This window comes from Anopheles marshallii, chromosome 2 (genome assembly GCF_943734725.1).
Source record: "Anopheles marshallii chromosome 2, idAnoMarsDA_429_01, whole genome shotgun sequence".
Lineage (NCBI taxonomy): Eukaryota > Metazoa > Arthropoda > Insecta > Diptera > Culicidae > Anopheles > Anopheles marshallii.
This window is the reverse complement of record NC_071326.1, coordinates 81,859,288-82,003,466: the sequence shown is the minus strand read 5'-3', so window position 1 is coordinate 82,003,466 and position 144,179 is coordinate 81,859,288. Positions and strand designations below refer to the sequence as shown.

At 42.9% G+C, this 144,179-nt stretch overlaps 1 protein-coding gene across 1 annotated transcript; it reads right to left on the bottom strand.

The window, feature by feature from the left end:
• Window positions 1-25,160: 25,160 nt before the first annotated feature.
• Window positions 25,161-106,078, bottom strand: LOC128718694 (nephrin-like). Its single transcript, XM_053812313.1, has 24 exons — window positions 106,002-106,078; window positions 105,760-105,882; window positions 93,710-93,768; window positions 59,582-59,731; window positions 59,172-59,351; window positions 40,525-40,677; window positions 35,945-36,118; window positions 35,467-35,757; window positions 35,205-35,372; window positions 34,978-35,109; window positions 33,952-34,088; window positions 32,530-32,683; window positions 32,267-32,404; window positions 31,941-32,105; window positions 31,704-31,850; window positions 31,386-31,520; window positions 30,378-30,458; window positions 29,491-29,691; window positions 28,758-29,348; window positions 28,443-28,637; window positions 26,460-26,530; window positions 26,147-26,261; window positions 25,812-25,987; window positions 25,161-25,724 (listed from the first exon to the last, which is right to left on the bottom strand). The coding sequence occupies exons 1-24, from the start codon at window positions 106,076-106,078 to the stop codon at window positions 25,161-25,163; spliced, it is 4,377 nt and encodes a 1,458-aa protein (XP_053668288.1).
• Between the last annotated feature and the right edge of the window lie 38,101 nt (window positions 106,079-144,179).

Genomic DNA, 144,179 nt, shown 5'->3' with positions numbered 1-144,179 from the left:
GCCCCACGTTTAGTAGAGCGGCTCTGGGAGCAAGGTGAATTTGGAATGCCAACTGTCGAAGTTTCGCTGAATGTGGCTCAATGTGAAGATGCAGGGTTGCTTTGCGACTAGTGTGGCTGGTTTATCGAAGCTTGAGGAAAAATCGGTGAATACCTCATGTGTAATATCCAACTGCTTGGTAAGCATGGAAACTGTTTGTACTGCCAGGTTTAGTACGTTTCCACGGTGGGAGAAATGTTAAGTTTTCTCCCTTCATTTTGCATAACAAATTTCCTAAACGTTGCATTCACGTGTAGAAGGTGATAAATATAAAACTATAAAGATGAAATAATTAATATTACATTTCCATTAAGCAGTGTATATTTTGGTAATTTAATCTTGCTCTAGAAATTTCTGATATCTAAATTCACAAATGTTTTATTAAATGAATTGAATCCTATAATTAAGTCCACAAGAATGTTGGCATAATTATACAATCTAAAATTAGCCTCTGGGCGTATAAGAACGTCTACACAATAAAACAACCTGTTTACCAAACCATTCCGAAAAGGTAAATGCTCTACTATAGCTGAGCAACTATAAAAATATGAAGTCACTTTACGTCACTGGAGTAGAGCAGTGTTAGGGAAACGTATCTAGATTATTGTATAATTATGTATGTGAAGACGAACTTTGTAAAATGAAATTTTCTGATTATTTAATAAACAGTATCAACCAGATGGGACAGCCAGTGGCTTCATACGACATAATAAGTTCAAAATGCCATCCGGTCCAATTCTCGGAAGCAAGGACTAACTATAAAGCAACCAGAAAATAAAGTCTGCGAAAGCTATAAATGGCTGGTTCTCTAGACCTCTTGAGGATGTAGTGCCACTAAAGTAGATATGAGAATCTCTTACTCGAGTGCCAGAGTTTGTAATATAGCAGTTTTTAAATCCGAAAAGAATACCTGTAGGCTCTTCTCTCTCTTCTTGGCGTAACGATCTTTTAGGACATGCCTTTCGTTTTTGGCTTATTGCATTTAATTTTACCACGTAGTCGATTAATCTGAATCAAGTTCTAAGATAAGCTGGAATGTCTACCACCCAACCTAACGCTATAGACGATGACGATGAGTCAATCCACACAAACAGTACCTGCCAATCACATACATTGACAACACGGATTTACGGTTCTTGCGAATAGTGAATGCTCACCATAAGTTCAGTAAGATTTCAGATAGATTTGAGAGGAAGAAATTGATTGCACTCTGGCCGCACAAAATTTCTCTCATTTTGAAGCAAAAGTCAAGGCCTAACACAGGCATTGACATTGATCTTGAGGTTACGCGTTGAGGTTATGGCTTCAAACCTTACAGCCTAAGGAAAGTTCTGCAACCAAAATTCATGTCGCGATATTCGTAGCTGGTATTATATTACTTTTATAGTCTCAATTGTCAAAATCGATTCTGCGGCAAAGACTTTGGCCAAAGCTCAAGAACACCTAGGGAGCAAAATACTCCCAATAAGTTTGAAAAGATTTAGAAAAATTGGCCAACCATATACATGAATTCTACTGTGTGCAGAATCTCCTATCATGTAAGATCATGTCCTTTAATTGGTATAGCTGTCACTAATTGGCTTAGCTTTTACATAACTAAATATCAACTCGTTTTGATCTCATCATTCAGTGCATTCGACTAGCACGAATTAAATTAAACGGTTCAGTTGTCCAAAACTAGCAGCAATACAAGTCCAATGAAACATTTTTGGAAATTAAAGAACCTCTAAATACTTATTCTTCACACTTTTTGCCCTTCCGTATTTACCAACAGCCACAAACATGCCGGCGGATGTACTAAGGCTAATTACTTTTCGCTTTCTTACCAACCCCACCCATACACACGCGCTACGTTTGGTGGGCCATCGCTTCAGAAGGTGTAAAATAAGACAACAATCCTTAATGTGATGATGAGTACTTTTCCACGACTCGATGGGAAACCCATCCACCCATCCGTGTTGTCATTTTTTGTCGCTTCATTTTTTCCAGATCGTTGCCCGGTTTTGTTTCCAGCGCCAACAAAGCGTAAGAAATCCTGCCACATTGTTTACCCATTCCTGGCGGTTGACGCTTCAACAGTGTATCGTTTCGGTACCACAGCTTTTCGAGTGATTACGGTTTAACTGGTTTCCGCTTGTTCTTTTCTTTTTCTAATTAAATAAATACACTTTAAATGGTGCAAACTTTGCCCAGTGCCGGTACTGGGCTGGGTGAAGTTCTGGTCTGGCAAAACGAGACCTGGCACGTTCGCTGGTTTTGTTCACAAAGATCTGTGAAGCATCGACTAATGACGAACACAAATCACTCACTTAATTTTTCGTCCACCCGTTCGTACGTCGTTTCCAGCTGGCCCAGTACGGCACGGTGTAACCAGACCCCTGATAATACAAAACACTTTTCCAGGATGATCGGTTATGATGGGTGGTTCGTGGTGATTTGTGCCGTATAATAGAGATGAAAGCACAAAGAAAGCACCGAGCGGTTCCGGACCCTAACCCAAGCGAACGAAGAAAATGTAATGGCAGTTAACTCAATTTAAGAATTTTATCCTCCGTTTTTCTCGTTAGTGGTAACTGCTGCATTAATGGAAAATGCGACACTTTCTGCCCGTTGCGCTGTAACAAAATTATTTAGTTTTGCATTGCTTCAAGCAGCGGTCCAGTATTGAGGATATAATAGCGAGTTATAATATGTCTTGGACGTTTCTTCTCTGTATCATTATTATGATCTTTCTAAAAAGAAAGTTTCAGGCGACTAAAAGGTTTTAAATTGACGGAAGTTCATAAGAGTAATGTAGAATTGAATCATGGTTATATGCGTGCATGTATAATGCTGCTGCTATTTGAAACCAGAAAAAGTAAAACATACAACAAAATCAAAGGATAACAAAGACATTGACCAACGTATTCTAAACATTGAAGGAATAAAAACTAACGAAGACAAAGAAAGGAGTAATGAGTGAAAGGAGAAGTAGGGATGAATCACCCTGTGCTTGGTGACAGTTGGTGCGAAGTGCTGGCAACACGGTTGTCAGAAGGTAGCAGGCGAGGATAGCAAACAGGCAGTCAAGATCGAGAACTGCACTCGGAAGGTTGTAAGACAATTGGTGAATGATAAAAATAAATGAGCTTGCTTTTTCTATCATCCTGCATTAATAGCGTTAAAGGAGAGCAAGTAGAACTTGTTGTTTGATCGAAAAGGTTTAATCTAACATGGAACTGATTGTATTGCATGATTTTTTTGATTAAATATATTTAATTTTTCAACGGTTTTATCCGTTGAGAAAAAAGTGTACAGAAAGAAATGTTTGAAGCAAGATCCAGAAACAAATTCGTCTAGTGCCAGAAATAAAAAAACAAAATCCCAATTAAACTCATATGCGCTAAAAGCCTCAAGAATTTATTAACCTCAGTCAATCTGAGTCATGCTGAGCTTTATGTAACATAGAAAATTGTTTACTTTCTGTACCAAATACCAAATACCAATAATACCAATACTGTACCAACTCCACTGGTTGGGATATGAATGCGTGCCAACTATTGAGATCGCTCTTGATGGTTGGGTTGTACGTATCTATCAAAATCAAGAAATTAACCGAATAAACACACGAAATTCACACGAACCGGAGTATTTACGAAAGCAAAGTCCGGTGTGATAAGTTAAGCCTGACAGGATACCATAGAATGTGGCCATCAAATAAACTGACATAAAAATAGCAGAATTTTTTCTTGTTAAATTTGAAACTGAAATAAAAACCATATTTTCTTGTATTTATTCTGTGTTTTTTCACACTTGCTACCTCCTAGCTATGAAAGATAGCAGAAATGTTTTTGAACTAAATCCAATGTGTTGCAGAGTGTAACGATAACGGTACGGACATCCACTTCGTGGAAGATCACATATTGATTCTTATCTATTCTTAATGTCATTCTCTCAAACTTAATCCACAAACGGAGCTCAGGACTTCAAATTTCCCAAGAAATCTTCAGCATTTTCCATTTAATCCAGCACCGAAACGAAAAACAAACTCAGTCCATCTAGACTTTTTATAAAAATAACTCGCTTCCATCAAAACCGAAAGACATGTACCGAAACTCATCACGCTTCCGCGTCTTTCCCATGTACAAAGAATGTGGAGAAAAGTTTTCACTTCACTGTACAAGCAGCTGCTCCATCAACGCTATTGAATATTTATAAAGCACTGTTACAGTTCTCGCCGGTGCGCGTTTGTTGCCTATATTGGTGCGCCCTGGTAACATCTAACACACTTGGCCTAGGTAAATGGATGGAATAACGTTTTCGAATGATTAGCATAATTCTGTGTTCGAAAAGCTCTACCTTCCCCGTCTTTACGGGGCATCTACTTTTACGTACGAAATCTTGCTCGCTCTCGTATCTTTGTTATCGATAGACGAATTAGCAAACACGATGGTCTGTCGGCAATAGTGTGCCGCTTTCATCTTCAATAATGACTGACAATAGTTGAACATGTCACTCTTTTTTCGAAGAAATGTAAAATTCCCGTTTAAAGTGTTCAGTAGAGAATAATGTAGCTGGAGATTGAAGATGCTTTCACTTATCTTCTCGCAAAGACTTTTCAGCTTCAAGATTAACGCGACAAAATGGATCGAATATTTCGTCAGCCGCTTCCTTTTAGCTTCTATTTTGCTGCTTCTATTAGCTTTCTTTTTCGTCACTAACGAATAATTCACCGCCTGTTAATCTTTCACACCCGTCATTGTTTTCCTGCGTAGCTCCATAGCTATACGGTTTAGCTATCTTCGCGGGATTTTGGTTTTTTGCGCCAACCGGAAGCAAGTGCTTTAATACGCAGTAACGCGCTCATGCACAAAAATTGAAACACTTCGCCTCAGTTTTGATCCTTGGTATGTTGTTTCCTTCTTTATCTCCCACAGCCTTCCCGTATGATGACGAATATTGGAGAGCTTAGCAAAAGGGACGTCATTTTCACCGTCCCGGTCACATCGCACACACACACACATTTAAATCTCTTGTTTGCACCTCTACGGTCCCGAAAAACCGTGTCGATGCTTTCTATCACTGCGTTAGCTAATGCTTTCCGCAAAAACATCGTGTACCTGTCATGGCGGGATAAGCCGAAAAATTAATGATAAATGATTGCATACCCGGGCATGCCGTGCCAGCCACGTACCACCGCGTGCCGGAGCTGATAAGAGACTTGGGGGAGGGTTGGGGTGTTTTTCTAGCACGTTTCCAATTTCAGCCAGGCACGCACACACATATTGTTGTGCTGGGCGAATTGTTTTGTGAAGCTTTAAGCTTAAAGTGGCGGAAACTATTTGATTTTATTTTAATAGCATAATGGCTGAACAGATATATGATTCTTCAATAACACAGCATGATGATGGTCTCCCATTTCTAATATTGGTCTGAATCATGGCTTAAGTTAGAATGCTTAACTTATAAAACGACATTTGTTTAAAAAAAGGAAAACCAATTAAAAATTGAAAACTTACTTCAAAAATTATTAATTTTAAACTATGTAAAAGTGATGACGGTAATAGTCCAAATTTATGTAACTTTAAAGAAAAACCAATAGATTTTCACAGGTATGTTTAAAAAAACGGAGTGGGCTTATTTACTTTATGCAAAATTTAAAGTAATTTCAAAAGATTATCGAAACGCAAAATCTCATATAGAAAAACTAGTGGAATTGGACAAATAGACCAATGATCGTTCTAGTGTTTATACATGATTTACCCTTATTTTTTTCCTTGTAGTTTTTGTATTTTACTTATTTAATGTCACTCCTACTGTATTTTCTAGGCCTGATAGAAAAATAGCATATTTTGAATAGATTGTCATTCCCCTTCAATTATTTTTTGCGACCTCTGCCTCATACTCATACATACGTACCTTGAATAATTTCCATTATCACACAGTCACAGTGTTGCGACGATGCATCTTGCACCATAAATCCCTATAATGAGAATAATCGAAATCGTGAAACGTGTTTAGCTTATGACCCCTCCATGGATACGTGATCTAATAAGAAGCATTCCCGAAAATTCATCCCGTGTGCACCACCGCCGACGGTGCGGCCATTGATGGCGGAAAAGAAATTAGATCGCTAACAAGCCGAAAGTCTCTGCAATTGTGTCCTTCGTTATTTTGGGCAGTGCGGCGTAAAATTTATATGAGACTACGTTAACGTAATTTAACTTTTATCGGAAACGTCCCCGCACGATGGTCAATCCACCGATACCGAACGGCCCAGCGACAATCGAAACGAACCGAGAAAAGCCGATTTTTTTTCCCGGATACTGCCTGATTTGGCTATCAGTGAGTGAGTGTGGTAGTGTGGTTGGTATTTAGTTTTGGTTCTGGTTTTTTGTTTCACCCTCCCGTTCCCGAAGCAGCTGAACAATTTGCTACCGCCAGCACGAAACCGAGAGCATGTGCCCTTGTTCTGTGAGGTACCATGCGCCTCCATCATCATTTAAAAAATGATCAAGATGAGCATGATGACGGTACGTGTTCGGATTGCTTAAGTTTGAAATTTTCAGCAATAATTCCACAAAACTTCCTGCACTCTGGTGGATGGCAATGGTGTGCCGTTCTGCCAGGCGCTATTGTATGCGGGCATGTTGTTGTGCTCGTTGTTTTCTTTTGGGGGATTGATTTGCTGTCCGAGGATCTAGCGTGATCAGTGCCGTTGGACAGTATTCCGTGCGCTTCCACGAAACTTCCTGCACTAATGAGATGTCGTTCCGGTGATATCGATTCGGTAGATTAACTGTGCCTGTGAGCCACAGCGAGCAATCAGCGTCGTCGATGAAAATTGCTCCCGTAACGATCTGCAGCGTAACGATTGGTTGACATTTAGAAGCTACTCGTGTATTGTTTTCGGTAGGGGGAGATTATTTCCGACAGATATCGACTAAGTGAAGCACTTATATTCTAATTTTAGCTAAAAAGGTACATCAATTTCAACGTTCAAAATTTCACGATTTTCCTTCTGGGAAAATCAAAACCATCATTAATGTTTTATCCCTAATTTCTACTGCCTTAATGGTGGTCCCTTTATCGCCGCAATGCTTTCACTTCTATTGCATTAAAAAATTAACTGCACCAAGCTCATGAAATCCCTTAAAACGGGATTGGCTTCATTCGGGCGTGCAAAATAAATGATTCCTGTTTGTGATGTGCTTGGAAAATAATCATTAGCAAAAAGCGAACAGGTACGTAATCGTATTTCTCGTGTTTGTGTAGCTCAGGAATCATACATGCAGTTCGTGAGGTAATGAAAGTAGCCCGGTGGAACGTGTCCGCCATACTCAACATCGATTGGTGGTAGTAAATAAAAGTGAGCATTACGAAACGATGCTTCTTCACGGAGAGTTGCACATTGGTGGGCTTTTTGATCAAGCGAAATACAACACCATTTTAGTTTATGTTCAGGGCAGGAAATGCAATTTGTTTCGATGCATTATTATTGCAGTTTTAGTACATTTTGGAAACATTAACCTAATTTATTAGATATATGGATGAAAAATTCATCTTCAAGGCGCTTTTCGTTGTCTCCCAAACATATTGTTAAAGTTTGTATTTTTTTTTTGATAATGCAAAGAAAACCGATGCAATCAACGAAATGGTAGCCCAATTTAATATAACTTTGTTGAAATGGGAAATACCAGCTATTGCTGCCCGTGTTTTCACACCCCATAAAGCTCTTAATCACTTGTAATCATGATAAGCCTACCTTCAATCATCAAAATTCAATTCATACATCATGTGAATTATTTCAACATAAATAAACCTCACTTGCGCTGGAAGCATTCCGGAAGGTACCGCATGTAAGCCAGGAATCTCCTTACCCTTATAGCACCGGAAACAAAACCAAGTACCAACCGATATCCTGCCGTTTCCGGTAGTCCCAAGCATGTGGTAGTGCGTGTGTAGATGCCATAGTGAAACAATTCCCTCTTTCTCATCCCCAAAACGGGTCCATTTCCTTCACAGCACTCCCCCCAGATCACCTTTTCCTTCCTGCGCATCCCCGCTCCGACTATCCTCCAGGCGTAGGGTGTACCGAAATTAACATTAATTTACAGCTCTATGTTCCGGTTTTCTCTGACCAGGAGAGGTGGCCCAGATCATCTTTGTCGTGCCGTGAATCTGGACTTTCTGGTAGCGGTAGCATGTAAAAGCTTGTCATCAGCGTCCTGTTCGTCCAGACCACTGTGATGATTTTTGTGGTGACGGTTTCCCGAATGAGGACACCGTTCGGTTCACCGTTGACCATTCGGGGACGATGTTGCTGCTGCTGCTGCCGTGTATTTGTATGCGTATGAATTTACTGTCACCACCCCGAAAGCCCATGGTACGAAAGTCGGCCGAAGATAGAATTATATTAAAGTAATATATGGAAGCTTTTCCTTTTCGGCTAGGCATGGCGTAAATCGGTTGCGAACGGTGGCCCACTTTAGCAAAGGCGCTAACCACGGGAACAGGGCGGAACATAAATCCAAATCACACAAACCGAAACGGGGACGCCTAATGAACACTGTGCTCTGACGCTTTTCGCCTTTGATGAAACGGTCGCCCGAGAAAAAGGCAGGCGGTCACATTTGTGGGCAAGCTTTATTTATTTCTTCGTCAATCTGACGCAACGGACATTGTGGTTTGGCCTCGATGAGGTAAGCGCAAGTAACGGAGCAATGGTCAACAGAAGCTATGGTAAATTCGGTCGTAAAATGTATACCTAATATGTATGCATGACTGTTTATCTTTGGCCTACAGCTACATTCATCTTGATATAAAATGATAAGCTTAGAAGTTCACTGAACTCAAGAGCCTTCTAAGAGAATACTTAACACGCAGTTAAATAGAATACACTTTACACTGAAGTAAATAAAATAGACGCATTAAAGGAGGTGAGTAATTCCTACAACTTGATCTACTACAATCTAAACTTGATCGTGGCATTCCTATGGGAAGTTCAAAGCCGACATATTATGTCACACGATATATTTTGTGTCTTCAATATTAATCACGGATTTTTATTATATTAGGAGTATTTTACCAGCTTTCACACAAATACATTTCAAACAAATTTCGTACCCCTACGCTGGAACACCCAATAAAAGCTCCCTTCCACACATTAAGCACGAATTAAATCACCTAACCGGTTCATTTTATCCATCTGCACAAGTAAAATTTGCCATCGGGTTTACCGAAAATCCGTTTCAACTCGGCCCGCAAACCGCCGCCGATCTGATTTATCTTCACCCCATCCGATCCCGCATACACGCCGACCACAATCTAAACACTATCACGGACCCGTCTAAAGCCCACGTTTTGCACTCATTACGAAACGGTGCTCACCACTTCATAATGCGCCATTACATTCCATTTGCATTCCGTGGCGCTTTTGGTGCATTATGCTGTCCCACAAAACCAAACCATGCGTGTGAATTATCAAACGATTGCATACTAACAACGTGCACAAGGGGTTGTTGTTGGTGGTGGTGGTGGTGGTGGCCCGATCCAATCGCGACCGGATGCGACAGACCGAAAGACCCGACGTCCCGAGACCGAACCGGCTGGTCAAGTTCTATCCTCAGTTAATAATTGCCAGCTATAAATCACACCATTTTGTTTCGTTTGTCAATATTAATGGACCACGAAACAATAAACCATGAATTAATCCGTACCCGATACTCGGCGCGATGCGAGCCTGAGCTGACTTAGAAGGGGGTGTCAAAGGGGGAACGGGCAAGTGCGAAGGGCGCAAAGGTCAAATGGGTGGTTATGTGAACCCGGCTGGGAGCAGTGGATGTTATTCTTTCTTCTCCGATCAATGACATGTTTTTGTGCGCCGGTGGACGTGCGGGGGGGCGCAAATGCAGAATTCGATCGCGCGCTAGTGCTTTATTAATATGCGTTCCGGTGCATATGCGGTGCAATCGAAGCGACAGCTTTTTCGGTGAGTGTAGTCAACTGAAGCGAAAAAAAAAACTCACGGCGCACATAAATTCCATTGCAAGTGTGATAATTATTTCGTTATACAACCAAACCACGCATCGAATGGCAAAGCCACATTCTGTTCTGCCGCGCGCTCGTATGCTAATCCGTTGTGAGGCTGTTTAGAAAAGTGTTATGTGATTAAATACATTTGCAGCATCAAGAGTATTTTTGTTGGTGTTAAATCAAACCTAAAATCTCACTTTATGAAAATACCGTTGGGGGGAAAAAACAAAAGGATTTTCAACAACACGAAAAAAATACTATTTGATCAGCAGTTTCCACAAAAACAGCTTGAACCTATTGACTGACAAAATTAACCTTTTAATCGCGAAAATCGAGCAGTTATAATAAAGTATTTACATTGTAAAGCAATCACTTAAGTATTGCTGATTCGATCATAAAATAAGAATTTTATTAATTAAGAAGAATTCAGAAACTAAAATGTACTTTTATCATTAAAAAGACATTTAATTGATTGAAAAAAATTGACTGATTTAGTGATTGCTCTACAAACCTTACACTACTGGAAAAAGGGACACCATAAGGACTTTTCACATGAGTACACAGAAGAACTTTTCGTACGAAACTTTTCACGAAATGCAAATTACACTCATTAATCTGAACAAATTTTTAAACTCTCAATCCCTAGGTGATTTAAGATGTCCCTTACTGATTCTTTGAATAAAACAACTTCACCAGAAGAATGGGTGCAATAATCACATGGTAACTCGTGTAAAAGGAGGTATCCTTGTACTTATTTCCACTAGTGCATTATCCGGGAATTATTAAATAAGGGATGACTTATGTATCATCAGAAAGCACCAATATAATTACTTTATAAATTTTTACTATGTTAAGGGAGATAATAAAAGATCTAGTTTTTTGATTTGTGAAAAAATGTAGCTTTCATTAGAAATGATGTATCCCTGAAGTATTAAGTTTGCTATTTAAATTTCGTAAGTATAAAATGTATTAAAAGCTCAAATTATACATTTAAGGTTTGTATACTCAGTGGACTGCTGCTGTATAAAATGAAGCTCCAAATTGTTTCACTACCAATTGGGTAACATTTCATCGTAGACGACCCTATAAATTACTTCGCAAAGCACTGATACCCTTTTCGCAAATGCTCGTGCATTTTCTGCAAACATTCCAGGTCTCAAGAACAAGAATTTTCACCGTACAGTGAAAGCACCGGGAACATTTTCCCACAGCCACCGCATAGCCAAATTAATTGAACTCGTTCCAAGATTTAATTGAATTCACAAGCAAAATCATTCAAATTAATTTACCATGAAAAGAAATGTTTAAACAGCAAAATGCATGTGGCCCGGTGGCGTTGCCAATTGCCAGCATGGCCGGCGTCAAACGGCCTCGGTTTCGGAAGGTCGAGCATACTGCTGCTACTACTACTACTACTACTTCTTCTCTGTTCTACCACTTCTACCAGTGTTACTTTTTTTTGCCCATCACACAACTCACAGGTAAACACACACACACACACACACACACACGCACGCACACACAATGCTGCGAATGCCAAAAACCGGGCGCCTGGCCAGAGTAATCATTTTCGGGGTCGAGTATTACGACTGGCGACAGGCAATGTTGCATCTCGTGTGCGGTCGGGTTTCCATTCTGTGCAGCGCCAAGTAAAAGTACACCACAATATTTTAAAGTGCCGCGTATAATTCTCCTACCCCGTCAGCCGTGCGACAGTAGCGAAGGTTTTACTTCTCACCATAATTTTCGCGCACATTGGTGTGTATGTGCGTTTTTTCATTCTTTCAGCTTCTTTTGGTTAGGCAGAGGTGTCTAACACAATGCTTTCACCTCAACCTGTACTTAATCTTCTCAACTTTAAAAGAATGCAGTGTTAGTTCCAACTTTGGCATCAACTTTCTATTAAAACACCACGGAAGGACGGCTAACATGAAGTTATTTCTTTTCTAATAATATAACCTCAACGATCACTCCTGCGTGCTATGAATACAACGTTATCCACTAACTTATGCCATTAAGCATTGCATCACATTTTGTAGAAAATGCTCTGTGCAACATCGACATTATCCTGTAAAAATTCCTCTAAAAAATTATGGACTCCTAATATGCAGTCAAAGTTTCACAGAATATCGCTGTATTAAAGCGTACGATGCAACCTTCAGTGGCGTTGAAAAGAGTTGAATGTAAATGGTTCTGTGTGATTGAACTGGATGTATCTTTAATTTCGAACGAATCTCTATGGTGAAGTTCAATAAATCTGTTATGATCGTACTGATCGTCTTCTTTTATATGTTCCTATCTAAATATTAGCAAAATATTAGAATATTTGCTGGAAATTTTAACAATATTTCTTTCTCAGCTTAATTAGTCTTTGATAAGAAAGGATATCCGCAGTAAATATATAAAAATTATCTAATTATAATAAGGGTAAGCTTCATAATTTTGTAATATAAAAAAAAAGCAATCCCTAGCAATTTAAACGTTAAAACAAATAAAATATTTTTAAAAAACACACACACAACTTGCTTCACAAAACAAGTACACATATTAAATCCATCATAATCTTCGCATGTTTTTAGCTACATCGTACGCCTAAACATCCTTCCACGCGTACCATTTGGACAACCCTGGTCAGTGGTTCCAAAACATCCCGCAGTACCAACCTGGCTGTTCGCCGTTGCTCTCATCTACATTTCATCCAATGCTCTTTACTGTGGAATTTATAGCCGCTTCCGTTCACAAGCTTTTCGAGACTCTACCAACTGTGCCGTTTCGTTTGCATTTCCGTTCCATTCGATTGTCCCCTTTTGTGATGGTTTTGCGAGTGTGTGCTTAAAATGTGCCCTTTTTCCTAATTTCTTTCTGCTGTGTTTTTGTTTTCTGGCAAAAATTCGTTGTACTCCTCACCCGACACACGCAGTACGCGAACACGGAACCCGGCAGCTAGAAGAGGTAAATTCCGGCCTGTGTGAGTGTGTGCTTTTATAAGCGGAAGGGGTTTCCGCTTGGGACAGTTTGTAAAAGGCTCGCTAAAAATTCACAAACGCATAGGCGCACGCAAATGTCACTCAGCTGTTGAAGAACACACTTTGCAGAACTGGTGAAGCCGGTCTGATGATGGGGCCAAATCCTTTCAAAGTTTTCATCAACAGCACTGGGACCTCGGGCTGGCGAAGCTCGCAGAAAACATCCAGCTGCGAAAAGTTGCGAAAACACAAAGGAAACCCCATCAAACCAGCCAGCCAGCTAGCATCTCGTTTTTTTTTTTTCGGGGGAAAAGCCAACTCCAGACTCCGGAGCAGGTTTGGCAGTGCAAAAAGGGGAGAAATAGCGAAAGCGGCACCACGGCAGCACGGGTCGCCGGATCGGTTCGTTCCGGGGTGGTATGTGTTAAGAACATGAACCGGGAACCGTTGTGGACAGGGCAGGGACGAGATGTTTTGCAAATATTGCCACAATACACCAGGCGCCAGCATTATTCGAGATGAAAATTTATAGACGGTATGTGTACGGTACATTCATTTCCTCCGACACAGGAGGGAAAGGGCACTTGGTTTATGCCGATTCGGGAAAAGGTCGGTTCCGGGACGAGTGTGTGTGTGTGTGTGTGTGTGTGTGTTTGCGTGAGTGTGTGAGCGGGAAAAGAGGTCCGAAGTCGGTACGGTTCGCTGACTAGCCGAGCTGCACCTCCACAGCGTAGTGCATCCATGTGTGAAGCGTCTTCAAGATGCAAATTGTTCTATCGTGCAAGCTTGCACTTGCTGCTCGGCTGATAGATAGCTGAATGCAGAACACACAGCACCGGCATTTCGATACCCTGGTCTCCCTCCACCAGCTCCACACCACCGTACCTTAATGGGTAACAAGCAATTGCTTCCATGATGCAGAAAAGCTGCGAAATGCGATTATGAACAACATCCAGCACCAGAAAGCTTCTCCGTTGAGATTCTTGCACTGGGTGGCCGTGTGTTTGTGGATGCGAAAGTGGTGTATTCGCAGTACGGTGCGAATGTAAACTAATAGGAATAGGAAGCCGGGAGGATTAGGCATCCCAGCACCAGCGGGTCGGGGTGTGTACGTCGTTGGCTACGCCGCTACTGCACTCGCTTCGGCAATGGAATTTGCAAAACCTTCGCCGTGATGCTAATATGGAAACATTCACTTTTGATGCATCCAGGTGCTAATTCCTGAGCTAAGGTGCTTTCCAGTGAAATGTGGAATTAAATTTATACTAAAATGGCAACTAGCGAGCAAAACTATGTACCGTGTACGGTGAATGTAAGACGTGAAAGGTTGATTTAAGTTGAAGACTAAACACACTCTGTGAAACACGCTTAGATGTAATGCTGTAGTAAGCAAGGACTTTGAAGCTTTTATTGTTTTCTTTATTATTTCAACGCGTTTTTGTCATTTCCATTACATCTGTACCTTTTCCTTTTGCTATAAAATAGGAAATAGAATACAGGACTGGAACGTGGTAAATAATTTTTCTCTTATATGTAGACTTTTTACTATGAACATTCGTTTTAATATTTTGTTTTATTTTAATAAATGATTTTTTGATTTTTACTGCCAGACTTCATTATTTGATATTTTTTTCTAATGTTTTTTCTTCTATTGTTGAGCAACATGTTCTCTTGCTGTTTGTTCTTTAGTGCGATTTGATTTAGTTTCATGTTCAGATTTGCTATCAAACTGAGTTAAACAGCTATTGTCTGCGTAAATTTTGGTATTTATAATTTAAACGTTGTATTTGCTCATTTTTTCATACGAGCATAACAGCAGCATAACAAATAATAAAACCAACACTCTGGCAAATGTTTGAACAATATACATTCGCTCGCCAACAAAAAAAAGCTGTTCAAGCAACGAGCGCCTTACTTTCGTTAAGCATCTTACGTTCGTACTCCATGACGGGCGTATGATGGCAAAAAGTCTCAATATCCATTCCGAACACACCAATCGAGCCCTCATCGCAGGGTGGGAATATCCGACCAGCCCGGTGAACAATAAAACCGAGCGAAAAATGATAAATTGATTGCAAAAGGTAGTGTTTGCCAATTTCATTGTTATGCGGCTATAAATCATAAAACGAACCGTCATGATATCACCGTTTCTTTGCAATCATCCGGACGTGCGTCACCGCGTGCAGTGTGTCCTCCACAATTTGAATCCTCCGATTCCCTGAGACACGTGAGCATAGGTGAGTCGAAAGTCGTAAAACTTCTCCTTCCCAGTGCAGCAGTGCACAGAGAGGAAACAGTTCACACCGATTGTAGCAGGCTGATTCCGATCATTCAATGTGCCTTTAGGCTATATATTACACGTTTCGGAGTGGGAGGACTGTATTGAATGGGTAGACGAGGGAAGAGCAGACACGGAAACACTAAAGGAAAGGAAGTGTCTGTATGAACTGGAAGAAAGTGACGTGTATGTATCACTTGTTTTATTTATTTATTAATCTGCACTCATTCGCCGAAGTGGTTTGTTTCCTTTGCAATGAACAATTTCATGACATACAAGTGTATTATCTGTTTGTGATGTGAACATCAAATTGATGTTATTAGAAGGACACCATGCATAGCCATTGATAAGCAATCATAAATATCAAGGGTACATAATTTTGTTGAACTATGAACACTATGAGCACATAAACACAAACATGATAAAAATACGTATAAACAATTAAACATGTCTTTAATGAAAATATTACATACTATTGAAATAGCAGAAAAAAGGATTAATGTTAAATTGAGCAAGAAAATTGATGCTCCAAAATAATGGTAAATATAAAGTCGGTGAAAATAATGGTGAAATATAAAAGTTATGCAGGAGTAGAACAAAACTATAACAAAAATTGGATTGTAAACAATGAGTTCTGCCTTAATTTTATATTCGTCGTCGTGGGCTGGTCGGGGTGACATAGCCAGGTCACCAATCCAATTTCAGGAAACTTGGTCAAGGGTTGCCACTTTGATAGGTACTAGCTCCACTAGGTCCACCCAATCATCTCCGCTTGGTAGGGAATTAGTCCGACATCCTCGTTACATGCCTCAACCATTCCAACCTAACATTCCAGCCTTCGTCACCGTTAGAATATTTAGCATTGTTCAAGACTCGTAACTATTGCGGACTACCTGGACTGACGCCATATACGCCTCTTTATAGCGTATAATCGCAGTACTTTAGATCAAGAAGTCCAAAGCCAATACAATTCCCCAGAGCAATATGTTGTTTACTATTGTTGTTTAAGTTGTCTGAAGCTTTGATCGTACCAAGGTAGCAAAACTCCTCAACAACTCGAGATTTTCGTCGTCAACTTTGCTCCAAAACAGCGCCTAATCAGCCTCTGTCTAGCAGATACTTCCACCTTGTCGCATTGGTACTCAACCTAATCCTTATGACCTCGCGCTTTAAAGGTTCATGAATGACGTCATCATGTTCTGCACGTATAACCATTCCATTGTGGATTTTCAATTCTACGCCTTAGTAACTTTGCCTTTTCCTCAGACTTGTAGACTCTTCAGAGTTGTCGTTATATATATATCGTTAGCTGATTGTCTGTCTACAAACTCGAAACTACGACCTACGAATCTGTCTACGAACTCAAATAGTGATACATTTTCTTACAGTCAAAGGCAATCTACACATATGAAAGTGTTTTAAGCAAACGGGAGAACAAAAACGGTGCTTGTGGAATGTGTTTTCTCCATCCATCCATCATTCGCAGGGTTGTTGAAGTTTTTTTTACGTTGTAATCCCAATTTTCTTAGCATTAATCTTTTGCTTTACATTGCTCAGAAAAAAAGGTTTAACAATATTGAATGTGGCTCTGATACGGAACTTTACATTACAAATGGCTGAAAGTTGTTTTAAACATAACGACGCATTTCATAGCAAGAGAGCAAAATCATTACCAAATCTCTTGTTCTGGCTTTTATCCTGAAAATCATTATGCAGCGCTTGCACCTCAATCGCCTTTCAGCTCATAATTATTTACAGCATAAATCCGACCAACCAACCCAAAACCAAAAAGAAAAAAAAACACAGCGCTCTGCTGCCATTCCCTTATTTCACCTCACAATCAGTAATCACCGATAATGATAATGCTGAAATTCAATTTCCCACGGTCATTTCACTTCCGTTCGGTTCGACCGTATATAAAGCAAATATATTCAGCGCTATTTTCCGCCCATTGCACACTGGTGCCGCTGCTGAAGATGCCTACCACCCGCATTTCTAGCTCTTCAAACTGCTGTCATCTCCGTTCTTTCTACACCCCGCAAAAAAAGGGATCCCAAAAAAGAAACGAACTCGTTCAACTCTCCAATTCCCACATCGGTTTTCGCGCCATTTGCCCCGGTAGTGTCGTACCACGTGATACAAAACCATTGTAGTACCGTACGGTCTTTCTTTTTTCCTGTCCCCGGGTAAACGCAACCCAACAACAACAAAAACGGCAACGTCCACCCCTTCAACCGATCTGATGGGGCGGAACGTTCGACACGTTTGCGCCACCAGGGCAGGAATGAAACTTTGGGGGGCATGGTGACCAAGTCGGTTCACTTATATGGACGAAAACGGACGATTCAGGTGTCATTATTTTACCATTTGCTCTGACGCTGCTGATGCCTCTGCTGCTACCAATCGCCTTTCCCTGGAGCCTTAAATCGGTTCCATCACTGTGCCTAGACACAGCCACCAGAAGGGATATGCGTTTTATTCCTCTCTCTCTCTCTCTCTCATCCTTGCTCATCGCAGCCTTTTATCCACCGAGTTTGGGCTAAAGTTCTGCCAAAGACTCTCCCTTACTCACGTCACCCAAAATCCATTCATTTTGACTTCATCGACCAACGTTGGACGATTGAACGAACCGACGATGGACTGACTACTACGCTGTGTGTGCTGCTAACGATTTCATCTCGTTCGTTGGTTTATTTAGATGCACGTGAAAGGAATAAATACGATTCAGCTTTCCCTCGGCCTCAATTTCCTCCCGTTACGACTCACTCACGTTTTGCCAGTGTGCCAGTGTGGTGCATGGAGCTTCAAGATTCTCTGCATGGCTGCCACCAACGACGGTGGCGAACGGTACGCCCGGCAACGATGATGAGTTCCGTTTGGACGCAAATGTGTGAATGCTGCTCGGAAAAGCCGGCCAAGAAAATGGAAAACGTCACTAAAGCAAATAGCAAATCTGCTATCTCATTGTGGCTTTCGATTCGTACCGTGGCAAGTATTTTTTTTTTCTTGTGTAGGTTATAAGGTGTTTTATGGGGTTTTGGGATGAGTAGCAAAATGGAGGATAGTTTTGCAAATTTTATACACTTGCTTACGCTCTAAAGAAGTGAAAAGCGCTTTGCGTATCGTTTTATTGTAAGACTCCGCATATAAATCGTTTTTAAATTTGTGTCCTTTAAAATATTTAATATTGATCCTAGTACAATCAATGTGCAGTTATTTAGGATATTTACATGCACTTGAAGAAAGTTGTTAGGTATTTGAACTATTTAAAACCAATTTCAAACGGCTAAAACCACAATCCCGAGCCCAAATGCTTCAGCCGCAAAGAGTCCAATCATCTTGTCAAACGCGTAAGTCACACATCATCCAAGTAATCGCATAACAACGCGCCTTCATTCGGAAATAAAGGTGTTTCCAGGGAGCCTATCTAAGCCATCCTCACCTTGGTTTCCGTCATCGGTCATCAGCTGTTGCGTTAGCCTAGCAGCACACACACACACACACCTAGCAACCGGTGTGGAAATGTTCGACACAAAATGCCACAAAAGTCCCCCTTGTCCAGCGACCCTTTGGGGCAGGGGTGGTACATTTACGCAAATCATTATCGTACCATTTTTCACAACGGTGACGATCCCCAAACATCACGCTTTCGAGTCAATCAAAAATGGTGTTTGTGTGAAATGGTAACGAAACAGTGTTTCGATGATGCTGACTAGCACATTACCTGTATCCAGGCTACTTTGATGGAGCAATGGACCATCGTGATACGCAGCGCACTGAATCATTTTCAATTTCCGAACCATCTCCAATGATTTAACACTTGATTTGATGTGTCAGGTGCGTAGGGACACAGTGAAGTATAGTGTGCGATGGGAGTTATACTTCATTTAGGCAAACCATGGAGCTTGATACGTTTAGTAAATATTAAAACAAGCTTTTAAAATATCCGTTATATCGATCGTCCCATTTGTTTCCTTTTTGATGATAATAGAAAAAAATGAAGAAAGAATTAATCATTATTAGTTTAGCAGTTAAAAAGTGTAGAATAGTGAGGAAGTATAAAAAATACATTAATTTAATTATTTTAATTAATTTCATTTAATAATGTATATACAATCAAACAAAACTAATTATTGTCATAAAAATCAGCACTTTAGTTTATAAATGAAATAAACGGCGTTGTCATTCGATCAATAACGCTTTACCTTCCAGCATACATAATTTCTAACGCAAATTTATACTTTTTAACTACAAAATCATTATTTTTAGAACTCAGATACTCAGATTGTTTTAAATAAAACCTAATGAAAAGTTCAAAACTTCTCTTCAATGCCAGTAACACTTCAAGAACTGATAAGCACATAGCGCACAAGTATACACAAGTTTTTCGTTCGGTAAAAATTATTAGCAATCAGCTCAACTCGAGATATTTTGATGTCTTTAGATGTCTAAATGAAATTAGTTCCCCAGTCCCTTCAGTGGGATATACCTAGTAGGGCTACAAAGTTTCATGCCATTTGAATGATGGTCTCGTTATATCACGGGACTATAATGGGTTAAAATAACCACACTTATTTCTTTACTTGATTTACTAACAAATATATCAGACACTTCATGTTTGTGGTTCAATTTCTTCTTCTCTTTACAGTACACATTATTTTCTAACGACAGTGTCATTCTTTAGTGTAAAATATTCTCCTACAATGTCGGATAAAGATGAAGACGAGAATAAAGAGCTTGCGCTCCGAAGGTTTTCTGACAGATGGAACTGCTTTGCATTCAGCTCAAACACCTTTACCTCCTACCATCGCATTTGATAGCTCGAAAGGTCATCCATTCTTCCCCATAAAAAAACAACGATGATCCATCCTACCAGCCGGATAAGCGATAGGAAGAACCCGGATGTTACTGGGTTCCGGTTCGCTAGCGTACCCGTCCCATTGACAGTGTGGGTTTCCGGTGTGGATTTGAGCCGGTGCGAAACCGTTCCGGCCGGTTCGACAAGGGTGTTGAGTGTCGAACGGACCACTGGCACACTGACATTACGCGAACCCTGTACGATTGTACGCAAATACAGTGCCCCTGTGAGGGTCCGCACGCGCACATTGCGCCTTGTCAAACATTCGCTCCCCCAAAATCCGCAGGAAGGAAAAGCGGAAAACCAACAGACTATCAGCGGTCATAAATAATAAATTGAATTATCATTATTAATGTGCAGCAGGTATTATCATTTTCCTATAGGAGTGCCCTGATTAATATTCATGTTATATAATTTTATGAATTTGTTGTTCCTGCTGTCGGCTGTCAGCTGGCGGTCGGATCGTGCCCGAGCATGTCCGCGAAACGATGATGCCGTGTCCTACGCGAACGGTGGTTCGCTTATTTACGATTTCGATCGCGACTGTCCGACCAAATTACGGTGCACACAACCGCACAGCGGAACCCCACCGTCCTACACTCTTGAAGGAAATCTCACTCTTGGAAGACGCACGACGACTGTGCGGAATGGACTTAATTGACTGACTGTTGGCGAGTGGTAGTGGCGAGTCTCCTAAGTCCTGCTACCACGAAACACAACGGACACATCGGCAAGGGAACTAATTTTATACTGCCACCTTTCCGGTCCCGCCCAAGTGCTACTCTGCACTTTGCACCCATTCAGCATTATTTCCCTGCAGACGGCGAACACCCGAATCCCTCGTCGGGTTGACAAAAGGCGCCTCCATCACCGCACGCATTAGTCGAAGTCCGTTGAAGGGTTACGATGTTGAGCTAAATTATGCACAACCATGTTGATCCCAGGGTACGACCCGCTCGGCCAGCTCGATGCCACAACATTATTCATCTTGCCACCGTTTAAAAACACACGCACCCTTCAAGGAGATCCAATGAAAACACCTCTTAGTCCTCACGGTCCTGCACCGTATTGCGATGAAAATAATGATCCAAGGGAGTAGAAATTTGGGCAAACCCAACATACGCCACCCCGTAATACCCCGGCGCGCAGCCGGGCAATCCGAAAAGCCGGGGCGCGCGTAAAGCTTCGGTCCCATTTATTATGCAATGTTTTTCGTTCGGTAAAAATTATTAGCAACAACAAGCACCTTACCGATCGGGCGGTTTCCGGCGCTGTTCAGACACTCACAGGGAAACAAATCACGCGCGCCCGCGCGCTCAAACGTGCCACGTGTACACAGGCGATAACAATTTATGCAAACTAAGTATCAACAGATTTCGTCTACTGATGGGAATGGTTTATTTCGGGGAAACATTATTTCATCCCACACCGATCGGTCGAAGCTGATTCCCGGCTGCCTGCAAAGTGGTACAAGATGTTCGTGGTACAACAAAAGCAGGATTATAAGTTATTGGTCTTACTTGTTCCCGGCTCTCGTTGGGTTCTCGGTGTCAGGAGAAACACTTCAACAACATTTTACCTAATGTCAACCATATGTTACTGGTGGCTTTTGATGGTTTTGAAATATTTAGTGTTTAGTTATTGGTAAGCTGAAGTTTTTTGGCGTGATGAGCCACCTTAACTTAATAGATTTATTATATTAGCAGTTATTTATTTACTTCTTGTTCCAATTTACACTCTATAAAATTTATTAATTACTGCAAATTGTAAAACAGTTAGTTCACGCAACAAATTGCTGCAAATGTGAAAATATGATCCCAGTATTCATCGATTGTCATATAGTAGATGAAAACGTAGCACAATCCTTGATGAAATAAAAACAACGTTGGAAATGAAGAATTAAAAATGATTCCGAATTGATAAAAATCAGAATGTTTTGTTAAAATGTCTAAAACGATTGAAAAAGCTTAAAATAAGCAAAAAATAACATAAAAATATGACATTGCAACATGATTGAGAAATGATTCCATTATTAATACAAAAAGGTAAACTGGAAGAAAGAAATGCTTTGCAAATATTGTACAAATTATGCAAATAATGTCGTAAGAAACAATTTGATGAAAAACTTACTTGAACATTACTTGTACACCTACAAGAAAACCACCGACCGGTATAATAAAAAATGTGATATTTATATCCTGCGAGAAAAGTAGAACAAACGCACGTTCATGATCATGCTGATTTAATTATAAAATCTCGAAGTTTATTAACTTATTTTAAATGCTTACTCATTACTACCTGAAGTAGAAAATAAAACTATTTCACTAATTTCACCCTTCTCCTTCTTGCCCATCCCCAATTGCCCCCTTGCCTACCGCTGCGCTGCCGTGAACCGTGAACAGATATCCTAAACATGCCCTAGACATAAAGAAGGTGTTGGTGCGCCATGTGTGCCAACACCGACCGACAGGTGCCCATTCCCATTGTCCGGGATACATAGAGCTGTTTTTTTTTCGTTACGTTTGTTTTAGCCTGCGCGGTGCCGGCATCACACTGCGCACTGGGTTTTACCTTTGGTTATGAATTCATTCAGATCAGATCAGAGCGGTAAAATTGGTGATTGTAGATCGTAATTACAATAGCAATAACTATAATAACCATTCTCATCGTGGGCTATGCACAAACCGTCGCGTGAAAATCAATTTCACTAACAAACGAAACGGCACACGAACGTAAAGGTACGCATTTAGTAACTAGTTATTGTACAACGATACTGGGGGGAGGGGGTGTGAAAATAAATTAAAAAGTATTACGTTAGCGAATATCGACACTCGTTCAAAACTGGCAACGTACAAGCATGTTTGTTCATTCGGTTTGCTGCCTTGCGAGCCAGTTTTAACGATTGAGTGAGTATTTAATTCGGTATCAGAGATTCGTTTTGTTTACTGCATTCGACTTTACAATGTTGCAATTTTACTAGCTCCGTAATGTTTACTGTTTTTGTGTGTTTTTTTTTTTAATTTTAAAAATTAGACTCAGCTTCATAAGTATTAATCAGTACTGGATGTTGTGTGTTGTGTGTTGTGTTTTAGAGAGTTTTTATGTTTGTTTTTGTCTTTTCTTTTTCTCTTCCTTTGCATACTCGTCTTTTGTTTTCTCCTCGCAAAACCTTAAACGCTAAACGCTTTGTTTTATTATTATACTTATCCGTTCTCGCGTAATCTCTTCCACTTTTGTAACGAGCCTTTCACGCCCGTGCGCGTGCACGTACTGTATTTATACATCCATGCCCAACCTGTTTAATTTGATTTATGTTTCTTTGTACACTGCGTTTTCTTGTTACCTCGCCAAGCTAGCTCTCGTTGCGCCCTTTTGTTTGTTTGGTTTATTTATCAAACACTATTTGGCTGGCTACTTTTAGCTATTTTGTTTTCGATTGTTACATTTTTCACTGTCATGGTTGTTTGTTTTTTTTTTCTTTTGTTTATTGATTTATAACATTGTTTTGGATGCTAGCTCTTGTTTTATGTTTGTTTTGTTTTGTTTGCCGGTTTTGATTATCCGTCTCCGAATGAACGCTTCCCGCACAAGCAGTGATGGGTTAGCGCGGGTGACTGAATGAGTTAACGTTTCCGTTCTGCGATCCATGGCTCACTTATTGACTTCCGTAACGCATAACGCATAACGCTTATGGATCAAATCATCCCAGCTTTAGGTCGCTTTGCACTCACCTTCTTGGGTCTCACGGTTTTGTTTTGTTTTATATAATATATGAATATGAACCTTTTTAAGTGTGAATATGTATATATATTTATATATTTATAGATGTATGTATATTAGCGCTGCACGCCCCGGGTCAGGGTAGTGCAGCATTTTGAGATTCTTGATTTGTTTGCGTTTTGCTTGCCATTATCGTTTAATGTTTTTTTTTTCTTCTGTTTTAATTAAAGTACTTACAGCGGCTTTAATGAAGTATTTTCTTTTCTTTTATAGCGATGTATTTTTTCTCACCATATCTCTCTCTCTCTCTCTCCCTCTCTCTCTCTGTCTTTCTCACAACCGAGCAACGTGAATTGGATTTTCTACATCGAAGCGGTTGTCGGGCAGGTGGCGGTTTGTTTGAAACGTGCGCCCACCATTGCCCCGACCACAGCTCCACTAGATGTATCGATAAAAACGCGCTACTTACAGCTCACCTTCGGTACAACTGCTTTCTGTCTGGTTGGAGGTGGACGATCAACTTCGCGTACCGCACCGATCAGTCCATCAATGCGCACCCCAGCGCCAGTAAAGCTCACTGCTAACAGCTAACGGCCATCCATCTTCTAGATCCCTTTTCTTCCGTAATTACACATTATGCTAGCAAAGTTTTATCACAGTCAACACAGCGTTCAAATACGCTATTGGGGATTAAAGGAATAGGAAAGAAAAGAAGAGAAAAGAAAAGAAATTTTATTATTGCACTGCCCTTCAACTATTGGGTCGAATAGCTCTTTTGGATAAGCATAGCTAACAGTTCGCGTATATCAAGGACAGTTGAGCTCCAAAAGAAGTTCCAATGTGCGAATTGATCGAGAGAGCGTATCTGAATAGTCCAAACTGCTGTTAACTCATTTTTAATGTGAACATTTTCATAAAAAATCAAGAATTCCAAAGGTACACTCCTTTGCATACTGATGCTCCCATTGATCATGTGCGTTCATTGTCCACATAAGTTCATTGATCTCAACGTGATCGTTGGAAAATATATCGTTCATCAGATAAGGCGCTCTTTCGAGCGCGTTTTACTCTCACTAACTACGGAACTACGAAAATTTCCGATGGAGCGAACTGTGGGCGCTCTCTAAAAGAAGCAGTTTTAGGTAGCTCCTTCGCTCACAAAGCTACGATTGATCTAGTGCAAGTTATGTGTGTAGAGATAAAATTGTATGCAAAACTTACCTTCTTATTCTTGAGAAAATTACATCCGCACCGGTTTTGGCAATAAGGAGACGCTGCTGCCCGTTTACACCAGATGCCCATCGGCATCGGTGAATCCGAACGATGCGTTAAAGGAGCTCAGGTTTGTACTGCTCGGATCGTACGTGCCGATCAGTAAGCTGTTGCCCAAACTGCTCGATCCTCCGGTACCTACGTTCGACGCATTACCAGCCGTCGTCCCGAGGAAGGTACTGCCAACCAGCGGAAGTCCTGGCACACCACCCACGAGCGGTACCGGCGATGGGTTCGGGACCGCGATCAGCTGCGCACCGTGCTGTAGCTGCTGATGTTGGCTACTGTTGCTTGCGCTGCTGTTGCGCTTCGGATCCTTCAGGATACCCTGCAGTGGTTTCGGTGCCGGCACCGGTGCCTGCGATGATAACGCATTACCGATGACCGTGTTGCTCAGGCTGCTGCTCATGTGCTGGGGCGATGAGGAGCTTTCGTTGACTACCGACTGGGCGTGGTAGGTGACGTCCGGCGGTGGTACCATCGGACGGGTCGTACGCGTTAGTGTGCCAGTGTTTTTGGGCAGTGCCGGTATTACCGGTGGTGGCGGTGTCGACATCTCCATTGCGGAATAGTCCTGCTGTTTATTTTAATAAGACACAAATACGAAGACGGAAAACGAAGGTTTAAGGAGAGAGCTATAAATATAGAACATTTAAACACGTACCATCGGAGGGTAGGACAGATAGCGATCGCTGTTCATGTTGTAATAGGACCCATCAAACGGTGGTCCAGGGGACGGAGCTGTTACGTAGCTGCTTCGTTCGATCATCTGATCATCGTGGCTTCGCTGCTGATAGTTCACTGGGTTGTGCCGTGGATGGGGCAAGGTGCGCGCATAAGCTGCGTCAAGTGAGCAAGAAATAGTTGCCAGAACATTTCCACATTAATTAAATTCCATTGAAAAAAAATGGTCATTTTCTCTAAACTTCAAGGCGGGAACTACATTGAAGATGATACAGAGATCGTTAGGAGAAATTCCAAAATTAAAGTGAGACCCACCTCCATTGATATTGTTAGGATACGGGGGTAGGGTGCCCTCCTTTTGGTAGCGTGGTGGCGGCATGTCCCCATTTTCCACGAGATATGTCGAAGCAGATTTGCTGGTCGTGTCATCCTGTTAATTGTTCATTGTCCACGATGAGTTATGCGAATGGCGGTGGCGATGAGTGTGCATTGTGTGCGAAAAGGGCCCGGTGATGATGTGATGAAAAGAGCGGATGGAGAGAAGGAGACAATACGTTAGACTTTTAGAACGCCACAGTCAGCCTACACACACAGGCCACTCTTTACGGGCGGGTTAAGAGGCACCTACCGTATAGTCGGGACGATTAGCGTCGGTTGAGTAAGCGTCACTCTTTTCCGAGACACTAGACAGCGTTTCGCCTGTAACGAATGCAATGACGTTTAGTGTGACGTACTTGATTGGAACAGAAAGGCACCGATTGACACGCAGCTCTGTTTGTCTTATCGTCCCTTAGGTTTCAATGCACGGAGGAGTGTTCTTTTCCGTAAACTTTTTATTTTTTTCATTTTCTACAACTCTTTTAAAACTTCTCTCACGCAGTAGAACGGTTAGTGGAAGAATTTGAATTTAGTTTCAATTAATGTTAAATACAATTAAAGCGAGATTGTTACGCTTTCCAGAAAAAAAACAAGCTGCCAAATGAATGCTTTGTTCGTAACCCACCGTTGGGTTTGTTAATTGAAGTTTAAAACGTAAAAAAAACTCGTCACTTACCTTTTGCCCGTTTGCGCAAAATACACCAAATAACAAGTCCCGCATTGACTGCTAACAAACAAAGTGCTGCTAGCGCTATGCAAAATATAACAAAACTGGGAATTTCTGCACTCTGCACCATTTCAGGTACATCTACACCAGGACCTGCACGATTGTCGGCGAAATTATGAAACGAAACATAAAAAATGAAACGAAATTATTAGCAATAGCAAATAATAGAAGAAAAAATGTACATGAAAAACAAAGAAATTAAATAAAATTAGAATATAAAAAAGCAATTAGCATTAAATATATAAAAAAGCAATGAACGATATATAAAGACGAAATATTCAATAACAACACAAAAAAAGCAAACTTAATAAAACTTTCATAAAAAAAAGAAAACGAAATGAGGTAAAATGACAACTGACAAAAAAAAACACAAACACGACCAAAAAATTATTAAAAACAGAAATAAAAACAAGTCAACATAAACAGAATAAAATGGCATTAAAGAAAGAATTAAAAAACTCAAATGTTAAACATTAAATTCTAAATTCTTATTTCTAAATATTCATATATCCTACATCTTTTGTCGCGTTTTTAGATTACATCTCGATTAAGTGTAAAAAAAATCAAACAAACAAAAAGTAGAAAGAAAACATCAAAATATTTTAAAATGGAACAACATGTGAACGAAACCCAGAGCACAGTTTAAATTAAACTTTGCATACAAGAGAAATTCAATTTTGAAACCACGTCAACATTGAAAATTTACAGTTCTGTGTAGTCAATGCTTTCTGTGCATTATGTGTAACACAAAGTGGAGGTAAATGCGTTAACGAAACGAATCGATTTTATTCCACCCATCCAAGTGAAACTACCGGGAATAAAGCGACAACAGGTTCGAAACAGTTACTTGTTACTTGTCACAAACCATCATCAGGCACTCTATAAAACCGATTTTCTTCCTACCCCTCCCATGGCTTTTCGCCCCTTAACCGACTTCCTTTTCCTTGCATCGCCAGTGCAATTTGCATCGTTATCGTTTCCCTTGAATGCACCCGTAACAAGTGGCTAATGGTGCGTTACCGGAATCGGATGCCAAAGTATCGATCTGTCGCTAAACCCAAGCAGGCAGCGAAAATCGGGTGCAACCATCATTAGCTGCATCGTTCCATCCGAGTGCGAAGGGATGGCAATGATGGCACGATGATTGATGGATAGATACACGACGTCCTCTTAACGTCCTGGCGCTTCTTCGCTCGCAGAAGAAAGAATAGCTACCGAACTGTCACAGACGGCAAAGAGTCAATGCATTGCAAGACGACGATTTGACGAACTCGTTTTCCATTCATTCTTTTATTCCTTCGGGGGGCGGGGATTGTCACTCGGGGATCGTAGACGAGCTTGTGCAAAGAGCTGAGGCGCTCGGAAGATACAACACAAAAGCAGCGACGACGACGGAAAAGAACACTTCCCTTCTCTAGCATGGCATTACACATGCACACTGAAGGAGAGGACTCCATCAAATCCATCCCTCAGGACGATAAAACACGGCCGGCCAAGGACATTTACCCCGCTTGATGCGCTTGTGAACGGTACGCCGATGAATGCAGCATCCAATCAGGATGATGTTGAGCAGCACGAGACAGATACCGGCAGCGACGCCGATTAGCAGCACGATACCGGATGCACCGATTGTGCCACCGGTCGATTGAGCCGTGGCCGTTTTGCTCCCGAGCGATGAGGCTGGCTGCGAAGGCGGCGTGTCTGTTTCCACAGTTTTGCAGTTTTCGGGAGGAAGTTTTGTTACATCAGCGCGGTTACATTAAGATTGCAGGTGCAATGAGACGCTACACTAACGAACTTAACGCTCGAATGAGCACTTACCTTTCGTGTGGGCGCGTGTTACATCGGGCAGGTAGCGGCTCGACCCGAGCCCGTTCGATGCCATGATCGAAAAGACGTACAGCGTGTTCATCCGCAGGCCGCCGACTGTCAGCTTGTACGAGTTCGGCTGACTGTCCTCGTACCAGTAGCGATCGCTGTTCACCTCCCGGTACCGGATGCGGTAGTTCGCCTTCATGCCACCATCGAAACCAGGCGTCCAGGCAAGCGTCACCGAGTCGTGGGTCACGTTCAGGACGTTCAGACTTACCGGCGGATCCGGCGGTGAGGTCACATCCAGCCGTACCTTTTCCTTCACATTGCCCAGCTCGTTGCGTGCGATACACTCGTACAGGCCGTAATCGTTGGATGCGACCCGCTCGACGACCAGTATCGATTCGTACGTCAGCGCATCAATCTGCTTGTGCTCGACGTAGAACTTGGCGGACTGGTTCACGTTCAGCACCTGCCCGGACCGGGACCAGTAGAATTTGGGCCGCGGTGCAGCCTGTGCCCGGCACGGTAACCGTGCCCGTTCGCCAAACCCAGCTGCCGCACGCAACATGACAGGCGATTTGTCGATTTCCGGTGCAACTAATTGGTGGAGAAAACGGCAGCAAAAAAGGAACAAGATTACACCAAAGATTACGCAAATGTAACCGAATTGTAACGGATTAAACGGTGTAAAGAGACGATTTACAGCAAACAAACAAAATCACAAGCTGCGAGCACTTACATTTCACAATTAATAACACATCCCGGCTGGTCGGATTGGCTACACGATTATCGGCAATGCAGCGGAAATTGCCCACATCCTCGCGGCGAGCATTTTTCACATGCAGATAGCTCGTCCCGTTCGCGAACGTGGTGGACGTTTTGATGGTCATATCGTACCCAATGCGTTCCCAGCGTATGTGCTCTTCCGTTAGTGGTTTTCCTGTTGAATAGCAAACCGAACAAAGCGAACCATTTAATCAACGATGGATGGGAATTCCAATTTTAAGTTCGCAAGTTTTTTTTCTGATCCGAAAAGGAACGACTTGTGCTGGGTTTGGTAATGTTTATGACAAAGTAGATTAAGACCATAAAAAGATCACAATGCAAATTCAGATTCAAGAAGCAGATTGTTTGACGAAAAGATTTTTCAAACCATTCGTTCTGCGCCAGTTCACAATATCGAAAACAATGAGCAAATAATACGTACTACCGAGATAGAACGAAAACGAATTTAAAAAATCAGGGGAAAGAGGGGAAAAGAAAGAAACAGACTAGATATATAGCGAAAATAATACAAAAGACAACAAAAATTACGAAAAAAGGAAAAAGAGCAATGAAAACTAAAACACGAAGAAAAACAAGCAAAAAAAGCAATTAAGAACTAAATATAATTATAACGAACGACAAAACTACAAGAAAGCTCAAAATATAGGAGAAGAATAAAAAAAAACGAAATAGAACACAAAGGACGAACTTACTCGATCTTTTGCTTTGTGTTTTCATTTAACTGTTTTTGTTACTACTTTGCGTAATGATCTTGAAATCGAGAATTCACCTGATTGCATTGCAAAACTTCCGTTTTCACTAAACCCGTACCGACAGCAGTTCAGTTAACGTGTGACTTACCTTCGACCGTACAGGAGAGCATTGCCTCTTCACCGGGACTGACAGTAACGTTCTCCGATATTGACTGTATCGATGCACCATCTGTTGAAAGGAAGTGATGGAGAAACACAAATTTGTCATAAAAAAGCATACAGAAACTTTCTTCTAAACATTTTTCGATCAGATATTTGTACCAACCAAAAACAAAACACACACAGTCTGCCACTTATCAACACATCTCCAGCAAGGCTCACTGTAGCAAGTTCAGCCATGTGTGTGTCTGTCGCACAAAACTTCGACCATCCGTTCAGGGTGGACAATTTCATCCAGATTAATGTCCACAGGCAGATGCATTAATCCATAAAATGTAATAAATTTTTATTTGCACCGTTGACGTATAAATGCTTCCGGGCACCGGGCCTTCCAGCAGCACGGTCTCTGTCCCACAAACACACACACACATGTACACCTCGTACCTCCCGTGATGGGGAGGGTAAAAACGGAAAAATCTTTCGCTCCTGCTACCGAACCCCAAATGAAAACCATTTGTCTTTCACGCCCAATACACACCAGCTGACCGTTGCCATACACGAGACGCCACATACGAGTAAGCCGTTTACAACCCACCCAGCCTTCGGGGTATGGGAGGGAGGGCGACTCCAGGGATGCTCGGATCCCCGGCATTGATCCGTGTAAACGGTCACAGCCACCCCGAGAGCGTACCGAGAACGTGCCGGTGAAAATGTGCTTGGGAGCGAAATAAAAACAGTCGCTTGGTTCAATATTGGAAACCGGTGACCAAACCAAAGGCAGATGACAAATGCGTACGTGTGTAAGTACGGGCACCGTACTACCAAAAAACTTCAGCAAAGAAAACTCCCGCGTCACGACACATTCGAAATGGGGATGTGTCCGACGCATTTCGACCGGCTGGCACCGATGGGACCCACGGACAAAACCCCGGAGGGTAATCGGAAAGGACATTCCCGGCGAGGCGTGAGCTGGACAAAGTTTGATTCATGTACTTACACTCAACTACGACGGAAATATTAATCATCGCCGACCCTTGGGAGTTGACAGCTTCGCAAGTGTAGATGCCGGTATCGTTACGGTTGAGCCGGGTGATGTTCAGGATTGGTCCCTCGGAGACGATTCGTTGCGCACCTAGACGTCCCAGTCGTGGATGACGTGATGCGATGCGAGCATGTGAAACAGAGTTGCGCTCAGATTAATTTCGTTGATTAGGGAAAAGGGATCAGTCCGGCTCGGTGGCGTGGAAGCAGTTAAGCAGGCCTTCTGGACTTTCCTAGTGCCAGGGTTGTTGTAACCCCAGTTTTATGTACGTACCTGTAGCTGAAAGTATCGGTAGACCGTCCTTCGTCCAGGTGTACGATATGGACATCGGGTTCCCGGTGGCTACCATCGCCACGGTCAGCGGTTCGCCTTCCGCACCGACCACAGTGGACGAGGGTGGTGGTTTGAATTTTGGTGGATCTGCAAAAATGAAAACAACGTGCAATGGCACAAATGTAAGATGCAACGTTCAGCGCTTTCCTGCTAGAAATTTCTGCAGCATATACGTACATAGCACCTGCAGCTTGATGGCTTCGTGTACGTTGCGCTGCAGTGCTTCGTTCGCACTCTGGCACGTGTACACATTGCCATCCATGTCCTGGCTGATGTTCACTTTGAGCTCGAGCGACGAAACGTAACCTCCCCACAGACCGGGCTTCGAGGAGTTGTTCATACCTGTTTGAAGTGCAAGCGAACCGAGTAGGGGGAGATAAAAACCGGAGCGATGAGCAAAACTGTTTTCCTGAACGCCTGAATGGCAGCATGAGTTTGCAGCAATTCGGGCGCAACGAAGTCACCCGCAAGGATCTTTCGATCCGCTACCGTGGAGGACTTACCGTCGACTGCGATGCCATCGCGCCACCACGAAATCGTTGCGGGAGGATTACTGGAGCTCGAGTCGCAGATAAGCGTCGCCTCGATACCGGGCTTAAGCTCCGGTGGTATGATTTTGATTTTTACCGTCTCGGGTGGAACTGTGGGACAGAGAAAATTGGTGCACAATCCACCAATTCGGGGGTTCGGTGAAGATTTCAAAGAAAGCGAGACAGAGTAAAGTGTAAGTCCATTGCTTGTTTTAGCGGATCAAAGCAGAACTTACAGTTCACGGCAAGGGTTCTGCTGGCCGACATCGGTATTTCCGTGGCTGAGTTGTGCGCTTCGCATCGGTACTTTGCCTGGTTATCCGTCGCATTGACCAGTATCGAGATTTCCGATGAAACTGACTTTTCCGTTGATTTGATGGGTGAGTTTAACTGAGGAAGAATGTAAATTAATAAAAATTAAGAAGGGTCTACTACTTAGCAAATATTTACAGAACTGCTCTGTTTCTATTTATATCCCCAACATCTATTTATATTCTATTCCTGGTGAATAATATTGACCGATGTTTCATTCCTATTTTCGTACAGATAATTGAATTCAACAACTTCCACAGTGTTCCATTTACGCAAATAATCCGTTCCGTCTAGTGCAGAGCGGACACTAGACACTACCATGATCCATCACCGCAACCTATGTCATGCTCTCGAGCTTCAAGCTCACGTCCGGCACAAAAGCTTTCGCAACAGGACGAACCGTACCGGGTGACACACATTTCCAAGCGCTCCCGGTCGCATTTGTCGCTCCCCCACTGGGATCTCCGCACGAAATGACGGATGGTAATCGAAACACGGGCACACAAAACCAGAAGCATCTGCCCAAGCCCATCCACCACCCGCATGGCGTACCCACCGGATTCCCCCGGATACTCAAAGATCCCGCACCAGCTTGGCAGCAACGTCCGGAAGCTGGAAGCTTCGCAAACAAAAACAACAACCACACCGACACACCGACACACTGGACACAGCCGGCCCTCCTCGGAGCGTTCACAACGAACCAAAACCCACTGGTCACTGGTGTTGGCCGGTTTTTGGGGCAAATATTTACTGACGAAGGGCACATCTTCCCATACTAGCGTCCGCTTGGCGCTTGGCAAAGTTTGCGGAAATTAATTAAATCTCCCACGCGGGCTCCGGGACCAGTCCCATCCCTATAGCGCGAGGCACTGTGTCCCTGTATGTGTGTGTGTGTGTTTATTGGCATTTTCTCAGCCCCTAGGAGTTTTTCTCCCAGATGTGCCAAAGCTCAACACGTGGTAGTCGTGGTCGTGGTCTCTATCGGCACCTGACACGATCCGGGTGTGACACGGGCCCCTTCTACAGTCTGCCTGTTGCGACCGCTGTAAGCTACACAAACACAAGCGTTTTCGGGGCGCTTGGTTGATGAATGATGTAAACTATGTTAACCAGGCTCGCAGGCACCAAAACGGGCACACACAAATGTACATGCATAAAGAATAAGCCTCACACCGGGTACAGTAAAGCAAAGAAACCGGATCCTTTAACGGTCACGAAAAGTGGTAACATATTATCAGCTGTCCCCACAAACTGTCCCTTCGTGGCTGGAGCAGCAAAATAAAAATAAAAACCCGAAGGGTTGTTGCGATGTTTGTGTGATTTGTGAACCCCAATCATTGACTTACCTTTTTATCGTTTTTGTACCAGGTTAGCGTTGCCAATGGGTTGCCACCGGTCGAGGTACACTGAAGCCGTTGGACCGATCCGGCCGCTATTATCGTTCCCTCCGTGTAGCCCGTAATGACCGGTTGGTTTGGTGGCACTGTTGGGAGACATTGGTAAACAAGCGATGGAACAATTAATATTGAAAGAAGAATTTATTGCTCAAATGTGGTGAATGAATCCATTTTGCATATTTTTTAACAAGCACTATGTGAGGCTATTTGCTGGGAAATGCCCATCACTCTCATGATGTATTCGCTGGTAGAATTGCATGACAAACGCTTTTAGTTCGTATTTCCTTGAACAAATATTTTAGTTGTTTTTTTCATTCAGCCGTTCACTCAACAATACTTTGAAGGTGAATGCGACACATCAACCGTCAAATTCCTGCTATATCTGTCTAGAATAGTGGTGTGCTCGATGAATCTTTAGAGAAGAGTCATGCATATGAAACTTTAGTTAGAAGTCCTCAAAGACTAACGAATCCACCAAAATAGATGAATTCTCAGAGATTCACAAATCCTCAAGAATTCATTATCCTCCCAAAATCCATATTTAGGAGAAGGGCTTTTGTGTCTTCCTTTGGTTTCTAGCGTTAAAGAAGATCTTTCGCGATTTAGAGATTTAGAACAATTTTCTTCAAATCAATTGTGTTCCTGGTAAACGCAGCTAAAATAGAAACAATTGGCTTCGGCTTGGTTAGTTTTATCGGCAGCATTTATTTTGACATTTGAGTTACAGTATTGACTGCTAACCGGATATTGTACACACAAGGGGAGATGATGTGATCCTTATATAATCGCAATATACACAAACACTTCTGAGACTCTATTGAACACTCGTTGGAAAGCAAATCATCAGAGGCTCGGTATGAGAAGAATTAGAGTGGAGGATGAACTCGCTTACGTCCAACAATTTCTGCTAGCCCAGCTCCAATCGTTACATATACTTTTGAATAAGAGTATTGAGAAAGTGCATCATATACTTACGCAAGACGTTCACGGTGTGAGTTGCAATAATATTGTCCGTCAGCTGCATGTTCAATCCGTGACAGATCACCACGAGAGATCGTTTGTTGGCTTCCACCGCTACAGAGATGTTGGAGATTGTGATCCATCCTCCTATGTGTGTTAAAATAATGGCATTAAAAGGAACACATTAAGTTATCTTCAACTTTTTTGAAAATTGGAAAACTTTTTCTTCTTCCGCAACTCACCGTCAGGATTCTCGATGGTCCGGGACGTGGTGTTCTTCATATGATGCCCACCAACACTCCACTTGATCTCTGCCGGTGGGTTAGATGGGGCGGTTTGGCACTGTAGCGACACCACATCTCCAGTGCGTGCCTCCGATGCACCCGAAATGACAACCTGAGTTGGTGCGACTGTGTATAGGCCAGGGCCCCAAAGAAACAGATAATAGTGTCAATGGATGTTGTCCACTTGTACCCACTTGTACCGCACCAGTAGCAAACTTACACAAAACGCTGAGCGTGATTTCGGTTTTGAGCGGTGCCGGGATCATTACATTGTTCGCCTCGCAGCGTAACCGTGCCTTATTGTCACCTTCCTCGGCCACGAACGAGTAAATATTTTCCGACAACCGATCCGTCGTCCGGTACGCCATCCGGACCTGCACATCGTTCTTGTACCAGATCAGTTGGGCCGGTGGATTGCCACCACGGCTCCTACAGATAAGCTCCACATTTTGTCCCCTTCGCAGTACCTCCCCAGTCGTGAAGCCTTCAATATGGGGCTCGCCAGGTGGATCTATTGCAACAGAAAGGGAGGAGCAAGCAAAAAAAAATGTCCGATTACAGTATTTGCATTGAAGATTGTATTCGCGCGCCGCTCGACTGCCAGTAACCGGATAATGAAGCTGATTATACGAGCCATCGTCTAGGTGTCATGCACTTCGCCGTTTTTCACGGTGCTGCCGTGTGTAGAAGATACTTACACAACACTGACAGCTGAACCTTTGTCTGCATCGGACGATCAGGTTGCAGGGCTTTGTGTTTTGCCTGGCAGGTGTACTCCATGTAGTCGTCCTCGGAGGTGGGTTTGATTCGTAGCTGCGACGACACCGTGTACCGTTTGCCCTCCGTTTCCGTCACCTTGTTCTCGACTGTATCTAAGAACGAAATGGACGAAATGGTTAGACACGTGGTGGTAAGTGAATGGAGCACGAAAAGAAAATATCTTCTTTTTTTATTTTGCTGTCGCCCCAAAGTGCCACGTAAAAGGATTATGTTAACGAAAAAACGTAAAGAAAGGTAAAGTTCATCGTATTATAGTAAAACTGCGCCAGTACACACGAGGGAACGAAACAAACTTGAAAAACCATCGTCTGGTTGATTTCTTTGGAATTTGCCCCGGTTGGTTCATTACGGGCAGATAATTTAATATCTCAAGTCGAATGCTACAACTTTCACACCGTTCGCTGGGGACTGTGGTTGGATTGGATTGGATTGTAAGAAACTTACACCCATCCAAGTCTGCAAACACTCATTCCAAGGTAAAGGACCAGGCGTCACTCACTTGTACCACGGTGGTCAAGGAATAATGGTGTTCAATTTAAAACCCAAATTACGAAAAAAAAAACAATAATACAGACTTAATATATTTTACATTATCCTTTCTTCTTTATTGGCACAACAACCACAAGAAGTCATAGTACACGTAGCCGGATTGCCAGCCATGCGTACGGTGGATCGGTCCGGATAGGATTTTGGACTGATCCTGTCGTGGGGAGACTGACGCCGCTTCCAATATACCAATGAGCCGTCCCATATATACTATTTACGCAAACTATTCTTATCTGCTTTTATTTTAACTCATTGCGTTCCAATGAAAGCTTTTACGGCATACTGTTATATGCTTCAACTCAATTTACGAATGTCGAAATATTCAACAACAGTTCACATGTTCGCAACTTACTGAATCCAATATTCGAAAAAAAAATCTCCACCCCACTAATCACCCCACTCTACAAAGCCAAAAGGGAAATTGTGCGCTCACGCTCTATTGTATTGACCATAACAAAGTTGCTCGCAGCAGAATCCATTAGCAATTTCCATTCAGCAATGAAAGTGTCATGAAGCAAATAACCAAAACAACAACAACAAAAAAGGCAGAGCAAAATGAACACATGTGACCATCTCCCGCAAGGGGACATCCAACGCAATGTGCGATCAACTGCACACGCACACACACGCACACACACTGCTAAAAAAGAAGCAAGCCTTTTACCACCTACGCGTGCGTGGAAAATGGATACGAGATGTTTTCGTCTCGATTGCTCGCCTTCAGCCAACCGGATGCTACACTGGACAATCCGTGACAAATTTGTTTATGAAAAATAGGATTTTGGGGACAGACGTGGATGGACGCGAGGACAGCAATTTGTCATCACCATATATAACACACACACACACACACACACATACGCAAACGGACGATCGGACCTGGCCGGGGGTGAGAATGAAGAATGGGAAAAAATAAGAATGACAAATATACACGAAGAAGACACCGAAATGATGTCGCACCGAAACAGTCGGAGAATCTGCACATTGGTCGCTCCTTCCAATTTTTCCATTCGACCAAAAGATTGAAAATGTGTGACCATTTTTTGATCATTTAGGTGCTCGGGGGAGTTCCTTTTTTTTGCTCTCTGTTGTACGACACATCCCTATCCGGGGGGGATTTTTTTCCGTACGGCACTAGCAACACAAACACACACACACCGGATCTGGCCGCTGGTTCTGTCTCAAGACGGATCGGTCGAGAGGTTAGGCCGTGGCCGGCGGCGTTGAAAGATTTCCCTCCACCGAGTACGGTTCAAAGCAATTGAAATCGCTTGAACCCTTTTAAGTGGGACCATCTATCAAAGCGGTTGATATGGGGCTGGGCGAGGGTGATGTTTGTGTTCACAATTCGCCGAGGAATAGGATTGTCACCTCGAGTACTTTCGGCTTTTCCAGTGCCACCGTCGCTGATCGAGTGACAACGATGGCGTGCATTGGTTTGAATTACATTTCGCTGGGCGCCATTTGGACGTGCTCGTTTCGGTGTATTTTTCTGCCAAACTTTAGATTGACTTTTCGGCAAACAATTCACATGATGTGTGTGTGTGTGTGCCGAAGTGCTATCTACTGATGGCATATGTTTGTTTTACTGTTCATCGAACAATAGACGGTGTACAGTGATTGTTTGCAGGAAATTCAATTCTCCATTACTTGTCTTAAACAGACTTCCAGGTTTTTTTCGGTTATTCAGGTTTTAAACTGCAAACAAAACTCTCACACGTTTCACATAACCCCCGCCATTAAAATCCTCTTCACCGCCCTGTCTTTAAACGATTAAGAAAAGCTTATGGCAGTTTAGTAAAAGAAAATCCTTTTAATGCCGCCTGGACAAAATGGTTTCTCACTGGGTTGGTCCCTTTTTTTCTACGCTTCCACTCTGCGCAAGAAGCTACGATATTATTTTTTTGGTTCGGCGAAACCAGTTCTGCAGTATTGACTTCAGCAAAATGGAGCAAATAGGTGAGAGTGACGAGAGACCAAAAAAAACCCCTTGGTGGATATAAGCGCTTAAAAGAACATGGGACCACACGATGGGAACAGAGAATGTCAAAAAATGATGAAAAATGTACCGTGCGGGGACTTCAATTTATTTTGTTTGCTCATTTCGCCTCTGTGCTGGGTGTTCGGGAAAAAAAACTCCCTCCCCGCTATGTCGTCCACTGAGCCATGCAACCGAACACGAAAAGGTTGCTGGAAAAGGTGTAAAAAAGCACGGTTTTCCCAGCCCCGCCAGAAAGGAGCTTATGTCCATCCGTGACGCTTGCCCGGCGCTAGGATATGAAGGAGGTTGAATGGAGGATCCTTGAAAAATGTCCCTTTGAAGAGGGATACGATACGCTTTTTTCCGCAGAAACTGGTCGAACCAACGCTGCTAAAGACACGAAAGGATGCTCAAACGAATGATGGTTCTGTGGGTGGTGGGAAGGGGGGTGTAGTTTGCCTCCTGCACAACTTCTGCAGTGTGCCGGCCAGTGCTTGTGCTGCTGATGTGTAGACATTCAGTTAAGAATTCTCGAGAAGACGTAGACATACACACGGTTGGTAAACAATTTTCACATTCGGTGATAGATTTTCTTCTGCTGCCAGCAAATAAACACAGTTCGCAGTACCGGGCATCAAAGTCAAGCCGTGTGCCATCGTCAGACAATCATTGTTAAGGTGTTTTCTTCATACTCAATCCAACCTGCTGGTGGTACACATACGGAGGATGCACATACCACGCCATGGACGCTACTTTTTCCACGAATCATCGTTTGCGTCTTCTGCCCAACACAAACCGCTAGGACGATGAAAATGAAACCAAACCCAAAATGAAAAAATAACCTCTGTATAATTTATTTAGTGACATTTACCAACTTCATCGGCCGCAACCAACCCCCCCCCCCCGAAAGAACCCGCACCGCGTACCCTTCAACCTGGTAAAGGAACATCTTACTCGGGCACGGACTCTATGTTTCCTGGAGCCCATTTCCTCCGAATATATTACCGTTATTTATTGCGATGCTGACCGCATTTTCCCGGTGGTCCCACCGAAAAACCCGGGCACTCGATTGTCGAGGATGATTTTGATCATTCGTATCACTTCGCCCAGCCTCCGTCCACACGGAGCAGAGCGACCAACATGGCTCTCGAATGAAGTGTGTACACTCCGACTGTACAGTTCATCCTGTTCGAGGAGTGTGGAATGTGTCCAGAACGCCAAGGATAGGACCAAACAAAATTTCCATAACACCACTGCCGATCGACCGAACCGTTTGGCCGTCCCGTGTAATATGGGTGCCGATAGAACCGGGGGAGTTGCCCGGTCTCAAATAATCTGCTGGAAGCTGTTAAAGTTGAATCCATTTATTTCTGGCACACATAGCAAAAAAAAAACGGCAAACTTTTCCGATGTTCCACAGTACCTACCCACGAAAGGAAAAAGAAAACAATAACACACCCGAGTGGGCGAGCGAGCAGTTGTTTAGGGAAGGCATTTTCTGGTTTGGAAAGTGTTCGATCGCAGCCATGTGCAGGCCATCTCGAGGTTAAGCATAATGGGTAAATGGTCACGGTGGAACACCGCCCGAAGTGTTGAAGGTATTTGTGCCTGAGATGTTGATCAATACTGGGTCTAGTAGACTCTATCGTTAAAAAAAATACCGCGATGGCGCTACTCCAACGGCCCTCACACACATTTCCGTACATTAACAGTAAATAGTCCTTGTCGTTCGAGATAATATTTTCGATAAACTCTACACATCGGAAACCATTCACAAGCGTAGATAACACTTGCCCAGCCCGTGAAAGCCAGCGAACAGAAAGGGCAATGTTGACCCATTTCCGAACCGGCGAAGAAGGTAGTCGAAATAATAGTGAAAAAAAAACAGAAACACAAATCCCGTGCCAGATAAATTCTCGATTCTGAAGGTTGGAATTGGAATTTCGGGAACGTTTTGGGCAAGTTGCTTACCCGATTTGTACTCCGTTTTGCCCCGGTACCACACTATCTGAGCGACCGGTTTTGCATTTGACACTACGCAGGTCAGCGTTAGATCCTGTCCTTCCCGGACTTCCACCTTTGCGTTGCGGCTGTAGCCCTGGATTTCGATTGACGATGGAGGTGCTGTGAAATAAAGAATAATAAACATTACTATTGTGTTAGCTACTTTTTATCGTTATTAATTTTGCTTTAAATAACAAAGGGAAATGCAGTGCTATAAATAAGTATAGAGGTTAAACTTTTCACACCATTTTCGTTCATGTTACACCATACATGTTTTTTTATATAAAAAATTACTTCATTAAAAGTTATAATAGAATCTGCATTAAGCTAACCACAGCCAAGTTTGAAAATGGACTCCACGTAACGAAGGATCAAATTGCAATCAAACGGAAAGGAAATTAGACAACTTTCAGTTTAGAGCAACATTTTAAATTTCGCAGATTACGCTAGTAATTATGCTACTCGAATTTAGTCGTCAAACTCGTTAAATAATTGTTGACTATACATTCACTTCACACATGAAAGTAAAAATCTCGCATCTTAAATAAGAAAATTTGAGATTGTAGAGATCTAAAAAATGGTAAACCAAGAATGAGTTAACCTAAAATACAATACTTCAAGAGCTACAATATACTCTGTGCCTTGTTGACTTCAACAAGTTTGAACAAGTTGTCCAAAACATGAGAATATAGTATATCTCTACATTCACTTCCATCCATTAAAATAGCAATTCATTTCGAGATAAAGAAGAATAAATTGCATTTATTTTCATTTAATTTTTTTTACGATAGTTTTTCATAAAACTTCAGACTCCGTCGTTCAAATATTTGCGCCCATGGCTGATTAGATGGATGCATTCAAGGTATTCCTTTCTCCACATTCAACCTACCGGAAATGCAAACACGTTTCATTATTTGTTTTTTCTCTTCTCCAGCAGCAAAAAAAAAGTACGAAACGAGCAAAAGAAGCGGAAAGTATCACCTAACGCTAACACACCGGATGGATTGCATATCTGCACGACACTTCGAACCAGTACTTAAATAATCATTAGAAATCGATTGGAAAATCCTTTATCCCGGAAGCATGTTGATCCCTTCCACACGAATATCTCATCCATTCGTGGTGCGCCGGCTTTGCGATGGGATTTATCTTATTCCTTCCACCCAGCAGCAGTGGCAGCATGGGCAGTGCGACATCTGTGGGTAAAGAAACATTGAGCAGCAAGACAAAAAAAACCTTCCCAGAAATCCTGCTTTTTTCGCCCTGTCTCTTTTCACAACCGATGTCACTTAATCCCTTTTTACACTGACTTCCTTCTCATGCATCATCCAACCGTCTGCACAAATATCGAAGCTTTCGCGGAACTCTATGTAGTAAAAGTGGAAGAAAAATCGAACGTATGAATGTGGCGAAAATCGTTCGATATTTTCTTTTCCCCCGTTCACTCATTTTACTCAAAAATCTCTTCGCATCAAAAGATATGCACACATACACACAACCAAAAGCTGATCCGTTTAGCAAAACGAATAAGTAAAGAAATAACAAATTCGACGATTTTCCGCACAAGCAAAAAAGAAAACCATGTCAAAGCGAATAACGATTTCACAATTATCTGAAAATGGCTTTCTATCCTTCTCAGGATTTTCCTGCAAAGCATTTTAACGTGGTGTGATAAGAAGGAGCTGAAACTAAAAAAAAAGTCGCTAGTAGCTGGATGGGGTAGAAGCGTTCTTTAATTTTATTTCTTTTTCGTTTCCTTTTTTTTCAAACCTATTCTTCACATACTCCATTCTGCAGCTAGATAAATGTATGCCATGTATATGGAGGCAGAAGGAACTGAAGTGATAGAAAAGACCGAAAGTGCAAACGAGTTTCTTTGCTAGCAGCAACTCCCAACAAAAAAAAAACCGCTCAGTTAAATTCCACCCTTTCCATTCCCAATTCTAGTTGCACCTTCTTTCACCTTCTTCTGGGTCAGCCACAATCTATCTTCCAGGGCGACTGCAGGGAAAGAAAGTGTCACCGCGAATAAAAAGAAAACTCCCCGCAGTAGCGCAGCGGTACGAAACGTTAAGGCAAAATAGCTTCAAGCGTATCCTTTCGGGTTCACCTGGCTCGATTTGAATAAGAGACTTTCACATTCGCCCCACCAAATGAATATTAAAACGGAGAAATATTATAAAAATAATCCACGGAATAGATTGGAAAATGCGCTGCAATCTGTGCGGTTGCGGTCGCGAAGTAAGGAAACTGAAACTGCTGGTAAAAGCTTCCCGGTTTTGGGAGATCGTCCGCATTTCGCTGGGCTTTAAATTTGCATTTTCTGGGTAACCTTTTTTTTTTTGGTTGGTTTGTCTCCGGTAGAGTTTTATCGAGAAGGATAAATTTATTCGATTCCTTGTCGCTTGCGTATCCAGTTGCCATTTGATCTTTCGCTAATGCTTCAATTTTTCGTTTTCCACTTACTGCTTACAGTGTGAGGACTTGTTTTTTCTTGCCTCTATTATGGAAATTTACATGACCTTGAAAAGCGTCAATGTATTAAAGAAAAACTCTTCAAGCTTCAAGCGCGTCCAGTGCCTAAATATGGTCGAACTTAACGGGAACAAAACTGACGACCCATCCTAGCACAAGTGTTGCAGTACCGTGAAAGTGGAGCAAAAGTAAAAAATACACCCACCACGATAGGAAAAAAATAAACACGAAAATGAAACGGCAAACCAACCTCAAATACCGGGCAGGACGAAATATTCTAAAAATGGCATCAAACGCAATGGCACTAAAAAACACTAAGCACTTCAGAAAAGGTCATACACCATGGCGCGAGATGAGATGCACGGTCGTACCAAAAAAAATCCCACCCCCACAACCCTTCCCCACACATTCACCCCCATCCCCTCCCTCTTGTCGACGGAAACGGCAAAAAATCAAAGTTGCGATCCCGGAGCGGAACGAATCCCATGTCTCATGGGCTGAATCTCGCCCCCACCAGCCATCCGAACCGACCTTTCTCTCTCTGGTGGCTCTCTGGTAAAAATGAACGCAACACGACGAAAAAATACTCAACACTAAACTCTGCTGGTGGAAAATTCTGGCCAGATAAAACTGAAGGGAAACTGATGCTGAGCGTGCGGACGACAAAAAGAAAACGCACACTCAGAACACTCACGCAGCAGCAGAATTGGTACAAAGAGAAAGAAAACAAACCCGAACCGTTTGGTCCAATATATGATAAATTGAAGCAGGAAAGCGATACAAAATGGATTTGGATTCATTTCTCATTTCGTTTGTCGATCTTGGTTGGAGTTCATGTTTTTTTCCCCCTTCTGATGTTCCTTTTCGGTGGAGCTTTTCTTTTCACTGTTTTCCCCTTCTTTTACTTTACTTGCGTTTGCATCCACCGGGTTGACGTTTATGGTTGGGAAAAAAAACTAAAAACCGAGAGCTTTTCCCTTCTCCACATAGCTCTGTTGCCCGCTTCATCGTTTTGCATACGCAGCATCCGAAACGCAAGTCCTCGCTCGAAACTTGAATTGGAAAAGTGTTCTCGCGTGTCCAAGAGAATTTTTGATCCTCTATGGCGGCTGCCATTTTATTGCCTTGAATCCTTCTTATTTTTTTGACAGTTTGATACCATGCTTTTTTGTCTTCATTCACCCATTTTGATTCGTCCGGACAAAACGGATCCACTCGTAGCAATACGCAATATGCTAAGGGACCGAACGGTGGAGGGAAAGTTTTGCATAAATGAAACAAAACGAACGCGCGCTGGTGCAGAAAACTGTCATCAATATTGTCAGATGATCCAATATTTATAGATTTATCACAATGCAAATGGCCAACACGCTGTGTGAAATGTGACGTCCCCAGAGAGGGGTTTGAAAAAAATTTAACACACAAGTTCACTAGTGATGAGAAAAACCGGGATTCGATTAAACCGATCCGGATTCGTTTTGAGGTAGAACCTCCAAGTCTAATCCGAATCTTTTACGCAAACATGGAAAATAATATGTTTCTATATAGCAATAAACAATATAATTATATTGTTCTCAGAGCAGAGGAAAAATAGAGCATTAATATATTGTTCGTGAAGGTTGATCTAGCACGATGCATTAATTTTTTTATAAATTTTGCATAAAGTTTACCATTAAAGTAAAAACTCCCCATTTTTGAAAATACTGCTTTACTTTAAATAATTTCATTTAAATAAAAAAATTTAATGTTGATTATAGATCATGACAGATCCGGAACTCGAATGATTTGAATATGAATTCTTGCTTTGAGTTCGAATCCCGGATTCTCAGCATGAAAAATCCTTTGAATCCGAATTGATCCGATAAAGAATCGAATCCCAGCAATCGATCCGGATCCCATTGCCTAACACTAAAATACCTTACGGATCCTAACGGAGGTGACATGATAGAAGAGTCTGCGTGTGCTGAAGATCGTTCAATATATTGAAATCCGTATCAAAGCTACGATCCACAATCAGAGCCTCTGAGACTTACAGTGGAGGTGGTATGTTTACAGCAGAGAAAAAGAGACAGAAACGGACAGGATATAAATAACTAAAATATGTAAAACTCTTTTTCGCGATTGCTATTCTCATTTAATTATATGTGTCCAATTTTTCATCCCTAGCGGTCTAGCAGTGGTTTGGGGCCCATATTTGCATATCAGCCTTCTTCAATAAAACGTCTGAAGCCACAGAAAAATAAATACAAACACATTCATAAAAAAAACACGCTTAACCATCTTATCACATCTTCACACACCACTTGTCCAATCAAGCGTCCTCCAGAAAGCGTTTCGATAATGAATGAATGATGTCCGATCTCTGCCATCACGACCACGGTCCCGGTGTGCGTCTCGGCAGCACATTAATTTATGCCCCACAACCGGTATAATTTTGGTGGAAGATGGTAGCTTTCGACTGTTACCGAAACACTGCCGGAGCTGGGATCACTGCTCAGTGATTCAAAATTTCAGGTTCGCAACCCTCAGACTCTGGTCCGTATTTGCTGTTGTTGATTCTTTCCCATTTTCTCGGGACCGTGGGATTTATAATCAATGCAGTCAATTAATTTCATTCATGCCTCCCCAATGATCCGTCACTCACACGGAGCAGGAGTTTTGCTGGTGGTTGTGTTTTGAGGTACAAAACGTGAGGCAACAACAAAACGAAGACGAAACAAAAGAGTGCCTCATTAATGTTTACTCGTACGTCCCCATACGAGCGCCAGTAGGCAATCCCATTCATGCTGCACTACCCGTTGCTATCCTTGACCAAATAAAACCGGTTCTTTACAGATTCATTCATAAAGCAAAACAAGCAAACATGCCCTCTCAAAACGCAAAATACGCTTGCTGTATGCGCCATGTTGCCTCGACAAACAGTTTCACAGCTTCCTTCCCATGCGAGGTGAAAGGACGGACAACGATTGTGCAAAACTGACAGATGGGACACGGAACCGCTTCTTGCAATTCGCAGTCGTTCCCTTGGGGGAGGGAGACCAAAATCAACCGAAATTAATTCCTCAATGAAATCAACCCCATCCGGTGTCCGTTTTAAGCCCCACGGTCCATATCCTTTTGTAACCTTTTCTCCACACGCAACGCATGCACTGGCTTGTTTCACATTGTAACTGAGCCTCGGCATTGCATTACATCAGCAACCGATGTACGGTGCGCCACCGACAGGATGTTACTATTGACTTTCTTGTTTAACGCTTCATTTGCTTATCTTTCGATACGGTGCGGATAAGTTCGCGAGCAAGCGATCCGCGTGCCAATAGACACCCCGGTGCGCCGCACCGGCACGGGAAAAGGTACGCTTGCCGTACGCCGGAAATTCGATACTAATTCGATTCCCGTGCCCGGTAATGTCGGTAATCAAATTTACCCACGGTGCACAGGCCACGACATATCCCGCACGAGTGCCCGTTTGCCTTGGCTGACCCCGCTGGAAGGGATGGTCCACGCGGTCCGTGTGTGTCGAGGGCGTCGATAGCATGCATACATGCATGGGTTTGCTTCTGGTGAATCAAATCAAAGTGCCATTGCACAACGGGATTAGAATGGAAATTGAGCATTTTGCCGGGTTGGCTCATTGGCTGATCGATTTCAATTAGCTTTTGGTGCAGCTGAATTCAATTTGTGCATCGTGCCTTATTGGTGCCGAGTGCGAATGCGCGAGTTTCTAATGGGATACACTTGTGAGAAAAGGTGCTACTTTTTAAGCTTAGTTAATCATTCAAATGCGGCATTAGAAAGCTCTTTATTGATCACCAAAGTTCAACGATCTTTGTTAGGAAATTTGTAAATATGGCCATTAAAAACCTCACAAGACAGTTTAAAACGGTAATAAATATTTACTTTTTACTAAAAAGTACATACTGCTTGAAATTTTAGAAGATATTTCGAGACTGGAGAATATTGAAAAAAGGAACGCCACAAGAGGGCTTCATTCAAATTCTCATACTTACATTATTTGGAAAGCTTTATACTCTGACAAAATAATATGTGAAGCTGCATTACAAATCTTTTTAACTACAAAAGTTAAATAGTTTCATATGTATAAGAGCCCTTTTAATTAATATTTAGACGGAAACTGTCCACTAAAATACAAAAAAAAATCATTTTCATCTTCTACATAATAATGTCTCTTATCATAACACACAGATATCTTTTTTGAGTAACGTTAAAAGACGTATATTATTTTAAAAATAATGGTCAAAAATGGTTCAGTAAATCAATGTGTGCTATTTCTGATGAGCAACAACAATCCGGGGTATTTAATAGAGCCGATCAAATCTAATTGATGAATAATAAATGGCAACGATTGCTAGCTTGAATTTCTCCCGATATGGCCCATTTTGCTAAAATTGCAACCCTTTCCAACTATCCGTGAATATTTACCGGAATGACTTACATACTATTCGAGACCGTATTCATTAGCGCACAGCTAATCGCCCGATTGTAATAAAATTAGCCATCAATGGAGAGAACGCGTCGGTTCCACGATTTCGTCGCCATCATCCTGGATCGATCCTGGTACGTATTATTACTATTCCTGGGAAAAATAATCCGTTTGATCCGATTCCCGCTATTGGAGTGGTTCAAAGCGATAGTTAGCAACTTGGCAGCGTCCCGCACCGGGTATACGGCACTAATCAGCGTAAAGTTGGTAGGTGACTAACGAACCGGACCGAGTGAAAATTCTTGCCATAGCGGAGCGCTCGCTGAAGCCGGATCTGGTTCCGGATATCCGCAAAACAGCCGGGAAAACTCCTCTCGGACAAAGAAGGAACAGAGGGGATCTCGTTTCCAAACTCGAAAGTATCCGGTGGGCCAATGCATACACCGTACCCGTGCCGAACCGAAACCCCATACACGAGTTGACATGAAATATTCATGAATTAAAATTTTTCCAATTTCATTTCGGACGGCGCGGGAACCGGGGTGACTTTAGGCGCACGAACGATAGCGGCCCGGTTGGTTGCAGATTTCTCGGAACTATTTGCTCGGAGAGGTCGAAAATTTATCTCCTGTCCGCAGCAGGTTCGGGTACGGGACGCACATATAGATCGGTATCGCAAAACGACCCCGGTGTGTATCGGTCGCACCGGATCGGCACCGTCGGCCATACACCAGACACGAGCGTTGCACATTTTTAATTTAGATTGTAATCAATACATCCACACAGCCCAGCCACATACAAATGAGGCTCGGTCCGGCCCGTAAACAGAAAACCGTCGCTCAATCACCTTCCCCCCAGGAAAAATGAAAGCGGTGGTGGTGGTGGTGGAAAATGTTTTTCCGTCCTTTTCTATCCCCACTTCATTCCAGTTATTAGTTGAACCTCGCCTATGATAACACTCGCCCCGGCCCGTACGGCTTATTGGTATAATGCGTTTACCAGCGAAAAACGGAACCAAGTGAAGAAAAAAAAGTCAGGATTAACACAACGCGCGCACAAATAGAGGAAAAATAGTTTTCCCATAACTAACCGGAGGATGTGACGCGCATTGGAAAATAGCCACCGCGGCACGGAGCCGAAAGTTTAAAACCCGGCACACGCACTCGACACATGGCCCGCGGATGCAAATGTTGGCAGATATTTTTGCACCGCACGCATCAATGCGTAACAGCCGTGTGCGGCCGAAAATCTATGCACGATGGCACTGATCGGCAGTCTAGTTGCATATGCAAAACACGTCTACATGGCGCAACTTCATCCAAGCGGGCAGTTAGAGGTGAGTCAGAGGAGGGAACGTGCAGTGTTCAATACGCGTGGAGTGAAAGCAGAAGAATACTGATCACACCGATGCCGGGTGATGAGTTTGCCCGGTTCCACTAGCAGTACGGAAACTGGATCTCTCGTGCGTTATTTTGTTGCTTTATTTCTCTTCTTTAATTTTGGCAATTTCTTTTTTCTTTTCTGGGCCATTTCAACCGCCTCTTCTATGCGGCTCTATGTGTTGAGTTTAGCCGAAATTCGATTGAATAAGGATGCATTTCTGGTCCACTGAACATCCTGAAATGATCCCTCTGTGTGCTTCGAGTACGCTTTACCACTTCAATCCGCTCCCCCATTTTCGAGGCCTTCCGATTCCTGGAACACGGCAAACAGTCCGAAAATGGATGTTGCGGTGCATGCAGTACGCACTCACTGTTCCGAAATGCAATGCCCGGGTTTACTGGACCGCTGCAAATCTCAACGGACGCATCGAACCCGTTATCGCTTGTTAGGCATAGTTTTAATTATTTAACTGTAGCCGACGCGTTCGAGTGCTGTGTTGTTCAATCGGCAGGCTAGTCGGTGATGGGGATGTGAAGGGATTAGACGCGAGGAGGACGGCTAATCGATGCGATCCAGTGCATATGTAACGATAGCGAGGAAAAGCAAAAGTGTACTCATAAGCACAAGAAAAAAAAAATCACACGTTTGGGATGCAGTGCTTTATACTGATGCATGTTAATTAGAGATGTAGAACTTTTCTTAACAAAATTACAATTCAAATTATACAATCTCGATTTCTAAAATAAAAAGTATGCGTGTGAAACAAATTTCAAAATCAATTTATAGTTCTACTAATGAGCTGCTCCATATCAAACGCTATCAAAAGCGGTAAATATGAATTTGCATTTCGCTTGGAAGAGCATTTACCTTCAATCATATTAATTTAGTCCCAAGAGTTCTCAGAAGTGCAACGTTGTGTCAATCTATCACGCAAGGCAAAGGTCTTTAGAAAGCCACCTAGCATTGAGAATTCAGCGAATGTTCATGAAATGCGAACTGCTTCCAACAATACGATTCTTAAAGTTGCTCATTAAACGCTATATATCTCTCACTAAACGTTCTGAAATCGATCTATACCATACTCTGGAGATTTGTGCCCAGATAGGTTCTACGTTTAAACAACCTTCGAGAGGTATCGAAATCTCCAGAGATGTCAGAGAAGGGCTTAAGGAAACTTGTGCAGGAACTTGCAGCAATGTGGTAAGCGATCACTGGCAAGCATTAAAAAACCCGATAAAACACAGTTGTGCCCACAATCATCGAAATAAGCACCATGAATAAATTATTTCACTGCGAGAAATATAATTTCGCTCGTCAAAACTTGCCCGAATGCACCTGTAGCATGTTTGTTTTTTGTTCTCTTCCAAGGTAGAACACCTGGAAAAAAAACTACCCCACACAGCGGCATCAAAAATCTTATCAAAAATATAAAAGCACTCCAAACCTCACGCCAAATCACGGCCCTCATCGCGGCACGTGATATTCCACTTTAATCATATTAAAATTTGAAGTGCCAACAAAACCGTCACCCCGAACCGGGCGCCTCCATGTGGGGCGTTTTGTTTGTTTGAAAATTCGATCCCCATACGTACGCGAACGCGCCGGCACATACAGGGACCATATTGTTTTCGCCATACCAGACCTGTCACATATGGTTGTGACGAACGAACCGTGGAGGTGGAAAGGACCGCTGATCGAATCACAATTTCACCTAATTTCAATCTGCCACCACGTCACGTCAGTGTGCGTTCGTGCGTGAATCCTCCCGGTGCGAGTACCACAAACAAGCAAACAACATCAACACCCGCTACTGGGAGCTTGAAGAAAAAAACAAACGAGACCATTTTCCGTTCTCCACATACTGCCTACTTACGCGTTTTATTTTTCCCCTTTTTGGCTGCTCGGTACGAGAGTGATGTGAAAAGGGATTTTGCTGTCATTTTGCCGAGGCACAAACATTCTTGCTCGTGCCGTTGCGTTAGACATCTTGGCAAAAATATAGCGCAAAGCAGCTGCCAAAATCAGTATGTTACAGAAAATTTACACTCCATGCAGACCGTATCACACACACACACACACCCATCCTGCGCAGGATTCCAAGGTCGAATCAAATTAGGATGGCCCCAAGCCGAGCGGTTGGGCTGTGCAAGAAGACGGGTAATCTTTTCTCTTTCAATTCCGTTTTGTTACACTGTCATTTGCTTTCTTTTTTGTACAACGCGAGCCTAATGATGCCGCAACGTAATGCCTGTTCGATCGATAGCATGAAGGAAGTATTTTATTTTAAAGCATTTTGCAGCCAATTTTCATGCTCACAAGCTTAGGACAAACAAATGTCCATTGTTAAGTGGTTGTTTTGTACCATAATTTAAATGCTAAATTCATATAATTTAGAGGAGTTGTTAAGCCACAGCTTTGAGAATTTAGATTTTAATTGGGTAAGATAATAATTTCTTGTCAGTTCTAAACCTTGTTGTAATTAACATTAAACTGTCTTGGACGTATACAAGTTCACTCAAACATAGAACATTTTGAAGCTTGCTGCTAAACAATGCAACAAAAAAAGTATAAATATTGCTCAAAATTCTTCTGGCAAAATGAAGACGGCAAAACAAGAAAGTAAATATCATACAGGTTCTATTATGAATAGATTGTTCATCAAACCACATCATTTATCATTTCACTGGAACAAGTCACTATTTTGTACGGACAAAATTAACTAATAAGTTTGAACGGAAAGTTCGCAAATGGAGTCCAACGCTCAGACGAGTGTAGAGCAAGAAGTTGAAACAGGTCAAACGTCTGATTCGTTGCTGTCAGCGGTATGAAAACCGTAAAATGAACCTATTGATGAAACGTTATTAGTAATAATCCACCTACTTTATTAGAACTCTTCTAGCGGTTCTTCAGGAATAAATAATTTTATATTTATATCAAATGTTTACACACAATAACAATTTCTAATAAGTGTGATGGTTTGTGAATTAATTTCATTATTTCTACAGTGAGTAACATTAATATAAGGCTACTATTTTGAAATAATAATTTAAGATTCTAGATATTAATGAATGTACTATGAATAACAATAGTTCTTCATGTTTTTTTCGATTAAATTCCGTTGTCTTGCACATTATTCCCATGAAATACACTAACAAGGACATCCAACAATTTGATCAAAATATCAAAAACTTTTCATCTACCTTGAGTAATTTGGATACAATTTTTAACAATTTATTTAAACTTTCTATTAACTCATACCATGGCATAGTCTACCAAAAAGGGTGAACTTTAAAGTGGCCATACGTTTATACTACTAACAGTTTATAAACGCCTAAGTTTATGAAAACAAAACCCAACCAAACGGTTTAATGATTCACTGCCACAAATTACAGTGAATTGTTTTAGCTCTATTACACCGAATGGCCCATCTTCACGCAAAAAAAAAGTAAATACCTTGAAGCGCGTCAAACATTTCTCCGGCACCACAAGCTGGGACAAATTATGCTCAAATAACTTATGTTGTTTCGAGTGAAATATTCACCCTCGGAAAGTTACAGCCCATGGAGCCGTGTCGGTAACGGGCAGAATTAAAACCAAAAAAAATCCAAACCAATGTGCTACGATTCGGCAACAATGTACCTGTTTTCTTAGCAAAAGTTCCAAATATTTCTGTGGGCTTTTTTTTAGAAGTGCTCGGCAAATCGAACAAAACATACCATGCGCGAGAGAGACAAGATAAACAGCAAACTTCCCTGCTTACACGGTACAGTGAGTTTCGCTAAAGAAATTTATCAAAATATCCTTCGCCACCGTTCGCGATACTCGAATATCATTCGCACTGGGATTGTATTTCAATTTGCGCCACCAATGCCCTGATAGACTATTTTGCTCTGTTAGGAGAAGTCGCCGGTTTTGCTGTTTGAAACACAGCACAAGCGTAAGAGGGAAGAGAAAAAAAAACCCGCCAGCCAGCTAAAAACACCCACAGCCCTATCAGGAACGGGCGCTTTTCCTAAGCTCTAATCCCCGCGTGGTGATTTCTCCACTGTAGCGAACCCTCTCCTAAAAGTTTTGTTTGATGGTGTACAAGACAAAGCGAGAAACCTTAAAGCAAGTGTAAAGGTACGGTTAAAATCGTTTGAATATTTAAAAAGCATTACAACTTTTTCTTCCCCAAAACACGCTCGCTCGATTCGATCGTTTGAAGTGCTTTTTTTTTGTTCGTTCTATCTCTGTCTCTCTCTCTTTCTCTCTCTCCCTCTCTCTCTTTTTCGACCAGATCGTAGTTCCTAAAGACTGGCTGGCAGTATTCTGCTTTTTTGCGATGAGCCGTCGAACGAAACCAAACGGTATTGTTGTGCACGGTTTTCACAAACATCCACCCACAAAACACCTGCCAGCGAAAGCGAAACAAACGAAGACATAAAAAGAACATTCGACAGATAAAACGCGAAAATGGAGAAAGACTTTCGTCCTCCCCCTACCCAACGCTGGGAACTGCACCGGTGTAAGAATGCACAGCACACAACAGCAGCACAGCAAAAAAACCTTGTTTCTAGCCTACTTTTACACTTCTTGTGTACACACAGCCATGTTCTGTCGGATCTACAGGGCTCATCCTGCGCCCTTATTGCTTGGGCGTGTGTAAAGCTACCACACAGCTTAGAAATTGCTCTACACGTGATTACCATAATATTAGAAACTGTTGAAACTCCCCGTGTTTCGACTTACCGCGCGCACATTGGAAAATTGTTACCGACACGCCGGAAAAGCCGTCATCAAACAAGTGAGAGCGATCTTGGTTTTATTTTTCGCTTCAGTGTTGTTTGTTACCTTTTACACGTCACGTTACCTTTTCCCCTCCCAGCCCAAGGAAAACAGGCATGACCAAGCTATAATGCGTTCTGAAGTGTTATTAAAGTCGAATTAAAACATCTCACCTGTAGCAGCGTTACGTACCGCAGGAGAAAGATTTGATTTCGTTCCTTTTTTCCCTCCATTTGTTTCTCAAAAGCTAAACTTTCCTGAAGCCGGGCCAGTGAATAAAAGCACTCGCACGCCATGATATACTTTTTTCCCTGCCGATGGTAAACCTGCGTTATTCCTTCGGCAGGGAAAAAGGCACCGCGCAAATGAAGTGATGAGTGGATCACACGAAATCGGGAATAATGCTCAGCGGAAAACTTTGGCGTCCAGCCTAACACCATTATCGGGATAATTTATTCATAAATGGGCACCGTTTTGTGCACTGGTTTTCGCGTCCAGGATCGGTGGGTACGAGCTTGATTAAAGCAAACCAGGCTAGACATACACACACTGTTTATTTCTCATTTGTACGCAATTAATCACTTACGGCAAAAAAGTTAAAACTGTATAAAAAACGTCATGATTATTTAAAATTTTCCTTTCTCTGGCTAAAACCTTATAAAGCACACTCATTCGAAATTTATAGTTTAAAATCCTGCATAAATTTGATAACGTTGGTTGCAGTATTTTTAAAACAAAATAGAGCTTTATATTTAAATTGTTTTCTAAATCACAAACAAACAATCCATATTACAACTACACTGCCCTCCAAAACAATAGCACTACTTGAATTTTGCGAATATTTGCAATAGTGGGGGTTTGGGAAAGTACTCGAGTTTTTGTAAGAATAAGTGCCTTGTAAACAAGTGTTCTAAGGACTCTGTTAACGATTTAAGGATATAAGTTTGCAGATTCTGTATCAGGATATAAATTTGAGAACGAAAACTTCAACTTAGTACGTTTATGTAGAAAATGAGAAACTGCATATCTTATTCAAATGTTAATTGTTTGGTATGCATGGATCCGATTACATCATTTCACTACACACTCACTATTGCCTTGTGTAGATCAAACAAAAAGCTCTGAAAAAGAGATTCTGCAAAATTTATGGTTTCTTCTACACCTTTTGGCATTTGTTTCTAAGTTTTTTCTATATATTTCCAAAATTCAGCCATTTAAGCCAGTCTTTGCCTAATGATCCTTATGCTATGATGATCCTTCAGAATATTATTTAAGCATGCAGCAAAAATATGAACACAAAAAACCCTCTTATTGTGATAGACTACGGTGCAAAATTACATTCATGCAATTCATGTCATGTAAAATTGAAAATAAAAAAACTCTGGATACTCCTATTGTTTTGTTAAGTACTGTCTCACCCACTAGTGCGAAGCGTGTAAGCAACCACATAAAAGCCACCTAATTGTTTGAAAGCACGCAAAATCGGACCCCCGCGCTCTAATTGAATAGCAGCTTGCCCATAATTATGGGGTTGAACCTGTCCACCCCTTGTTGGCGACCGCTCGAGTCGTAGTTTATGCGCGTGAAATAAAAATACCGAATACCCACAGTGGATTGACACCAGCGCACCGCAATCCATTTGTGAATCCTATGCGAACACGGCCACGGCAAGATAAAAAAATCATTTGTTTTAATAGAAATTTACATAAAATAATTGGTTATTGAAATTTATGAGATTCCTTCACCGTTCCCAAACCCCAAACACCAGACAGAGCCCCTAACACTCGTTAAAATAATGTTAAAAATGCAAAATAAAATAAAAACATCAATGCAAACAGCGACAGTCAAGTGGACACTCACACAACAACAACAACAAAAGTGTGTTCAATAATCAACCAACCAGCCACTGTTGCACACAATTAGAACAAACACACATACTGATGGTGTTAAAATAAAACAAAGGGAAAGTCTGGCCGCATATTAAAAGCGAAAAAAACGCATAAATACAACCTCTCCCACTACTACGTTTTCCGACTATCAGCAAAATCGGGCAATGGAGACGCATCGCAACAGGGAAGCTTTTGTGGAGGATTAAGTCGATCGCGACTCCGGGGGTTTGGAAGGGGTGGCCGTTGGTGAGATTGATGAAAAAGTAATTGAAAACCATTTGGAATGAAATTTAGCATGAAATTGATCTTACGGTGCGGAATTTCGAAAACGATTTAATCCTGTTTCCGTTTTCCTCTTTGCTTGTTTTGTTAATGCCTCCAACGGCCGTTCATGTGTTGTGAATGTAGAACAATAAAATGTATTTTTATTTAAACATTTTGTTGTTATTCTTTTTGAAAAAATATTACGCCAGTTATTTTTCTATTCTTTTGTTTGTTTTGCTCTTCATATTCACCCTTCATCTTTACATATTTGATGCAAAACTTTACCCATCCGTGCCGTACAGAAATAGTTGGCCGCACCAACATTAGCTGCCGCAGAAGTTTCACACTCCCCAGGTCTAGCATAATGGTTCGATCTGCTTCAGAAAAACCTATTTGCGAACCTTGTTAAACGGAAGTTTAACCCCCAAGTTTCGCATTCAAGGAAGCGGCTTCATGTAGGGCCACCTCTCCGAAAAGTACGATGTCGTACATAATTCGGACGGAAAAATGGATCATCACCCGGTACACGGAACTGCTCGAAAAGCTGCCCCGTTTTACACCGGATGGTTGATAACTTGGGGATGTGTTGCTGCTTTTTTGGAAACAATACCAGATACCTGCTCGACACGCCGTCATACATAACTTAGATCATGTATTTTTCATATTTCAAATAGATTTCTCCCGGATCACCGGAACACACGGAAGCAGGCTGTGTGGTGTGGCGGGGAAGGAACGCAACGGGGGAAAGAGGGAAGTGCACTGGAGAAAAGGATGGTACAAAAAGTTGTATCCACTATTCCTTCATATCATGCCCTGGATGGTGCATAATTTTAGTGCCGGAACAAGAAGGAAGAACCATCCGTGCGGCGACGACACTAGAATGCTAAAACTGTTACCACATTCGGGACGGTTCAACCGGTTCGCCGAAGCGTTCGCAAGGTACGTACCATTATTGTAGCCTTTTTGTGCAAGGTGCTTCCCGGTTCCCGGCTTCCCGTTCCCAAGTGCTCCCCAACCCACCTGAAACGGGTTGAACCAAGGGCATAGGGGTTGAAAAATATGCTCTACAAGAACCGCCTGTCAAGCGGCGATACTTTCTACCGCTTTCCAGGCTGGCCGATCGGGCCAACTTGTGGCAAATATGTAGTGCTTCCACCAGGGAGTACTCAGCCGACAGTTTCCTATCGTCGCAAAGTACACACAGCTACCTGATGCTCTAACGCCGCACAACGCGTCACGTACTTCACGTAAGATAAATTACGAACGGCCAAGGCGAGCGCCGCCTGTGCGGAGACGAACAGGATAAAGTTTACTTGTTATTAAATAATTTCAAGGAATTTTCATTGAAAGCAAGCATCCGCAACAGTAGCAGCGCCAACACTGAGTACACCCTTTCTTTTGTGCCCCGGACACGGTTACGGCTTCTTTCCACAGTGTCGGATGCTGAAAGTTACCACTTGAGGCTACAAAACCGGGCCAGTGCAATGAAGTGCAACCGGCCCGAGGGTAGCACAAAGACGCTACGGTGCACGATTCCAACTGCAGTGCAACAGGGAAGTTTTATGTGTCTGGATGGTTGCACCAGAAGCGAAACAATAGACCAATAAGTTTACAGCTCCTTCGTACCGGGCGACGATGACGGGGTCCCGGGATGACACCGTACGTGCGTGGGTGCAACTATTTCATCGTTCAGCCCGCAAACAGTTGGACGGATTCCGCTGAAATACGACCATCCAGATGGTTTTGTGCGCCGGAATGTTGGCCAGTTTTAACGTGCATATTAAAGTGCGTTCAAACAGTGCAAGGATTATGTGTGGAGGGTGAGTTTTATTAATTTTGGATAGCGAGGGCTTGAGGATGTAATACCCTACATCTGTAGGGAACGTGGACTTGCAGCTTGGTTATTATGAAAATTTAAATATTCATTAAAGCAATAAAACAATAAAATACGATAAACAGTGATTGAAGATATAATAATACACTTGTGAGGTTACATCACCTCCAATTTGTTTCAACTACATAAAAGCAATGGCAATTAGTTACGATGAGAGTCAATAACAATTGAATTAAAATCAACAGCCGATCAGATCTTTACTGTACATTACACTCTGGAACAGACATAGAAGACTCCATGGAATTGAATAATAAGAGTAAAACAATACAACGTAAAGAACTTCTGGGAAACTCTGGTCAAATCCACTCCTTCGGGAATGAAGATTCCCGAAAAGACCCTATGCTATCAATGATGTATTCCTGGAAGATGTACTGATCCGTCTCTTCTTAAACCTGGCGAATGACAAGCGAGACATTCTATGGTGATTTCATCATCCTGCATAAAAGATCTGAGATTATCCTCCACTAGTCGATCGACATGATTACTACACAGTCAAGAAGGATGTGGGTAATCCTTAGCAAGATGTCCTGTTTAAAATCGGTTCTTTTGAAGTCGTTTAAAATCTCAAAATACGTGTTCGAGTACTTACTACCATATAAGTTTACATAAGAAATTTCTCCACTCGGTAGGCCTATTAAATTGAAACTTGAACATCGATTGAAAACAAACTTTCTTTGGTCTCGATACACATACATGACTCTAAGATATGGGCGCGGTTCAAAGCGAAAAAAACCTCTTATTTGAAGTTTTTGAGTTGAACAAACAAAGGAGAAGCAATTAAGAGTTCTTTGAGTAGTGCAGAGATCTCACTGTAAAGCGATGTCTTTCATCCGCCAGGCTTTGATGAGCAAGTATTGTAATGAAAACGTCTTAAATAGGCTCAGCTATTTACAAGACAATTAAGAGATCCCAGCTTTTTACATAAACAGAGAAGAAAAAAACTAACGAAAAGATGGTTTAACAAGCGTCAGATAAGAGTTCAAGTGCTCAACACCTGCAGAGATCCAAGACCGCTAGGCGGTTGAAGATTCTGATAAAATGGATGGCTAAAACTAACTGCAAAAATCAATTCACCTAACCCAAACCACAGTTTGTGTTAGGGAAGTTTGTGGTTTTTAACGTTTTTAACACCCTTTACTGATATCATCACCATTCATTAGTGTTAATTGTTTTCGATAAATGATCGAACCATGTTCGGTACAACGTCACTTCAGCACGTTCCTATCGAATGTGGTAAAGAGTTTATTGAATCGTATTTTAATTCAATTCAATTTTAAATTGTGTATTTCGGTGAATACTTGGTTGTACCTAAACGGTGATTAATTTGCCATGCCTTTGTAAACAATTTACAGGATTAATTAAAAAAAAACGTATGAAACCATAAGCTAGAAATGCGAAATGAATAATCTGTTTCGTAACGTAGAAAGAATTGCAACATCCATATCTATTTTGCGACGTAAATGGGGTGGAAAATTGAAACATTGACAGTATTACTTACATATTACGGTGAGTCGAGCATTGGCACGGATAGCTGAGTTGAATTTGGCCGGTCCGACTTGGCACTGGTATTCGGCATCGTCCTCGATCGATGCGTTCGATATTCGCAGATTGTAGATGCCGAGGTTCCGATCGGCCAGCACCGAGTACCGCGGGTACCCCGGTATGGTGTGGGAAAATCCTGCCAAAATGAATAAAACGGAACAAAGGGGAACAATACCAAACAATTGAGTAGGGTAAGTAAATCGACAGCAATGGAGAAAATGGCTGCATCAGCATAGGCTAATAGAACCGAAGAACACTAGTCGCCATCTTGCCAGTATGTAGGTTAAATTTCCATCGAAATAAATGCGGTGGAAAAGAAGCTACTTCAGCCACAGTACACCGAGACACTGCAGCAATCACACTTACCGAGTGCAAAGCCATCCTTTGTCCACTGCACGGCACCGACTAGATTGTAGATCTCGCACCGTAACAGTGCCTCCGTGCCTTCCAGCACCTGCAGATCCCTCGGCACGATGCGGAACTTCTGCTGAGCGTTGCACAGCAGCATCGGGATTACTGGAAAAGAGACAATCACAGCATATGGTTACAGTTACAATTATCTGGCAGGGATTAGATAAGGATTGTGCCACACAATAGGGGCTGTGGGGGCGAGCATATACAAAAGGGCTAACACACCAATGCACAATGCAACCGAAAGGAATCTCCGTGGCCTCGCACCGAGACAGACCCGTCCTGCCGCTGCAAAACGTTAAGCTACTTCAAACATAACTGGAAGGAATATGTAATATGCATTGGGTAGGATTAAGAGCAATTATTTAAGCACTAGCCGAAGAGCTAGAATGCTCCAGAACAATGCAGCGCTACATTGATTTTGCTACATTGATTCAAAGGACTATCTGGAGAGCTTGCAATATTCCTACATCACTTCGAGATCTTATGGATGGGAGCAAATAAAATGCTCTCAAAAATTAAATAATCAAATCAATCCATACAGTCTGTATCATTCAGCAACGATGTATCAATGTTGCAAACACATTTTACCCTAGTCGACCAATCGCCAGAACCTCAGCCTTATTTACACTGGGTGTTTGTCTTCCTGAGAGTAACACACGGCATTCAATTCCATCCTGATAGTGACGCAGGTGGGAGAACCGAAAAAAAAACATAAATCTCCAAATCCTATTGACTCCAAAAACACTCAGAACGCGGCTGTATAAACAAACAGAACAGGTATTCGCGCTAACGCAGTACGCAATCACTCTTATCCTGCGTCCCAAGGTTGGTGCAGAATGTTCATTAACTCGGTCGTGTTTATCACCCAACGAGAACCACATTGACCGTGTCGCGTTTGTGCCAAGATACGCAAATCACCATGTAAAATCATCTGCTTTTGGTAGTCCATCCTGCAACTGATGTTGCTGTTGCTGACTGAAGTTGCTGTGTTGTTTCGGTGCAAGCTCCAATCACACCATTACAGCGCTTTTTTATAACTTTCACCGACGCGATAACGATATGAAACCCCCACCTGCCTTCCAGAAACTCCTTCCCGTTTGATCTTCATCGTGCACGCTAGTCAGCAACACAACTCAACAACCAAGTGTGTGCCCACCCTTTACATTCACGTGTAGGGTCAAAGTGGTGGACGCGGGGTAGCTTTTTTTTTGGAGAGGGGAAAAGTGGGTCTCTGTTGTAAATTATTTTGCTCACCAAACGTCCCATTCGTCCCAATTCGGACCCAACATTCCCTACAGTATATTGAATCAAACACTGTTTTTTGTTGGTTTCCCGGTGAATCCTATACCGGTACCGGTGCGGTTCGCTGCTCATTATCTTTTCAGTCAGTTCGCTTCGCAACCGTGCACCGGAAGTTATAATTCAGCAGCAGCTTGACCGTCGTCACACGTACACTGCGTCGTATCCGTTCGTGTACGGTTGGTCTGTGTCGTGTTCCCTCCCCTCGCTCTGTTACGTTGGGCTAGTTGCCAAAGTTGCGACCGCAGCATGTTGATGTAGCATCTTTCGAGGATCTCCAGCGTACGGGAGACTACACAGAGGAGCAAAACAAAATAAAAAACCTTCAGCAAAAAGTGAGTGTGTAAGAGCGAGAGCGAACGTCTCGGAAACACATCTTCACGGATCTGCCACGAGTCCGGTGCTCGGACGCTGCCGGTGATATCAATTAATGAATGACGACGATTTCATCTTCGCATTTATGCCGGTGTCGTTCTCGTTTAACATCCGGTTTTGTGCAACCGCCAACCGGAAACCGGTTCCCAAACTGTACCCCTCAGAACGTGCTGTGTCCGAAACTCCGCGAAAGGTTGTTAATGGGTAGGGGGTTTATTTCATTTTATTTTTTTGCTTGCCCTGACTGATTCCAATGTATGCGATGTGGATAGCTTCTTAAATTCCGAAAATATCGGACCAACCGTTGTTGGGTCACAAACCCAAAACCGCCCCATTAATACATGACGAATAATTATATGTGGCAAACTTAAAGGGGAATTCTCCAACTGTGTGACTAAAGAATAAGGCAAACCTGGTTTTAATTATAAAACAAAAGATATATAAAATACTATTAAACATTTCCAAGTCTTAAAAAGTCCATTTCAGCAGAGAATTGCATACTTTCGGGCTGTTTTCACCATTTTATAGCTCTTTGCAAATGAGACGCGTTTCATGAACGCTTCCAGCGGTATATTTACGTTGCACCGTATGCAAGCTTTCGTTTCATACGCATTCTAAATACACTCCGGTGACAACAACAGGTACATTAAATAAACATAGACGACAGATTCCGAGTGGATGATATCAACTCACGTGCTCATTCGCATGGCAACAACACCCTACCTGGAAGGGATGGTTCTGGCAGCCGGTACTGTTGTAACTCAGAATAAACTCTACATTAAAATGAGATGAACAACGGACAAAAAAAGCCACATGTGTGTAAGTGTACACAAAACAACTATACATACTTCAACACTCTGCCTGGAGGGCATACCTTCCATACGACCTGGCCGGAATGTTACTTCAGGTTTGTACCGACGAGCTTTCTAACTCATTGCATCCCAGGTTTGTGCAACAATAAGCACTTGCCACGGGAACAATGCTATCAGTGCAACCCCACGTTCAGGTGGTGCGTTTCGCTCCCCCACTCACTCCCTCTGCCGCAGATATATCGTATTATCCCCTCGAGCCAATGCTCAACATGCAACATCCGACCATACGGTCAGGTCGGGTCGTCCATGCTAGTGGGAAAGTAATCAGAATAAAATGTTGTAACTGGAACATTCCAACCGGGCGTCGTTTTCCCGCTAATGAAACCGTAATAAGTGGAAATGTGCAAAGACATTAGGCCCGAAGGTGTATACAGTTCCGTGCACTCACACATCCTCTACCGCTCGTTATCATTTGCAGTCACCGTACTCATCACATCATCCACCTCCCATCCCGAAGGGAGTGTGCAGGAAGAAGCGGAGTAAATGATATTCCGGTGCAAATAAAAAAAAGTGAAATAAAATCAAACCCCTGAATTGAGAGGAATAACCGTAGTGTGGGGGAGAGAAAGAGAGCGAGAGAGATAAAAACAAAAAACAAACCCCATCCCTTCATGTGGGGTTCCGTGTCTAACTGCGTGTACCCAATACTTCCCGACTACTAGCGGCGTGTCGCGAGGGCATTAATTTTTACGACCCAATCCGCCAACCTGCGGAACCCCTCCCGGTGTGATCCGGTTTTGATTCCCATGACCGAGTCCGCATGTGGACGGTAATTTAATCATGCAACTTTTCATATGCAAGCACAAAACAACAAACAAAAAAACCACCGAGGGATGGACGGGGTCGATGTTTGTGGTTTGTGGATTTTTTTTTTTGGGTTGCTGAATGAGCATCGCTGGCCTGGGAAGTGCTCACAGTTTTCCCACAGCTTGGGATGGGAGAGGTGCTATGGAGGTTGGATGTGAAACTCCTTTAAAAAAAAGGACATTAAAAAAGAAATTACAGGTATAGCTGATAACATCCAATAGATAATACTATCTGCATGAGTTACAGCTGACGATGTACGACTATCACAACCAGTACCAGTATTTAGATCCTGTTCATAAACCGGAGAGTTTGATTTTACGCTTATCGTGTCCTTTCCAGCCACTTTATCTTGCCTTCAAAACAACCTGTCCGGCTACCTGTACGCTGCAAATGAAGCTGTTTTTGTGAACATGAATGAACGTAAACTGCAACGGCACCCCGTAAACAGGACCGTTTCCGATTCCAGTAGTCAGCAGCACGATAAACAAGTGTTGCCAGCGACTGGGCGCAATGAAGGAAAAGAGCGATGAATTATGGAAAAAGGAAAGGAAATTATAATACACAGCAAAGGGGGCGAAAAAAATATATGAACAAACCGCAATTCGAACAAAACCGCGAGAGGAAAACACTAAACCCCCCCTGCCATCTGCGATACGTAATCATGGGTCCAAAGGAAAAGGAAGCAACGGACTGGACTCTCAGCCCGGGAGATAATTATGTTTGCCAAAGGACCCGTACCCACCCGAATGGCAGAACGGACGCGTAACGGACAAACGTCAAACCGCGGAAGCTGGGAACACCGAAACACCGAAAGGAAACGAACCAGGCGGGACAGGACATGGGCGAACGGTTGCGTACGGAAGGAATCCTCACAAAGCGAGTGTAATCAGCGCAGAAAGCGTTTTCCCACGGCGATAAACTTGCCTTCGCGCGAGAAGGAAGCGCAAGTGCACCGCACGGGTTTGACAGTTTGCAAATCGATGACTGCATCGATGGGAAGACGGAAGAGAGTGTGTGTATGTTTTTTTTTTTTCTCGTTCATTTCTTGACCAACCGTTTCAGCGCAACGCCTGAGAAAGTTTCCAATTTCCCAGCATCCCGGTTGTACGATCGAACCGGATGACCAACGCCTTTTGCGCAAAATGTAAGCGATAATGATAGGATGCGAGGCTCGGCGCATAAACTGCGGCCCAAACGGGGCAAACAAGGAACTGGAGCAACGCGGATCGGAACTTTCCCGAGGGTGTTGCAAAAGTATGAATCTGTTCCCATCGCATGTTGTGGGGTACGGGCAGAAGATTTTGATTCGCTCTTTTAAAGGGGTAAATTAAGCAGTCAATTAAAATAGGAGTCGTCCTGGAAAGAGTGTACGTGCGTGAGTGTTTAAATCGACAACTAAAGAGTACTTAGTAAAACTACGAATTATGTAACAAAAATGGCATTTTATAAAACGAAAATAAAAAGCACATTTTAACACCTCTCTAACAAATAGATTCTAATTGTAGTGATCGCCAATCCAACTTTAGCAACATTAAGAAAGGACGGAACGAACCTTTACACTCCTTTATGTTTAAAACGGCAGAACAGATAGGCCATTCATTCCCTAAAATCGTGAGAACTCATTTTCTGATGTTTGGTAGCACGATGACACACTGGGAATTTCTATTGAAATGCATATCCTTGTAAATGGTATATTACGGTTATGACCAGACTTTATGATAGAGTTTCTGTGATGACAATGAAAACAAATCTCAAACGGTTATCCAGATGCTGTCCAACCATTTTTATCATATTTTAAAACACTTTAGGCTAACCTAAACATTATAATTTCTCCTCGTTCTTTTAAATAATAAATAATTGTACAAGCAATTTAATTTTTTTACCGAATAAAATATCCAAAATATAACATCCATTATGATCAATCAAAACGATAATAACGCTTTGAGTTTTCATTATCTACCAGCGAATGCATAAGGGCTTTGTTATACCTAAGAGTTTTTTCCGAGCTCCAAGATGCTAATAAACTACAGCATTTATTCCAAAACTGCCATTGTAAAAAAAAAACCATAATTTTGCTCTTCATAACAATGATTGTCGAAACTGTCACTGATTTCTTAGTATCATAACAGGTTCAGCAATATATCACGGCCCTATATACTACCTACGAATACCAAAACACACAATAGGTGATGATTTTAATGTTTTGTCCAAATTTTACGATTTCCCTTCGTACGCTGATGCATTTCATTGCCAAGCCATAAATTGCGGATTACAGCCATAGCGGTCCTACCCATTCCGAAGTTCATTTCCCTCTGCTAAACCACGAAATTTGCTTTTAATCAAACAAGGCATAAATTTATGAGTTCAGTGATCGTTTCTCACGAAAACTGGTTCACTTCACCACGGTACGCACGTACTAGAGAACTACGAATCGGTAAATTTCACACTTTTCGTCCAATCATCATTAGAACCCGATCCAAACGAAACCTCCCAATTCCAACTCCCATGTTTACTCCGGTACGAAAAGGCCACCGGTACGAGGTGCGGTATCGTTCTTCATTAACGTGCGCTCCCCGTTTCCCCTCCCCCGGGGTTTCGGTTGCCTGCTGCGCCGGTCGCTTTTATATGGTGTGTCTCATTAGCACAGCAAGACGCACGGCAAACACTGTCTCTGAGATAGATCATTAAGGAAGCGTCGAAATGGTATAAACTGGTACTAAAACCCACCGGCACAGGAATCGCTCGCTCGCGGTCTAGGCCCCTGGCTAGTCATAAACTGTCCGCGCTCCCCGAAAGCTTCGGGATCATTGTCGGGTCGGGATCGGGTTGATACAGTGTATTAATTTGCTGCACTTGTTCTCGTTTCCGAAAACACAGTTCCAAAGCCCGTTGCGCTGTGCCATCTGGACAGTCGCTCGAAAATCTAGCGATGGACGAACAAATCTCCAAACAGCTATAAAACTAATTTTTCCAACTTCACCCCAAATACCCGATCACTAGCTGTATCGTTAATTGGAAGCTTCTAATTGATTTGGTTTTATGGGTTGTAAAAGCTACAGCACGGTTCTGTTTTACTGTGCACGGCATGGTGGCATGGGTCGAGCTTGTACTTAGGCTGCAAGATTTTAACAGTTTAAGCGCACAGATTTCACTGACGCCCAAAACAAACGAAAAACAAATAATTTACTTTTAGATGTGTAATCTTTTCTCTCCCAAGAAGGGAAAACATTTGTGTTTCGAAAACATCCCAACTAATGTTTTAATCAAGCAGTCGTACCGTAGCATCTTCTTTAACGCCGTTGATGCCTTTGGCAACAAAGTCCTCCCAATATCGGGTGTGGATTAATAGCTTGTATTTCAGCTGTAACCGTGCGGTATTAAACATCCACGGAAGGTACAGAATGGCTAACCGGACCTACCTACACCTACCTACGAGCACACCGAACGGCTTCATCCCACTCAATATTCATATGACGCCATCAGGCACACGCATAACGGACGCTGATTTATGCTCGACCCGTGGTCTCGTGGCCATGATCACCTAAACAGTCCCAGGTAAGCCGAGAAGACGCACAGTGCGTGGTCGTGCTTCAAACGGTGCTCGTGCTTGGTAGGCCAGGACGGGGCCGAGTGTCAATCGAACTAACGATCGTAAATAGTGGAAGGTTTGCTTAGCGTCTTTTTTTTTGTCTATGTCTATCTCACCTACAAAACACTCCAAACACATCAGGGCCATTGGACGATCAGGTCCAGGTTGCTGTTGGACATATAGTTGGACGTTGCGTTGGCAGCAAGTACCACTTAAATACAGGATGTGGCAAGACGTACACGCTATTGCTTAATTTTCTATTTTATATGCCGCCAATAGAAACTTTGTAATACATACTTTTGTTATATACCTGCATTCTATAAAATGTTCCTTCGTCATTTTAACTTCAGCTCTCTGAGCTCGGAGGTTATAAATCTTAAAAGAATTTCCCTCCAATTTCGATTGATATATAAAGCTCCCAAACGAACGACAGCCGAAAGGGAAACAAGATTAAGCAAGATTGATGCCACTCGATGATGCTACAAATCCAATAACGTAGAAAGCGGGAATCAATCAAATACGATAAAGACATCAGGTATTGAGCGTCTGCCGCTCGGTCTGTCCGTGCGTCTTTGTGTGTTGGGCGTATTTTATGTGTATTCTTTTATCATGCACTGACGCACCCACGGAAGCCCGACCAGCTAGAACCACCGAAAGAATGATTTCCTATATTGTTCGCTAGAAGAACCCGAACACACCGTGCCTCACAATCGCCAGAACGAATGTACAAAGGGTAGCGCAAGAAAAATGATTCCAACCGTTCGCGCAAACACCGACTCGCACAGCCGATTATTAATTTCCGGTCCAGCTCTCGATCGATCGATCCCGATCGGAGGGGAGGAAAACGTTGGATTCGATCCTTTTGGGACGGTTTTTCGGACGCTCGGCCCTAAATCCCACACCCACCGGCCGCGTCAGGCATCGGTAGGGTTTCCACGGTCAACGGGTGTACAGTCACGGCACAGTTGAGTGGGTTTCAAATTTATATCGTTCGATTGGGCACCAAAGCTTACCGGGCTGGAACCAAAAACGCCGCCGTTGCCGAGCGACACCCGGCCGGCCATCTTTTTTTTCCCATGCGATTGTTACAGTGCAATGACCATCGGAGCAGTCGGGCATCCAACCAACTGCAGCAGAAGAATTATGTGACAAAGTGTGCAGGATAGTGCGAGAGAGGTCGGGATGGTGGGTAACCGGTTGCGGTCACTGGAACTGGGCTGGTTGGGTGCTCCACTTTTTGGCACACACACACACACACCAGCGTCTAAAAACCACAATCACGACACGCTAGTCTTTCCGCTACCAAACCGGGAAGTAAATATAAATCTTCATAAATTTGTCAAGATGAGCACCCTTCGAGCAGGACCCCGATCTCCGGTGCTGAATGCAGATGTGCGTGAGACGGAGAGAGAGAGAGAGAGAGACTGACAGAAAGACCTGTCGTAAATCAAGCCTGCAATCAACTCATAAATTATTTCGCATCTGCCGACTAGAACAATAGACAAACCCCGGGAAGACCTTTTGCTTCCCGACCTGGTTCATCTCACATCGCAAGTGCGCGTTCAGCAATCGGTAAATTTTGACACCGCCACCGCTTTGTCATCTATTGTGCTGCTCGCACATCCTTATGACGAGAGCCCAGCGGGATCGTACGTCGCGTCGGTTGAGGTTTCCACGAGCAAGTGGCTCATTTATTGTTCCACTTCTAGAAAGCCTACGTGCATGGCCGCCGTAGTAACGCAGCGTGTGCCCATCACTTTCCACAAGTGTCCCCACACGGCCACGTCAGAACTGGTTCCGTTTCCTTCCCACCATATACGGGGTGAAACCAGTTCCGAGAGTTTTTTTTTTGTTGTTGGTGTTGTTTCACCTCTGTTTCAGTCACCTAGGCAAGTAGTTAAAGTAGGGGAGCGAAACTACACGATGGAAGCTGTACAAGAGCTCACCCCATCCTGCGTCGATCGCGTCCACCTCCCACTCACAAACAGAGCGCCCGCGTAGTGATTTTCATTCATAAGTCCAGTATGCCCCCCATAGCAGCTTGGCAGAAGGGTAAACAAGTAAGAAAAACGTCACCCCCTTAGCATCACCCTCGCTCACCCATAACGCAAAAAAGGCGACACAGAGAAAGGAAACGAGCAACAGAGCTTAAAACAGGTCCCACAGATGACAGCCTCTGTGACGGTTTGAGCCGAAACGAACACACACTCAATGCGAAATGACCAGCGAAACCGAAAACCTGCTCCAAGCTTTTTTTTTCTTCCGCTGCACAAAAAAAAAGCTCAGTTGTTTTGAATAAATACATCTCCACAAATGACTCACATGCACACATACACACATTGGCCATGTTCAGCTCGATACGTTGCTACCATCCACCATGCTCCAAAACTTTAAACTCCACATATCTCAGGTCCCGCGAAGAAGGAGATCCGATCGAAGACGAAGAAATCTGTTTCAGCTTCGTCTCTTCTGTGTAGCTCTTGGTTTTGTTTTTTTGCGTAATATAAAACGAGTTATCTTGTTCTGCCACAACGCTAGCAGTATCCCTTAGTAGCCCCGTTCCATTGGTGAGGTCCTCGGTGGACATGGCCTGATTCTGCCATATCTCTTGCGCGTGGTCTTTGCGCCTATTGCGCTCCGACCGTATGCTATCATTCCCATCGCCAACGGGGAGTTTATTATTGGACAACGGAGCGGGAACTGGGCAAATTGGAGGCAAGGTATGAAGACGTCTTTTTCTTCCCCCTTTAGCACTCTTTCCTCCCACCTCTACGGCGTAACATGCACATACGCCAGCGTCATCATGTACGGCTCCTGAAGCTATCTCGCCCGAAAGATGATGATGAAGCCTTAAAAGCCACCATCGACCGGACGGCGCTGGGAATGGTTTGTGGTACAGAAGAGGAGACTTCCGTTCACCGTAGCGCTTCCATGGCCGGCAGCGACACCCCGGATACCCCGTTGTCTACTCTGCCCCCCCTGCTACACGAAGCACCCTGGCCACAAAACCACAGAAGAAGAATCGAAGAGAGGGAAAGAAAAAAAAACCCACACACTCTACCGGGATGGTTGTGCGCTCAGGTGTGTTATTACATTGTACACCCTTCGTTTTCTCGTCGATTCTCTTTTGCCCTTCGATTCTAACGTCATTAATCGGTTGATCTTGAACCCGACTCCATCGGTTTTGCCGGCGCTCCAGATCAGGTTGCTCTGTGCGGGGTCTCATGCTCTCTCCTGCGCCGCTACAGCGCCCCCCAAACCTCCGGAAACCTCTGCCATCGTACGGCTGATTGGTTTACTTCATCTCCTTGATTTCCTTTTCGTGCCCAAAACCTTTTTTTCTCTCCGTTTCCCATTCCGTTTGTCCTCTTCGATATTTCTCTTCTGATCACCACCACAATCACCGCACGCCTCCGTGCCGTCCATTCAATTTCTGGATTTTATTTTCGACGTTTAGAATTTTGAAAACAGGCTCGGGATGCTGCCAAGCTGGAAGCGTGGCTTAGCCATCGCGTCCACGCGAACCGTTTCGCGAGTTCCAACGGCATGGCACACGCGCGTGCACTCGCTCACCGATACAGGTTTTTTTTTGTTTTCGAGCGCCTTGGAGAATTTAACGTCGTGGCCACACGACCAAACAACCAACAAGAGGTGCCCTCGGGGATGAGTTTTTTTTTTTCGCTGGATGTGTGCTTTTGTTTCGTAGCGTTATTCGTGGCATATCTTTGAAATTGGCGCACGGAATTGAATCAGCTTAGCTCTTTCAGTAAGTTGTCAGGATGTCATCCACCGGAAACGTTGACATACCACACACACACACTCGCGCACACCACTGGTGCAAGAATTAAGGGGTTTTGTTTTAAAAAAGTCAATCTTTTGTACAGACAATATTTCTACAGCTATTTTTGGAAAGAATCAACATTTTGCACGAGCTTTTATTTGCAAAATCCTGTCCGATTGATGAAAACACAGAGTTTCCATCATACTTATATTTCGCTAACGCTATCATCACATCGCTATAAACCCAGTGCCCAGGCATTCAGGCAATCACGGGCGCCCAGACGCATCGCCAAACAGAACCATTAGCCGGTACTACGTACGTCGGAATAAAATGCGATGTAGAAATATAGAAGAGGCAGCGAACACACAACAAAAAAAACAGCGAAACAGGTTGAGCCACTTCTCGCCCGTTCGGATTTTTACCAATGCTCCTTTTTCTCCTATTAAAGGCAACCAACTGAGTCAGAAGATGTACCAGAAGTGGTACGATAATTACGTTTGAGCTGGATTTTCCATCATTTCTGCTGCTCGGTGCGCTGGTTGCTTGTTGCCCTGATATCGCTCCCCCCCGGTAGGAAGTGGGCCCTTCGGTTCTTCTCGGTAGCCGTAAATAATTAATCAAACCCTTGATTGCACATTCATGTAACCGGCAAACCATACACAGGTTCTGCGAGAGTGTGTGTGTGTGTGTGTGTTATGTAGTACGGCGTAGTGTGTGCCAAGTGTATCGTATCGCAGAGATTGCACGTATTCAACGGCAGGGTCCGTAAAAGTGGTAAACAACGTTTCCATCCGACCGAGAAATCTTCGCTTCTATAACCCTAGTGAAAAGGTGCTTCTGATGCTCTCGGCTACAGCAAATGGGTGAAAATGAGTTTTATTTTTCTGTTACAACGATATCTGTATCCGCACCTACATCCTCTTGTGAAAAGGATGCCTAAAAATAAAAGAAACGAAACGCCTTTTGTCAGTTCAGTGATTTTTGTATAAAAGCTCGGCTGCATTCTCCATAACGCACGCAGAAGACTCGTCTGCTCCACAAAAAAAGCCTTTGATCCTTTTGTCTTGTAAGGCACATACACGCGTCCGTGATTAATGCTGAATATTCTACCATTCCCCGCCCTCCCAGACCAATCCTCCGATTCAATGTCCCCCCGGGAAACGCAAGTTCATTGCCCCGTTTTTAACATCGTCGAATCCCATTCGATAAATCCCCACCGATGCGTCTGGGCCCGAACCACGCAGTCGAATAAAATCTTCCAACATACGGCTCGTGGGCGTGGGCGTGTTGCTCCACACGCGCTATAAATGGGTCTGCCGTTCCGGTGCCGGTGCACGAATGGCAACAGCAATCTAATGATGACTGACAGCGAACGGGGTGCGATGGAGAAGAAATGTCACCCGAGCGGCAGAAAACGTCCACACGTCCGCTCGTTTACCCATCCGCCTGCAAAAGACATTCGTAATAACTATCAATCGATATCGATATCACCAAAAAAGGAGAACCACACGACGGTTAGGCAACGCACGGGCAAAACCACCTTCCCGATGATGACGATCGATCGCTTTTGTTTGGGACAATCGATGCGCTTAAGCGCAGGGCTTTCGAAGGAATGCTGGAGAGTACGTCTCCGTCAAGCACGTTCCACTTATCGTCGGATTAAGCGGATCAGGTGCTGAGCAATTGATTGAAGTGTCCCCGATGCTGACCCGCAGTACATCTGTGCGATCTGCGTTGTCCACGTTCCTAGATCTCCGTCCACCAGTGCGTAATCGAAAAGCGCCATTCTTGTTATGCTGATCGGGGAAAGATTATATCGGGCCCCATTTCCGGCACCATACCTGGCATACTTGGACGCAGAAGGAATGGCAAACAAAATGTGGAGTAAACAACGACAAACGGTAGAGTCGCCAGGAGGGTGGCATTTATTATTGCTCCAACACGATTCTCCGAAAATCCGGAGAATTAGCCCTAGAAGGCCACTCCTGTAAGCGACATAAATTATTATGTCTTAATAAGTTGCTCCCGCCGGTAGGTTTATGCGATTGGGAGAACGGTTTGGCGGCAGTATTTAAAACCGAATGAATACGCTTCCGGACGCCATAGAGGAACGCCGCCTCACCGTCCTACCTGGTGGTGATTGTGGTTAGCAATAAGTGTAAGCGTCATTTAACGACTGTCACAAATCAGATTACCACCCACCCCTGGAAGAATGGGAGTAACTAAATCGTCCACTGCGGTTCCACTCGACCGACACCCGCTAATCATGCTAGCCGCACCATCGTTCCATTGCCAGTGCCGAGGTGCGAGCTTACAAGTGTTTCCAATTGTTAGCTAACATGCTCCACTCCAAAACCAGGAGCACTCGTGACTTGCGATGGGGCTTTCCACGAAAATGTAACCAACCGAAGGTCGGTACCGGTTGTGGTACCGCGGGTATGAAACCTGCTCTCCACTACTGAACCGATTCCGAGGGTGTCGTGATAGTTCACCATAAAACATTGTTCACCAGTGTCAGCGACTGCCGAGTCACCACCCTGCTTTTAGTTGCTGTTGTTGTTGATCCATCAACTTCACCCCTGCCACTGCCACACACATACCGACCGACCAATCTGCTAATGTTACCAATTGCTCGCAACAAAGCTATCCAAAATTCAACTACCGTGCTTGGTGACGGTCAAACTATGACGCCTCGTGCTACACCTGCCATATGGAAGGGATGGCACGCTGTTCTCCCTCATCGGGCATTTTCCAATGCACAACGCTGTACGCTATGCTTACGATCTGCATCGCAGTGCAAACATTGACGGGCGGGTCGCTCGGTAGCTGGAAAATGTTAGCTTTTCCTTTGGGCACGCAGTTTGAATTATTTCACAGTTTGAAGTGATTTTTCACCGTGAAAGCTCATCCCAGCTCTGTATGTTGCGATGCAAACACACCCATATAAGCCCCCTTTTCCGACTGGGGGCCGATTAGTTTTTGGGACAGTGAGGCCTCGGTTGCTGTGCAAAACCACGTTTCCACCAACAGATGGTTAGTTGGTACCTGCTGATGGGAAGTCGTTACTCACCTGCCCAAAGAAAGAGGCAAAAGCGAAACATTGGCGCATTTAGTGAAGGGGCGGCAGTTGAGTGGAGTTGAAACAGGGTGAGCAAAACGGTGGCACACGATACAACAAATTTAATATCTGCCCCGACCGACCGAGGTAACATGCCCGCCGGTGAGGGGGAGGTAAACGGTGCGCTCACTTAGAATCGCGCTGTTACGGTCGCAATTTGAGAAAATTTCCCCGAGGACACTTCCAAACAGAAACGGTTGCTGGGGCAGGAAAATGTCCGGTACAAACTGAACCATAAATCCTAATATGTGTGTTTGTATGTGTGTGTGTGTTTGATTTGGTACAAAAGAAACAACAGCCTCCAAATCCTCGGACGTAGCGACATTGCTGCTGACTGCTTTCGTTGTTGTTGTGTTTTTTTTTATTTCTGCTTGTCCCGAAGGGTCAACGAGGCCAGCAGGTTGACCTCGGGGCAGAAAGCAAACAGTGCCCGCCCCTACCCCGGTTTACTCGAGTGACTGATACGCTTCCGGAAAATTGATTTCAATTAGATACGTTGCCACGTTCTTGCACAAATCGGCCGGGCTGTGCACGGACAAGCATTATGCGATTAAACTTTTCACTGACTACCATTTGCTGCGTTTGTTTGCTCGCGCCGTTGGAAGAATGGTAAAAATAAATTGATAATGTATTCGCCTTTGTTGCTGCGCATTTTATCTCCTGGAAGTGAATGTTATTTCCTTTTTCTTTGCTTTTCCTTTTTTTAATCATCTTTGGAGCTGGTGAAAAATTAAGCGAAAGCTTTTACACAAACGATCGCCGAAGGAAATGATTAACAAACGTTGGCCGTTCCGAGAATGGTGTGCTTCAAGAAATGAAACGAATTTCGATAACAGGCAGCAATATTCTCGGTAGCGAAATAATATGTTTAATTTAATGCGCCAATATTAATCTTAAACAACCTTCAAGTTCATCACCGGATTAGGTTGGGTGATGTTAAAATTCATTCATACCATTCACGAAATCCATAAACCCGTTTTAATGAGACTATCTCAACCTTTACGAACTCGTCTACTAGACATTCGCCAATTTCAATTCGCTGCAAAGTCTCGATTGAACCGTGTTAAACACATTCGTCGTACCTAGAATTCATTTGAATAAAACACCCGCACAAGAAACCCGTACCCGTACAACAATATGAATACCCGCGTAGCTTTAATTTTATGCTCCAGCATCACACTCAACGTCTGGGTCGCGGACTATTTGGGCTTATTACTTTTCGCCCTTGCACGTCCTGCCTTATGTGAAACCCGCAAACTTCCACCATCAGGGTGAGGGGTGGGTTAGGGGGAGGTCCCAAAGTTTTGGACGCAAATCGTTCCCCACCCATGCTGACAGCTTGTGATGGGAAATCGACCCGGTACCCTTCGAATGTCCCCAAACCGCCGGGAAATGCGTGCCCTTGCGCCGCCCGTAAAATAATTTCAACAAAATTAAACGACACCCATAACCGCGGATATTCGGTGACGGCCGGATGAAAGTTGCGACCGTAATATGGCCCGTTGGAGGATCTTCCGCGACGACGACAGATTGGAACGCGGGATTCCATCATTTGATAGACGCTGGGACGCGAAACGTGGTCAATCGTGTATTTCAGTTTTTTTTTTTTGCAGCGGAAAAATGACACCGATGACGATCCATGGTTTCTTGCCACCATCGGAATTGACCGGTGGTAGGTTTATGTTTCGTATTTTCATTGTAAATTCAGCTACCACCGCGTTGGATGTACTTTTCATTTCCTTTGCCAGTACTTCGCCTAATACTCGATATGGGCGTGTAAAAAGACGTTCGCGATTTGTTTTTCCATTTTTTTTACTTGAGGTGCGTCTTCCAGCACCAGCATGTTTAGGGCGAATAGCTATCTAACGAAAAGAATCCTGTACACGACGGAAATCTTTTGTGGTTGTGCTACACGAAAGCTATTCCATTTGTCTGTCAAAATAGGAATGTTCTTCAAGAAATAGGAAAAGATAAGCTTTTTATTAGCGTTGGTTGAATTTGATTCAGACTCATGAATCCGAATCAATATTTGAATTGACAGAATGAATCTGAATCTCTATTCCCAAAAATTCTGAATCTCCAGAGATGCTTAGAGAAACCTCATAGATGGCTGAGAACAGCAAAACGATTACAAAATAGCAATACTTCAAGAGAATTTTTGAATCATAATAGATTTATGAATCTTTCCTTATGAATCCTCTAAAATTCATTAATATTGGAGGATTCTTCCAAAAGTTCATAAATTTTACGACAATATATATGTCTCTGAAGAATCGCAAATTGTAGAAGCTGTGAAAGCTAATCAATTTTATTAATTCAACTATTCCAACAAATAACATTTTTTTATATTACTTTCAGCAGTTGATTTTCGTATTTCTTGCGCCGCGAAAATATTATCTAGCTGATACGATTCATTCCCATTTGCTATCATGCTCAAGCACCTTAAGCTGAAACCCTCCATTCCAGTGCACCATCGAATGGCTTTCTTTTATGATACCCATCAAATTAAACTGCTGGTGCTCTTCTTGCGAGAGGCGAACGAAAAAGTAACCGCCAGCAAAGCAAAAGGAAAAGGGAATTTAAAGACTGAAATCGGACCGAAATAGGTACAAAAATTAACCAGCAATAGTCAAAACCACCCCAAAACCACACCCGACTGATGCCGTATCAAATTTCCGTTTTCCCATGCTCCAACGCAAAGTATCAATCAAAGCGGACCCCATTATCAGTGGCGAAACGGTCTGTTGATGATCACCGGTAAGCATTAAGCAGGGTTTCGTTTCATCCGCCACTGCGCAAGATGTAAAATTGTAACACAAATAGTGTTTATCAACCGGGTGCACAGTTTTCCCGGTTTATAATAAATTTTCCAATCATGCTCAGGAAGAGTCGTATAGATATAGCGCAACCCCCTGTTAGCTTTGGAGTACCATTCACAAAAACATCCACCCCAGAAGTGCACTCGTCGAGGCAATTTCAGCTTCACCATCGAATGAAACATCTCAAGTCGCTTCTCACGTCGACTCAATTACAGTGCTGCGGTTTTCCTTGTGGCTTGCGGGGTTTTTGGAAATGGTTTGCCATTGTACCGCACCTACCGCATACACCTGTGGGCCAAGGCTCACCCATACACATACACCCTAGTCCTGGCCCTCGTTGCTGGGCCGCGAGAATGCCAAGACGGTGAGTGCGGTAGAGTGCGCTTAGCAAACCGTCTACTACAACAACCCGGGAAGCTTCTCCCGGGAGGCTTTTTTTCCCGAAAAAAAAGTATGTATTTATTTATTTTACTTCCATCCGACCGGAGTACCAGAGTGCCTTCGACGATGTTCGTGTTTTGATTAATTGTAAGGCTTTTGGATGGTCGGGGTTGAGTTTTTTTGTGGGACGGGCGCGGGGACGTGGGAGACCGAGGAGTTGTGAAAAACAACATTCTTTTCCATCCGTCCATCATTCCGATGAACAAAAAGCGTCCTGTTTTTCACTTCGGGCGAGTCTTTTTATTTACGTTTTGTTATTGGAGTGCGAAACACGAAACCATACACCACTGTGTGCCACTTGGCGAACAAGCTTCGGAGTTTTCCTTCACAAAAGCCTCCCACCCTTATCGGGCCCATTGAGTACCATACGTCTATTTGAAGTTTTCATTTCCCAACTCCTCATGCAGCCTCCAGGCACACTCTTTACCCAACGAAGCATGTTACCCCGTATCGTATTTATTGGCAAAAACCCAAAGCACAATGCAAGAGACCTTCGGAACACACCGAAATGCCCAAAATGCGTCATCTCCGAGCGATGTGTAGTGGAGTCAGAGGACCGCTTTTAAAGTAAATTAAAGGCCAATCTGGTACCCGGATGGCCGTCCGTGCCCGGGGTATGGCGACGCTAGCGCAAATCGTAGCATGTTTTGTAATTAATGAACTTTTGCTTTCAGCTCTCGGTGCAGGCCGATGATGATGATGCTGATGATGGCGACGACGACGACGACGACAACAAGCGAGAAACTTTGCAACCTCCCCCCACCGAAAACTCCGAGCAACCAAAATGGCAACGCCCAGCGATTGAGGCTTCACGCTGGAAGCATGCGTACCGAAAGATGCTAAAGATTGTTTAAATCGGATATCCGGTTTGCGCTCGAAAAGCCGGCTACGAGACCGTACAGTGCTGGATGGAGTTTTCCTCGCATTCGAAAATTTCGGTTCCACCCGAAAAAAGCCACTTTTACCACCACCATTCACCAACTGCCATTCAAAGTGGTGCATGCAAGGTTAAGTAAACGATTCGTTGCTTCCTGCCGCTCCTACAGTGACTCAAGTTTTCCTTTTGCCACGTATTTGTGGCACACTATCGAACACATCAGCTACCGGTCGGTATCGGGGGGGGGGGGGGGGCTTTTGTGGACTTAAATGCAAAGTTTTCACTGCACCATTCACGAAACGACAGGGTATCGAGTAGAATCGGGCTTTCCCATCTGCCCATTTTCCGACACGCCTCACACACGTTGCTGACCCTATTCTGCAGCAAAAGTTCCCTGTATTCGCTAAACTACCTGTATTCAACCACAACAACCGGCGTGGTTCGGGAACATGTTCACAACGCGCGAGGCTCGTCGAGATATTCAAAGCTTCATATCTGATTCTGAAGACTTGACACAACTCTCCCACAATTGTAAGCCGCTAACATTTCGCTTAAAACGTTTTATTTTTGCGGATGGTCTCGCTGCGAACCCAGAACTGCCGAGCTGCTTGTCGGGCTGTGATGGCTGGCTACATTTTCATAATTGTGTTTTATTTTAATATACATTGCTGTGCCTCGGCTGTTCCGGCTGCTACTCCGGCCCGGTTTCGCTATGCATCGCTACACAAATGGCAGAAGCAGAAGAAATAAATGAACGCAGCTGCCAGCACCTGAGGCGTAACATCATTTTTGTTTTATTTAATTCCACTTCCACCGTTCACACCGGGCCATTTCATTGCATCATCCCCACAGGAGATGGATTCAGAACGTCTTATTGAAGATTGTTTTTTTTTTCCACCCCGATGGTGTGATAGTTTTCGGTGTGGAAAAAGCTTACAACTGCTTCCACCTGCCCACCAAAACTGGAGCTGGAACCGACCTGCCTTATGTACGGAAGGGTGAAACCCTACCCTAGGAGAAGAGGGATGTTTTCTGTAAATCTGCCCAACACTTTAGAAGCAACCGGCTGCTACGAACTCCTACAACGAAAAGTCACAGCCACAAGAACAAGCTGTGCAATTTCCCAAGCACCCGCGCTACAGCTTCTTCCGAATTTCGATCGCACAAAAACAAAAACGGTGCACCAGCTCGTGTGGTCAGCGTCTCGTTAACGACTTAATTTTTCTTCATTTAATTTATGGCTAATTGTTACGCTTTTTTCCCACCATTTATCCGGATTTGGATCAGGAACTGGCAAAGCATGGGGAGGGGGGTCACAGGAGAGGGTGTCCGCTGAAGCAATCGCACCGAAAAACCGTCAAGAAGCCACCGGGAGATTTCCCACCATTACTGTCCATGCTTTCCCAGTGGCTTCATTGTGCAGCTCTTTACACTTTTCCGATGGGTACGCGTAGGAAGTTGGATGTCTTCTTTTTTTTCTTTTGCTTTCTGTCCTCCATTTCCGGCCCTCTGACAAGGCGTATGGTAACGTTTTCCGCTTTTGTGGCGGTTGTTTGATTTTCCCTTCGAATAGTACCGAAAGTTTTGCGTCACAACCATTCACTACCCAAACCGCCCCTAGTCTTCCACCGTCCATTACGGTAGGCAACATTGGCTGCGACTTGCCAAAAGCGATGCTGACTTTACCAATGTCACCGACATTGACACGGGACGGGTCCTTCGATGGCCGTTCCCCCTTCCCCGCACGACACACCGCGTACGTTGCTGGATGTTTCCACCCAGCCTGATCTGAAGCTGTTTTTCCACCCCGTTGGCAGTTTTTCTCGGCGCCCGATCGTGGAAACCCGATAAGCGGCCCGACACGAGGCAAAAGGCCACAATAGTCGTAATATTTGGAGATAAACTTTTTGCCCCCCGTCGCACCAATGCTGATGATGCGACTTCGGATGTTTCGAGTTGAGCGGAAATTGCGCGCGCTCACGCCCAAGGGAGGTTTATATTTTTGGAAAAAGGTGACAACATTTGATGCGAACTTGGTGGCCACAATATCAACCATTTAGGATCGGATCAGGCCGTTTTTTGTCTGAGACGCAGTTTGGTAGGGAGTGGATGGGATGGGAATGCGATGCTTTGACAGACATTCGTGAGAACATTAGCACGTGATTGGTTTGGCTTTTGGAGGCGTCACTTCTTCACTGCACCGCAACTGCTACCAACTCACCCCTTGCTCAGAAAAAAAAACATTTGAAAGATGAAGATTGGCTACTTTAGATTGGAGCACGTCACGCAGCATGATATAATACCTTTCGCACAATCAAGCTTGAAACATGAACAGTGGTACTCTTCCCATTTTAAAGCTGGCTCTATTAGCTCGAATCGTATCGAGCAAATCTGGCTGATTGCACGGACCAAACCTGCGAAGCATTAAAATCTTAAACTCGAACCTGGAGGGACTCGGAGGAAGTAATTCGGTATTACAAACTCATTAAACCAAGTGGCAAATTTCTTGCCCAAACTAGAGGGCAAGTTTTGTGCTGTGCTCGACTACCAAGAACTTCTGTCGCAAAGCGCAGCTTCCGGTGCTCCGGAACCGGCTTTTGGGAAGTAATATGCGTCCAACGCGTTTCAGCTTGTTTTCGGCTGCAAGTCGGCAAGGCACGGTACATCTAATTGGATTTCCGCTCCAGGGTGACCAGTTACCGGTCGGCTACTAAACTAACTTCTTGCCAATGCTGGGCGAGCTCGCGGAGCAGGTGTGCGCCGGTTTCTGTGTGCTTTTGTGTGCACCGAGCCACGATTTAATCCCCCAGATTAAGGCGCGGTGGGTTCGTTAAGCAATTCTATTTTAAGAAACAATTACACACCAACAAGGGCTGAAACGAGTGTGAAGCGAAACAAGACGTTTCGTGCAAACGGATGGAAGAAATTGCAAACGGTGGAGGTAAATTTGGAGTTACGAATTTTAAGCTGGTATCGTTTTTTGGAACTAAAAATTTAAACTTGAAGCATTTTATTTTTAACTCTTGCTTGAAACTTGGTTGAACATAAATAGAGGCCGAACTACTTTTTAAAAATTTAATAACCTGATTGTGTAGGTGGTATGGGGATTTATTATAATAAAGTCATTCGTAAAGCAAAATTTATTGCAATACTCCAACTTTCATACATGATATCTTTCACAATCATCCCATTTTTCGGCGCGTTAAAATTATTACGCTCTCACTCAGTCCAAAGAGGCAGAAATATTACTCTCCAGAGACGGCGATCAATACTTTTATTAGTCCATTCTGAGTCATTTCAACGCAGAGCTCACCCCGTTCATACACGCTGAGCGTACATCAGCAGCAAGTTGCGAATATACCTAGGACAATTTTATTGATTGATTGATTTGGGACTTTGGGTGGGTTTGAGCGAACCAGACGCGTTTGCTGTCGATTTCCCTTTTGACCCGTCTCCGGAGAGAGTGGCAGCAAACGATAGAATTGAATTTTCCCTTCATTCCGCTGCAAAAAACCCCACCCCACCAAAAACCATCGTCATCGGAAATGGAACCCGAATGGAAGATGGCGAACCATGGCAAATAACTTTGAAGTGTCTTTCTGTCCAATCACCAAACCGGATCGATTTTGTTCAGTTTTGACCGAGCAACGGTACTTCGAAGGTGGTTTCAATACGTCCGAGTCATGGGGTGCTTAGTTTCGTCCCAGGGAGCGTCTCGGAAATCAAATTCATTCCTTTCATCTTCGACCAGCGTACCCACCAGGACCTTGATGCGACTTAAAGGACTCCGACTGAATGCAACAGGGTTAATAGGGAACGAACGAACATATTTCAAACGTCCAGCGCAACGGATTGCCTTTCCTATCGGGATCCTTTTCGGGTTTATCATAATTGGAACCTACATTTTATGCAACCTTTCACAAAACCGAACTAATTATCAGTGCCAGGCGTCACTGCTAGGCAAGTCCGAAAGCCCAAACGTCACTCGTATAGTCCTGCTGTTTTACTACCAGCGAACCATTATCAGCTCATTCTATCAGCAAAACTTCATGCCCCTAGCCCGGGGTTTGTAACATTTGGCCAACGTGATCACAAACACTGGTCGACGACGGGGCGCACACACCAACCGTACGCCTATTCGACGCCAAAGCGGTCATTATCGTAATTAATTTATCTTAATCGAAGACTTGCTTCACAAGTCGTTTTCGACGCTCGAACGAATAAAACTCGAACGGGAAACAAAACTGCTCGATGAATGCCGAACCCATTCTTTGCCCACCGTCATAGTATCCTTTTTATTGGACGACAAACATAAATTCTCCAAATTTTCGAACATAAAAGCCTCCGGGGGAGGGCGACGAGCGCAGTCGAAAAGTTAAAAACAGTAATAAAAAACAATCAGACTTTCGAGTGTGTCGGCGGCCCACGGAAAGCCATCCAACACAAAATCCGAGCCAAAACTTCATCCTAAGCGCGAAACTTTTGCCGAACAAATGTTTTAATTGTTTATCACGCAAAAACAAAACTATGTTCGAGGCAAATGTCAGCAAAGCCGGCAAAGCGCCAACCGGACCGACCTCCGTTCAACTCAACCACCTTCCCACTGTCACCGGGACAGGGGACGGAAAAAAACACGAAACTTTCGCCTTTTCCGGCTCGTAAGAGGCGTAAAATCGGAAAAGCGAATCATTTCTCGATCCATCCCGGCCGGCTAATAGCTTCAATCTTCTACAGCCCGCTCACGAAAAGCTCTTAAGATGCGCTTAATGCATCGGAAGGGATGTAAAATAAATAAACAACTTTTCGGTTTCGGCCACAGTCCGGGGGAGGGCGTGGTGGCCGTGAAACAATTCGTCCTTTGGTTTTGATCCCCGCTCGGAAGCGATCCACTTTTGTCAGCCGTGCGTCGTAAATTCTTCCGGCAACAAAACCCCACCGACTGGGACGGTTGTTTGTGCGACAAGCGATTGTCAACGGGCACGAAGTTAAAGGAGAAAAAAAAACTTTGTCAATAGACAGAAACGTTCACCCCACTCAATTGCATTAGTAGATTCACGCAATGCGTAGTGGGAATGCTGTGAAGGTGGGTGAGTGGTAAATAAATAAAGAAAATTGTGTTTCTTTTACGATCCCGATGCCCTTGAACTACGAGAGGATTGAAAAACTCGATTCATCGTATATTCTACAATAAACATAAAATTGCTAATAAACATTCTTATCACTGTATTGCAGCTATATAGCCTTTTCCTAATGCTTTAGCTGAATCCTTGGAAACAAATGTAGGAAAACTTTTACCAAATATTTGATTATTTTACGAAAATTTAGTTGATTATTCTTCATTACAATTGCTATTTAAAGAAAACTGTCACAAATATGCTTGTAGCTTCGATTGTATTACGAACTTAAATCAAACATATTATTTGAGGCCACTTCATCAAATATTCCGACACTGGAACATCGAACGTCTGCATTAGACTTTGTGACATGATATACTTATGTCTTTCACTGACCCTCAGCCAATAATGGTTTCAATTCTTAAAAAAACAATGATCAGCTTCAAGTCACCACCGATTGAATAATACAGATTAAATAACTCAATTCTAAGCTCATTTATATTGGTAAACAGTGTGCCCATCCCAAATTACTTACACCAAAACTTCCATTCATTCTATTGCGGAACACATTCCAACACTTGCTTAACCCCATTCGAATCATTTCGGTCCACTCAAAGAACATACGAATCCCCCACAGCCACTCGCTTTGTACTTCAGTCTCATTTGTCCCATGCAAAGCTCGAAAGCTTTATGAAACATGCACTGCTATTCGCGGCTTGCATGCTCGTTAGCTTGGAATCGCATGTGGAACCGACCGGGGCCGGCAGCTAGGAACCGAAACCAAGTGCCCGAAACTCGACATGGCATTCATTAGGATAGAGTTCTCTGGCCGCCTGGAACCATTGTTGTGTGGCGTTTGTCAGTGCTGGGACGACTGACAGGAGCGAGTGTGTAATCTTTCTGCCCTCGGGATGCACCGGGTACCTCATATCGTTCGGGACGCAAACGTACGGTTCTCCGGCACGGTCTAAATATGTGTGTGTCCAGAATGTCCTTTATCGAGCCGGAGGAAACAAAAGGATCTTCTTCTCATTCCTTTTACAGCAGTCGACACAGTCGTTACGAACCTGCGGTACGATAGGCAGCACTGCTGCCTGTCAGGAACGGTCCAGCCGGGCCGGAAGCGATTCAACATCTGCTGGATGGTTACACGCGTACCATGCTGGTAGCCCTTTCCAAAAAGACCAACGATCAATCCGACTTACAGTTTCTAGGAGCGAACTTTCTTCGATCCAAATGCATGGAATATTCTCCCACAGTCAAACTCTACAGCAGTACATAAAAATATTAATTCGTATATTGTTCTTCAAACCATCCTCTAGCTATCTTATCGCACCTATTCAAAAAGCATAAAACACCCTCACAATGCTGGTCGACCCAATGGTGGTACAATCGTTCCGATTCCACCCCGAAATGGGTCCATAATTACGCTGAATAAATTGTGCTGCGTTAATAGCACATATCACACTCATTAACCGGGACCCACACGTCCCAATACGGATGATGAAGCGATGCTCCTCCGCTCGCCAACCCGCCAGTTTTGGCTAGGTGCTGTTTATGTGAAATAAATCTTTATAATTATAGATCGTTGTCGGATGCGCCAACCGCAGTTTGCTTAATGTGTTAACCCACAGCACACACACACATAGGTACACGCGTGGCCGCCATCATCACACCACCGAGCGTGTTGATAGTATCATCCCATTTTTTACGCCTTTTCGATCCGGCTGTCCGATCGTGGAGAAGCAAATCATCTCATTCCACTCGATCAATTTACCATCTGCTTTGCGTTATGCCATCGCGCACTGAAAGGGTTCCACCGTGGATGATGGAACAGTTGTGTGTGTGTGTTTATGTAGAGGTTGTTTTTTCCCTACCCCTGCTGTACGGTTATGTGTTATTTTATTTATCCATCTAACCATTTCTAAGTTTCATGTGAACCTTCCGGACCAGCAGTACGGCCCATTTCAAATGCCTTCCAAAAGTGCTCATTTCCAGTCATAAAGACACAAACTCCGTGAGCGCAAGAGCATACCTCCGGGGGGTCACTACTCTAGGCGGTGGAGCAAACCTGCGCCACATATGTTAGCAAGCCTTCAATCATTGAAAAAAAAAAACAACCTCAACTAACTGTGCTACATGTACGCAGGAATAACACATGCTGCCGGCTTGGGAAGATGCAAATGAAACGCAAATTTCAGCCAAATTACTTCAGTGTGTGTTTCCTGGGCGTACTGTGGAAGTTGCTGCCTCGGGTCCCAAGACACACGAGCTAGAGTTGGGTTAACCTTCGTTCGTTAGTGAAAAATAAACCTTCCCGTGCGGGAAAGAAGTAGCCAAACTATGGGGAAAAAACTGTGTTTGCCTACCCATCCCGACGACCAGGACGACCACGGATGCACAAAAGCGGATGCCACCATGCGGTGCACCACCGGTGCTACACAAATGTTTGGCAACCACTTGTTTTACCGTTTTGCTCCCACCGTGAGGATTCTTTCACTCTCACGCTTATGCTCTCTGTACCCTGCTGCAGGAGTCCCTACCCAGACCCAGCAAGTCAAGTGTCCCAGGACTATTTTGCAAAGCAACCAACAATTTTGAAAGTACCACAAACCGGTAGCGAAAAGGGAAAGAGAAACATTGTGTATACCGGACAAGAGAATGTGGTTTTCAAATTGGTGTGGCCAACAACAAAAAAATCCAGATTCCAACCTTCTTCTCACGAAAAGCGTCCCAATAGGAGATGTATTAAGGGGTAAAAAAAACCCAACGTCACAACATCGTACCACGACCAACGCAGATGGAAAAGGAAAAGGAAGCATAACCGCTACATGGTTCTTATGTTCGCAACATATGGTTATATTACAGGCACACATTTGCTAGCAACTCCCTCCAAAAAAAAAAACGAAACCCGGCTCAGAGTCGGAGAAGTTAATTTTTAAATGATATGGAAATAATTTATGAGACACATCATCTGTATCTTTATTTGGGGTGAACTGCGCACGAAGAAGAAATTAAAACGATAAATCTACGATTATAGCATTTTATTCGGGAAAGAGTTAAGCTCACGCTTAATATACAATTCTATGTTCAAGCCTGACATGTATTATTTAATTATACGGACGATATATTTATGATCATGATATATCCTACATTTTAACATATTGATTAGTGTACTGTATAGTCGACGTAGTGATGGGAACTCTGGGATGGGTTCATCAAGTCTTTGAAAGTTCGATTTCAACTCCAAGGATATTCTGCTGTAAACTGCGATGCTTTGAATAGTTCTGGACTCTTCCGATTCAAATCGGATCGGACCCATAAAACTCACCATTCCGGCCACCGACCGAGAAAAAAGTTCACTAAAGCTGTGAAAATAAAGCACATTCTACTCCAAGGATATTACGAAGCAAACTCCGATACTTATCTCTGGACTCTTCCCGGTCGTCTCGAATACTACTAAACTCTTTATTCCGAACACCGGCCGAAAGAAAAATAGTTCGGATATTCCGCAGTAAACTCCGGTGCGGGTCGGAAACTCTAAAATTCTCCATTCAGGACAGCGACGGAAGGAATAGTATACTAAGGCTTTAAACATCGAAATTCAACTCCGCGGATTACTCTGGAATCTTCCGATTGAACAGCAAAATAATTCATTCTCCGACCAGCGACCCACAGAAAAATGTCATCTTCTACCATCACCCTGAGTGTTCTTGTCATCTGTGATAAATCGACATCATTTTGTGAAGTCCAGACATGATCCGAAGTCGACTCAGAAGTTTGCCGGAGTTGGATCGTTCTGACTCCCGCAGAGTAAGCGTACTACCCATCACTAAATCACTAAACTTCTTCATAATCCCCACGAATGTAACCTCTTAAAAACAAGTCAAGGATAATCAAACCCTGCATAAATAACCACCCCACTGCCGGAGTCCCAAAAATAGACATAATTCCCTCTCTTGGTTACTGCAGCATAATCTCCATTCACCCCGTTTTAGCAGCACCGAAAGAGAGACCGACCGCACCATACAACATCAACGCCTCAGTAATCTATTCCACTCCAATTGTTACCACAAAACCCACAAACTTCTGCCAATCGGATGTCATCCCAACCCACCGCATCGTGGCACCACGATTCCCTGCGATTAATCGTTGTTCGATTTTTATCAGCACACACAGCCCTGCTGCAGAATAAATCGTTCCAGAACCAAACCATTTACATCGCCCCGGGATGCGTCTCCTCCAGTCGGTCGGTGTCACACGCACGTCACCATTTCCGGCAGTCATTTTTCTAATCACCACCAACATCTTGACATCGGACGCAATGGCGATACACCACCCCATCCAGGGGTGGTTGATGATGTCGACAGGACGTCAGGGTGTCGGTAGGGGGGGGGGGGGGGGGAAAGCACCCCTTTGCCGAAGATAGCACCAAAGCTCGTCCGTGATTCGGTGTGGAAGATAAGCGCGGCACCACACGCTCCCGGTACCGAAATCGTTCGCGGTACCAGCACGAAACGCGGGATGTGGACCGGCCGGATGCTTTCAAAACATTATTGTAAAATTTTACCGCATTGCGGTTGTTGTGACGGTCGATGGATTTTCTCTCTTTCCCCCGAGGGGGGACCAGATCTGCACACATACACACAACTCGCGCTGCGTGTGTGTGCGTATTTGTGCGTCACTTACGGGAAAAAGGCGGAAAAGCCAGCCTGCGATTTTCGCTAGTACCCCGTTTTCCACGTCTGGCCACACTGTTAGGTGTTGGACGCACTGCAAAGGACGAAACGGAGCACGCACAAGAAAGTGGCCTTGCTTTTTGTATTTTCCGTTGTTCCGATGTTCCTTGCTCCTTCATTCGCATCGAGATGTCATTTTGAGCCCGTCGAGGGCCGCGTTTTTCTGAAAGCTTCCATTTCAAATCCCCCTGAGTCACGTCCACAGCCGAGCTTTTTCCGGTCCCCGTGTGCGCGTCGCTCCCATCTTGGATGGGTCCACGTGGTACCATTAGCCATTCTTCTTTACTTTCTACCCACGTTTCACCACACCGACATTGGCTTTTCATTTTCATTCTACCCATCCCTCGCTCGGTCTCTCACGCTCCCGTCCTTATCTCACGGTCTGGCCCGCACGGTTCAGCGAACGTTTCATCCGGTGCGAAGATTCTACCACCTACAAAAAAAAACCTATTAATCTTCGCTCATTTGCTAGCTGTCAATCAATGCGGTTGATGATGACTGCTTCCTTGAAGCTTCTTCAAACCAGGCTGGAAGCGGAATTGTGAAAATTGTGCCACTAATGCCGGGAAAACCCATGGCCAAAAAAACAAAAACAACATCGCACGAAACGCAAACGCACCGAAACCGAACACTGCCAGGATAACGCTTGATGGGCAATTTTGTATCACCACCAGTGCTCGGTTGGGAGGGAAATACTTCCTTGCTGCTTCCTTGCCGACCTCGACGTCCACCATGGAATGGAAAAGCAGCGTGCTGTTGAAAAGTTTTTTTACACTGCGTGCCAGCTCAACAACACGCGTCACCCATTGCCCAATTAGGGATGGCCCGCTGGCCGTTCCGAAGCGAACTAGCTATCTACGTCAATCTACGCGAATGGAGACGGTTTTTATTCCCGAAGCGTGCCCGTTTCACGCTCACGGTTTGCGTCCCTGGTTGATCTTAGCCGGCGGAAAGAAGGTCAAGCGGTAAGCGAACAAACCTTGGCTAAGCGGTTAAATGAGCGCCGCATTTGCCAAATGATAAGCTGAACAGCTTTGAACGCGTGCTTCGTTCACCCTGGCCAAGCGCTCGAGCGGAGTTTCTCGGTGCTCGACAGAGTGAAATGGAGGGAGAACGATATTAGCCTTGGTTGCAGCAAACAGCAAAAAAATCGAACCTGACATGCTCGGTTTGTTGTCAAACTGGCACTTTTCTGCTTAAGGAATGGCAAATTGAAATTATCATCAATATGCAAATGCACAACATCATCGCCCGCAGCCGAGCGATACACGTTTTTGCTAGTTTTGAGCCGCTTGTTCTTGCCGCCATTTTGGCACCTCCCCCCGTACCCCCAGTGATGCGTTTTCATACTGCCTTATACCGGCGATAACCCATTCTCTGCAACCATGAGAACCACCCGTTCATCCATCCGGGCCAATATTGCTCAATGCGTAAGTGTATCCGACGCCAGCGCGTTGCGGAGATACGTGGCTCCGAGGAAAAAAAAAGAGCTCCAAATTGCCCATCACCGTTGGGGTTCACTAGCGATTGACACTAAATAAACACGCACACCAGCACGAACTTTAGCCAAATCAGAACGCCATGATTATGGAAATGAGATCGTGGAAAAAAAAACCGAGCCGAAAACCCCATCATGCTTCGCGTGTGCTGTGATGGTTATTTGATGTGGCCGATTTAAAGTTTCGACATTTGGGGAAGGAGAACAAGAAGACAACACTTCCGACGTCCGCCCGGGGAAAGGCGGAAGACGGCCGTCTAATTTGGGTTAGCGGATAAGATAAAGTTATTCAAGTGCAGATAAATTGCCATACTAGACATACTTGGGCGGAAATATGGCTAATCCATTAAAAGCTTTGGAGGGAAACAATACCGGCTAGAACCATTGTATTTCCATAAAATAATGCTTCAAGAGCATTAGAAAGGAAACTAAATAATAAAGTTATCAACTTTTCGTACCATGCATCGAAGATTGTTAGCGAAAAGACCTAAACTGATATAATTTGTGTCGTTGGTGCTTCAGTTGGTTCTAAGGAATGGTGACTCGGTCTCCGGCAAAAAAATCCCCCAAGGATGTGGATCGAATCCCATCAGGATCATACGCTGCAAGGGTTGTTTTTCTGCTTCTAACTACGACACTACAATTTCAGCAAGGATTTAAAATACCTGACCCATAGGTGGTTAGCTATTTTGATGCCTATCATGAGGTCCCAAAATTTCACTGTCGCAATCCCCAAAACTCCAAATAAATATCTGCTTGTCTGTTAAATTCTAAAACAATACAATAATGAAAACACAAAACTTCCATAAAATGATTAGCAAAGATTGGTTACAAAAAGGGTGTATTAAAAAAAAAAGTTCTATCAATTCCAAATAAAAAATGTAACCGAATATTTAACTCCTAATGCATAAAGCCGTCACCCATATTTTGGGTGACACTTATCCTTTATCGGCACTGGAACTTCAAGAGGTCAGCTGCCTACCATTTCTGACTACATGGTAGGTCGTGTAAAACCAGAGAATTCAATCACGCCAGTATATTTCTTATTAAGAAGGTTCTCGAGATCAAAGCTCTCGTATTGATACAGTTTCTTATTAAAGCGAAACAATCTTACTGATATTCATTTCATTTAATTATATTACACCAAATAGGCGTATTGGATAAAGAATGCAGCATGATAACGTTGAGGAAATAGAATGCTCCGCAGAAAAGGTTCAACAATTTGAAAGATAGTTTATCATCACATTCCATTCACATGATTCGTTTTCATTGCAAAAGCTGACTACATCACCAGCATGTAGCTGGACATCATTTTTCACCCGAATCTAGACTCTCAACTCATCGACTTTTTCGACGAACCTCATAAACCCCCACTATCGATACGGTACAATCGGGAAACAAACGCCACAAAAGAAATAACGGTTGGGAACGCTTCTCCAGCATCCTTTTGTATTGCGATTTGCTTCTTATCCTATCCATAGTGCCTACGAATTGCAGAAAATCCACACAAAAAAAGAAAACCTACCCGAGGTGAAAAAAACCCACGCCGCAATGGAAAGGATTTTCCGTCACTGGCCGGAGTTTTGGGAGCTTTATTTTTTTCGTTTGCAAAGGGGGGAAAATAAATTTCAGATCATTATCACGGTCAGTGGAGGATAGCGTCGCCTTACAGCTAAACCGTGCCGAAACGAATGCAGAAAATAAAGCTACAACTCGGCTTCATACATCACCGTTGAGCCCTTGCCATGAACGACGCAACGCAGCGTTTTCCAGGATACGGTGGGCACTGGGGTAGGGACAGGAAGCTTGGGAAAATGTTGTTCTTCCAGCTGCCGATTTTACCGTACACACTGTACACACTCCAGCGCACATACGCCATACCCATACATCAAAACACACACACACACACACACACAGGCATTATGCGAGTGCCAGGCTACCGATCCGATTTTACGGTGACGATGAGCTGCTTGAAGCTGCCAAGCTTCAATGGCAGCACCCGTTCCGATGGTGTGAATTATTCATCAGGTTTTCGGATGAATCGGAAAAGCTTTTCGCAATCGTTTATGATACACTTCCGGGACCGGGGCGTAACAGCGATCGCTAAAGTCATGGACCGCTGCAACAAAAAGGGAGTAAAAAATAAAACGACGACACTTTAAAAGCATCATTCCCGAAAGGGATTGAACGGTTTAAAGGGAAACAAAGGAAAAAATCGCTTTTAACGCATAATTCCTACACTTTGGGAAACAAATTCTGGTAGGCTACCTTTAAACTCATGGAATCACATTGTGCTGCAAACCTTCGGAAACAAACACCGTCAAGCTCTCAACGCGTAACAAGAGACAAACACACTTAAAAGGTTCCACTTACAAACTCGCAAGGCGTCGCTTCATCAAAGGATTTGCCAGGGTACAGTACAACTCCTTAAATCAATTGCCATTTTATAGCAGCTTCCTTCCAGCACAAAAAAAAAACAAACCTTCCGAACCCATAATTCCATTACGCGACGCATCCCGCCAATACGCACCACGCCACGGTGCGAGCTCATTATGCGCGCGAGTAAACGACCTGCTCGAGCGAACGACAGTACCAACACAATCTGGAACGATTTGTTGCCAATGGTAGCATAATTTGCGTTCAAAAGTCGTGTCCCACCCTCACAACCCTCCCGCTTCCCCCTTCTTGGGAGGTTTAACCTCCATGCAACGAAACATTTCTACGCATCGACATCTTCTAGGGGACATCCTTGCTTCTTTCGTCCTTCTTTTTTTGGTAGACTTTTTACCCATAGGATCACGACTTCTAGTGGTGTGTGATGGCGTACCTCCTGCAGTTTTATGGGGGGGGGGGGGGGGGTTTCAAGCTCATTCGTGTTGTCTCTGAAAGTCTCTAGGAGACGATGGCAATAAGGTTCACAGAACCGTTACCATCAGTGCTGCTCCGCCGGGGGAAGACAATGTCGAAATTGAATTCAAGAGCAAGGATGAAAATTTATGTCACCATGTGCTTGAGAGAGTGAAGCCATAGCAGTGTGAGGCTCCCTTTTGTGCGATGGTCGCTAACACACATGCGTTCGTCGATATGGCTGATGTTTCGTTGGTGTGGGAATGTTCGATCCCGACATTATTATGCGAGTGTAAGTGTCTGTGTGTGTGTGTGTGTGGATGCTTTACAAAGTTCGCATCGTGAAGATTCTTGCCACATGCGGCAGTGGAGCACAACTCCCTGATGCTCCAGTTTTGAATATCCTCCCATGAACAGAAGCATCCATAAGACGCTTGTACAACACAACCAAGAGAGCAAGAGGTACTGAGCCGGTGGGAGTGTGTATTGCGGGGTGGTCTTGAATAAAATCTTAGCATAAAAGATTTTGAGACAAGATTCCACCTCCGATACCGATCTTCCGAAAGGGGGGTTCTTCGCAACGAGACGAAACCCATCCGTGTGGCTTTCTTGTGCAAAACGATCTCGAAACGGGCTGTACAAAAGTCTCTTCCCGCTCCGTCCTTTCTTCCACCGCCATTGCCACCACCTACCCGTCTAAGCGCAAGCGAAGGGCCGTCATTTCATTCTCTTCACTCCATGCCGGTACCACCGTCAGCACTTTTCTGTCAGATCGTCCCTTTGTGCAGGAGAGCCCAAAGCAAAGAAACCCTATCGGAAAAAAACCAACCCGTTCACATCCCGTTCGTCTTTATCATTGCCCGCTGCCCTGCACAAGTGATGCCGTTTTATCGCTACGAAATGGTGTGAGAAAACTAGAACATTGCAACACCCATACACCGGGTGGTTCTCAACTTCCACCAAGAATACGGTACCGGTGCCATGGCGTCTGTCATGGCGGGGGCCCAAGGGTTTGTTTGAGCCCATGCACTCAAACCTCCCGTGCTCCGTGCTGCTACTGCTCGAGAACCCAACTATCTTCTTCGAATCCGAAATGCATGACCTCCAACAAGCCACGGGTGCAAGCAATAGCGATGGTTGAGCAAAGCTGCACTATACAAAATGCGACGAAGTTTCTTGCACTTAAAACAGCTTCCCACACAGACAGAGAGAGGGAGAAAGCCAACACAAACCTCCAATAAAAACCCCAGCACACTGCTGGAAAGGTGAACGTAAAAAAACACACACTCACACAGTGAACAAAGGAGCAAGAGCCTCACCGACCTGACATCAAAAGGACGTTTCGAAATGGAAAAAGGATATTTAATAAAATAGTTTTATTTGATTTTAATCAAGAATTATTGCGCCTTGCGTAGGAGAGCCTGTGCGTCCGCATCGTGCTAAAACAGGGCAAATCTCGCCGGAAGTCATGTGGCATGTGACTATGTCACAAACGTACGGGTAAAAACGGAAAACTAAAGGGCAGAGAGAGAGAGAGAGAGAGAGAGAGAGAGAGAGAGGGAAGTCCGGTTTTCAATTTACCATTCGGTAGTGTTTGGGACCCCCGGTCACAAAGGAAAGCAACAAAACAACATCCCCACTGGAGGGAAATGCGTGATAATGAAAAGACAAATGGAACGCCGGTTCGCATCGTCACATTTGCAAGTAATGGACGTTTGAGACACCCGCAAGGAGGCAAAAGTTTGTTGATTCGTTTTTAACTCAGCAGAGACACAGTAAGTAAATTTCCATCTCCCGCCCCCCAAAACGAACTCTCCAGTTCCAGTACCGGGAACTTTTCCAACCCCACGAACGTAACCAAGTGTGAGGGAGCGCTTAAGCTTTACAGATTACACTTTACTTACCTGTTAGAATTGGTGTTAAAAGTCTTATCAACAGCGTTTGTAGATTCATTTTGGTATTCCTGCGTAAGAGAAAGAAGGGAGAAAAAAAAGGTGAAACCGTTAGTGATATTGCTGTGGGGAGGGAATGGTGTTTTTTTAGAAGATCGTACGCTGCAGAACAATAATTCCTGTAAAGCACACTCGAGATTAATGATGGTGTTCGGGGAAAAGAATTTTCCACGAATGCGTACTTCACCCTGCGTGCCGCGTTGGAAGACGAGGTTTCAATTTAACAAGAACGTCACTCGCGAAGCCAGCAAAACAATTCCCACCTGTCGCTGAAACCTTCCGCCCTCCCACCCGAGGGTTCAGAACTCAAACGGCGAAAGCGCCGAATAGATCAAAGCATTTTGCGAGATATCGATTGAAATCAGACCCCGGCGGTGGATACGCTGTGGGCTTTCGGTCGCACAAAACGCGATGCTCGGAGCTGTTTTTGATCGTGGATACTGGTCCCTGGCTGGGTGCAATCAACGCCAAACCAATCACATTTACGCGCGTCTTTCGGCAGCCCTGGGTGGGATAAGCTGGTGCGGCGTGTTTGGTGATGGGTTCCGGTGCGAGCTTAAACGCTCGGCGGTACTTCTTTGGTGTCGTGCGCGATGATTTGCTGCGAACCTCAGCTAATCGCGACATCAATGAAGTGTGAAGATAGCAATAGTTTAACGCTATTGATTCGCGCACTACGTTCACGGGCGGGAGCGTTCAGTCGCCCGTGCACACTAATGGATGTCCTCGTGGATACCGAGAAGGAAGCTCCGATGTTCAACAGCGGCCATGTTGGAGAGGCGCTAGTGATCGGGCCGCAAAAGCGCTGGGAATTTAATGTCCCGCTTCCCGAGTGTCACAAAACACGGACGAGCACAAACTAGGCCATTTCGATACTGGATCATTCGTACCGCTTGCACCAAATGTCACGCACTGGTATTGTGTCGTTATGTGTTATGCATGGCAGCACACATACTCGCATCATTGCAGTACACCATTCGCCATCAAGGCGTTCTTACGATATCCTTGCTTACGCACTCCTTTGGTCAGTTGGTCAGTGCGATCCAATTTTATCATCCAAAGCGAGAGCGAATGAGAGAGAGAGAGCAAGCAATCCAATGGTCAAAGGAGACATAATTAAAATTAATTCAGCAGCAACCCTTATCAGCATGATTTAACAGTTAGTGTGAACGCCAAGACGGATGTGCTACTCCGGACACCAAAAGGAAACCATGAAGGCTCCACACATCCGCATGACATCATGTTTTCTTACACACCACCGGACAATGGAGATATGTCCGGTGGGTTCGTAGTGTCCTTTGGCGTGGGTATGTGTGTGTGGTAGAAGTAGCAGACAGTAGATACGGTTATTATAACAGCCCTGCCCAATTAAGCCATAGTCTGTTGACCGGTCACTTTCAATGGTTGCTTTCAATTGAGATCCACAATCGCATGCACTCATCCCCCTCCCCATCGTCAGTTCGCAACCGATGGCACCGATCGGACAACCTGGGGCTAGGGAACATAATCCGCTAGCGTGCATGCAACTGCATAAGCATCGACAGATAATGAGCACCACACACACACACACCTCAAACCGTGCCGAACCAAGCGTTATGAATAATAGAAGGCAATCAGAACTATTTTTGTTCCCTCTTTCAATGGGTTTCTGAATGCTGATTGTTCTGAATATAGCTTATGGGCCGCAATCACGACATCCTGATTGGGGTCGGAAGTTTCCCGTCTGCCGTCTTAGTGGGAATGGGAAGCATTCATTCTATTTTCACTATTTGCGGGAACAAATTCGTTCCAAACCGGTGTTAAGGAACGATTGCTTCAATTGATTCGTTCACAGACAAACATTGAGCTAAATAAATTTTACTAATCAATACTAGTGATGGGCATATCGGTACGAACTTGGTCAGGAGTGGACCGTTCGGAACATGCGGAACATGTTTTTGTAATACTTTCATGTGCAGAAAATAATTTTTCAACTATCGATTTTCCCACAGATGATCGATGAAATTGATATCATTGAGCTGATTTATGTATTATTGGCAAAGTTTCGGGTGGACGATTGCTCGCGATTTACTAATGAAAATTATCGTTAGAATAGGCAAACAATTTAGTTGTAATAGAGTACATTGTCATAAAAATGAACCTTTTCGATTGCAAAATGGAACCGCTTGTAGCCTAGCTTTTTTACTTGCGGGATGCTACATTTAATGTCGAAGTCCCTGAAATAAGCGTATGTCCTTATAAGCGCTATGATGCAATAAAAATTTCTAAAGCTCGCTCTACACTGTTGAAACTAATTTTAAAATGTTTTCTTTATGGTATAACACCATCCCTCCATTTCTATAAAACAGTTGAAGATATAAAAGGTGGTGTTATACACGCAGGAATACAGTATATTACTTATTGAAGCAAATTTACTCACTTCTCTCTCGCAAAATCTCTTAGTGAACCAGCGAAGCCATGTTCAAATTGCTCGTTTTTGAGTGGAAATTGTGGTTTTTTGACACTCTGAAATGCTGAATTGAAACATTCGAAACATTAGTTCCAAACGATCCGTTCGCGGAACGGAACAAACTTCTGAACGTTGTCCACCACTAGTAAACACAACTCGTCTCCGCTTTGAAGCATGATTTGGATCGTTAAATTTTCATAGTAAAAGATGCGCTTCTACGTACAAATATACGAATATATTTATGAAAGGAAGCGATTATTCACAACATTTGTCTGAACAATTTACTTAACTCACGCAACACACATAATTTGAACCGACCGGTCAACTCTTGTGTGCATCATTCCCGCCGTACTCCATGAGTTCCTTAATCGTAACCAACGAGGATAGTTGTTCGTACCGTGCTAGTGCGTCTCGCATGGCATAATATGATCGGTGGAAAGTAAAAGACGGGCGTGAAATTAGCTAAGACTAAGAAAGAGCGATAGAGAGCCACCGTCGCAGGGAACTAATAAGTGGAACATGTGCAACAAACAGAATACGCTAAGTCGCCTACTGCTCAGTAGGAGATGTAGCTACCATGCAACATCAGCACGATATAAACAGCTGTACGGCGTGCGTGCAGGAGACGTTCGGTACTGTTCTTCGCCTTCATAATTCTACCAACACTTGGCGTAGCGTGTGTTATTTGCTTATTTTCAATTCACCTCAGCTCTCGTTCCCCGTTCTAAATCGTACCATCTTCCAGCAAACATCCTTCCATTGCTTCGATACCACCTAGTGAGCGATAAGTACGGTCACGGCGTGCGTTGCGTTATTTGAAGGGAAAAGCAAAGTAACACACACACACACAAACACATACAAAATGGTGCCCCCTCGACGCGGCACTGGGATGGAAAAAGAAAATTTAGTCCAAGGAGGGTTCTTCGGCTTGTCAGCCGCACGGACAAAGCGACGGTTGATTGCCGAATCTTGCACAAAGGGAAACGATGGTGGGCGCTTGTTTAAGTGATGCTTTAGATTGATAAGAATTATATCTAATTTGTTACATGCTTTTTTTCATTTGCTTTTTTCATCTTTTGCCTTCATAGACTCTCTAGTCGCCGTTTCCGATTCCGGGGAAACGGTCCTACCGAGCGTGAGTTGTTTTGGAAGTTCCTAAGCCCTTTTTTTTGGCAGCCCCGTCACTCAAATGACTCTCCCTCTGGGTGTTACCCCCAGCCCAGCGCGCAGACATTGCAGGGAGTCCCGAAGAATTGTCAAAATTATGTTTGATAAATTCATTCCTATTATCTATTCACTTCTTTGCCGGTTTTCCGTTCGCATTTGCGATGCTCTGTACTACCGCGTGTGGATAGAAATAGAAAAGCTTTTCCACCTCAAGAATGTCTTGAAGGAAACAAATGGGCCCAGGAAAAAATGCGAACGCCCAAGAACGCCACCCATCGGTAGGGATAATTTTATCTGCTCCGTTAGAGAAGGAAAGAGAGAGAGAGTAGTACCACCAGCAACAATACGAAAAAGAAACCAACAACGAATCTACTGTACATCATCACTGACGTCGGCTCTACTCCTCTTCACTGAACATACCTCTGAAGCGCGCAATGGATGTGTAAATTGTGAGCATTGCTTACCATAAATCATTTCCGGGAAAGCACACGCCTACCGATACGCTAACGAGGAGTTAACGGCAAAGCACAAAATCAACTTGCATGCCTCCCCAATCAAGGATAAGACGTTGAGGACGGAAATCCTTCGTTTTTTTTTTACACTCCCACCCATCCACCCCCCAAAATGGCGCCACCCGAATAAACAGCTGGGGCTGGGGTTTGAAAGAGGCGTGCGTGCGGGAAATTGATGAACTCGTGATTGGTGGTAATTAAGGTTGAAGGATATTTCTCCCATTTCGGTAAAAATGGGGTGAAAAACTTAACAAAAGGCGTACCGGATTGGTACGAAGCTTTTCGAACTAATGAGGAAAACCTGGTTCCCGGTCAACGAAAATAGAAAAAAATACAGATGCTACCTATTTCATTCATCATGAGAGCAACTATTAAGGACTCTAACAACAACATCAACACTAACTGTTGTTTTTACACCCGTTCAGCTATAACTTTCGTTAACATGGTGTGTACGTGTATCAAACCGAAATAATACGTACAAGTTTTGTTTTTATTTGAATTTAGTATGAATACAATCGACCTGAATGAACTTATAAATGATATTCAGCAAATATCACTCATTAAAATTATACTTAAAATGCTGCAAAATCCATGAAAGGATGTTACCGACAATTCGTCGAAATCACTGTTGGTGTTTGGAAAATTCAAATTATGCGGAAAATTAACTGAAGGCTTCCGATATTGCACTGCTCATACGTGGTGTTTTCCAATTAATTTTACGGAAGAACAAATTGTGCCGGAGAGCACAGGGATTCAAATCACTGAAAAGTGTTTGTATTTACGATTGACAAGCCAGGACTTGCGGACCCTGTCGATCGTGATGACTGTAGATAATCTAGAACTTTGCTGTAGCTTTCAGCTCTTTGATGTTGTTTATTGCGTTGACATAAGTAAACACTTTTGAAGAACCAGGAAATTGTAGTGTTAAATAGTGGAAATATTCCATCTGAATTGCTTCAAAAGTGTTTACTCCATGGGTACTCCAGTACTTTACTTTACATCAGATAATTTATGTCATTCCTAGGTGATACCAAGATAATCATTACGTCTTTAATGTACAGCTCGCAAGAAAGATTATGAAGATCCTAGGTTTAATTTATTATTATTTAGTATTGCCGTGTCTATTTAGAATATTGAGAATATTTTTCCGGAAGCTATTCATGTTGAGTTTTATGATTAAAAACGTTATTCGTAAATTAAATTCCTAAGAATTTTAATTAAGTTGCGCAAAATTTTCCAAATAATGTGCTTTATTAATCGCCTTATCGAAACATTGCCTGTAGTAACTTCACCCTCAGCAACTTTAGTAAACGTTACTTATCTAATCTAGTAAACACATTTATGGTAGTAATATATTTAATTTAGTTAACGCCTAATATTTTTTTCAAGCCAATACACCCCAGAGGTAAGATATGTTCATCCATGAAACGTTGGGGTCAATCTAATAATATCCCAAAACAGGGTGTAGGAGTATTAAATTAATTTGGATATCTTCAGAAGTCGTGATACCTAGGGAGCGAAAATTCAAATTCTCCATACAATTTTGTGCTTCAATCTTTTTATCACAAATTTAAACAATATCGAACTTTTCAAACCACAATTCCTAGATGTATTGGGTGCTCATATTCTTTATCCGTACTTTGCAAGTTAAGATATGCTTTTTCAAAACACTTTCCAAAAAAAGTTCTGCTTTACATATAATCCATTGGTAATACGAACATTATAAAAATGGCTCCTAAAATCAATCTGCACTTTTCACAAATAAATCGTTATTGACATGATAACATAGTAAATTACTCACCTATCTAAAAATTCGATGTTTACAACCGGAAGAAGCAATATTGACTATATCCTGATGATTAATAGAGAACAAATCAACACACACACGATACACTACCGCCACGATGAGGGCCCCGCTGCACACACGAAATATCTGGCCGACCCCACACCAAAGCGCGATACGTTCAACACGCGCACACACAGTTTGAAGCCCGCAAATAAACGACAATCAACATTAACACACCACACGGCAGTTGTTACCGTTGGGCATCCCTTTGCGTGCGAATCATTTCACACTGCACCACCAAACATCTCATGTCACTTTGCTTTCTTTGCCTGTGAGCAATTAATGATACCGCGGACGATGATGCTGCTGATGGGTGGCAGGAACGTCGGTGTTTCCCAAGCGCACTGCTGCGTTGTTTTCTTTCAGCGTATTTCTTTCACAACCACCATTTCGTACTGCCGCAAACGTAACGCACCGCACACAGTAGCCATCGGTGTAATTCCTTTCCCCCTTCGGGATGCTGATAATGAAATTTGACACCTTCACGATTCACACACACACATAACACACGCATACACTTCACATTCGGGGGTTGGTTTTTAGCGCTATCCAGCAAGAGGGCTGTGTTCCTTGCCACGTTCGGCGATGAAAATTTTGCCAGATCGCTTGGGAATTTTCCACTCACTTTCTACACTTCACTAAGCAATCCATCTCAGCAACGGTCCACCTAATCCACCACCTAGAACCGGACGGCAGGAAGAGAACGAAAAACAGATTAAGGATCGTAAGGTTTTGAGATATTCACCGCACCAACAACACTAGACCGAGCCAGAATTCGATTATGTGTCATTCAGGATGGGAACTCCTAGACATTCGAAATATACGTGAAATGGGGGAAAGCTTCCACTTCAAACTTCCACCGCACCCACACACACACACAGAATGGAAAACGAATGAGACAACACGAAAAAAATAAATCGAAAAAGGAAAACACTATCGACAGGATTTCGTCTCCAGCTGTCAAACGCAGCGGTTACCCGAGCAGCATATATTAGCACAAGCAGGCGGTGACTAGCTGTGGCCGTGTAGGTAGTACACCGAACATCGTGGTCGGCGGCCACACCAACGGTTTGCCTCGCACTGTCTGCTGCAGCACCACGCTCCCAGCATCCGTTACGCTGTCCGGCAAGTGACTCGAGAGTGAAAAATCCTAACCAGTCCTCCGCACTACACCCCGGGCTAGGGTGCACACCACCCCTAATCAAGGGTGCGACGGACGGAACTTTTCCCAAACCGGACCTACGATACACACGTTCCTGGTTTTTCCTGTGTTGCCCCTTCACAACCCGTTTTCGCACTCACTTTACTGCTCACTCGCAGCCGATTTTCTCATCCGCACATCCACATGCACCACATGGGGGGAGGGAAAAAGGCTACTGCTCCTTTTTGTTATTGTTGTTGTGCGAAAAACTGGCACCCGCTCACGCGTTGGCCACACTCACTCTCTCATTCTCACAGTCCGTGTGTTCGGGGGTTTTCCATGGCCCGGTAGGAATGGGCCAAAAACACGAACAGGATCCGTAAACACACGACACACGCGAGCTCCCCTTCGGGTGGTTTTCGGAAAGTTGGGATGCTGGTTAGAGATTTTCCTTTCCCGTCGGGCCCTCACGCACACTTTGGGGCACCAAAACACGCACACACACACAAGCATGCGAGTGTCAAAAAAGGATGAAGTTGAGTACGCACACACAGTAACGGTAGGCACAGCAGTATCCACCATAGGCCGTTTTGCGGATTTTTCAATTATTTGATGATGGCGAACAGCAGCAGTACAAGTTTCATGCAAACAAGGGTGACACTTTTCCTTTCACCGTATCCCATCAACAGTTGCAGCTTTGTCGGGTTTGTAAAGATATTTTCACTAAAAGTGGCACAATAGTACTCCAACAGCCACGAAAAGGGATTCGCCTTTTTCGCTTCCAGTGGCCTCGTGACCGCGTGTAGCAACGGAAAGGAAAAACATCTACCAACACAAACGCACATTCGCACACGCAAACACACGCTAAAAGGATACCACCACCGAGGGAGGCTGTATTTTCGGATGACTTTTCGCATCGTAGTAGGCGGCATGCTAGGGGCTGGAGATGTTTGTCCTTTCCGTGTTATTGACGTCTATAGCTTGTGCTGGACCGCTCGAAGCTTCTCGGCTTGATGAAGTGCCTCTTTCTAGCTGCTTCAATTCGCACGTTATGAGAAGTACGGAATTCTTCCTTTTTTTTTGTTTTATCCTTTAAACAGTTCCAAACACCGGACCGTTGCATTCCTTCAGACACCTGCACACAAGCACACACACACTCACTGGATGCATTTCCCGTGCACGAAATGCACCTGATCGTTATAATACGACGGTGGACGTCTAGCACGTTTTTTGGGGACGTAATCTCTCTCCTGTTCCTTCTGTTCTTCGTTCGATCCAAATTACCTTTCCACTTTCCACGAGAGGAGACCTCCTTTATGGTGCATCACAACCACACAAATTCGGCCAGAGATAGATCGGGTCACCGTCACCTCTTTGCGTTTGTGTGGTTCCAAAACCCAAGAAAGAAAGCCAGAAAGAACATAAAAAGAGCTACATATTATTCACCGTTTCGCTTTGTGTTGCCCGTTTGCGGGGTCGAAACCCAAAAACCGTGGGCCGCACTTAACATATATAGGGGTTTGTCGTCTACTGGCCGCTTCTGCTGTCAACTGCTGGTTCGCGCGACTGTGACTCACGGACAGGAATTGGTCAGTGTCGTGTTATTTTTTTTCTGTTTTGTTTTCATTTGACTGAGCCTCTAATTTTCAACGCACCACTATGTTGGCAGCTTGTTTTCTCCAAAACCTTACTTTTGCCGCAGCGCACACGCACTATCGGACACGTACGCACACATACACGAGCGCGCACATACACACACACACACACACGCACAAGCACGGTTTCTACGCGACGAGCGGAATAGCAGTGGGTCGTGCCGGTCCCGGGCGATTCTTCCACGAGCGACCAACCGTTCGGTTCCGAGATGAAGTTCTTACTAACTGGCCCGAGCTCGCGGACTCAGCGGAGATGGGCGAATGCTCTGGTCGATGCTCTAGCGCCTGCTGCCGTGCGCGGGCGACGACGACGATGACGACGGTCGGGAGATGTCTCAATCTTCATCTGGAGAGTGAGAGAGAAACCCCGGCACCGAAAGAGCCCCGGGAACTCAGGAGATATGAGCGTACGCACTCTTTCGGGTTTCTTTCTTGACTTGCGCAATAGCAGCCCACGGCATGCTCCGCTTCGCATCTGGTCATGTCTACCATGGCATACCTCTGTATAACAGTTTGCTGTGTATAACTGGGAGGGATGGCTGGTGCTAGCAGGCGATGTTGTTGCATGAACACCACCACAGTGAATGCACACCCTGCAGCCAACAGGAATGAATCGACCACCGCACCAGCCGGCCACCTGCAATTATTATGAATGCAACCTGCCAAACACACCATGCCGCTTTCGGAGGGGTTCTGCTTTCGGTAGCAATTAGAAAACCGGTCAACCGGTGCGGTGATGGAACGTTGCAACACCAACACCGACGAACCCTTGACGTGGTCTGGCGTGCATTTGTGTTATTATATTTCGGTTTGTTTTTTTCTTATTCCATCCCGACGCATCTTGCACAACCCTAAGGGAGAGAAAAATGCAACCCTAAGACCCCGATGCGTCAACGGGTGAAGCGCAACAATCGGTTTCCATCAGGGCCGAAAAAAAAGCAAGCACGCAAAAGGGAATCATAATTAATACAATATATCGGCCACGCGGGCGAAAGGTTCACTGTTTTTTTTTTCTCTCTTTCCAATGCCCAAAGAACCCCGAAGGATTGGGTAGGAGAATTGGTGCCGAAATTTAAGGTCCGGTTGGTTGCTTTTTTTTTTGTTACTGCTGCACTCTTCTGCATGCCTGCCCGAGAGTCCGTCCGTCCTGCAGGTATGCGAGGGCTCGGTTTTCTCATCCGGAAGAACGAGTACGGTTGACATTGGAGGTCAAGTGTGTCGAAAAAACAATTTTACTCTTCCCGGCTGCAAACGAGTGCACTCACTTGCTGTGCGTATATAATCTTGCGTGTCGTATGCTTGAGGGTGTAAGGTTAAATTATTATGAAGGTTGAATAATTTCTGTCCCCTATTACGGTGGTGGAACGGTGGTAACGAGCAAAAAAAAACTACTTCTTTTCCTTCCTTTTAAGCGATCAATCAAAGCGATGGAAAGGTAGGCAGAAAAATCTTATCAATTCAATGCTGTAGCATCATTCAACATGATGTGTTGTAGATTAAATGTTAACAAGCTGTTTACTAAACTGTTTTTGGCATCACAAAAAAGAAGAAAGATAAATTATCCGTATAACTCTTTTTTTATCTAACAGCAAAAACTTATTGATGAGAATAAATAGTGGTAAATTATAATGAAGGATGATTAACATCTTTTAACTCGCTTTGCATCTTAACAAGCCAAGCTGAAAGTATAAATGGTGAATTAAATTTAAGCTTGTTATTTTCGTTATCTTTCATTGAGATATTTCACGCAATTTTTACAATAACAAACATTATTTTAAAACCTTCAAAAAATTCACTTTTATAACGCTAGAACATATCGTTTTTCTAATTAAATTCAAAATGAAATTAAAACACTGTTGTCAAAGTTTCCAAAGTTTACACATGACTAGGTAAGATAATTTTACAAAACACCAATTGAAAATACTCAAACACTTCTGGGGGTTCGTCGTCTGCTAAACTATCATCCTTCGTCTGTTCTTTTGGAAGGTTTTTTGTCAATAGACTGAGGTGTCCAGTGTCGTTTCTGTGCCATGTCTAGTCCACCGGAACCTGGCAAGTCTATTTAATCCACAATAGTGACTTCACTGTAAGGCACATACATTGCATAATCATGCATTTACTGTTCACTCATAGCCGATAGATTTGCATGTAGCCAAAAGGTTCGATACATCCGACAGCGTATTTAAGTAATTTAAGATTATCTTCATGGTTGTAATTGGATTGAGCTCGCAACGAACAAACAGTTGCGTGTTTATTTACTCACCATTTCTTTGATAGGAAACTATCTTCCCTAGTGTCAGAATGTTGTCTTCCAAATTATCATCTCCGTTACCTGGTAATGGTATGTGCATCTCATTGCACAACACAATCAACGCCCGATTACAATACACTTCATCATCTCGTTGGCCTTATTTAGGCAAAAACATGGTCACCCTTTCATTGCTACAGTTCGTGTTATTATTGCATTACCTCGCCGACCGCTCTATATTTATCGATTAAAACAAGACCCCAGAGTCCCACGGCTATCCGGTGGGAGAACTTTTTTGGGAGAAAAACTCCCGAAAAATTAAAAAACAACTTGAAACATCAAGAAGAAAAAAAAACAATTGACCATCAAATTTTTCCCATCGGTCGCCCGAATGCAGAAGACAACCGGCGAAACATGTCTCCCCGGGTTCGTTGATGTCCCTATCGCACCTTCGAAGGATGTTGCGTTACGTTCCGCAATGTGACTTTTTTGCACGCCGCATGCTAACGCGCTGGCTGAATTGTGGCGAAAAGTGAAAAGGAAACCCCATGATCACTGATGTAATCGTTTGAAACGAGTCTCACCAGCAATTACAAAGTCCTTGCATCGTCTGCTCGGTTGCACATGTGAATTTTTGATGGATTGGAACCGAAAAATTGCCCAACCAATGTGTGTGTGTGTGTGCGTAATGCAGACGCACATTTGCGCATTTGCTTCCGAAAGCAGCAAACCCCGTACTTATCTCAAACCGTGGGAAACAACCGCGCAGATGATAAGTGCATCTATAACTTCCGTACCGGAATCTCCCCGGTCCGTTCGTCGCTCTACCTCTCGTAACGTCGTCTGCCGGAATTCACCTGTCAAAAAATAGCAAGCCGAATAGCCAACCGTGCCAAACTTCCGCCAATCAATCCCAAAAGGAAGCGAATATAAAAAAATATATTTATACATGAACATCAGTATTATCGTGCCGTTGCTTCTCACACATCCGAACCATCCTTCTGCCCAGTGTCACTTACTTCGGAGCAGGTGTAGCACTGGAACGCGTGCCGCGTGTTGCGGTCGAACATAATCGCACCCATTTGCAGGCCTCCGTCATCGATCGGGCTATAGTAAACAGGACGCAATGGAGCCAGGTATCGTCAGCTTCGCTTTTGTTGTTATCATACTCCATCGTGCACACATTGCGCAAAAACGCCAACCGTGCAGGTGAAAACAAGTCGTACCTGAGAGGGAAACAAACGACGCAGGCGGAAAGCTCCTCAGAAGAGGTCCACTGTTCAAGTTCGAGGACTTCCAACATCTTGCAGGTGACAGGGTCGATGGAGCAAGTTTTACGATTCGCAATTAAACATCCAACTTTTACCCAGCTTTCCACATCGGTTGCCTCTCCGGACGCTGGAACAACTTCGAACGCACGAGCCAACCGGGTCAAAGATGCAACACAGAGGGCAGATGCAGATGCACCGCACGCCGAAAGGTTCGACCAACCGGCACAAGGTTTTTGAAACCGATGTCATAAAACGCAAGTGCTTCACGAAATCAATTTCAGCCAAATGGCAAAAATGATGCTTGCACTGTTTATCGTCATTTACTGGCAATAAATTGAAGTTTGTTGAGTGTTTGGATGGTTAAGAGTTGCGTTTATGATTTTAAAAGTGTCAATCAAAAGTAAAACATATTTCACTGACTCAGGAAGATCAGGAAGAAGGAGAATAAAAAAGAAAACTACTGTAAGTATAAAAATTTTATAGCAAGCTAAAGCAGCTTGATCGATGCAATAAAATTAACGAAAAACGTAACATAATCTTGGTTACATAGCTGTTAAGGTTAGTTATGGTTTAGTTAACTAAAGTTAGGTTGTTGTGATTAAATTTAGAACAAAAATCACCACTTTGGTCTCCAACGAACACTAAAAATGGAATTGCACATAGTTACACAATAACGCAAAGTTTGGCAAATTATCCGCACATTTTGTAAAACTTTCAGTCGGTCTCAATGAGTACAATAAAATAGATTGTAATATTATTTTAAACTGATTTACTCATTTGGTTGTTTTCCTTTACATACAATTCATTCTTTCCTTGTCTTTGTATTGGTTCTAGATCTTCCATTACTTATCTTGTTTTCTTTAATCTTCATCTTTAATTCTTTTCGTTTTTTACTTTCTTTTGCCATTTATTAAATACTTATAATTTGATGCCAGAGATTATCACTGACGATTGAGCTTTTTACTCAAAATTTAACACAATTTAAATTTTCGTTTTATGTTCATAGTTTTGAATTGATTTGATTATGTTTTCTCTCAATTGGATAACAGTCTATGTTACTTAGCTATTGATAAGGTGACCTTTCACTGTTTGGAGAAGGAAATTTCTTCAAACGAATGATTCAAACGAAACGAACGGTTATAGACAACTTATGGTAGGTTAAAATTCACATCCTAAAATAAATAACGCGAAAACTCTATATTGGGCTCTTCTTATTCTTCTTCTTCTTCTTCTTCCTATTGTTCTTTCTTTTCTTCTTCTTTTTCTTATCTTCCATGTCTGCAATTTTCATTTCTGTCATTTTATTTAATCACGTAGCCAGAAATCCGGATAAGCCCATTTTCAACAGGACGTTGAGCCTTTACTTTATCGTAACTCTGGAATCAAATTGTTAAAGCATTATTGTTTCAAAAATTTCTCTAAATAGAAGGTGTTTGTTTCCAACAATTTCGTTACAAGATATTTAACCACCTGTATTTTCCATCTTAAACGCTTCAACCTCATTTCCGATTATTTTGTTTCGTTCGTTACTTTTTCAATATTATCCACAAAATAAAAAAGGAACAACCAACCGATTGGCCGTATAATGTATTCATATTTAAACACCATGTTCACAACAGCATCTGTTATCACACAACAACAACAACAGAAAATCCCTTTTTGCTCCTCACTATCACCTGCCGAAGAAAGTTTTGCGCGCGACACGTTTCGAAAAACGGTGCATGCGTGCAGTTTCCTTCCCAACACGTCATCCCTCAAGGTTAAAATAATTGTTCATAAAACCAAGTGAAGCAAAACCGCATCAAATGATGCACCCCGTGACTCATTTGCATCATGGGCCCCCCGGTTGCGATGAAAGCAATCGGGCAGATGTTGCTACCTTTGATGCGAAGATGAAAGTTGGTGGTACCGCTGTGTTCCACGCGGGGTTAATAGCCACTTTAGCAAAACCCGACAACAGCTGGAAGGACTGCACATACACACACACGCACACACCTTTTGAATCCTGTATGTGCACAATTTTTATTCCCAGGTGTTAGCTTACACACCGCACTAGAAAACAATCCTTAAATAAAAGAACCGCACCGCAGATCGAGAGGCCAAGATTAAACCGGTCTGTGATGCTGAAACGCTTCAAGCATCACCCGATTGTTGCGAGGGAGTGAAATATTCCGAAATCACACAATTCAACACTTATCACGGTCAGTTGCGAAATGGAATCGGTTGCCGATGGCGGAAGTCAATCAAACGGGCAGCCGTTGTGTCTCGGCGTCGAAGAGGTCCTTGAGCCACGGCTATTTCTTAGCTGTTTCCATTCGATTTGCTTTCGCCTGGGTTTCGTGATACGGTACAGTCGGTATGCCAATGCCGAGTTCTTTTGTGCGGTAGGATTCGTTTACCCACTTGATACCATTACGCTCAAACTCCCCAGCAACTTCGGTATAAATGTTCCTCCCCATTGCTACCACGTTCAATTGGCTATGAGGTAGCATTATAATAACACCACTTCCGCGTTACGTCAGGCACAGTTGCTGGTAGGGAAGACAAAAAAAAAGGAAATGCAGAGAAGTAATAATAAAGCCAAAGCCCTTCTTCAGCCGTATACGTGCTCCATTGGTCTGGAGAGTGTGCGGAGGTGGTTATATAGCAATAACTCTCGAGTGGATTGCCTGCCAACCAGCCTGCCAAGTGGTTCCTTCCGGACCGATGAAGTACCCACTCGCTGTCTCTGTTTTCCACCTTCCCTTAGCTACGCTTCCCAACTGACCGTTTGCAAAAAAAAAAAAAAACCTAATCAGTGGTCTGCTATCTGGAGAACTTTTCTTTTCCCCTCGTTCCTCCATACCCGACTGCGAGGTAAATATTAGATCCAGTTAATCTAGATTTAAGCAATCGCAAACATAAATAAACCCATTACTTCATTATTTATCGAAATATCGTACGTACACGTTGCCGAGGTGACCCAGCTGCAGCCACGGATTTCGGGACGGGTTTTTTGGTACGGGAGAATATCACGGAATATCCTGCGGATCCGATGGCAGGAAGTACGGTTCGCGTTCCCGAACAATACCCTCGAGGGGTAGAGATTTCGATAGGTACCCATCCTCACACGGTAGCTCGATAGGGCCAGCCCAGTTCCAGAAGTGCAGGGAAATATAGCTTTGTTTACATTGGGATTAATAAGTCTCTAAATAAACCTCTAATTGCTTCCATAACTATGACACGTTCGGTTATGGTAGCCTAACACAACAAATTATTGCTTTCGGGATAAGTCAAATAATGCTCACTTTCCGGAACACAATTGTCCAATATTGATCAAACGACTCTGCTCCAGGAAAGGACCAGAACCTTTGACCAACACCTTCAGAAGTAGCCAATTTGAGTTGTTTGTAGAAATTGTACTCAACAAACCGTTGCCGCCAGCCGAAAAAAGGGGTGAAAACCGGTGCTCTACAAACTACTAACGACACCCTCCAGTGATGCACAGGAATCAAAAGGAAACGTCCTGCATTCTAAGCTGTGCCCTGCATGGACGGTAAAAGTCCAGTCCTCACCATCCATCAAGGTAACGGCAAAAAGGGGGAAAAAAGGAAAACCTCGTCAGAAAAACAAACCTTCACCAAAGTCAATGGAAAGACTGGCCAGGGGAAAGTAAACAATGTATCTACACAAAAAAAAATGCTCCATCTTCTGTGCGGCCCGGAAAGCGAAACTATAAAGCGTACCGTAAGCCGTAGACGTTACAGCAGCAACAACAATGTACACATGCTATAAACATAAAAGAATGCCTCGAAACACAACAACCGCACCAGGTGAGCGATAGGGCGCAAAAGGGCAAAGCGCACGCACACGTTCGGGCCGGCGCTAACGCTAACAAATTTGTTTGCCACCAGCATAAACCATAATAAAATGTGTATTTATTACGGAATGATCGGTTCCTAATGGTCATCATGAGAACAATTTTCCACACCATTGCGATTGCCGCCAATGGTGAGTGTGACCGTTCCGTTTTGGCGTTTCGACTATAAACGGACAGATTGGTCAACCGAGTGTCGTATTATCGCCGCAAAGATATCAGACACCGACGATCGTTCACGGGGCACCGGCTATGCGGGGCAAAGAATTGGTGCTCCAGCACGCCAGAATCGTTCTTAGCCCGCTCAACCGACAGTGGACGATAAGATGGAAAGCTTTTTTCGAAATGTGAAGGATCCGGCTCAGTTACGTTCAGTGTAACCGTGACGAATGTGTGTAACGTGTTGTAGAACAACACGGTCAGTACAGGGCCACTGTAACCCTGGCAGCCAGACGTACGTTCTACCCAGCCATTCGTATTGTTGCCATTTTTCTTCACAGATCCTTCACGAAGGCAGCATTTGTCGGGGTGTAGGACTTTACTTTCTTTTATTTCGCTACGTTGATCTTACGTCGAAAGCTTTCGCTACGGCAATGTAAGTGACATGTTGTAACAATTTTGCAACAATCTAACACAAAATCTTGCAAACTCCACAACGAAAAAAAACATGAAAAATACAGAAGTCCTCCAGGAATCAACATCTAAACATATTAAGCGTCAACTCTATTTTCGTCTAATCTAAAACGAAATGTACTTAAAAACGTATAAATGCATTATTTATTATATAAAAAGTATTATAAAATGAATTCATGAGTGATACAAATAGAGATATGCTAAATATACTTCAATAAACAGTTTCCAAAGAGAAGATAATGATGGTATAATATTTAGCACTTAAATTAGGAAAGTGTTCCTATCTTTAATGATTAAACAAACAAAAGATAAAATCTAATTATTATCCTAAATTCATAAAAAATAATCAGATTTGCTTAGTGAATGCCTTTGATTCTAAGTAGACTCAATGTCCAGATCAAGAAGACAAAAAGTTGAGATTATTTTATTTTGTGCATGCTTGTAACAACTTTGCAATTGTTTCTTACATCAGTTCCACTAGATGAAGGTCAATTCACCAATTCCTCCTGTGGAGTTTGAAACAATTTCTTAACTAATAGACTTGAGGAACCCATCCGTGAAACACTCGCGTCTGTCGAAACCTGGTTTACACTTCATGGTTACAGAGTTGAATTTCCAAATCCCGCGTATATCCGAATCCTCGTGTAAGATTTTAGGGGGTACCGGGCCTGTACTCTTCCAAACAATACAAAGAAAATGGCAGTCCACGATATACAAGAAACCTTATGTTCACGGATTCGTAAAGATAAAAAGGGTGTTACTATTATCGTCGATATAACAGTGTCACTAACAATATTAAGATTGTCGGCAACGGTGTGTGGTACTTAAATTATATGGAAGAGGGCGCTGTTCGCGGAAAAAGTGCGGCCACCGCTTAAGAACCCGCTTGGAGTCTGTTCGGCTCTGAGAGCAGTAGAAGTGCGTGGCCATAGTTGAACAAGCGTCGCACAAGCACAGTTTTAACCCATCCTTGCTAAATACTAAACTTATTAAGCTTGATATTACCACGATTTCCTGTATGTAAATTTCTCGTAACGTTTCTGACATCTACGAAAAAATCTTGGCTTCATTTGCATACTGCGATAATAATGAATCAAATAAATAGCAAAAGCATTTTGTTCCAGGTTACACAAACTGAAGCATGGTTATAATAGATAAGAATTAACGCTAGTTGTCATTCGAGTTATTCAATTTTGTGATAAGTAGTACAATTTTCATCACGTGATACCTAACTATAAGCCTGATGATGGAGGAAAAAAATACATACCAGACAGACCAAACCAAGCCAGCAATCATCACGTATTGTCTTCGGTGCGAATTCAATCGGAAGCAGCGTGCCAGCAATCGTCGACCCTTTAAGCCCATCTCGTCTTCGGCCCCAGGTCGCACCAAAAATGATTATGCTGTCTCGAAACGGAACGTAACAGAGAACAGCGGGACCTAGGACGGGGTTAGGTTGTGTTTAATCGAATGGCAAAATAGACGCATCATTATCAGACATTAACTTTTCTCTTCGATCTTTCTGCACCGTACGCCAGCCAGCGCTCAAAGGATGTTGCCAATGTTGGCCGTGGTGCTGCTGGGTGGCAGCACAGCACCGAACCGGGGGCTTTATCTCGCAAGCCACATACGGGGCAGACATTTGCACCGTATTTGCCCAGTACGTTCCATCGAAGGTGGGCCACGATTCGTGCCGGCGTGTAGTACGTGGAAGGAAGCAAATCAATGTACTGGGACGTCGCAGGTCAACTGCCTTGCGTTATTGTGCATGATTAGACGGCAAGGAGAGGAGACGGAGCATGCAGGCGGGCGCCTGTGTGGGAAATCCGGAACCCATTGGAATCGACGCCAAGAGCAGAGGACCAATCGGTCACTTTCGCTTGAGAATAAGAAATCAAAGTCATCATCATTGCGGCATCATACTGCCACTTCGCCATGGCTGCAGCTCTTCAGCCAGGACACACACGAACCTAGGTCCGACCTGCGGGACGACGACACGGGCTGCCAGTTGCGCGTTTTCATGCGCACGATTTGATGCGATGCCCTGCCAAGTGGAAAAAGCACATGAGCAGTACCGTGAGCTAGCAAGGACCATAGAAAGGGTCTATGACTGCCATCCTCGGCGATACCTCGGCTGTGCACTGAAACCGGTTGTCCTATCTGCTGGGACGATACGTACATATCACCGCTTTGCGTATGCAATGATTCGGCGCGTTCCGTCAGGTCAGGACGGAACCTTCAGCAAGCAGGACGTCCGAGGATGACTTCCGTTTGGTGCGCTTCCTTCGGTAACTCCACATCACCACGCCAGCCGTCCATGGACAATAGTAGTCTTGTCACACTCGGTTGCCATCGATTGGATGTTTCATCATCGGAGGGCACTGAGGGAAAGAGATCAGACAAACAACTAGAGCATTATGTCCCACCTCTTGCTAGTAGTACGTGGTCACGATACCACCACGGTAGCGGAGAAGCTGCTGGCTCATCATTAACACTTCGCGCCGTTTCTTTCATGTTTATTCTATTATGTACGTGAAGTAGTAGGTGCGTTCGAGAATGTTACCATTCGTTTGCCAGCAAAATGGAATGCAAAAAAGAAGCAAAATGGCACCACACACACACACACAAGCAAAAGGGAACCGGACAGATGTAGTGGAAAGAAGCATGCGACCTCCTTTGATGAAAGATTTTTGACATATTCGTTCATCAGGGTTATTAATCTTAATGTCTTATTCATTACTTTCTCTTCAAAGCCGTTCCCCTCTCTTTGTTGTTTTTTTTTTTGTTGGAGTTCTTTTTTTTGTCTTCTTATTTGCACAATTTGTGGAAGTTTTTGCAACTTTTAACGTTTTTAATTAAAGTAATTTATTCAAAAACCTTTATCACATTTGTTAAAGTTTTTTTCCTTCAGCTCATTTCATGAAGGAAACAATCATATTCTTTGTTGCACCAATTTTCCACCCTTTTTTGGCGCGTAGATACGTGCCATCAACGCGTCATGTCATGCGGTGAATATTATCCTTTCAGCTTTCCACTTTTAATATTCACTTGGCAAACATTAGTAGAGTCAAACGTCACACAAAAACGCTTGGTTTTGGGAAGATAATCACACCAAACACACCCCATCTAACGGAAGAAGGAAAAAAACTGCCATTCACACACAGACACATATTCGCCCTGCGTGTGTACAAAGCGGCTCAAACATTAAAGAAACATCCTCCGTCATGCAGCTCACAATGAGTTTTCCCATCGCATACCATCCTTCTTATCTTTATGCGACTGCATGGCATGACGCTTGAGAATTCGTGTACGCGTACAAATGATCTGTCAAATGCAAACGGTCACAGAGAGCATCTACAGGGACCACGAGGGGACGACACCATTGCGGGTGAATATCATTGGTAGGGAGGGGCTGAAAGTGAAAAAAAATCGATTCCTTTTTCACGCTTTTGTTCGGCAGCAGCCAAGCGAACCGGCAGCATCAGGTCTTGCGCTCATCTCATTGACTACTAATGACAGAAATGATGAATAAATATCATTTCAATCACCCCGAAATAGCACACATTCGAAGTTTGTCTTGGAGCGGGAGAAAAAAAACGCATAAAAAAGGGAGAAAGGTATCCTTAATGGTTAATGGTTCTAACGATACAATATGATGGAATATGATGGGTGAAATAATACACTTTTTTGCCCTTCGATGTGTGCACGTGTTTTCATGGGCAACAACGTTCGGTGATCGATTGTGGGTTTCTACTCATCGTGATAATGCTCGCTTCATCATGTAATGGTATGAGAAGAAATTTTGTTTACATTTTAAAATTACTATCATTACTAAATTCAGGTGGAAAAACTTCAAAAAATTAAGTGTGTTTTTATCACCTTAAAGTTTGCTAGTAATTGAACGTTCTGTAATATTAAAAGTAGTTAAAGATAAGCTTTTATAATCATTTTTAATTTTTTATTTTATCTTTATACGATGAAGATTTTTTCAGTATCCAACACCTTTGTCAACATTGTTTCACAACTTATTACTACTTACTTTGTATTACTTATTTTAAATCGTTAAACATTATTGAGCAATGTATTAACACAAGTACGATTCTTTTTTCCTTTTAAACGTCATATGTATTTAATGATAACCCTGTAATTATACTGAAACGTAAACAAATGTATTTGCCACCTCCATTTTAAGGAAGGTATATTTATTTTTATGATCCCATGAGAATCGGCCAGTTCCGATTGGTAACACGAACATTCAGCAAAGCATTTCAATGACTCAACTATTCCAATTCGTTTTCCTCGTGACTGTTTTTTTTATGGATTCCTCGTACAAATGAAAAAGGGTACATTTTTCTCATATTCACCCTACATTTCTGTTCGACCGTACTTGCATTGTTTACTCGCAAACGGTCTCGATTAACAGCAGATTGGAAATTGAGATTAAACTTTCATTGTGCGGCACAATGCTGCGACGCATACGCATAAAGCCGCTATGCCCAAATTCCCGTATGCAGAAAACTCCACATCTTATCACAATCAATATTGATAAATCCAATCAAACTTTCACACTGCCACCCTCCCAGTTGGCCGAGAGGATGCTTGACATGCTTTTTCTCGCCCACCCTGCGGTCGGGACTACCGACCGTACCACCGAAGATGCATTAATCCGGTACGGATGCACGAGCCATGAAACGAACAGTGACGTAAAGCATGCTAAATCTTGGCACCGGAACCCAAACCCACCCAGTCACGACGAATCATGCTCAAGCGTATTCCTTGGCCGGATTTTTCCAAAACCCCCGCTCGTACCCGGGGGTTTCCCCATCTACCATTGATTATCTGATTGCAATTGATCGAACGGACGACAAAAGATTCTATGGACGATTGGAAACGTTCACCCATCCGGTGATAGGGAAGGCGGGGAATGGCACAGGAGTATGTTGGAATTGGAGAGGTAAGGAAAATTGCAGGAAATGGAAAATTCTCCCATTTTCTCTGGAACCCCGAAATGCGAGTACACGCAAATTTTCCGATCACGTTTCCCGCCCAAAACTCAACTTCACCATATGCTACGCAAATATCGACAGCTTCGTACGGCGGAAGGGCACACGAAGCAGATCCCCAAGCTGCACTTCAAAGCAGCAAATGGGGATGAGGGTTAGCAAGGTTTCCTATTGTGAGCTTGGGAAGCAAACGAAAAAGAAAAGCACACGAAAAGCTCTTCCCAAACAACGGCCAAGATATTATTCTTAGACATACTCTGATTGGGTTGTTCTATCCGGGTCCGGACGACACACATTCCGAACCGACCAATGCAAGATAGTCACTCTAGGCTCCATTTCGAAGACAATTGCCAACAGCATACTGGAAAAAGGGTGGGAGGAGGAGGAGGGGGGAGGGGAGTCAACAACAACAACAGCAAAAGCTCTGAGAAAAACGCTACCACACATGCAAAAAAGCCAAACAAACTTCTTATTTCGAACATAAATCATTCAAACCACACACCCCTGTAGAACCCTGGTGCCTGGTCCCCCTCTGTTTGAACCACCACCCCCCCTCCCTCCCTCTATCACCCCTCTTGGAACGCCACGAGGAACACTCCGGGAGAAGCATTTTCACCATTCCATTTTGCCCAGAATTCCAATAACGGACCAAATTTTGGAACGAACTTCCCCGGGAATCCGCTGCCGAGCGAAACTTTGATGCCTTTCTTAAGCACTGCAAACTTTTGCCGTAGTAATCCTTTACTTAGTTTGGGGTATGCTGCTATTTTTTTCTGCTGTTGCTTTGGTTTTGTTTTCCCACTTCCCATACATCTCTTATGTCCACGCTCGAGAGTGGCATTGCTCGATTTTGCCGCATCCGCATCAGCGGTTCGTCCACCGAGAGTGCTTGTGCGCTTGCATGAGGCCACAATATATCATCCCATTTTCATCGCTACCATACCGGGCAGATGAAGGAACGCACGTCCTAATCCTACGTTCGCTGCTCTAAAGTCGTCCAGATCGAGGTGCCATTCTTGCGGCAGGTCCGAAAGGTCCCGAGTTTTGCCCATGTGAAAATCGCACCTTCGACTCGCCATTTTCTACCCTTTACAAAGGTTGGCATGTTCGCTGTATGTGTGCGTGTGTGCGTCCCGAGCCGCTGTAGTTTCCCGCACGCTTGTGTTCATAATTTATTGAAACACACAGTCGGCAAAGCATGCCATGTTCATTCGCACCGAGTTGACGGCGAAAAAGGCGAACGCACCGAACACGGCCACACCGGTGTTATCAGCACGGGCACACCGACTCCATCACAGCGGAGGGGAAAATTCATTCGGAAAGCTACCGTTGGCCGCTAACCGGCGCAACCGGTGGAATGTTCCGCGCCTGCAACACGTAGGAAGGTCCGCAGGAAGCCCGGGGAAGCTTGTCCGATTTCGATTCGAAGCCGTTTTCTTTTGAAGGCCCTTGTTTGTGGCTGTCTTGCTGTGTTTCGGTGCTATCCTTGTGCGCCTATGACTTCGCATTCAGACAACTTATCATACGGCGTTTAAATATTTACTAAATCATGTTTACATTCCCACACACAGCGGCTCGATGGGTAGGCTACCCCGTTAGGATGCGTCGGAAAAGGCGCGTTTCCGGTAGCGAAGTCTCCCCTCCCAGCTAAAATGGAAGGAAATAACTAACACCAGCGAGTAGGAATTCTTTTTGCGTTGTTTTGCATACTCACTTGTATCTTATTGTGCCACTAAATTATTCAACCAACACACGGGTGGAACTGCAACTTGCATTTGCGTGTGGTTATTGTTTAACCACACTAATGTCCAAAGTTGCTTAGAAATGCATGAAATTTTAATTAAACAACATGTTTACTTCGGGTATTTGGAATTCCATTTCGGTTGGTGGTTAGTGTTTAGATACTTATAGAAAGGAAATGAATATTATTATGGCCCATAAAAAATACTAAAAAATGCGGAATTTTTTAAAGATTATGTTTGGCTAGGTAATAGCGATACGTTCACTCATATCAGATATTTATGTGACCTCTAGGATTCTAACTGTTATGAGATGTTACGAAAAAATCCAATATCTCCAAAACTTCAACCAAGCGATTGATCAAAGATGACTTAAGTTCAAAGTCACGAGGGCACAAGTAAAATGTCACTTAATAACGGACCGGATCAGTGCACTACGGTTCGAACGATTGAAGATTTGATTCAAGAAAAAGCATCCGATCGTTGTGTTCTCCGGTCAGAAACTTTTCACCATCGATCACCTGCATGCAATTCGCGGACGATCAGGTTCATTTCGTTCGTTCATTTCATTTCAGATAATGGAGGGTGTTCCAAAGAGGAAGGTTTAAGTGAACCACGAAACTTTTAATGGGGTGAAAATACCTCCGGTTTTCATCAAAGTTGGTTCGAAGGTGAATAACGACGTCTTTTTGGACATTTGGATGAACGAAGTCTTGCTTAGGGTCAAAGAGTTCAACGATGAGCACCAGCAGATTTTTTCGATCAGATGCAGATCTGGCAGGAAAATATCATGGCTTTTTTACTCTACGATGTTTAGCCTCCTAGCATCCCATACTTGAACCCCTTCGGTTTACTCCGAATGGGCGAATGTTTATGTAAAAGCTTGTAAAGAATTTCACCCCAGTGTCGATGCTCTGAAAGCCTCCATTACATAAGAACTCGATGTAAGGTTTATACATTTAGAAGGCACCCATTTCTTTGGACGTATGTAGAAAGTAATGAAAAACAACGGTGGCCATATCAAATAGTATAGAGTAGAATGCCTGAATACGCGTGTCCATTAACTAATTTAATGCTTTTTCTTTTGTGATGTCTCCTGGACATCAATGATTTCTCCCTTACAGCATACAATATTTACTACCATTAATGTTCCCCATGAGCTCTTGAAAGACTTCCATGTGTTATTGTAAGTATTGCAAACATGAATTCTAGAGTACCAGAAATTTCAGTTCCATTAAATTTAATGAATTCATGTTGTAGTAGATCAAAGCCATCCTGATGCTATGGTACGAAATATATGACACACAACTAGGATAAGTTGATTCCTGACTGACTGACTGACTGACTGACTGACTGTTTCCTAAACCTTATTATACCTTTTAGACCTTTCCATGAACGTTACCGTACTCCCACAAAAAAAACATATGCGTTGAACTCAAAAGACCTACAGAATTCAATATGCATCATGATCCTCTTGAATCTCTTGAATTTGCGTCCTTTCCTAGAAAACTGCATTTTGATTTGAAATCGAACAGCACAACAACGGATTTCTGCGTTAGTCTATTTCCATGGCTATTAACATTAGGTACTTCCAGAAGCTTCTAAATACGACACGCAACATCACAATTGTATTTCGTTTAATGGCCTTTAATATCTAAAACGCTGAATTTCGGGAAAATGTTTCCATACAATCGCTAGTGGCTGGATATGAAACTAATGCCCGTTTATTTAATTTCTATAGCTCCTAGTGGCACCATTTATTCAAACAAAGACTAGCAAATAAATTATTTTCATTGTGATTAAAGTTTTAAGTTACTGTTACCGTATGGCTCATTTGGAAAAGGCCATTCAAGCTATTCATATTTCATATTGTGGTATCCTTAATTCTAGGGATAGTACAGCAGAGCTCGTGGAATTGAAATAGGAACTGAACAGAAGAATTGATGGAAAACCACTAACAAACAATTTGCACAGTTTGAGCCAAACGAAAACTCCATGCTGATCTTTTCTACTTTTCAATCAAGTGCATTTCAAAATGCTCACTTTTTGCTCTGCCGAATAGATATTGTAAGCCGTGGTACCATGCTACGAACGATAGGCCTAAATTAACACCGGAATCCTCTCCCTATGCCGACACACAAAAAAAAATCATATGCGCTTTTTGCTAAAACTGCAAACCAAACACACATACAGCACCCGTAGCGATCCCTACGGTTCTTCTCACACAAACTTAGTGCGTGTAGCAAATGGGAAATGGACCGAGATAGGTAGCGACAACAAAAAAAAAGAAAACATTGTACGCTTCTTACGATTGCCAACTCCCGGCAAAAACACAAATAAACATGAGCTCCACTATCTTCTGCACGCATCGCAACTAGCTACCAGCACCGCACTAGCATTTTGCCAGTCCCTGGCACAATACGGAGAAGCAAAGCTTCCATCAACTAGACAACCTCAACAAATTATCCGAACTCCCCGGGACTGGATGGGTGATATTCGACGGAACGGATGGCATCCTTACCCACGCAACCAGAGTCGGTTACCAGGGAGCATCGTGAGTTCGCTGTCTATCGCCACGGGTTCCCGGATTCCCGACACCAAACGACACTCAATCGACAACGTCAGCGAAAGCGGTACGCCATGCAGCTTCCCATCCAGCCACAAAAACGGCTTCCCATCCAGCATACACACAACCACAAGCGTTTGTGCTGAACGAATCCCGAAGAACGTACGGGCTAGAAAATCCAAAAAAAAAAAAAACATCCCAAAACCAACCCCACCCGAGGCCGACCGTTTACACGTCGGATTGTCTAGAATACGCGCCTGCCCTTAAACTTTCCCATCCACGGTCCACATTCCGCGGCACAAAGTTCGTACAGTTCGCGGAAATCGACACGGCACGGCACTAATAGGAAAAGAAATGTGGAAAGTTGCTAAACTTAAGCTTGTCTGTTGCTGACAAAGCTGCTAGCGGCAGTAGGTAGGTGATAAAGGAAAGTTCTCTGCGATGGCACATTGATTGTTTCTACGTTCAAGGCAATACCAGCAACACTTAATCTGTCTAACGCGTAGTTAACAAAACAATTTAAACACATTACTGCGTTGAGTGCATTTTAACACTCGTGTAACAGAACAGGAGCATTGAGGAATCAGGCTTATCAGGATTTTTTCCGTTCCTCATTTGGCATTTCAAGCCTCGTGATTATTGTCGTTTCTATAAAAAAAAGATTAAAACTGAGAAGACCGTAAAAAGTTAAGTTTAGGATTTTTTTTTAAACGATAAATCAGTTTCACATGTGAATAGAAATTTTCTTTTCTTAAAAATAAAAAAAGCTAGTTTAAACAAAGCAAAAATTCGATTTATTTATTTCTAAAGATAAAATTCCACTTCACTAACGCCTGAAGTTATGCAATTCCAAGTTATTTGTGACATGTTAAACGCTATTCAACGCTGGTCAGGAAGGTGGACATTAAGAAAAGCTCTTTTAAGAAGCATTTTTTTGTTTAATGCAGCACTAGGTGAATACTTGAATACTTCTGCTATATGAAGGGCCACCAAGGATGCCACAAAACTTCAATTGAAATCATAGCAAGCTCTCCAAAAGTTTAAACTTCAAATGAACACATTGTAATAAAAAAAACTATAAACTCTTTCTTATAAAAGCACTTTCTTAAATTTGATGAACATCTTGAAGATTTTGATTTCAATCTACAGAATAGATATGTAAAAGCCGCTACAACTGCTTCGCTGTCTTGACCTGCTGCAGGAGTACTCTTCATCGTCATCGTCTGGCTGTGAAAATTCATCCCAGAAACCGTTTATATGCCTCGGATTGTACTTCACTTCTACCGTCGTACTGGTAAATGATCAGCACGGCATTAGAAAACTGGAATGATGAAGCTCAAACAAACGGTAACACGTTTTGATTGTTTATGACTCGCTAACGATCGAAATCACGGTCCTAATCTCCCGATGAAAATCATACAAGCACAAAAACCCCGTCACGGAACTACACCGAGCAATAAAGTATGCTGTCCAAATCTCCGTCAGCGAATTACCCATTGCTAGTCGTTAAATAAGTTTCGCCTTCAAAAACGTAACCGTCCTACGGCACAACAGCGGAGACATGTTTGCGCTTACGTATTCGCACACATGTGCGGTACAAAGCAGCAGTGCTTTGCTGCCCTTTTCCCCGCATGGTACGCGTACGTTGTGCACGGTTGAATGCGATCGGGCAGAAAGTTTGTCCGGTGGGTGGCGCCGTCCCGGTTTTCGGAGCGCCTCGTGGATTGCCCCGTAGGAGTAGGACGGGGCTAAGATAAATATTTAATTTTCATTGCGCGAAAACTGATGCTGAGCCATGTGCTGCGTGGTGGCACCCCGTCCCCGTGGACGTACGGCACGGATCGGCAACGGTATGTTTCCGATGGTGTTTCCAATGCCACCGTGGTACCAGTGCGCCGGAAGTGAGTCGTCCTTACATTCCCAACCATCTCGGGCGTGTTCACAGTAAAAACACAGTACGCTGCCACGCTGTCAGTGGCGTGGCAGGTCATTTTCTTCCAGTATTTTCCATCCAGCGCTCCGAGCGCTTCCTCACCGTCCGGACGACGTTCACTGGTGCTATGGAACGGTACTAAGCTACTGAGCCCAAGGAAAACGACGAGCTGTGCGGTGGTATGCGCGAAGAAATTTAAGTTTCCCCAGCAAATTAATGTGGCGCATTTCTTATCCATCCATCTTCTGTTTGGGTCACATTCCAGCAGCGACACAGGCACAGGCTTTGTGAGATGAAAAACCTCCACCATCTACTCCTCCTTCTCCTTCTCCTCCAGCTGCCCATACCCTTGACGGCAAGGAATGGGACGAAAACCACCACGAAATGGAAAGTGGACCAAGTGAGCTGCTCAGTTTGATTCGGCACGAACAGCCGAACCATGCGGATGCGGTCGAGCAAAAGTGGAAAGCCACTCACAAATACACAAAAAAAAGGAACCGAACCGGCCCAAAAGTTGACTTTATTATGAAAACGCGGCTGACGCACGCGACCGCACGGGTTTCCAGCGTTTGCCGTCGATAAGGCGTAGTAGTGTCCGCGCCGGTTTCTTGTGCGAGAGAGGCCAAACTGTAAAATTTAATTAGAACCGAGCCCGATTCCGACGTCCACCGCTCACTGCTCAAAATGTTTTGTTGTTTATTTGCTTATACTTTACGGTTGCTTTTCGTTTTTGTTCTGTTTCCTATTGTTTTCTTACATCTCCTTTGGTCCGTGCGCCTTTCCGGCTGCTTGGTTTGAATTTTTGTTTGCGAATTTTCTCCTTCAAAGTTTCACGTACCGTGTTGATGCGGCCTGCCACCGTTGATGATGATAATAGCAGGGCAGGCATGCTTTGTGGACGGAGTGCATTACTCAGACAGTATTACAGTGAGAGCCTGCCTGCCCTATCTGCTGAGATGTGGTTTTTGAAGCACAAAGCAATATTTACTCCACGGAAGGAATGTTCTTTATTAACAAATAACAAATGCGGTTACTTTATAAATCACCGGATGAACTCGATTCTACACCGCCATGTAAAATAACGAATGGTTGGGGTTTGGCCGAGGAGGGTCTTTGTCAATATGCATTAGAGATTGGAAAGAACAACATAAATTTAGCTAACCCCACCATATCAATCTGCTCGTGGTGTATTTACAGGAAAAAAAATTATAGTTTTTTTTATTTATTTTAAAATTTAGCTAGCTGATGTATACAAGGTGGAAAATTATATAGAATATACTGCAAGGAATGCATCTTCGTAGCAAACGTAATGCTTGTTGCATACGTTTAGGCGTAAACGTTAAGCGTTTTTTGTAAACCTCGATCGTTCTAGGGATGAGCAACTCATTTGTACAGAGCAGTTCTGATACTGCTGTAATGTACTGCTACTTATACTAAATACTTTTACTACTGCTATAAGGTGCTGCTTCGTTAATTCAATTATTTTGATCATTTTTTGCTTTTTAAGATAAGTTCGATTATTTTAACTGATGGCTCCAAACCGGACCCACAAGAATGTTTGGGGATAAACAATTCATGAGTAGTTTATACATAACTTATAGATGTCGGAATTATATATTATATTCCAGAAAATATTAAAACTTATATAAAAACGTTTGGTAGTTCTACCATTAATCCGTAACATTTATTATAAAATATGAGCTTTGAAAAATATTAAAATAGAGTTTTACAATAGATAGGATATTGCGAGCCCAACTTACTGGAGCTTCTTTTCTCCGCTTTTTTTTTCATTCGCCAGTTATGGGTGATTAATTAAAGCTTTTTTGTGTTCCACTATTAAACGTTCTGTTTATTCGGCCCGATTGTATTGTTGCCTGTTGTAAAACATATTCCAGACCTTTTAAATCCTATAAAAATAACCTCATGAAATGTAACCTTATTAATTACATATTTTTGCAAAACAAATCTCATTTATTCTACTTAAAATGTGACATTTTTATGCTTATTTACCATAATATGAATTTTACAAAGCTGTGTCATTGAAATTTTCGCCTCACAAACTGATTATCACACTTCGAAAACATTTTCTCCAAAACCGATTAACATCATTCGGTAGAGAAAACCAACCATAAGTCAAACATATGACAAAGTTGTGAGAAAGCTTACCAAATAAAAGGTCCAACACATGATTGATATGCAAACAACATTTCCACCTCCACTAGGATTCATCCGTTCAATCCCTCCAACGACGCACAAAAAAAAAGTTCACAAAACCGAAGAAAAGCAGATAACGATGTCCAACGAATTCACATCACTGATTAAAATTTCCGTCTGCCCCACGCCCATCACTTGCCAGCTCCAGCTTCTTTGATAAGACAAAATCAGCCCCCTGTGTCGGGGTGCCAAAAAACTTTTCACTTAGAATGCGCCTCCCCTCCAAAAACCAGGAAACGTTTGAATGCCACCGAAAGCTCCAAGTTTACGGGCCACACCGTGGGACGACGCTGCCCGATATCGTGTAATCAACACTTTTCTGCCTGAAAGAATGTTACAAACCATGTCTTACATCAAACGAAAAGACAAACTCGGCGGTGAGCTCCGAGTCAGCAAACGAACAAGAATATCTCCTTCACATACTCCCCACACAACAACAAAAAAAGAAGAATAACCAAGTGTTTTCTATCCCAAAAGTCCTTCCCTCCCAAACCCAACATCACGCATGCAAACGAGCGAAACCAATGCGGAATGGAAAGTGCAAACAAAATCCCAAAACTTCACCACTGTCACTCAGGCGTAACCTGGAAAAAGCACGGGAAAAGATTCCTGTGGGTTTGCGGGACCTCAAAATCACATCACCAGCAACGCGGATGGTTGCTGGCTAAGGGTGTCGGATGAGACGACAGTAAAGTTTTGTCACACAGTAATCAAACGTCTCTTCACAATCCGGATTCCCATGGAGATGATGCAGCCGACGGTGCCGGTACGTCCGGGGTTACATTTTGTTTTCCTGCATGTTAATGAACATGTCAACTTTGTGACGAATAACTACATGGGCAACTTCTTGTTCAACCGGATGATAGTTACTTTCTTCGAAACAATTAGTCGGTAACGAGTGGCAGTAATGATACGCAGTGGGATGCGTACTCTAGCACGTCAAACGTGTGCATGTAGAGGTGTAACTAATTATAACTAACGTTTTGTTACTACTAAGTAGCAAAGAGATAGATAAACTTTCTATCTTTGAATAGATGACAGAATATGGAGAGAATGGCTATTAATTGCATGTAAAAGAAATCGAAACATTAGCTTATTTCAATTAGTAATATAACTATCAAAAATTATTCCATTAGTTATGAATCTTATACCACTTAAATATAATACCTAAAAGAATTATTCACAATGTTTGAAGCTATAGAAAACTTTGTAACTATTTGAAATAATGTAAGAACCTTGAAAATTCAATAAATCATCATCATACAACGATGAAAATAGGAAAAAAAAACTTCAAACTTAAAACATAAAACTATAATAGAAAACACTAAGCATATAAAATGAAATTTACCAAACAAAACTGAAATGAAATATAAGAACAACAAAATGTAACAAAAATATAAAAAATTAAAGAAAATTTAAGCGTAAAGAAGATCAAGAGTAGATAAAAAATGATGACAAAAAATGGGCAAAAAAAGAAGAGAACATATTTATCCTTGGATAAAAGTATCTTCTCGTACAGATAATGCAAAACGTGACATTTCGTAACGCACACACATGTATTCGTTACTTTTCAAGGAATCAATCGTTACACCAAATTCAATACATTTTCTATTTGATCTTGCGATAGGGAAGCAAATGTATGCATCTACACTTATTGCGTGCAACAATTTCTCCTTAATCTCTAGCGACTTCCAGCGACATCATGACATTGGATCCCGTGGAATTTGGAGCACCCACGCACAGCTTTCACAGAGTTCATTCAATCGCACGACTGAAATTCTTAGCACCAAACAAGGAAACTACCCTGGTAACACAGGGTTGAAGTGAAAAATCAACCATTTTCAATCCTATGGAAACGTCATTCGGCGGAACCCCCATTGAAGATCAATGTTAGAAGATTGACAACAACCAAACCGGGACGGTTGATTTACCGAACCGAAAGTGACACTTTAACGCGCGCCCATTTACCGGCAGGGACAAAAATGGATGCCAGTCGTGATGCTGGCAGCACATAAGATAGACGCAACATTGAGCCTTAGAGAGGTCGATTCTATGCATTCAAACAAAAAAAAAAGGGTTATCCGAGCGAAGAAAAGATCCAAAGAGAAGAAAAGACGGTACTTTGCCAACAATGGAGCTCAAATGCAACAATTGATTCACAATCCTTAACACCCTACCATGCCCGGCACGATTGCTCCGGTTTCACTTCTTCCACTGGAAACTCGCAGCAAAGCGCCTTGGCTAAATCGAAAAGAAGTATGTTAAAACTGAGGTAAAAGGATCGCAGCCAACGGTGCGGCAAGAAGCTATCCAAGCATCCCAGCAATGGAGGTACTAAGGTACCGGTGCCGACCGAAAAGTTAAATCGAGCAGGTCGAACTGCCAACATTCTTACCTTCCTCACACATACAGCCGGTGCGACTAATGCGTCTTACAGGGAAATCCATCTAGCGAGAAGAAAAGCTACTACCAGCGAACAACCATTTCTCGAGCCGAAGCACACACCTTCAAGCGGAAATGCTAACTCACCGTGCGGAAGTAGCAGCGCGACAATGGCAGGCAGGGATGGCAGTGCGAGTGTACTGGACGTAGGTAGCTTTTACGGTGGAATTTCGTTTGCCAAGACATTTGAATAACAAAGAGCGTCTCCGGGGTTGTTTGCAACTATGAGAAAACTGTCCCACCGGTAAGGCGAGGCCACCGCCAAACCCCCTGAAACACCGAATAGAGCGAAACCCTTCTTTCTAACTTCTTCGCCATTTTACCTTCCGCGTGGCTGAAGCACGGAGTATCCGTTTACCTCTCATTGTCCAGCATTGGCACAACAGGCAAGGACAATTCCTCATCATACGCACTGCTTGAACACACCAACCTACCACCGTCACACACAGCCACACAGTCGGTCTGTTTGATGGTTTTGCCAACAAACCACCGTGCATTCGTTTTCCATCTCGGAACCATGTACCACACAACACCAAACCACGCTCCGGGACCACACCGTGCTGCATGTCGAGCGTGCTTGATGCAGCACCGTTGCCGGAAGCGCCGAATGGTGTATGAAACTTTTACCAGCGACCAGCGATTTTCTTACACGGGTAACACGACTTAAATACCTCACTTTTATCGTGCAAGTGTGTGCTTTGCGTAAGCGTTGGCGCTTACATCTTATCAAGCATGTGCAGTGGATAAGCAGCGTGGCAGCGTTTGTATTTTGTGCATGGTTTCACGATTGCAATTTCTCGCATCATGCAAAGCAAGTTTACCTTTGTTTGATATTGTTTTGTTGTTCTACACTTTAGGATATTTACAACTTTATAACTCTCATGTTATTTTCATGTCTATATTGAATTTATTAAAAATCACTTTAAAATAACTTACAATAACAAAAATCCTTCAAATGAGATCATCGTAATGTTCGTAGCAATCATAATAAATTGTCAGTTTATCCTAAAGGGTTGCTCCATTATCCGTCCACACGTACATTCACTTATATATAGCTGTGAAATAAATGACTCAATGTTATGTACCTAGAAAAGTTTTACGACCATGATGGAGAGAGTGCCTTGCTAGAAGAAGAGTTCTGCTTTCCTACTCATTTCCTGAATTATGTTCGTAAGACATCATTTATGATTGAAGTGAAAAAGATCATGGGGCACACTATAAACGCACACCTCCAAATTTGACATCTCAATGACAATGAGAGTGGTAAAATTTAGCTTATTGTAAATTATAACGCCTTATTATTCGATACTGTTAGTTACTTCAATATTGTCTCCATACAGTGGTGCATTAAACCCCTTGTAAGCCCTGGGCGGAATGATAGTTTAATAACCCTGGGAGGGTAGTCATGATCTAATTTCAGAAATTACAGTTCTGGGACGGGAGGAGGGGTGTTGGTACGAGGCCCATCAAATGACGAAACTAAAAGCGTGGTTGGATGGGGTCGCCCGATAACAATCCTTATCGGGCTGCCTTGGACATATTTTATAACTGTTGAACGAGGGGGTGATACACTTTGGGGCCCCTCTAGCATACGGAGAGGGTTAAAACGACGCTTTTCTGGCTCATTCCTAGATCAATTCATACAGCTTTTCCTACTAAACAACTTTTTTATTATGTGTATTTTTCTGGCATTTTCTGGGATTCAGCATTGAACGTCGTCAAAAGTCATAAAACTTGCTGATACAATTATTTGCAAAGGGTAAAAGTGACAATACATAAAATTGTAAATCGGTTTGCATTAGTGAACAAATTGAAATGGAGCAGAAAATTACGTATTACTGAAGAATTAATTCGACCAATCAAATTATCCAATCGGTAGCTTCATATTTCACGTTGTTTCGAGCAAAAGTTGAGCATACTTAAAATTGTTTGATTCTATCTGATTAAAACACAATCATCTTTAACAAAGTGCAACAAACCGAACTACAAAGTCAAACAATTTTACCCGAAGTAAGCAGCACCCAAACCCCCGTCGGCGTTACGAAGTTACGCGTCCATCGAAACACACCTCCCGTTTTGGGTGGTGAAACTTTTCCGAGCATGGCAAATATGTTTCACCACAAGTCAAAATTTATCCATTTTAGCACAAATCTCTAACCCGTGCCGTGCTTTCACCACGTCTGCCAATACGTCGGCACGGGGCACGATGGTCGGATTACAACCAACAAAGTGAATTTCTCGTCGCATCCTTTAGCTTCCGTTAGCTGCGGGTGGAAAAAGCACTTACGACCGGTACGTAAGCGCCGGTAATGGTTCCACCGTTTGCACCATACAAGTATGTCTCAGATTTATCGCCTCAGGTGACAACAGATTAGTGCGATAGTGACTTGAGCGTGTTGCCAACCTGCAGAAATCATTCCGGCTGCCACAGCGGACACAACATCTTACCCGATCAGCCGCTACTCGGCAGTACTCGGGGATGGTCGGAGTTGATGTAGTGCTTCGTGTCCCGCTTATCTTTCTCGTAAGGAAAAGCTACATCTGCTCAGACTCTTGGTATTTCTCGAGTTACTACGAACGCACACTGTGTTTGTTTTTGTGTAAGAAAATTCATAATACGATGCTGATTAAAATCAAACAAACTTTATTCCCAATCTTCGGCAGTCCCACGAACGAATTGCCTTTCCCATCACCCAATAACCACACCCGAACCGTCCTCCCCCTTGCCAGAAAATGCAACGGCAAATGGTTTCCAGCCTGCTGCGATGCATCCGACGCACTCCATTCGAAGGATTCACACATTCGCTGGAAGTTTGTGTTCGGATGTGCATGTTTTGTTGAACCAATGTTAATTGGAAAATGATGCATGTGCAATGGGGCGCCAAGCAATGCCAGCATTCGAAGAAACTATCTCCCGGCGAACCGACCAGACAACCGGTAAGATTGTTTATCCTAAACCACCATAACCATCCCGCAAGCGGACGCTTGATCGGTGGCTGGTTGTTTGTTCATCAAACAGGGCGAAGTAATTAAATTCCAACACACACACAACCGCACCGGCATGCGACAGTAATTAGCGAAACTGATGCCGTTTGTCACACTTTCCCAGCGTCGAACCATGCATGCAGCTTACATTTCAATGATACGAATAAGGATGTGATAGCTGGATTCATTACCGGCTACAAAATAATCAAAACACTCCGACCGGTGTACACATAATGGCGTTTAATGATGTTAGTTCGCTAAGAGTTACCATGTTTATTCACAACATGGATGCTTAGTGATACCCAAGCTCTTACTTGGTGAGAAGTTACAAGGCCGATTTTTATTTGTGACACCTTTTTCTAAACCTGATTAGTAATGATCAGATAGTTCCAGACACCCATTCAGTGTGTCATCATTCGGATGGTCTGGTATTGCACAATGTTATCGTAAGATTGGGATTGAGATTGAACAGATAGAGATTTCTTAGAAGATTAAGAGATCTTAATGCAGATACTGAAAGTGACTACAGATATTCATCAAACTTCTAGTTGAAAAGTAGACTCGACTCATATTAATTCTTCGATTGTTTTGGTTCCTCAGGTCGACATATAATTACGTTGCACGTGTGATCATATCAACACTCCGTGACGCTCATCCGATCAGTGGAGCTAGACGACATTATTGCCGATTGTCAGAACTTCTCCCCTACGGGTGCATTCTTTATAGCTTGCCTCTCATCCGTACGTCAGAAGCCAGCCCCATACAACACGACAGTAATAATTGATCGATCGACATTAGCATCGACCTACGGAAGAAAACGCATTATTGCAGATTCTCCGGAAGCCAAAAAAATAAAAAATAAAAAAAATGAAAAATCTGATAATTTGTTCAAATCCTGAATGAAATTGTCCTTTTAGCCATGATGATGCAGTAGAACAAATGTACGCCCCCTGAAACTATTATATAACTCGATAATATGTTGAAAATTATGATTTAAGTGGATCACTTCATATTTATATGAAGATTAATGAGATCTCGGTACAAAGTACTAAACAAGACATCGCCACAGAATGTAAATTACTCTCATAACTTGAATAAGCTTCTAGACATAGAGATATGAATAGCGCGGTTTAATTAGCATGAGCTCATCCGTGTACACTAGGTCTGTTATAAACAAAGTAGCATATTTAACAACCGTGAGGACAACTTACAACCAGTTGGAATGATTAGTAGCAATTATAATGTATCTCTATACTTTCCATCCTTTCCACCCAGCTCCATGGATCCCGCCCCACGATTACCGTCGAATAAATAGCACTAAATCAGTTTTTAAATATTCGCATTTCCCTGTGAAAGCTTCTTCTACACATTCTGGCCACAATTTAAATAACCCAGTTCCACAAACGGGGCAGCATAATGTTTCACGCAACATAAGCAAACAACACAATCATCACCATTTATGCTGCAATTGTTTGAAATATTCATATCATTAGCAGTGCCGAGAAAATCAACCAAACCGGTAAGTAATAAAATACAAAAAACGACCTTCAAATCGTACCACATTCGTAAGGGTTTGTTAACGCTAACGGTCCGGAATATTGCTGAAAAGCTACCACCCCCGGGGTGCAAGTAAAGGTCGTGGCGGGAAATTGTGGAGAAGGAGCACAGCAGAAGGATACTTACAAACAAGAAGCGCAAACATAACCTCCCTCCAGAACCGGGTCCACCACCGGCATCGCCCCGTGAATGGAGGAAAGGATGTTCCGGGATGATCCTACACCACTTTTAAAATTGGTGTGGAATGGTTCGCGGAAGCATTGCCACGCACCGGAAAATGGGTTCCAATTATTTTTATCTCACTTTCCCTTACCAATTCCACCCGCACCACTCGATACGCACGCTGGAAGGTACTGGGACAGTTGGAAAAATTACACTCGAAACAAAAACACACACATTCAACCGTTAGCGTTTATTCATATGTGCGTACTCAGGTTCCTGTTCGTCCCGCTCCCCAACGAACGCCTCCCTGTGCCCAGGAAACCGGGGTAACAAACGTTTCTCGTTCTCGATCTGCAGAACCGTCCGGGGTTTGCCGGGGTGCAATGCCTTCGCCGCAATGCCGAAATGGCGCACAAACCGAAAGCTCAAACTCATAATTCAAACAACTCATAATTCCATTATCCTAACGAAGCGTCGCAACCATTTATTACACGCATACTCAGTGAAGGGGTCGTTAAATTTGAATATTTCATCGCAAATAACAACAATAAACAACCCTTTGCCAGTCAATTTTACATTTTTATTTGCCCGCTGCAAGACGTTTTTGTGATTCCCACCTCGAAACGGTAGCGGTGGCCACCGGAGTTTTCCCGGCCGCACCGTGAACCGTGTGTGACATCGTGTGTGACACAGCATTGCATATGCTCGGAAGAAGTCGTATCGGCCACAGAAGCAAACCGAAACGAGGGACGAGCGTTTGCCGTAAAGCGAGAGTTGTTTTCAAAATGAATGACTTGTTCGGAAACGAATTGTTTGTACGTAAACATTCTTCTTTACCCACTGCCGGGCCGATATTTATTGTCGCCTGTTGGTGATATTAGTGGTTTGCTTTATGGCGTTGACAAATTGCGATACATACATTTGGAGAAAAAAAGGGAAAAGAAGGCATGCAAGAGTTAGATGATACATTTTTAAATTCATCATGAATTTATGCTGTAATGTCTTTACTCACTCAAAAAAGTACAATAAAATGCGACTTTAATTTAATGGAATTGATCATAAGTTAAATCTTCAAGACTTTCAAGGTATTCTGGTAAAGGTGTCATAAAATTCTCCGAAATAAAGCTATATTTCATTTTAAATTTCGCAAAGATTTTCCAGACAATGATATCCCATGACTTCGCTATCTGGACTAATGACTAATTACTCAATTCTTCATATATCGCCGAATTCGTACATCGAAACTCATACTAATAGAAGAACATCACACAAGACAATGTTAATTCGTAATGAATTCTTCTAAAATTTAAAGATACGATATGCAAAGTGACGATCGAATTCTAGCTTTATAATAGTCACAGCTTTCGACAACAAAGTATTTTATGTTGGTCACTTAAACTTGGTCAACCCAACTTGGTAATCCAACATTTCATAAAGGTTTCCACTTTAACTAGGCATACTCTACCACAAACATACACAGTTTTACGTCCGATGATGTTACCAGCGAAACCAACGAATTGGAGATTTCTGATAATTGACTTCAAACAATCATAATTGATCAATAGAAATTTTTTACAAAAATCGGGTGTGTTGTTAAGTTTTATTATTTACTATGTTTATACTATTAATGATGAAAATACATGCTACTTCTACTGGAAACTGGGTTACCTGATCAAACTTATGGGCTCATTGGAGGGCATGGGAGCTTCTTAATTCGTAGTGCCCAATCTGACTTTTGTCCTTATACACATCACATCATGTATGTCAGGATGTCTATTTATTTTTAGGTTAATTAAGTGAGGTAATGAAAACACTAGCTGCCATCTTTTTGTAACATAAATGCTTGAAGACTTTGTAATTTAATACTGTAATTTTGCCCCATAATGTTTCGCTAAAGATATCTTATTAATGTTATCGTTAATTTCACTTAAAAGTAGAACGCTTCTTCATGTTTGTTTACAGGCAACAACAATGATGCATTGTTTCACGTATTCAAAGAAATGGGGTAATTAATATTACCCCTAACACATCCTGGTATCCCATAAATCAAATAAAATCTCTGTTAAACGTAACGTACGTTACCTTATTTAAGATCAAAACCAGAGCAACCAATCGCTACCATACTCCATAATCGCATTTATCATTAAATTTTGAGCTGCCCAGTGCCGAGTTCATGATTCTCGTATGCGCAATCCTTACAATGGATTATTTGCAATCAATCACACTGATTAGCCCAATCAAATAGAACATGTGATACAATTTTCGACAATTTATCAGTTCTATAATAGATAGCTCACATTGCCCAACGGGAGGAGAACGACATGATAACACGCACAACACAGTTAACCATCCAGTTTTTTTGTAGACATTTTAACAGTGAAACAAAAAACAGCATATTCTTTCTTTCCTTCCCTTTCGGCACTGTTAACGTTTCGTGCGCAAATCGAAACGGGTGGCCGACGTGCCGGTTAAAGCACGACAGCCACTGCCACGTACTATCGAGAGCATCTGCTTCCATTCCTATTTTGCCAAACACGAAGCGTTCGAAGGATAATTATAATTTTATTTCAGTTTTAATTTAATTTCCACCACATCACCCACAACGGTGCGGTACAACACACACGGTACGAACAGCGCACACATACACCGAGACGGCAAACTTTGGAGCAGTTGCGTTTAGCAACTTGCGTACTGAGCTGTTCGCATTGTTTCACTAGTTCGTGGTCGAAAAAGTTAAATAAAAAGCAGCATAACACTCGTGCACATACAATCCAGCGCCCAGGCCACAGCACACCCACACACGTACAGGCACACGAAAGCAGGCCCAACTCTCCCGGGAGGGGCAGATTTTAACCCGTTTCGAAACCAGATGTTGAATTTAATTTCATCCTTAACCCCACGGCACGGCAAAAACTTTCCACTCTCCCATTCTGCCGCTCAGCCGGTGTGGGAAATGTATGCCGTGCCAAATACACCGGAACGATTGTCGCTGTCTGTTTTGTCCGTTGTGTGTGTGTGTGCGTTTTTTTTTTTGCCACGAACAATTGCCACCGACTCCATCATGGCAATATTAATTGCAGAAACGTTCTACAGCGCAGCACAGACTACACACTCGTAAATTGATTTTTATTGCATCAAATACGGTTTAAAGTTCGTTCGTTTGATCGGAAAAGAAGCGTACGGTACGGATGAAAGTGGCTTCTTCACCGGTTGTACACTTAATGTCGGGTTCTGGTTTGACATATTCCCAGCCACTCGGACGGAAGACGATACGCGCGCACCGCAAAAGTATCACCCGAACCGGTGTACGAGTGCCGCTGTCTCGGATTGCATACTTCATTTAACCTCAACAGCCAAATTATGAGCGGTATAAAAATCGCACACACCACACTAATTTATGTTGGCTCATGACTGTAAAGTTTATCATGCCACGCATGTCCCGCACCGCACACCGTTAGTACCGGGCGACCCAACCCAACCGACCGGCACGGGTTTTATGGTCGTAAAACATCGTAAATTTAACTGCACTTCACTGTGTAAAGCGCACACATGAAGTTGACGAGCTGCACGACAAACATAGCCAACGCACAGGACCCGCAGGCCCGCAGGATGGCCCGATGGCAGATGAAAAGCATAAAGAGCATCGCTATTCATATCCGATGCGGTACGGTACGGAATCTTAAATCGTTTACAATCGTCAATTGCACTTCGAGGTTAATAAATCAAGATTGTATAAAACGAGTATTTCACGTAATTGGTTCATTGCTAATGTAATGAAATGGGTGACTTTTTTCTCTTTATGACAACGAAATTTTAACACTTGTTTTTTTTACGATTTAAGTACATTGGAAGTATGCTTCAAGTAAAGGCTACTGTGGGTGTTTTCGATTTACTTCGATTAACTGCATTGCAAACTGAATTTTCAATTCCACTTCATAAATGGTCATTACGCGTCGTTGTAAGTGCTTTTTATCATTGTCGTCGATATTTCTAGTTTTATTTTTACTTAATAATACAGCATTTAAAATTGCTAACTTTGTGTGGAAAGTTTTTACGCTGACAAATGATATGGTTTAATGAGTAATTTATAGTAAATATACTGAATTCCTTACAATTGTTTTAAAAGAGAATTTTCGACTTTGGGAGTTATGAAGAACTCTTACCAGTTTCCTATTTCCCTTTCTAACATGTTATTATTTACATGTTATTAGTTTAGCTGAATGCTCCGGGGAAAGAGAAAGATGTCGTCAAAAAAAATTAACAACAAAAGATTTTATTCTCTTATTGCTTTTGGTACAGCATCAATAAATAGAAGAGAATATCGACAGCACAAATCTGTTTCACAAACATATTTCTGGCTGAACTCTTTGAGTAAATTTATTCAATTTATCTTAATACTTCTAGAGTAGATGTTGCAAACGGAGTTCCCCAACGGAACGGAACGGAGTTCAAAATTTATTACTGTACTCCGTGCTGTTTGCAACTGGAAATGTTCGATCATCAAATGCAACATTTTTTAACAGCACCGATGGTGGCGCCCTCTTTGGTTAAACGATAGAAACACCGATCCTGCATAATCGCCAAGTTATATCCAAAATTTTGACAGTAGAAGTAGAATTGGAACTTAAGGCAGTAAACTTTCTCTTCCTAAGTTTAAGATTAAGGTGCTTATATTAATTATGCAAATATTTATATTTTTTAAATATTGTTAAATATTGTTAAGCAATTATTAGCTTAGTTAATAGATGATTCCTGAAATCTTGCAAATTAACACCTTTCCATGCTGTTTTCCTTTCTCTGTTGCAATATGTTTATGACTATTCCGTTCAACTGAAGTCATCACTCGGAGAAGAGCACTTGCCACATCAACAATGTCTGTCCAAACTGATGTACTTGAGTAGCATCTGGGTAAGATAACTTCACTGGAAATTTGAATAAAATCCCCCAACAACAAGATCTGTTTCTCTTGGCTTCAACCGATAAACTGACTACATCTCTTATAATATATTATTGTTGTGTAATATTATTATTTACGAGAGGTTAAAGATCATTCAACACATCACAATTTTGTTGGTGCCTTCTTCTACAACGTTAAATCTAAAAGCATCTACCATTTACTCTTGTAAGGCTTACAATTGCATACTCAAAAATCATTCAAAGTATAAACTTTCTGCTTATTTTCGAAGGATATCATAATCATCTACTACACGAGAATAACTATTTTCGTAACAATAACAAATGTACTCGATTTTTCAATTCTTCCCTCAGCGTTATACGCCGACGCCAATTGTTTCTTCATAATCCTATTCATAGAATAACCACAAACTTCCGCCATGTTTTCCGGGGCGCTTATCACCATCCCGTAAGCATAACTGTAACTTATCGCAACAATGAGCGGCGTCCATTCTCACGAGGCACACCTCCAATCACAATTAATTTTGCCACGCGCGTTCATGCCCATTTTCCATCACCTTGCTAACCCGAAACGAAGAATAATCGTTACAATCTTGCCAGTGCCAGGGAGGCAGTAATCCAAACCCAGCATTTGCTTCCGCCGAAAGCGTATTATCTTTTTCGGTGCGTCCACCGAGCGAATGGTAAGAACATGGCCAAAGCATTACCCGCAACGGCCGGAAACAATTCAACCTCATTGCATTCGTTTTACATTTCATTTGTTAAAATAACTGGGCGGGATTTTCTCGATGAAGTATGCGTTGTTTATTATTATCAAAAGCACAGCCGCCCCGGGGCTGGCTAAGCCCCGGCTCATCTGTTCCTGTCGTTCGCAGGCGACTTCTTCGTGTGATTTCGTTTCTTGCGGTGACTTTTTCGTGCACGTGTAAACCAGCAAGCCAGCTGACCGAACCGACAGTGGATGCGTGGATCCATTGTGTCTGGTGGGGCTGCCTCCATTTTCATGGCCCCGGTCCGGGGGAAGGCGGTTTGATATAAAACGCAGAAGACTCTATTTGCAAGGATTATGATCATGAATATACAGCTTACTTATGGTACTTCAACTTGCCCGTCTCGAGTGCTTTTATTGCCGCTGCCCGGGCAAAGCACGCGAAAGGCAAGCGAACGAAACGACTGCGGACATTTTGAGGATGACCAGAAAGTTGGTTGGCCGTCTTGTGCCCGCAACCACCGCCCTAAGCCTACCAGAGCAGGACCGGACATGTCGCGCAGGCAGTCGAAAAGTAATGCCGGTGGTTTTGCGAGCTCCACACAACCAGAAGCGGAACTTAAATACAAATTAGACGAAACGGTACGGTCCCCACAAAAACCTCCCCTGCCTCCCTCGCCCCACCCCCCAAACGGTGCTCATAAATTGTGTGGAAAAGTGGCGATGACAGCAGTGAAATTTTCACACCGCTCATTATGCTTCGGTGCGGTAGCTTACGTGTGCAGCCCCGTGAACACGTTCGAAAAATCCTTTTCTTCATCCTTTGGCATCTCGCGGGCCAGCTAGGCCGCGCTGGAAAAGTGTGTGTTTGGGGCAACTCCACCCGGGAGGGTGACTTAAACTGAGACGATATAATGCTTTCAACAACCGCACAGTGCCCATTATTATCTCGGTTGCGTTTGGCAAGGGCCAGTAAATCGCTTCCGGTTGACCTTCTCGTATTTACCCTCCGCTGGCTTAATGTGTAATTTTCGGTAGTGCGATCTAGAATCAGCTATGATTGTTGTAATTTCAAACGGATTGTAAATAAAACGGGTTGTTCTAGACAGACGAACGTCTAGTAAATGATTAGTATTTTACGTTGACATTATAACATGTTAGCTGTTGCAATGCGTAACAAATTTTAGGAAAAACCCCTGTATTTATGTAGCTAATTGAGGTTTTATTGAATAGAAAATAAACGTCAATATAAACACACACACATTCAATGCATTTCACTCATTTTTTTATTTGTATGTGTGTGTGCGAGAGCGAGATTAATCGCGTCACATGAAAGGAATGCATGTTTCCGGCCCATAAATAAATTAATCTACCAGCATTGCGGCAAATAGCACGCCCTCCGCCCCTACGCGGCAAAACAAAAACGCAGATTCTATTTTGATTTTCTACCCTGCTTTTTTCAATAAACAAACATTTACCAATTGTGACGCACCAGTTGATGTGCATTCCGCTTTGAACGCGGGCAACACAATGTTTGCCCGGTGATAAGCAAAACCCAATCACTATGCAAAGCAGGCCCAATAAACATGGCCCAACTTCAAACGGAGCGAGATTGTGGATCAATTTTGCATTTATTTAATTACTGACCGCTCGGTAATCGCTACCATCGGGACCGCTCCTTGGACATTGCACGGTATTGTACGCTTTTGGGTTTCACATTCTTCAATTCCTACTAAATGCATTTAGTTTCATGATCACGCGCACTTCGTACAAAGTTCGTGTTTAGCACGAACGGATGATATCACATATGGAGCAAGCAGCTCAATAACATTTATATTCCGCGACCATCATCACACCAATCCATCACATACGACTCACATCTGCCGTTAAGCTCGTAAATATGTTAATTCAAATCAATTCAGCCAAACTGTTCGGCGCTGCTTCACTTCAATCATGCATGTAGACGTACCACCATCGATATGCAACACACGACAATTATGACACCGTATTGTGCACCATCTTATGCTACTATGTCTCTTCACAATGGGCGACAAATAACAAAAAGGTCACCGTTCATGTCAATCAGCTGCGAGGACTAGATTCGTTGTGCGAATTTTAATTATTCAAGCATGTATTTTTAACAGCACCATATTACTAGTACATTGACCTCGGGTTTGCAAAATGTTAGCGAAGTGTATCGAAATTTATACGAGCCATGATAAGCAACTAACTTTGACTGCCCTCGGTATGGCGGTCGCCATGTCTGCTTTGTCATTCTACATGGTACATGAATGTTATGCTTGATGGTCTATAAATGTTTTATAGCGCCACTAACTGAATAAGTTACTAAAAAAAATTGTATACTGCACTCAGTAATAGTACAATTAAAATAATTAAATGATCTATTAACTTTGTATACTCCTTCATTTACATTTTTACGTTTACTGCTTCATTTTCTGCTTCATGACCTTTACTATTTCGTTGTTGTAATTTACTGACAGCTTTTTAAAAAAAAAACTTTTAAAAAACCAACTTTTATTTCTCGTTAATATCTTAATCAGATCCTTTTTCGAAGTAGTAAAGAAAATTATTTTTTCATTTCTCTTTTTTTATATTGTATGTCTTTTCGTATTCCTTTTTTTTTGGATTGCTTTGTCTTTCTTGATATTAATTTATTTTTTACATGATTTTCATGTTTTTGTTTTATGCTGTGGATTTTTCTACATCCTTGCTATTTTTCATTATTTAATCTATTTTGAACATAGAGACACCGTTTTTTAATTGTGTTCTGTTTTATTCTTTTTCATATTTTTTTTCTGTTTAATTACCGTTGTTTTACCTAAGATTTTAGCTTTATTAGTATTGACGTTTTACTAATGCAATGATAATATTTTTTATGCATTTGAATACTTTACTTACTATAGATTACAAATTGACTTAATAACTTAATCATTTTCAATTTTTATTTGTCGCAAGAAATTCTCAACGATTTTGTTTACATTATACACAGAAACGTGGTAAGAATTGTTTTGCTTTTCATCTTTTCCTGTGTTTTTGATTCACTTTAATTAACCTCGCTTACTAATAGCAATGCTTCAATATCATAAAACCATAATTAAACTCCAATCAAACCCTTGCATCAGCCCATGCTTTCATCAACTACCAGGCGTCTCCATTTCGAGTGAACGACTTTGGCAACCCCCAATTCCAATTGCGTTCTTTTCACGATCACCTTACACCCCGATGCGATGGTACAATTTGAAAGTTTCACAATTTTCTACAATGCTATGAACAACCCACACAATCAGGCTAGTAAAAAAAAACTCGCATTGCCACAAAACACCGCGCTAAATTTGTTCAACTTTTTGACATTAAAATAACAAACTCGCCGCGATGGTGGTCGAGTTCGAATGATCGTTCCGTACCGTGGAATTCGATACAAACCGGGGTGGTACCCGACGAAAACGGACCAACTTTTCCATTCCAAAGTGCGACCAAGCAAAACCGAATGCAACGGTGCCAACTCGCCATTTTCGTACTTTTTAATCAAGATCCTAGCGGTGAATAATGTTTATTCAAATGAATACCCTAAAAGCGAAGATAAAACAACTTATACAAGACCTGCGGACTGTCGTACTGCTCGGCTGCCTAACGCCCGACCAACTCGTAGACCTTTGTGAAGTCTATTCGTTCGAAAATCGCAACTATACGCCGTGCGAAGGCGAAAGCTAAATCCATTCGTACCACGATGACGACACTGACGACGGACAAACGCTCGTTGACACACTCGTGCGACGAAGCCCGGTACACGCCCCGGCCCCGCATCCATTCCACCAGTGCCACCGAACCGGTCTAGCTTCATCAACATAATGCGCCATTATGGTGGAACCACAGCTCTGCTGTTGCAAAACTTAGCAGAAAAAGGTCGTCGGCCAGTCTGGTGCTCTGTGTATATTCCGGTTTCCGGTCCCGTTTTGTGAGCTGGTCAAAGTTTTTCTATTGTCCCGGAAGCTGGATAAGCACAATTTGAACAACATGATTTTCGAGCCGCTGTCATTTGTTGCCCAGCATGCCTGCGCTTCCGCAACAAAACCGGCTGGCGTTTCCTTTCCCATCGCGCAGTGCCCGATGTTGGAATCGGGTCAATTGGAAATTGGACTCTCACAACCGTTGTGTGCAATGACTCCCGGTGATAATATGTTTTATTATGTTCTATTTTTAACTCATACAGTATAAGGGCTGCTTAATTTTACTCCAAAAGTCCTAATGACTTTGTATATTTTTGTGTACAGTAGGTCCCACCAAAAATATCCAACATCTTTTTTTTAATTCGATTTTTTTTACTACACGATTAAAACTCAGTAACAATTTTTAACAAACATTTTAAGGCGATCGTAATCAACAATTAGAGAATAACCCAAAAAATACATACATAATTATACATACAGTGCGTAGCATAAGAATATAATAACTAATGTTTTAAAGAGCAAAACAAATAAAATTGAAGAGATGGATGGGCTTACTTTATAAGAAATAAATATATGTTTGATAAACTATTACAGTTTGATAGGTTCTTTTACTCCATGTGCAGATTCCTTTTTTACATACGTTTTTTTACACCGTTTTTTACAACATATGTCCGCATTATACCCACTAAATGTACAAGACTGTAATGAATGGGATCAAAATTAGCAGCGCAAGTAAAATTTAATTTAATTTAAACAAGTTTAATTCAATCCTATCTTAAAACTTTTTACTTATATAACTAACTTTAGCAATATTTTAATTTGTCGGTGCAATTATGACTATTTTATTTCAGTTTTTGATTGACAAAATACTAATCGCTAATACCAATCAAAAATACACACTGTATAATAGAAGCTTTAAAGTTTTACAGTAAATCTTTTCCCTACTTTACATAATTACTTTATTAGAATCTACACAAGCCAATTTACACACTATCGTTAAAACATAATTAGGTTAAACTGTAACTGAGAGACATACTCATAACAATAGTCTTACAACTATTTCAAAAATTTATTCAATTAATGCACATCTATTAATTACGGATATTTCGTACTTCCAATTATCAATTGCAATATCAAATAATTACCAGCTGAAATGTAATTCGATGCTGATTGGTACGGTTGGATTTAATTTTCTTGTTCCCTGACCTTCCAAATTTGGTATTACATTCACGAAATAATTAATTTTCGCTTTGATTTCCAAAACCGATTTAACACATTTTCCACTTTTCCGATTGCGGGATGATACACCATTTGCCTAATAACATTGAACTTTGATTGAAAGCACAAAACACAACCACCACACGCCTGGGCCTAAGCAGTGGACGCGTAGACCACAAACGCACGCTATAATTGTGCATTGTGCATAATGCAATAATAATCACCCGAATTGGACCATCATCCATGCTATTTTTCCACAAGCGAAACATCCGTTTTCCAAAACGTTAGCAATTAATTTGCGCATCTATCAACTCGAGCACAAAGTAATGCATCATGTTTCACCGAAAGCTTCGTTACAACGGTTGGCAGGCATGCATTTCTCGGGATGGTCTTCCAAAAGAGTAACGAGGCAGCATTACCAGTACGGGGAACAATTCTCCTACCCAAATAAGCTCGCACGTTACAACTGACCATGGCCAAAACTTTTGACAGCTTTCATCTACCCGTGTGAGAGCTGGGCTTTAGCCGCTGACTGGGGTTCTGGTACGGTACTCGAAAGATAAGGCACCACTGGTAATCATTCGGGCCAAAAATTCCTTCGGAAAACTTTTCCACCAACGGTACAGTAGCCACATTCGAAAACGGATTCGCTGTGTTCTCCGTCGGCCGTACGGCGCGGAGCATTTATGGATTTCGTGTGTGCTACTCATAATAAATTAAATTGTTTTGCCTGCTGCCCCGGCACATATCTGCTCAGTGCAACATTAACTTGTGATGTGATGTTCGTGCAAAACTACACATGTTTCGTTCTTCGATGGACAGACTATTTGCCCTACAGGGTTATAATTTTTATTTTATTCAAAAAAAAAAAGATCAACTATCACATTTGAATAGTTAGAAATAGTAATCCCCCGAAGAACTCTCAACATGCCCAATGATAGCAACGTTCATCTTGTTGAGCGAAAAAAAGGGCCAAAACTCCCATCGAAACACTACCCGTTAATTCCCTTTTGTTTGTGAAAGGGATCCTCGCTCAAGTGGTATCTCCTGCAGCACGATATAATTGAATAAGTTTTTAAATATCATATCGAAAAGAATAAACATAAATTGAAAAACTTATAACGCATTGTAGCGTCTCTTCAGCAAGCGACCCTCAGCAACAAAACCACCACGGGAGGGGGGCTTCTTCGCCAAACCCATTATGTCAGGGTGGGGTGTTGCATTATGGTAAAAGATTTCCACTGCAGCTTAACACCAACCACCGCAATCGTTCATCCTTTTCATTGTGGTGAACTATTAGTTTCATCGACAAGCGACCGCTTTGAAGTAACTTTTCCAATAAATTTGCAAAACCTGGCCCTGGTTATAGCCGGGCCATAGTTGTACAGCATTTACATCAGCTTGATGTTTGCTAATGCAAATCGCCCATGCGGTTGTACTCACTTTGTGTAAATAAAACAAACGACTCTTTGCACTTTGCGTCGCATCACAGCAAATGATGAACGATTTATCAAACAACCTGCAAGTAATAAATCGATTTTGAATCACAAATTTTGATTTTGAATCAGATATCATTTTATTGTTGTGTTAATTGTGGCAAAATAAAACCTATTCTTATAGCTTAGAGGTAAAGTTCATAATAGAGACAGAATATCAATTGGACGACCTTATAATTGGACCAATTCTTGACCAAATCGTGTAAAAGTCCTTATTTACTCTCATATAACGTGTTCTGACCCAAACAAATTATTTCTCAAACCTGCCAACAATAAAGTTCTTATTGGTCCAGTTGCAATTACATAAATTGAACAAAAATCTAAATAGTCCAAAGAAGTATAAAAAACTGCTTAGTTGAAAATAAAAATCAAATGTTAAGCAATGCGTGACTAGAGGAATAAATCAGCAGTTTGATTTCTTCTTTTCAAACCAATGTGATTGCATACCTTCAGGGGTACATGACAATCCAATACGTAGCGCAGCAGAGGACAATTTCGCGAAATGACATACGTTGTTCTAATTGTACGAGAGAACAATAGGTAACGAGGGGTATATTCTGTCTGTTGTTTTCGATATTCCAATTCTCTGATACGGGCTATTGAATGTTTGACATTTCAGTGCAATATTACATGAAAATGATTCAACTTTAACGCAAGTACACCCGTGGTAAGGTGCCGTTTCACTGTTCGGTGACCAAAATGTCTAAAACTAATGTAAATTGTACCAGAGATAAGGTT

Bases quoted from the DNA above. Each gene is read 5' to 3' on its own strand.
- LOC128718694 (XM_053812313.1), bottom strand. From the start codon at position 106,078: ATGTTGGAAGTCCTCGAACTTGAACAGTGGACCTCTTCTGAGGAGCTT. The intron at 93,769-105,759 runs GTGAGAAGCAAC...TCTCTTACGCAG, and splicing joins CAGAAGGATGGTTCGGATGT to GAATACCAAAATGAATCTAC. The intron at 35,758-35,944 runs GTAAGTATCTTC...CTGTTGCAATAG, and splicing joins GGTTCAGCTGTCAGTGTTGT to ATCCACCTGGCGAGCCCCAT.